Here is a 144,179-nt window from a genome sequence, read left to right on the forward strand (position 1 = left end):
ACAAAGAGAGCTTGAATAATTCAAAACCATTACGAATTTACTCTCAGAATGAAAGTGTGTGTGTCTGCATGTATCAGTGATTGACTAGGTGACTGAGTCTTTGGATTACATTTTATGCAGAATTTTTATTATTGTATTTTACTTAAAAGTTAATTTGAAGACTCCTCAGTCATCTGTACAATTATATAGAACTTAGAACAACAGAAGATTTTTGAGGAGAGGAGCATTTATCATTGACATTGTTTAGAATTACTGGCATATACTAAAAAGCAGATTCATTTTAAATCAGCTTTATCAATGCTTGTAAGAGACAAGGCACTTCATCATTCTACTGTTCTATCCTTGTGGAAAGTCCCTTGTAATGATAATGGTTAATATTTCTTGAGTACATCAGAGTTAATGTATGTTTAATCGTAGTGATGAATATATCAGCTAATAAAGTGGAATACCTAAAATGCCTTTTCCAATACGTTTTATGGTGCTTCCTGTCCAAGATTTTCTTTCTAGGCTAGATGATTTGGGGCTGATTGTTCAATTCCTATAAAAATATGAACTCAACAAATTGAGTTGGGATTATATGTGATGGAGGGGAAGAATGCTTGGGGGTAAAGAGAAGTCTTTCTGACTGATTTATATTTAATCATGAGGTCTTGCAACTCTATTTCACTCTCTTCATAATGGTTTTCCTCACTGTCGGTTGATAATATTAAACTATATAACCCTGGTAAAAGCAATCATATTGTTTTCTTATATTCCATCAGTTATTACTATGGAAGTACAATTACAGTATACTTTTTATTTGTTTACATTAATCCTTTGAAATAATTTGCCTGCTGTAAATATAATAATAAAATTATTTTACTTTTTATACAGATTCCAGAGGGAAATTGTTTCCATTTATCCTTTTCCAACCTTATTTATGTCATGAAAAGAGAAGGCATTTAAACTTTTCCTTTTATTTTCTCTTATTTTATTTTTAAATACATAACCGGGGTAACCATTTGGCAATTCAACTGTTCCCCATATCATATTACTCAAAGAAACCCTGCAGTGAGTATGCAAGGACACCAATATCAGCCCATATTTTTCTAGCTTATTAACTTGTCTGCTCTACTCAGCTTCCTCTCTTCTATATGGCCCCATCTGCAGCTTTAACAGTACTGATGACTTATTCTACAAAGGGGGGTTTAAGCTGCAAAGAAGAATCTGGAACTGAGCCAGAGAGTGGCCATATGCTCTGAGATACCTCCACAGCACAGGAAAAAAAATGTTTTCTGAGAGCATTTCTATTGTCTGTTGAAAGATAGTGTAGAAGCTCCTGCTTTAAGAGGACTATAGTAATAAGTTAGTAGATGATTGCAAACTTGCAGTAAAAATGACCCACTTGAGGTGCTCATCGTGACTGCATGTTAGATATCAGGAAAGTAGAGTATTTCTCACATTCAAAAAGGGACAACATTCTGCCTTCCAAAGAATTTGTTTAAATTTTCACCTGGAGCTACCATTTCCTCTTAATTTTTGCTGTAATCATATCACAGTGCATGGGCAACATGAATATGTCGAATGATATCTTAGTAATATAGACCAGCACCAGAGTGGACATGGTTATTTCCAACATCGATGAATCATGTGATCTGGAAAATGGCTTATTTTTAGAAATTTCAGCTGCTTCATTTGTAAAATCCTCCTTCTCAGGATGGTTGCGAAGATTAAACAAGACAACGTGTATGAAAGTATCCGGCACAAAGCATCAAATCAATGTGGAATCAGAAAGGCAATGTTGGATTTCAAGAATTCCCTAAGTCTGTCGAGCATCTATATTCACAGCTGCCTGACATATTATTCTTGAATTATTTGGCATTTAAAAGTCAAAGGGTAAAACTTACATATGTTTGCTAAAAGAAGCTTGTATATTTTAAACTTTAAAAGACAGATTTACTTAAATTAGCTGAAATAAGGTAATTACATTTTAGATGTTGGTTAAACTAATACGGATAAAGTTATTTATTTAGTGTTACATTTATGGAAGACATTTAGAGATACTTTGTCCCAGTGACTATTTTTATTGCTTATGAATTATTTGTAAAAAATAGGAGGAAAAGAGAAGCTTGATTTGATTATATAAACTAATTAAAAACGGGATATAATATCAGCATCAGTGATTATATTCTCAGTTCTCCCCCCAATAACTGTCTCTTAAGGAAACTTTATTTTACTCTTGGTTTTATTTATGCTCTATTGTCATAGATTATTAATTGTGAAAAGAGAGTAAATATTAATAAAATCCCCCAATGAATTCATTAATATGATTTTCATATTGTTTCAGTTTAAAATATTTGTAAAACTATAATAGTTACTGGTGCATGGTTATAAAATATTTAATAAAATATTTTTAATTCAATGGAATTAAGAAGTCATTTTATTAGTTTCATATTGGGAATTGAAAATTGTCAGTACTTCTAACTTCCTATCATTTAACCATGCAATTTTGTTTATTGTGCCTTTTAGACATTTCTCAATCAGTCCCACTGCCGCCATCGTTGTTTGGTCATTTCATTGGTTTTTACCTTGATAATTAAATTGTAACTTTACTATTTTCTTTTCATGTATTTTTTTCTGCTCCAGTCCCTAAACTACAATATAATCATTTAAAAAATGAGATCATAGCAACTCTTCCTTTAATACAATTACATAGTTTCTAATACCCAGAAGAAAAAGTTTAAACTACTTAGCACCGAATAGAAAAAGCCTTTCCTAATGACCCCAATTTCGTTGTTGATGTGTCCCCAGAACCCAGTGCCTAGTGCATTTAACATGTTCAATGCATTTTTCATGAATGAGTAATGAACCTCCCATTTTAGGCTCCTGCTGCCTACCTACCCTCTGCCCCATCCCCACACTGAAATCTTGCTTTGCTTTGAACATGCTATACTCTTTCCTTCCCCTGTGCCAACTGCATTTAAACCTGCAGAAAAGGCTTAAGTAAATCAAAAGGGTTTTCTTTGTGAGACTCATTGGAATGAGTTCAGGCCATAATCAGATGTAGATGATGGTTGGCATAGTTACGTGTTACAAAAGAAGGGACTCATAGAGACACTAACGGAAGTGTCAGGGTGTTTACTCGTATAACTGGAGCTTTATTTTAATCCTGTCCTTATTGATTAATTTTATGATTCTAGAATGATAAGGTCATTACATGCAAATAATACTGCTCTACAATGATGAAATACAATGATTTTTCTCACAGGAGATATCCCACAATATTTTGGAAGCAATTATTTAGGAAGAGAGGAATGCGAGTGTATGGAACAGTTTTGAGAGACAAAAGAGTTTTGAGAAAGAGTTATAAGAATAACTGAGTCATTTCCTTTTACCTTATAGAATGAGCTAAACATAAATAAGAACCTGGGGAAAGCGGGGAGAACAGGGGAAGGCATGGCTGGATCCTGGAGTACAGGAAGGAACCACTAAGAATGGAAATGGAAAGGGTTTACAATAACAAAGGGGGAAGAAGGAAAGATTAAGACCATCTGGAACATACCTACTCAGGGCAGTCAGCTGTGTGTGTGACACGTTAGTGAGACTTATTTTATTTTCTTGCATAGTATATAGTCATACAAAGTAATTAAACGGAATAAAAGTAAAGGAGAGGTGAAAATAATGATTCCCAAGGTTATTTTGGAATAATACGCTTATGTTTAATGAATGAATTCTTCTTGGAAACAGGAAAATTTTAGTTCCTTATTTGTTTGTTTATTTATTTATTATTAATTTTTTTTTACCGGCAACCTTGCGGTTGAAAGCCCACTGGCCCATGTGGGAATCGAACCGGCAGCCTTCGGAGTTAGGAGCATGGAGCTCCAACCATTTGAGCCACCGGGCTAGCCCAAGTTCCTTATTTAATTAAAAAAACAAAACAAAAAACAAGACTATAACTTAAGTTAGAATTTGAACAAGAGAATATAGGGAAGGCAGAATATATCTGTATGTCCATAGTGTAAAAACAAAAGCAAAAACAACTCTCACATAGGAAGGAGTACTAAAAATAAAACAAAAGAAAAGTAACAAATTTTGTGAATGGAACTTGAAAAGGACAAAGTGCATTTAACATGTTTAGCACAAAATGGAGAAAGATATATTGGTTATGACTGCTTATGAAGTTGTAATGACAGGCCATAATCTTTTATAGTGGAAGAGGATGTTCAAGAATGTGACATATTAAGGGCTTAGATTACTACAGTATTAATCAATATCAATAAAAGGCAAAAATGAGTTGCATACATCACTTAGTAGAACAACCAATGACACTTAACTAAAGAATTTAGAAAAAGCTTAGTCAAAACATGGCAGAGGGAGGGATCAGCAATATTCTCCTGGACAGGGGGAGGTACCGATCTCTGGTCCTAAATCTCACCTGGAGATGTATCATTGCACATGGTTGCACATTGCACAAGGTCTGAATGACTGAGGTTCCCATCTGGAAGCATAAATGTCTCTTTCTAGGTCCACACAATGGAACAGTCATCATGTAACCTAGTCTGGTGCTTGCCAGAGACCACCTCATGGTGTAACTTAATGATCACGCAGTATACACAACACAATATATTTATGGGGTACAGTATATTCAGGAATCAAAATATCCTCATCCATGATAGATTTTCCAGGCTAGTAGATCCAGGTTCCAAGTACATTCCTGAGCTTAGTGCTGCAGTCTCAGATACATTCCCCCATAAGTCCCTCGGAGTCCAGTGAGAAGACCTCACTCAGATCAGCGATGGGCTGATGATGGAAGATGATTTCGGAAAGGAACTTGAAGAAATGGGAAGAATTGCATGCAGGCTTAGCAGTGATAATTATAGAAGGCACTTATGCCGTACGTACTACCTGCCAGGCACTCTTTGGTGTGCTTTGCATAAGCTCATTTGCTTAATGCTCCTACAACCATGTTCCATTACTATCCTCATTTTCCAAATAGAGAACTGAAATACAGAGAGGTTGAGTTATTTAAACCAAGGACACACAGCTAATGAGTGACGGAGCTATGATTTGACCATTTTGTTACACCACTTCTCTATGGTAACTAATTGCTTAACACTTTATGCTTACCTAGTTACTTGTGTCGTTTATTTATTACTTATTTATTTTACATATGAAGCGACCAAGAGATGAAGGGGTTAAATCCAAAGTCACATAATAAATTGTTTTTGAACCCAGGGTTATCAGATTCTGCTGATTATGCCACCTTTCATTCTGATCTTTGGAGAGCAACACATTGCTGGTTTCTTCTGCAAGTTGGTTTATTCCAGAATGGTCAGAGAAACTGGCACAATTAGCTTCCCTGTGCCTGACCCGGGCACTGGAACATAACCACATTTTTCTAAACTTAAATCCTTTTGAGGAGAAAATTTCATTTTCTGAGAAATAATAAATGATTACATATAAGTGGTGCATCAATCTTGTAGTTGTAAAATTAAAAATATAAAATAATGTATAAATGAATGCTTAATTTAAAATACCAATAATTTATATACAAAAAAGTACATAAGGTAAAATGTTTTCTATTTCTTCACTCCATATTATTATATAACCTTAAGAAGAGTATGTATCGTTTAAGATAAATACACCTAAAATCTGCTTCATTATTTATAATGTCTGTATATTATTCCATGTTACATGTACATTAAATTTATTTACTATTTTAGTTTTCTTAAATTTTTGATTTTGTAAGGTTTAGTGAACATGGTAGCAGCTGACTTAGCAATGTTTATCTTTTATATGAATTCTCTTAGTAGCTCAAATAATATTTCAGTTGATTCTTTTAGATTTTCTGGTTAGAAAATCATATCAACTACAAAGAGTGATGGTAAGATTTTCCTCTTCAAGCTGTATTATCTCTGATTTGTGCAGCATAGAATGGAGAAAGAGCAGGGCTCTGAAGGTAGTCTTCCTGGATGGGAATCTCAGCTCTTCCATTTAGTGGGTGTGTGACCTGAAGCAAATTACTCAGCTTGTCCATGCCTTATATTCTTCATATGTAAAGTGGATATAGAAATAGAGCCTTCAGCGTAGAGTTTTTGTGAAATGCTGAGACAAGGTTCTTGCCCTTATGGGGCTACACGTAGTGTATACGAGGGAGAGAAAGACCGGTGAGACTAGAAAGAATTGAACAAGAAGCAGCGCAGGAGCCAGATACCTCATTCCTAAAGACCAGTGATTCTCATTTGCAGGCAATTATCAGCCATCTGCCCTCTCCATGACTCTTGGCTATGTCTGGAGACATTTTTCGTTATAACAACTGAAGGAGGTGGTGTTATTGGCATCTAGCAGGAAGGGGCCAGGGATGCTGCTAAACATTCTACAATGCACAGGGAAGCCCCAACAACAAAGCCTGATCCAGTCCATAGGCCAAGGATGGAAATTCTGGAATAGACCACACTGAAGCTCTATATTGGTCTTAGTTAACCTATGACACATCAGAAATGTTTAATTTTTAGTTTATACACGATACTGCAATATACGTTGAGTGTGATACAGTACATACTTTAAAAAAAATAATTTGGCAACTTTATTTCTGGACTTTTATTTTTTGAGTTTAGAGAAAATATTTTTATAAGCTATTCAGGTAGGAAAACTTTCGTCTTATGGTTAATATTATAGAGTAGCATTTTCAGTATACTCTGTCTCACTGACATTGTTTTGGAAGGACAGGCAAGTATTCAGACTTTTAAATTGTTATTTAAAAGTTTACTTTTTATTTTTTATTAAATTTATTGGGGTGACATTGTTTAATAAAATTATATAGGTTTCAGGTGTACAATTCTATAATGTGTAATAATGTAGATTGACTGTTCATGGAGTTTAATGGGTAAAGTACATATCTGGGTATCAGGAACTGAACAATATAGAAGAGCACTTAGGAGAATGAGCAATGTTATCAGGCAAATATGTGTTTGATTCACAGCTCTATACACATTTGTCTCTTAGTATCCATGGGGATTGGTTCCGGGACCCCGCTCAGCTACCAAATCCATGGATGCTCAAGTCCCTTATATAATACGGGGTGGAACAATGCATGCAGTTAGCCCTGTGCATTTGTGGACTCCCTACTGCAGATCGAAGAAAAAAAAAATAGGCTTATAGATGTAGAGAACAAACTGATGGTTGACAGAGGGGAGAGGGGTTAGGGAGCTGGGGGGAAAAGGTGAAGGGACTAGGAAATACAAATTGGTAGTTATAAAACAGTCAGAGGGATGTAAAGTGCATAGACAATATAGTGAATAATGTAACAGCAATGTATAGTGCCAGGTAGGTGCTAGACTAATTGGGGGGGGCAGATAACTTCATAAGTTATATAAATGTCTAACCACTGTGCTGTACGTCTGAAACTAATATAAAATAATATTGAATGTGAACTGTAACTGAAAAAAATAAATAATTTAAAAAAGAAAAATACGCTTTTAATCCAAGGGTGGTTGAATCTGCAGATGTGAAACCTATGGATCTTGAGGGCCGACTGTACCACTAGTGGTCTGACATTGGGTACTTTCTATCACCTTCTGAGCATCCATTTTTTCACCTATAAAATGGGAATAAAAGTAGGATACATTACCAAGGGTTTTTTTTTTTTTTTTTTTTGGTGAAAATTAAATAACTAATTCATACAAAATACCACATTATCTAGCACTTAATAAGCACTTGAAAAAATGTCAGTATGTGTCTCTAACTAGCTGATTGATGTTGGAAATGTGTCTAAATTCTTCAGGTCCAAGTCTTTATCTGTAAAAGAGAGGCAGAATATACAGTTTGTTCCAGATCTAAAATAGAAATTTAGATATGGTAGACCATATATACGTGTACATCATAAAGACAACTTACACACTGCAGGTTTAATTTAGGAAAGTAACTGTCTGCATAACTAAATGCTCCTTGAGCTGGTGGTACTCAGGTCCCTAGTTTTGGCCTGTGAGGACAGGTAGAAGTTTTCTTCTCAGGCTCTTTTTGATAATCTGACATAATATCATTGTGGGAAATTTAGGATGGAATTTAATATCATCCTTTCTTTGTCTGGGAAGAAGCTAGATGTGTCAGTAGCATTTACCATCAATGGGAAAGAAAGTTGCAGAGTTATTTAATTTGTTGGCCTGGTAACCATCCCAGCACAGAACACAGCCCTGAGATCATAGTAGGTGCTCCATCAATCACATTTCCTGAATGATTAATTTGATCTTTCTTTAAGGAATTTACTATTTCCCATATAATTTAAGATCACAAGTTCTTTTTAAGAAAAGTACCGTTTATTAATTTATTACTCGTAGCATTGACTGTGATGTTTTAAACGTATGAGATAGTTAATGTACTTATTACATTAATGAATGAATATGTATTTGTATTAATGAATTGAATATGTATTTGAATATGTAAATGACTACTGTTCATTATTTTCATCACACTGATCCCTACACAATAGATAATTTCAATCTAAGTTAAACTATTGAAAGGCTTTGATAGAGCCAAGGAGACATGAACGGGGAAAGAAAGTATATGACGTCAAAACATTGGATAAAAATTGCCTGAGTTACTCATCTATCCATCAATGACTTTATACATAATACTGCCTTCAATTACCCATATATTGGGATACCGTTTTCTATTTCTTTTCTAAGGAGTTGAATTAGTTGGTTTTGTTCTCTGAACTGTAATTTGACACTCATTTGTCTCCTGACTACTAAACTACTAAAGATTAGTGTCTTCTTTTTCTGTCCTCTATTTCTTTTATTTTGAAGAAAACTTTAACCAAAGCAACTGTACCTATGTTGGTTTCTATCAAATAATGAACTTACTCAAAAAGCATTAGTGAGCTCTATAATTGATTAAGGTTAAAAGCTACCCTCTATTAATGTCATATCCTTTATTGTTAGTCATGAAACTTGGGGGTCTCACTCACTCACCCCAACTAACTTACTGAAGTACTTGTTCCAGCCCCAAACGTAGACTTTTTGAGAATTCTGATGAAGACACTTCTTCCAATTGTGTATTTAATCATTTAAAATGATAAAATTTGAAAGCTTTATTTTAGTTATGAAGCACCAATAATTTTATAGGAGACAATCTATTGGATTGTTTAAAGCAACTGGAAAAGGCAAGGAAATGGTTTCTCCCCCATAGCCCCACCAACATTTTGAGTTTAGTCCATCGAGTCTTATATTTTATTTCTGACTTCTAGAAATGTAAGATAATGAATATCTTTTAAGCCACTAAGTTTGTGGTAATTTATTATAACAGCAATAGGAAACTAATGTACTTGCCTAAGAGACTGCTTAATTCCTGACTAAACACGATATATTATTTATATCTGAAATCCTGACATAACTATTTTCAGAGTCTACACACCCAGTGTTCTGCTTTTTGAACTAATATAAAACTAATACATATTTTTTTGCATAGTGTGTTATTTATTTGTTTATTTATTTATTTATGAAAGTGTGTTTTACTGTGTTTTTAATTCCTTTGAAATTTCATAGCTGGTACTCCGGTGTTCTTATATTTTTTCCTTCAGCTCTGAAAAGAAAGTCTTGCATTTGGATTGGTCTTTATTCCATCTTCCCTTAATATCTCCGTTTCTACTTAGCAAAGCTTTTGCCATGTTAACAAAACCCAACTAATATGTACTGCCTCCTTTTAAAAAAATTTTAATTGTGGTAAAACATACACAACATAAATTTACCACCATAGCCATTTTAAATGTGCAGTTTATAGTGTTAACGACATTCAGGTTGTTGTGCAGACTATCTCCAGAAGTCTTTTTCTCTTGCTATGCTGAAACTGTCCCCATTGGACAACTCCCGTTTTCCCTCCCTCCAACCCCTAGCAACCACCATCCTATAGTACTGCCTCCTTTGGGAAATGTTCCCTGATTACTCCAATCAGAAGAGATTTCTCCCTCTGTGCAACTTCAGTAGGTCCTACGTTTTACTATGCTCTCATGAATATTGCCACACGGTGGTATTCTTTTGACACATCATGTGTTGGTTTTCATCTCTTCTGTGTACCAGCTGCGTTCTCCCTTCTTCCCCTTCTTCTGTGTCCTAAGCAGCTAACGTGTATGGACTGCTTCTGTGGGCTCCCTAGCTGTCTGGTCTAATGGAGGTGTGAGTAGGAGATTAGAAGGAGAGGGGAGAGTGAGTGAGGTACAGGGTTGGCCAGAGTGGGCTGGCCTCCTCCCTCCCACAGCTGCTGTGTGGCCCCCTGCTGCATCTACTGTCCTCTGCTCTGCTCTTATCTCCACCTTGCCCTTTAGGACTGAGGTAATAGTTTCTGTGGTTACTGTCTTGGGAGGTACTGGTTTCCCTACACCTTGGACAAAACTTTGTAAATAGTCCTTTATTACCCAGTTGTGGTGAGTCGTGTGTTTTCTGCTGGGACCATGACATTTCAAACTTAAAAATAATGTCTTCATCATACTTGTTTTGCTCTAGCTCTGCTTGTCCCCTTGGTCCTCTGGCCCTGTTTTGAACCAGGAAGACTTGCCAATAAAGAAAGGAAAGGGTATTGAAAAAGCCAAAAAAAATAGACTTCTCTTGGGTAAAATACCAAATTCAAAAGATGAACAGTTCACAGACAGGATTAAGCTGTGGTAAAGTCATTATATTTTACCCATCAAAGTCTTTAGGAGAATTAAGTGAATTCTTTCTATAAGAAAATATACAACTCTTTGTTGTCCCCTTTTTAAAATGAACTGTCATAAAATCCACACTTTTTTTTCTCAATAAAATGTTTTTTGTCTTCCAGCTATTTTTCTCAGGCAATTCTTTGTTTTTCAGAAAAAAAAATCATTATGTAACTTTTTCTTTTTTAGGAGATATAGTTCTCAGAAAATGACATTCTTCAAGATTGCACATCCATGGAATTTGATAACAAAATTTCATTTAGGTAAGCACGGTACAGAATTACTCCCTGACAACTTTTCTAAGAATTTTATGACTCTTGCGTCAAACATTTCTTTCTTTCTTTTTCTTTTCTTTCTTTCTTCCTCCTCTTTCCCTCCCTCTTTCCTTCCCTCTCTCCCTCCCTCCCTTCTTTCCTCCTTCCCTCCCCTCCTCCCTTCTTTCTTTCTCTCTTTCTGAAAGATACAAGCTTTTGGAACAGCCTGGCCTGTTTTCCTACCTCAGTATTCCACTTCTGCTCTTAAAGTGCTGACAGGCCTTGGAGTACTTTCTGTGGTGCTGTGATGAACTTGTGGGCTCTGAGCCCTAGGGATGCTGTCATTGCTGTTATCATCAGGAAGCACCTAAAATGTTTAGGATATAGGACGGTTTTATATTTGGGTCATAATCTTCCGGTTTCTCATTACAACCTTCCTTGCCATTAATCTTTAACCCCTGCATGAAATGCCAGTTCCCTTCATCCTTGAATTCTTCTGATGGTCTTCTGCTTCTACTCTTGGTAGTGCAGTAGTGCACTGAGACTTGCTTTTATGTTACACACATGGCTGCTAGGACGACTGTAGGTATGCTTACAAACTGCCTTTGTCAGCTTTTCACCCTAAATAGCCGTTTAATCAAACACATAGCATCTCTACTGAAAAATGGCACTTTTCACCCAGCCCCATTTTCTGACAATATTTGAAAATGACAAGATAGAAAAGGAACCTGGAAGAAAAGGTCTTCAAAGGTGATATGTAAAACAAAATTTGCTTAGAGCAAAAAACTCAAGTTTCCTGAACTACTTTTCAACACGATGCACTGATTATGTTAACAAAAACATCTTTTATTCAAATTACTGAGAAAACCAGGGAGCCTGAAGGCTTTTATTATAAGATGTAGTAGGTTGAGAAAAATGTCATTGGGAGTTTGATAGCTATTACATTGAAGTTGTAGATCACTTTGGGTAGTATAGACATTTTAACATAATTAAGTCTTTCAATCCATGAAGACAAGATGTCCTTCCATTTATTTGTGTCTTTAATTTCTTTCATCAATGTTTTGTAGGTTTCAGTGTGCAAGTCTTTCACCTTCTCAGTTAAGTGTATTCCTTAGTATTTTATTCCTTTTTGTGCTATTATAAATGGAATTGTCTTAATTTCCTTTTCAGAAGGTCGTTGTTAGTGTATAGAAATGCAACTGATTTTTGTTGTTGATTTTGTGTTGTGTAAATTTACTTAGTTTGTTTATTAGTTCTAATAGTTTTTATTAATTCTTCAGTGTTTTCTCTATATAAGATCATGTCCTTCATAAACAGGAAAAATTTTACTTCTCCCTTTCCGATTTTGATGTTTTTTATTTCTTTTTCTTGCCTAGCTTTTCTGGCTAGGACTTGCAGTAAGATGTTGAATAGAGATAGTGAGAGTGATCATCCTTGCCTTGTTCCTACCTTAGTGGAACAGCTTTCAGTTTTTCATCATTGAGTATGATATTAGCTGTAGGATTTTCATACATGGTCTATTATATTGAGGTAATTTTTTACTAAAAAGCTTCTGCATAGCAAAGGAAACAGCAATGTGAAAAGCAACGTACAGAATGGTGGAAAATATTAGCAACCTTTATTCAGATCAGGGGCTAATTTCCAAAATATAAGGAACTCCTACAACTGAACAGCATAAAACTTAATTACCTAGTTTAAAAAAATGGGTTAAAGACTTGAAGAGACATTTCTCCAAAGAAGGCTTACAAATAACCAACAGGTGTGTGGAAAGATGCTCAATGTCACTAATAATAAAGAAAATGCAAATCAAAACCATGAAAGATATCACTTCACACCTGGTAGGATGGCTGTTATTGAGAAAAGGAAAAGAAAACAAGTGTTGGTGAAGATGTAGTGAAATTGGAACTCTTGTACACTATTGGTGGGAAAGCAAAGTGATGTAGCATCTGTGGAAAATACTATAGAGATTCCTCAAAAAATTAAAAATTGAACTACCATATGATCCAGCAATCAATTTCTCATATTTATACAAAAGAATTGAGATCAGGATTTCAAAGAGATATTAGCACTCCAATGTTCATTTCAGCACTATTCACAATAGTCAAGAGGTAGAAATAACCTAAATGTCCACTGATGGATGAATGGATAAAGAAAATGCGATCTCTACATAAAACAGAATATTATTCAGCCATAAATGAATAAGACATTCTGTAATATGCAACTGCATCGATTAACCTGGAGACATTATGCTAAGTGAAACAAGCCAGACCAAAAAAAAAAAAAAAAAGATAAATACTGCATGATTGCATTTATATGTGGTGTCTAAAATAGTGAAATTCATAGAATCAAAGAATGGAATGGTAGTGGCCAGGGGTTGGGGGCAACAGAAAATGGAAAGTTGCTAATCAACAAACATAAAGTTTCAGTTATGTAAGATGAATATATTCTAGAGATCTGTTGTATGACATTGTGCCTGTAGTTAACAATACTATATTATACCCTAAAAAATTTGTTAGAAGAGTAGACCTCATGTGAAGTGTTCTTACCACAATAATAATAATAATAATAATAAAAATACTGCCTCACATTTCAAAGTGGTTGTACCAATTTACACTCTCATCAGTGCATATAAGATTTTGTTGCCACTCTTGACAACACCAACTATTTCAATTGTCTTGATTTTAGACATCCTTATGGCTATGTAGTTGCATATAATTGTAGTTTTAATAAGCATTTTCCTAAAGACTAAAGATGTTGAGCATGATTTTGTATGCATTTTGGTTATGTGCATATCTTATTTTGAAGTACTATCCTTACAAACCTGTTTTAGTAGTGTTGTTGCCATAATCATTTTTCTATTGCAGTCTTTGTCTTTTTATTCTTAATGTAAATAATTATTTATGTATTTTAAAAACTACTGTTTTGTTTGTTTTATATAGTCCCCTCCAAGTTTGTGGTTTCTTTTTTTCCACTTTCATTATGTATTTTTTTGAAATACAGAAGTTTTAAGTTTAGTGAAATTGAATCAATCTACTTCCATCTTATATAAGAAATCTTTCTTGATCCCCCGAAAATAAAGTAATAGTCCTGCATTTTCTTTTAAACTTTTAAAAATTTAACTTGATATTTAATTCTTTAATCTACCTAAAATGGATTTCTGTATATAGTTAAAGGCAGCCACTAGGTACACATATATTTTTTTCCATTAGAATACCTGTTGTTCCAATATTGGATATTTAATGGACTATGTGCCTTATTTCCAGATTTGCAGTACCTTTGTGGAGCACTGGATTTTCACAAATGTTTGAGTATGTCTTTAGATTCTCTATTTTCTTTTCCTTCACTAATACAAGGCTGTCTTAATCACTACTGCTTTATCATAAGTCTTGATATCTAGAAAGAAAATCCTTGTTATTTTCGGCCCCTTGCTCTTCCATATAAATTTTACAATCTGCTTGTCAAGCTCTATAAAAAATTCGGCATTTTTATAGAAATCGCATTGATTCTATTAATAATTTCAGAGAAAAGTGATAGTTTTTCAGTTTTTTGTCTTCCTCAAAAATGACTTTATGTTTCTTTGCTTAGTACTTCTTTAATGTCTGTTATTAAAGTTTCATAGTTTTCTTAAGTTATTACATGTCTTTTATTAGATTTATTTTTATATTTATATATTTTTGTTGCTATTATTAATAGGAGCCATTTTTGTTACATGGTAAATTTAATAGTTTGGTTTTTCATGTCTTAGCTAAAAGAATAATCAGTAAAATATTTTTTTCTGCCAAATACACTGGAAATTAATATACTAATCAAAGTTAAGAAGCAGTGTATTGAAACTCATGAAATATTTTATTAACCTAAAATGTTATTAAAATAAGTATTAATAACATTTAAAAATTATTACAAAAGAAGTTATCATGGTTCCAATTAAAGACTTAAAAATGAAAGTGGACATCAACACAAGAAAAGCTTTTGTACAATATTTTTCTTCACTATTTAAAGTGTCAGAGGAAGTTGGAGGTTTCAGAATTATTTTCATTTTATATACTCCTTTCATCCTTCCTCTATTTATTTTTGGAAATCCACATTTGTTAAAAGGTACCCAAAGAAGTTAGAATTGGTCCTTTAATCTATGGACTAAACATTGGTTCCACTGTTTTTAAAATTTTTAAAATTTGCAGTCAATTTCAATAGCACAAAGCACACTTGACAGAGAATTGATATTTGTTGTTGTTGTTGTTAATTCTGTATTCAATCTATCTTAAAGGTCCTGTTTGCTGTGTTTCCTTCTGATATTAGCACAGAGAGCCTAGCAGTTATCAATCTCATTTTACAACATGATCGATTCCTAGCATTGTATTTCCAGATACTCATTTTACATACTAGATTGCTCAAATGGTACTTTAAACTTTCTACACTAAAATCACAGTTGTAGCCATTCTATATCTTCCTCACCTAAGCCTAAATATTTCCTAGAGACAGGAACTAATTTCTCTAGGTGACCTCAGTCCTTCCAGAAGTGCTCTGGAATGCATGCACTCATAATTTTCTGATTGGAACACGCCTATCTTGTTTTCTATTCTGGCTTAGGTTTTATCTGTTGCGATAATTCTATGCTCTATTTGATTGCAGTTGACTTTATATGAGAAACTCAATTTTATATTATTTCTAAAGTCTACGCCTTTTTAGTGTTGTTTATTATTAACTCTTCCTACTACTTTCTGGTACTATATACTAGAAATATTAGAATTTTCATTAAAAGAGAAAAAAATTGCATTCTAAGAGTTGGGTGATGGACTAGATGCCTATGAAGACAACTAGCAATACTAAATATTTGGGCTTCCTTATATTAAAAATTAAATAATAAAATATTTTCGCTGAAGAAATTGAAGCATTTATTTTTGCATAATTAAATGTGCTATCAAAATTTTCTCTAAATAGTATTTTTAGTGAGATAATGATGTAGTTAGCAAGAGAGTCCTACATTTGATGTTCAATTACAAGAAACAAAACACACTGGAATAGATATTGCTTTGAATGTAAACCGTTTTGAAGTAATAGTATTCCATATAATTATTCAAAGACAAAATAGAATGAATTAGAATTTTTTATTTATTTTTTTATTTGTATACAGGATTACTTAATATGGGAAAACCCAAAATGGTAAATTTGATATTTTTTGGAGCAACATGGTGATGAGAAACCTGGCAATTTAATGGTCTCATAATTCAGACTTGAAGCAGTCCAGAGTTAACATTATGTAATACTGTATCCTCAAACTAAAGAGGCCATAATGAAATTGTCAGTTCCAGATATATTTTCTTTCTCTGGATGTGTATCTCAAAAAATAATTTCATTTTTGACTTTCATAGGGGTTTTGATTGCTCTATATGTATTTGAAAGCATATAAGTCTTTAGCATTCACAACTCCATTAGAGATAAAGGGAAAATGCAAGGCATCAATTTGAGAACAATATTCTGGATGGAGTTGGTAGCATGATGTCCTTATTATACTTTAGAGTATAAGAGGCATTGTAGAGATCATTGAGTCTAACTCCCTTGTTTTAAAGCCCTTCATATATTTAAAACAGAACTGCAGAAATAAACTAGATGATCAAAAATAAAAAGAGTAAATGTCCATTTAAAATACTTTTTTTCTTTGCTATTAGTCAAAATATTAGGGCATATGAAACCAAAAATATACCTGAGCACTTCTGAGTTTCCAAGTGTTATTTCTATTAATAATTAGTGACGATAACTTGAATGTATTGAATGATCATTATTTGCCAGACACTGTTTTCAACACTCTATATAGATTTTCTCACTTAAAATGTCTGTTGTTATTAGCATAAACTTCCATAGATATTCCTGTGAGAATGTTAATGTTATGATCAAACAGATAATATCTGAGTTGCCCCACAATTATTACAGTTGAGTAATAATTTATTTATTCAACAAATATTTATTGAGTGTTAGCTATATAACACATACATATAAGACATACTATTTCAATTCTAGGTGAATAGAAGAAACTAAATCTCTGTCCTCATGTACCATATATTCTAGAAGACAAGACAGGAAATAGATACATAATATGATAAGTAGTAATAAATGTTATAAAAGGAAATAAAATAAAGTGAGAGTATAGTGAGTGATAAAGCATGCTATTTCAGATAAGTTAGTGAGGGAAGTTCTTCCTGAGACATTCCATTTTGGGTAGAGGTGTAGGTGAAGTAAAGGAGCAAGTCATGTGAATATTTAGGATAAGAGTGTTAAGGAAAGAAGGCATAGCAAGTCCAAAGACTCAGAGATTGTAATGTGTAAGGAGACCAGGATGCCTAGAGAAGAATAGGCATGGAGAAAGTGGTAGGAAATGACGACAGAGACATAGCCAGGTATCAGCTGATCAAATGCCTTGTAGGTCAGGATCACACAAACACAGGCAACTTTAACTGCTTTGCCTCTCTTTTGTTTCTTTGTAATTGTTTGGAAAAATCACATTCTAGTTAAATTCAAATATCTGTCTACTCCAAGCCTAAATTGCTTCAGCTGAAACTTCCCCAAGACCAAAAGCACTCTGACTGATCTCACTTGAAATCCATGATCACCAGCCTTAGATGAGTGGGATCAAGAATTCTGACATGGACTTGTTAAAAATGAGACACTTATTACAAATCCAGGTGGAGATGTAGAATTGGATAAAAAGTAAGAAGTGTGGGTGGGAGATGTAGGCTGATGCTAAAAATTTGGCCTTCATTACTGTGCAAATGGCATATGAGGGAATAAACCTGGCTATAAAGCCATCCAAAGACTGAGTCCTCAGGGACACTGAAGTGCACACAAAAAATACGGAGTGTAGACAGAAGAGGATGCATCAAAGGAAGCTAACAAAGAATGATGAGTAAGGTAGGAAGAACATTGGGGATTTGTGGCATCCCAGAAGTCAAGTGAAGACAATGTCTGAAATAAGAGGGAGTGATTAACTATGTCCAATTCTGCTGAGAGTTGAGTAAGAAGAGATTGGTCATTAGATTTGGCAATGTGGCTGGCTTTGGAGGGCAAGTTTAATTGGGACAGGTTCAAGAGGAGAGGGAAAGGAAGAGGTGGAGTTTGCAAGTTTGGAAAACCTTTTTAGAAGTGTTGTTATCAAGCGGATCAAAAACAGAATGGTAGTTTAAATAATATATGGAATCTAGGGAGGGTTTTTTTGATGAGAGATGTTGCAGCATGTTTGTATAAAGATAGTAATAAATCAGTAGATAGTGTGAAAAGGTGATGATAAGAGAGAGGGTGAGGGATGAATGAATGCAAAGAGAAACAGTGGTATGCCATTGCATTGGTCTGGTGAGAGATAATGATAACCTGAATGAGAGAGGTGAGACTGGAGATGGTGAGAAATGGAATATCTAAAGATATTTAGGAATTCAAAATCAAGAAGACTTGTTGATGGATCAAACATGGAAAATGAGGGACGAGGAGGAAATTTCTATCTTCATTATATATCAAACTTTTACCTTTTAAGAATCTTACCTTTTAAGAATCATTCAAATATCACCCATTCAAGTTATCATTTTCTTCGTATCTCAGTAGTATTAAAAAGAGGCTCATGTGCTTCAGGTTTTTTTTTTTTTTTTAAATCATTTATTTATTTATTTATTTATTTATTTTATACTTTAATTTTATTTTTTTAATTTATTGGGGTGACAATTGTTAGTAAAATTACATAGATTTCAGGTGTGCAATTCTGTATCACATCATCCATAAATCACACTGTGTGTTCACCACCCAGAGTCAGCTCCCCTTCCATCACCATACCCTTCAGGTTTTTTAGGCACAATATTCAGATCTCATTATGGTACTTAAAGTAACTTCTCTGCTGAAATAACTGTCTCTTCAATAGACAGTGGGCTTCTTGAAACCAATGAGCATGCTTCATTTTTCTTTATATTTCAGCACATATCATAATACCTTTCAAATAATAGATGTTCATTGAAATTGTTTATTGGCAAACCGACAGAATAAATTAAAATGTCATAGATAAATAGAGCTAGAATCCAGTAAGTAAGCACAAATATTTTTAGTAACTACTACAGTTACTTTTTTTGGGCAGCCGTATTTATAGAAATAGGCTTACTTCATTTAAGGAATTGGGGTATTGTTAAATCTGAACTCTTAGAAAAAAATATTTTAGCAGTGTTTATGCTTTAGATAATTATGAAACACTCAGCAAACTCACAATTTTCACTTTTCATTTATTAGCCCATATTTTTTCCACTTGTCTTACAGGAACTTTATGGTCAAGAACAAAAAATACATTAGCAAATATACTATAACAAGCGTTGTTTTGTAAAGGTGTTGATAATCGTCATTGTACTGGAAAACGATGTACAATATTTCAAAGTTTTAGTAGAAATGTATTTTGAAAACGCTTTGGAAGTACTTAGAACTTTGAAAATGAAATGAAATAAATGAATGAATTACGAGTATGTTGCAATGTTTAAGTTTTTCAATATCCATATTCTACTTAATTGAGTTTTTCCATATAAATTAATTTATTCTCTTTAAATACTAATCGTTTTATATGTAGAATTTTTTTTGTGAGGAATATACATAATTTTATCTATTTTATTTTATCCATGCTGTGTAAAATACAATGTATTGAATAGATTGTGTCAGATCTTTTCTTGATTACTTGATCTTTATTATTATGAATTTTATTCAATATAACATATTGAGGGCCTGTTGTGTGTAAGTTACTAGTTAGGTGCTAAAGATTCTAAAGCTTGGAGTCTCTACGGGTAGAAAATAGAGACTTCCCATTTAAAGTTCAGATGTTAGAGCAGGGCATAAAGACAGTGCTGTGGGAACATAGAGGAGGTGCTGGCTGACTGGCCCTTTCTGGGGAAATCAGAGCAACTGTCACAAAGAGGTAATTCTTCAAATGTCATGAAGGAATAGAGGTACAGGAGGTGGAAGGAGAAGCATGGTTAAAGGCCTGGGTTGTGCTCAAGTAATTAGGAAATGCTAAGTATGACAACAGCAAAATGTTCATATGGCTCGTAGTATCTGAAGGCCCGGCTGTGTATTCTTTTGGTCTTCCCGATAAAACTGACAACAACAACAAAAACAATTCTTACTATTTAATGAAATAGTATGAATTCTTAGCATTTAGAGAATTAACAATAATGTTAAAGATGGTCTCCACTCCAAACCATTGACCATCAGCTGAACACTGTAAAAAGAATTAAAATGTCATAGATAGAATATGCCAACATTCGTTTAAAACTATGCATTATTATTTTCAGTGTTAGTGAAATGTGTACCTATATAAGAGAAGATGCTAAGACATTTTCTTAGAACTTGTGGATGGTGACGTCTCTAAACGTGTTTCGCTTCAGTTTTTAGCTTAGAGCAACAAGATCTGAGGCATAAAGGGGCTCTGGAAACAATAATATCTCTAAAGAGACTCAGCTCTATCCCACAGAAACCACAACTTGGCTGGGGGTGTGAAGGGACCATGCCACTGACACACCATTGCTGCCGTCTACTGAAGGAGACTATGGGGGTGGGGGTGAGGCGATGGTGAGGAGAGAGGATAAACAGCATCACTAGATTCAACCTGAGGAGAGTGAGATTTAAGTAGCTTCTCTGAGTCTGATCTCCTCAATTCTGAAAAGCAAGGTGAGCTGTACCCCTAGGCAGAGGACAACAGAGGTTTGGTAGTAGGACATTACCAACTACAGAACTGGCATTGTGGTTGTGAACCTTTCAAGGCAGCTCACTCTTCCTGTGCCAGTCCCAGCTTTGTGGAAATGGCCAAACAGATGTCCAGGTGGAGCAGTCCCTATTCAAAGACAAAAAGTTGAAAAATAAACAGGAAAGAACCCACACAGAATCTACGAATACAGAAGGAAAAATAAAATGAAGAAAAGAAACATAAGTAGAATTCAAAGGTAGTGTGTTTATTGACTTGTTTTAAAAAGTGATAAACTATAAGCAGGTCTCAGTAACATTGCTTGGATGTACATGTTGAGATTAGGCTTTAGGGTAGCGCACATTGCTTGCTAGTTGTTCCTCAGCTATTAAGTAATGGTCCACATTCCTTGGCCCATAACGCTCTCTCCATTTTCAAAGCCAGCAATGTCGCATTTCTCTTACCCTTTTTCTGTAGTGTATTAATCTGTTCAGGCTGCCATAACTGAATATCACAGACTGGGTAGCTTAAACACAGAAATTTATTTTCCCACAGTCTTAGAGGCTAGGAGTTCAAGATCAAGGTGACCTCAGGTTTAGGGCCTCTTCTCCTGGCTTGTAGACAACCACATTCTTTGTGTATCCTCACATTGTTTCTTCCCTATCCATGCACAGAGGGAGAGAGAGAGAGAGGGAGAGAGGAGACGAGAGGAGAGGAGAGGAGAGGAGAGGAGAGAAAAGAGAGGTGATAGGTAGATAGAAGATAGATAGATAGATAGATAGATAGATAGATAGATAGATAGATAGATAGATAGATAATCTCTGGTGTTTCTTTTTCTTCTTAAAAGGATACCAGTCCTATCATATTAGGGTCCTACCCTTAAGACCTCATTAACCTTAATTACCTCTCTTAAGGCCCTATCTTCAAATATAGTCACATTGAGAATTACGGCTTCAACATACGAATTTTGGGGAAGCACAATTCAGTCCATAACATGTAGTCATATCTCTTCCTGTGACTATACCAAAGAAAAGTCTTATGTTTTTAAGGATTTATGTGATTGGGTTGGGCCCACCCAGACAATCCAGGATAATTTCTCCATCTCAAAATCATTAACCTTAATTATATCTGCAAAGTCTCTTTTCTCATGTAAAGTAACACATTCACAGGTTTTGGGGATTAGAGTGTGGACATCTTTGGGGAGCCATTATTCTGCCTACCACAGAGGAAATTCTAGATTATGGGAAATGTGCAGTTGAAGATTCTGTTACATAGGTTATCAATTTATAGTCCAATGAATACCTTTCTGGGATGTGTCAATTTCATTATCTCTGAACATTTCATTTCATTTTATCCATTTATATAAAGGAATACTTGTTGGAGGTGATGTTATTAGGCCTGGAGCCTTGAAATTTGCAATATATTAAAATTATATATCTATTATGTTTAACATTTTTTTTTGTATGAGTCTAGGAACATTTCCTCTCAGTTTGTGAAATATGAAATTAGTCCACTAAAAGCATTCAGTACAGAAAACAAATAACTTCAAATGAGGGTGATGTCAAGGGACAATATCCTTCTTTTACATGCACTGGAGAAGAAAATGCAATTTAGGAACAGATGTAAAAGTTTGCTATTTTTATTAAAACTAAGTTCCAATATATACTAAACTGCAGAGCAGAGGATATGAAAAGCAGAGTAAGAAAACATATCCCACTCACAATGGCGTGTAATTTAAAACTCATGAATTGTTAATTTCTGGAATTCTCCATTTAACATTTTCAGACTGCCGTTCACTGCAGGTAACTGAAACCACAGAAAGCAAAACCTTGGATAAGAGAGGACTACTGTAGGTGGCTACGTTTTTCCCATTGGTGTAAGAGTAAAAATATGTTCCACTTCCATGCCTTACCCACAAAACACCCCCATGCACCCTTCTTTCTCTTTTTCCCATGCTATTTCTCTTTCAGGATGACTGTCAGGCAATATCCAGAACAAACTTGAAGTCAAGTGTGAGAAATTGCTGAGCTCATCAGCGTGGGTCCCAATGTGGAACAGAACAGTGGAATGGAATCTCATGCCATCCCACTCCCTTCTACCCTGGACATAAATTATCCCTTTGTCCAGCATATACATCCTGTATACTCTTTTCCAATCGATCACTTAGTAGCCATGTAGGATCAGATTGACTGTTGTATAAGTCAGTGCTTGTGTTCAAGTAACCCTTATAGTATAGCCTAATGCTACATTACAATGCCTATATCATTCACCGCATCTCACTTCATCTCATCACATAGGCATTGTATCATCTCACATCATCACAAGAAGAAGACTGAGTACAGTAAAACAAGATATTTTGTGTGTGAGAGAGAGACCACATTCATATAACTGTCACAGTATATTATTAAAATTGTTCCATTTTATTAGTTATTGTGCCTAATTTATAAGTTTAAGTTTATCATATGAGGTCTGACAAATAAGTTTGCAAACTTGTTGCAACGATATTGCTAACATTTTTTTGATATCAGAGGGATTATTCATTATGAATTTGTACCAACTGGACAAACAGTTAACCAAGTTTTAACCAAACTATTTGGAAGTGCTGAAAAGGCTGCATGAAAAAGTTAGATGAAAATGACCTGAACTTTTCGCCAACAATTCATGGCTCTTGCATCACGACAATACACCAGCTCACATGGCACAGTCTGGGAGGGAGTTTTTAGCCCCTAAACACATAACTGTATAAGAACACGTTCCCAACTCATCTGATCTGGCTCCCAATGACTTCTTTCTTTACCCAAAGACAAAGGAAATATTGGAAGGAGACATTTTGATGACATTCAGGACATCAAGGGTAATACAACGACAGCTCTGATGGCGATTCCAGAAAAAGAGTTCCAAAATTGCTTTGAGGGGTGGACTAGGTGCTGGTGTTGGTGCATAGCTTTCTCAAGGGGAGTATTTGAAGGTGACTGTAATAATATTCAGCAATGAGATATGTGTCACTTTTTCTAGGATGAGTTTGCGAACTTAATTTTCCGACCTTGTAGGTATAGGAAATAACATGTTATAACATGTAGGATTTGGTAGTATATGCAGTTTCAGGCATCCACTAGGGGTTTTGTAATATAATCCTTTCAGATAAGGAGGTACTATTTTACTACACTTTATTCCAAGGGAGGCTGGGAAATGTAATATAGTTGGGCACTCATATATTGGATAATTATGGAAGAAATGGCGAGACCTTTGGTAAACCACTAGCAGTCTTAGCTCCATTTGTTGTTCTTTTCTTCTTCATTCTCTGTGGTTCAGAGACATTGAGTTTTAGTTCCTTGACTGTATTTTTCCTTCCCTGTGGGTTTTGCACATGACATTCTGTCTGCTTCCTAGGTCTTTCATCCTCTTCTTCACTAGCCAAAAATTATTATTCAGAACTAAGAATCTTTATGTCCCTGGGAAAGTTGTTGTCTCCTTTGTAACACTAGGAGAACTTGTAATAACTTGTTCAATGACTGTCAGGCTAGAGTGTAGGATTCAGGAGAAAAGGAACTTCCTTGTGGACTGTACACCTATCCTTGTCTTGTTCTCCACTAAATCCTCACTATCTGGCATTTGGCAGATGCTTATTAAGTAGTTTGTGAATGTATATATGGATCGATGAATGGATAGATAAGGACAGTGCAAATATAGGTAAATTCAGAGATGAATGGGAAATAAGCTGATATAATCCTGGTGTGATGCCGTTGGTTTTTTTTCTATGAACAATATCTACATAAACAGGGTAACGGGGTGCAGAAAGAAAAGTTGAGAAGACTTGTACAATTTGGGGTAGCTACAAAGAGAAATGATGAAGGGAGATTAATGAGAACAGGAAAAATAATTGTCTGACAATGTTGAATATTTAATTGTCGTTGAAAATCACAGCTCTGTAGTGGTGATCAACCATTGTGGTTTTATCCAGCATTAGTTTCAGAGAAAATTCATTTGGAGACGATAATGGTTAATAATGGCTACAATATATTCATTCAGGTATGTATTTAGCACTTTACATGCAGTTTTTTGTGTAATGTTTTCAACTCTTTTCTTATTTTATAGATGAGGAAACAGATCAGACAGTTTAAGTAAATGGCTTAAGGACATATAATTGTCAATCAGAGGAGCTTTTATTTGTACCCATGCCTTAGACTTCCAGGATGGAGATTTACAAAGTAGGCTGGCAGAGGTGTGAATGTGACAAGAAATTAAAGATGCTGTGAGTGTCCTTAAAGTGCTGGTTCCTAGGGTCGATTTGAGTAAAGAAGTTACAAGTCCCGTGGATGTTTAGTGGGAAGAGATAGTAAGGTTGGAGGTGTAAAAATAGATGTGCAAATTATATTTTCAAATCTCAGATCAGAAAATAAACTTGGTAAGATGATGAGGTCCAGAATATAGACCTTAAGAGTGTGTTGTCCACACTGAGTGACTGCCCACATGGACATTGTGTTTCGAAGTAATGGCAGGAATTGGTGAAAAGAAAGACTATAATCCAGATACGACAGTCCTCAAGAAGTGTGACATAAGGAAGGGGAGGTCAGTTGATGAGAATGATGAAGAGGAGCACAGGGTACAGTAGAATTTTAGGGACTCAAGTGAGAAGTGATTTTTGAATGAGGATCAAATGTAAAGAGAATGAAATGTAACAAGAATGAAATGTAACAAGAATGAATGGTGAGGAGAAAGATAAACATATCTCCTCACTATAAAATGCAGGGAGAATTAACAGCTTATTTTGAGGACTTATTGAGCAAAATTATATGATTAGAGGAGAACCAGCTTATAGTCAGGGCTAAGAGGTGCAGGGAATAGTCAAGATGTTGTGTATCAAAGAGACGTTTCTTTGAAATACGATGGGATTCTATGTAGTTCCAGTAAAACGAGGTAGAAGTAGAATCAGTAAGAGACTGATAGCTTGGGGAGGGAGAAGATAGAAATTGGATGGACATTTTGCAATGTGGATTATAGATGAAGGACACTAGAAAGGCAAGCAATACAGAGGAAGATGGGATGTACTTGAAAGTAACTAACTAGGCTCAGGGATCCAGCTGAGTCTTTGACAGGAAGTTGTTTCATGGCTGCTGCTAATTCAGATCCAAGCATTCTAGGGGAGCTGAAAAACAAGAGGCGAATTACAAAATAATATATAGGGCTACTGGAGTGAGAAGAAACTTGGATAAAAATACAAAGTAAAGTTTATCTAAGTGGAATAAATTTTAAAACGGCATGATGATTTTGAGGGAGAAATGAAAAAACTAACACAAGCTCTTTACTTTATAAATTTATCTTTTGTTTTACTCATGGACATTGTAGAGATTAAGACGGCCTTAATATTTTCCTCAGGTTGATTAAACTTTAGACAGGCTTCTTTTTGTCTTTGGTCCCTCCCTCTCACCCCTGGCCCTTACAGAATCCACGTGGCCTAACCCCAGAGATCCTTCCCTTCCCTTTTCTTAAAGCATTGAATTTAGAACACTTGTAAATGCAAATTCTTTCTCTGCTCTTTTGAGATGTACATATATATTTTTTCAATTTATTGGGGTGACAATTGTTAGTAAAATTACATAGATTTCACATGTACAATTCTGTTATACATCATCTATAAATCCCATTGTGTGTTCACCACCCAGAGTCAGTTCTCCTTCCATCACCATATATTTGATCCCCCTCACCCTCATCTCCTACCCCCCACCCCCCATACCCTCTGGTAACCACTAAACTATTGTCTATGAGTTTTTGTTTCTCATTTGTTTGTCTTGTTCTTTGGTTGTTTTTGGTTTATATACCACATATCAGTGAAATCATATGGTTCTCTGCTTTTTCTGTCTGATTTATTTCGCTTAGCATTATACTCTCAAGATCTATCCATGTTGTCACAAATGTTCCTATATCATCTTTTCTTACCGCCGAATAGTATTCCATTGTGTATATATACCACAACTTCTTTATCCATTCATCTATAGGACACTTTGGTTGTTTCCATGTCTTGGCCACCATAAATAAAGCTGCAATGAACATTGGAGCACACGTGTCTTTATGTATAAATGTTTGCAGATTTTTTGGGTAGATACCCAGGAGAGGGATTGCTGGATCATATGGTAATTCTATTGGTAATTTTTTGAGGAACCTCCACACTGCCTTCCATAGCGGCTGCACCAGTCTGCATTCCCACCAACAGTGTATGAGAGTTCCTTTTTCTCCACAGCCTCTCCAACACTTGTTACTATTTGTCTTGTTGGTGATAGCCATTCTGACTGGGGTGAGGTGATATCTCATTGTGGTTTTTATTTGCATTTCTCTGATGATTAGTGATTTTGAGCATTTTTTTCATATGTCTATTTGCCATTTGTATGTCTTCTTTGGAGAAATGTCTCTTCAGGTCCTCTGCCCATTTTTCAATTGGGTTGTTTGTTTTTTTGTTGTTGAGTTTCATGAGTTCCTTGTATATTTTGGATATTAGCCCCTTACCGGAGGCACTGTTTGCAAAAATCTTCTCCCATTCAGTTGGTTGCCTCTTTATTTTGTCAATGGTTTCTTTTGCTGTGCAGAAGCTTTTAAGTTTCATATAGTCCCATTTGTTTATTTTAGCTTTTACCTCCGTTGCCTTTGGAGTTAAATTCATAAAATGCTCTTTGAACCCAAGGTCCATAAGTTTAGTACCTATGTTTTCTTCTATGCAGTTTATTGTGTCAGGTCTTATGCTTAAGTCTTTGATCCATTTTGAATTAATTTTGGTACATGGTGACAGATAGCAGTCCAGTTTCATTCTTTTGCACGTGGCTATCCAATTCTCTCAGCACCATTTATCGAAGAGGCTTTCTTTCCTCCATTGTATGTTTTTAGCTTCTTTGTCAAAAATTGTCAAAATCTGTCCATATTTATGTGGTTTTATTTCTGGGTTCTCAATTCTATTCCATTTGTCTATGGGTGTGTTTTTCTGCCAATACCATGCTGTTTTGATTATTGTAGCCCTGTAGTACAAGCTAAAGTCAGGGAGTGTGATACGTCCAGTATTGTTCTTTTTTCTTAAGATTGCTTTGGCTATTCGGGGTCTTTGGTGGTTCCAAACAAATCTGATGATTTTTTGTTCTATTTCTTTAAAAAGTGCCATTGGGATTTTGATGGGGATTGCATTAAATCTGTATATTGCTTTGAGTAATATGGCCATTTTAACTATGTTGATTCTTCCAATCCATGAGCACGGAATGTCTTTCCATTTCCTTGTGTCTTCTTCAATTTCTTTCAAAAATGTCTTATAGTTTTCAGCATATAGGTCCTTCACATCCTTGGTTAAGTTTATTCCTAGGTATTTTATTCTTATTTGCTGCAATTGCAAAAGGAATTTTTTTTTTTTTTTTACACCTCTTTCCAATTTTTTTTTTTTTTAATTTATTGGGGTGACAATTGTTAGTAGAATTACATAGATTTCAGTTGTGCAATTCTGAATCACATCATCCATAAATCACACTGTGTGTTCACCACCCAGAGTCAGCTCCCCTTCCATCACCATACATTTGATCCCCCTCACCCTCATCCCCCACCCCCCAACCCCCTTACGCTCTGGTAACCACCAAATTACGTTCCCCAGATTAATTTTCAAACCCCGTGGCCATCCTGTGGTCACCGACTGACCTCCAATCCCCTCACCCTCCCCCCCACCCCCCACTCCCCCCGCCCATCTAGCAACCCTCAGTTTTTCCTCATTGTCTCCCAAACAGTTTCTGATTAGTTCATTCACTTATTCTTTTCTTTAGAATCCGCAAATAAGTGAGATCATATGGAACTTATCTTTCTCTGTCTGACTTATTTCACTTAACATAATGTTCTCTAGATCCATCCATGTTGTTGCAAATGGTAAGATTTCTTTCTTCCTTATGGCTGCATAATACTCCATTGTATAAATGTACCACAGTTTCTTAATCCAGTCATCTACCGATGGGCATTTTGGTTGTTTCCATGTCTTAGCTATTGTGTATAGTGCTGCAATAAACATAGGAGTGCATAGAGATTTTTGAATTGAAGTTCTGGATTTCTCCGGATAGATACCTAGGAGTGGAATTACTGGATCATAAGGTAGTTCCATTTTCAGAATTTTGAGATACCTCCATACTGTTTTCCATAGCGGCTGCACCAGTCTGCAATCCCACCAACAGTGCACAAGCGTTCCCTTTTCTCCACATCCGCGCCAGCACTTGTTGTTTGTTGATTTATTGATGATAGCCATTCTGACTGGGGTGAGGTGGTATCTCATTGTGGTTTTTATTTGCATTTCTCTGATGGTTAGCGAGGTTGAGCATTTCTTCATATGTCTGTTTGCCATCTGTATGTCCTTTTCAGAAAAATGTCTCTTCAAGTCCTCTGCCCATTTTTTAATTGGATCGTTTGTTTTTTTGGAGTTGGGTTGAGTAAGTTTTCCATAGATTTGTGATATTAATCCCTTATCAGATATATCACTGGCAAATATCTTTTCCCATTCAGTAGGATCCCTTCTTGTTTTGTTGATGGTTTCCTTTGCTGTGAAAAAACTTTTTAGTTTGATATAATCCCACATGTTTATTCTTTCTCTTAGTTCCCTCGCGCGAGGGTGTATATCAGTAAAAATCTTACTCCGGGTAATGTCTGAGAAGTTTCTTCCTATATTTTCTTCTAGGTATTTTATGGTTTCAGACCTTACATTTAAGTCTTTAAGCCATTTTGAATTTATTTTTGTATATGGTGTAAGGAGGTGGTCCAACTTCATTTTTTTGCATGTGTCTGTCCAGGTTTCCCAGCACCATTTATTGAATAGACTGTCATTACTCCATCGTACATTCTTGCTTCCATTGTCGTAGATTAAATGGCCATATAGGCGTGGATTTATTTCTGGACTCTCTATTCTGTTCCATTGATCTATGTGTCTGTTTTTATGCCAGTACCATGCTGTTTTGATTACTGTAGCCTTGTAGTATAATTTGAAGTCAGGTATTGTTATACCTCCCACTTTGTTCTTATTTCTCAAGATTGCCTTTGCTATTCGGGGTCTTTTATGGTCCCATATAAATTTTAGGATTATATGTTCTATTTCTGTGAAAAACGACGTTGGCAGTTTGATAGGAATTGCATTGAATATGTATATTGCCTTAGGCAGTATGGACATTTTAACTATATTAATTCTTCCTATCCATGAACATGATATGTGTTTCCATCTATTTATATCTTCCTTCATTCCTTTCATCAGTGTCTTATAATTTTCTGAGTATAGATCTTTTACTTCTTTGGTTAAATTTATTCCCAGGTATTTTATAGTCTTTGGAGCGATTGTAAATGGGATTGTTTTTTTAATTTCTCCTTCTGATGTTTTATTATTGGTATATACAAATGCAACTGATTTCTGAATATTAATTTTGTATCCTGCCACTTTACTAAATTCATCTATCAGCTCTAATAGCTTCTTGGTGGAGTCTTTAGGGTTCTCTATATATAGTATCATATCATCTGCATACAATGATAACTTTACTTCCTCCTTACCAATCTGGATGCCTTTTATTTCTTTTTCTTGTCTGATTGCTGTGGCAAGAACTTCCAGAACTATGTTGAATAGAAGCGGAGATAATGGGCATCCTTGCCTTGTTCCTGATCTTAGGGGGAATGGTTTTAGCTTTTCCCCATTGAGTATGATGTTAGCTGTGGGTTTGTCATATATGGCCTTTATTATGTTGAGATAAGATCCCTCTATTCCCACTTTCTTAAGGGTTTTTATCATAAATGGCTGTTGGATTTTATCAAATGCTTTTTCTGCATCTATTGATATGATCATGTGATTTTTATTTTTCATTTTGTTAATGTGGTGTATCACATTAATAGATTTGCGGATGTTGAACCACCCCTGCATACCAGGGATGAATCCCACTTGATCGTGGTGAATGATCTTTTTAATGTATTGCTGAATTCTGTTTGCTAATATTTTGTTGAGGATTTTTGCATCTATGTTCATTAAAGATATCGGCCTGTAGTTTTCTTTTTTTGTGGTGTCTTTGTCTAATTTTAGGATCAGGGTGATAGTGGCTTCGTAAAAAGTGTTTGGGAGTCTTCCCTCCTTCTGGATTTTTTGGAAGAGCTTGAGGAGAATTGGTGATAATTCTTTTTTGAACGCTTTGTAAAATTCACCTGTAAAGCCATCTGGTCCAGGGCTTTTGTTTGTTGGGAGACTGTTGATTACTGATTCAATTTCCGTGGTGGTAATCAGTCTATTCAGGTTTTCTGTTTCTTCTTGAGTTAGCCTTGGAAGGTTGTACGCCTCTAGAAAATTGTCCATTTCTTCCAAATTGTCAAATTTGTTGGCATATAGTTGCTCATAGTAACTTCTTAAAACTCTTTGTATTTCTGCAGTGTCCGTTGTCACTTCTCCTCTTTCGTTTCTGATTTTATTAATTTGGGTCCTCTCTCTCTTTTTTTAATGAGTCTGGCTAATGGTTTGTCGATTTTGTTTATCTTCTCTAAGAACCAACTCTTGGATTCATTGATCTTTTGTATTGTTTTTCTGGTTTCTATTTCATTTATTTCTGCTCTGATCTTTATTATCTCCTTCCTTGTGTTCCCTTTGGGCTTATTTTGCTGTTCTTTTTCCAGATCCCTTAAATGTGAAGATAAACTGTTGATTAGTGATGTTTCTTGTTTCTTTAGGTAGGCCTGCAAAGCTATGAATTTCCCTCTTAGGACTGCTTTCGCGGCATCCCATAGATTTTGGGTCGTCGTGTTTTCATTTTCATTTATCTCGAAATATCTTTTGATTTCTTCCTTGATCTCCTGCTTGACCCATTCATTATTTAGTAATAAGTTATTCAGCCTCCATGAATTGGTGTGTCTTCCCGTTTTTTTCCTGTAGTTCATTTCTAATTTCATAGCATTGTGATCAGAGAAGACAATTGGTATGATTTCAATTTTCTTAAATTTATCAAGACTTGTTTTGTGGCCTAACATATGATCTATCTTGGAAAATGTTCCATGTGCGCTTGAGAAGAAGGTGTATTTTGCAGCATTGGGGTGAAATGTTCTGAAAATATCGATTAAATCCAAGTGGTCCAATGTATCATTTAAGGCTGTTGTTTCCATATTGATTTTCTGTCTGGAAGACCTGTCCCTTGTGGTCAGAGGTGTGTTGAAGTCCCCGACTATAATAGTGTTACTGTTGATCTCTGCCTTTATGTCAGTCAGTACCTGTTTTATATATTTAGGTGCTCCTATGTTGGGTGCATAGATGTTTACTAGGGTTATGTCCTCTTGTCGGATCGATCCCTTTATTATTATATAGTGCCCATCTTTATCTTTTAGTATGTTCTTCATTTTAAAGTCTATTTTGTCAGAAATAAGTATTGCAACTCCAGCTTTTTTCTCGTTTCCATTTGCATGAAATATCTTACTCCAACCCTTCACTTTCAGCCTGTGTGTGTCTTTTGTTCTGAGGTGAGTCTCTTGTATACAGCATATACAAGGGTCTTGCTGTCTTATCCAGTCAGCCACCCTATGTCTTTTGATTGGAGCATTTAATCCATTTACATTTAAAGTGATTATTGATAGGTACATAGATATTGCCATTTTTAAATTTGTAGTTAGGTTGTTTTGATCTTTCTTCTATTTACAGAAGACCTTTTAGTATTTCTTGCAATGCTGGCTTGGTGGTAATAAATTCCTTTAGCTTATTTTTTTCTGGAAAGCTCTTTATCTCTCCATCAACTTTAAATGATAGCCTTGCTGGATAAAGCAATCTAGGTTGTAGGCCTTTGTTTTCCATCACTTTAAGTATCTCCTGCCACTCCCTCCTGGCCTTCAATGTTTCTGTAGAAAAATCATTTGATAGTCTTATGGGAGTTCCCTTGTATGTAACCCTCCGTCTTTCTCTTGCTGCTTTTAGGATTCTCTCTTTGTCTTTAAGCGTTGCCATTTTAACTATAATGTGTCTTGGTGTGGACCTGTTTGGGTTAATCCTGGTTGGAACTCTCTGCACTTCCTGGACTTGTATGTTGGTTTCCTTCATCAGGTTGGGGAAGTTTTCAGACATTATTACTTCAAATATGTTCTCAATCCCTTGCTTGCTCTCTTCACCTTCTGGTATTCCTATGATGCGCATGTTGTTGCGCTTGATGTTATCCCAGAGGTCTCTTAGGCCATCTTCATTGTTTTTTATTCTTTTTTCTTTTTGTTGTTCCGTTTGGGTGATCTCTGCTACCTTGTCTTCTAAGTCGCTGATTCGATCCTCTGCTTCATCTAGCCTGCTGGTAATTCCTTCAAGTGAGTTCTTAATTTTGGTAATTGTGTTCTTTAGTTCCAACTGGTTTTTCGTTATGATTTCTACATCCTTCTTTATGTTTTCTCTAAGCTCGTTTGTTATGATTTCTACATCCTTCTTTATGTCTTCTCTAAGCTCCTTAAACATTCTTATCACCAGTGTTCTGAACTCTGTCTCTGAGAGGTTGGTTACGTCTGCTTCATTTGGTTCCAGTTGTGGAAGCTTCTTCTGTTCTTTTATTTGGGACGTGTATCTTTGTTTCCCCATTCTGGCTGACTGTGTTTATTTTGATATATTAGGTAGATCCCCTAGAGTTCTTAGTTCTTGCTAGGTTATCTTGTGTAGTATGTGTCCTTTATATTTGACTCGCACCACGTCGTCCTCCTCTGCGTGTGCTCCAAAGGTGAGTCTTGTGTTGTGTACACTGTCCCGTTCAAGAAGATCTTTAATTGCTTCCCGCTAATGAGCAGGTGGGGTCAACTCCTGGGCTGACCTGCCGTGAGACTTGGCTCTGCCCCCCGCAGGGCACTCTGCTGCGTGAGGGTTGACCACCCCAATGTGATTTGGCCTCTATGGGCTCCAGAGCCTGCCGAGAACCCCCTCTAGGTGTGTGACCTGCAGGTCAAACCCGGCTGCACTCCGATTTGGTCTGGAGTTGGCCCCCAGGTATACCGAGTCCCGTGCCACCCAAGCTGGGCCCCGGCAGGGAAGTCCCAGAACAAGGCAAATCACCAAGCACAGCAGCAACGACAACAGCAAAGAGGAAAGGAAAAAAAAAAAAAAAAAAAAAAAAAACAGCCGATAACCCCCGCTCGACACAGGCAAAGATATCAAAGATACAAGACAAAGCAAAACAAAACCAAGCAAAGCAAAACAAAGCAAAACAAAAAACAGCGACCGTCTCGGCCTGAGCCCATCAAGCAATGACCAGGTTGTCCTCTGCTGTACCAAAGAGCCCCCTGCTTATTGCGCAGGCAGAGCCGGTCACCTGGTGCTCAGAGAGACTTTGGGACTGCAGACTTAAAAGCGTGGGCCTGAGGGGTCTGGATGATAGTCTCCACAAAGTCAGTGCAGCTTCTGCCCTTGTCCGCACGTATGCACACCGAGAGGAGCACCACCAGTCCTTTGTCCAGAGCTCGTGAGTCCTAGGGCACTCCTTCAGTGTGTGTGTATGGGTGCGGGCGGGAGATTTCTGATCTGCTGACCGTGCCTCACAAGCTGGGCCCCGGCAGGGCAGTTTCAGAACAAAGCAAGTCACCAAGCACAACAACAACAACAACAACAAAGAAAAAATATCAAATACGTTCACATGCAAAACCACCTGATAACCCCACTCGACAGAGGCAAAGATATCAAAGATATAAAGACAAAGCAAAACAAGACAAAACAAAGCAATACAAAAAGCAGCGACAGTCTCGGCCTAAGCCCACCAAGCAATGTCCAGGTTGTTCTCTGCTGTACCAAGGAGACCCCTGCTTATTGCGCAGGCAGAGCCGGTCACCTGGTGCCCAGAGAGACTTTGGGACTGCAGACTTAAAAGCGTGGGCCTGAGGGGTCTGGATGATAGTTTTTACAATATCAGTGCAGTTTCTGCCCTTGCCTGCACAAATGCACACTGAGAGTGGCACCACCAGATATGTGACCAAAACTCTTGAGTCTTAAGGCACCTCTTCAGTGTGTGTGTGTGAGTGCGGGCAGGAGATTTCTGATCTGCTGAAAGCCCAGAGCTGCGCCTGCCTCACTGCTGATCTCCGGGTGTGTCTCGGCCGCTGCACCCACCCCACCCTAGGCAAGCCAGGAAGGGTGGGGGCTGGAGATGGAGGGGTCTTCACTCTCCCAGCCCAGCCGTGCGTCGCCCTCTTCCCGCAGGCCAGAAAAGGTGGTGGCTGGGGGTGGAGGCGTCTCTTCTCTCCTAGCGCAGCCAAAATCACGCACACTGCCCAGTCTGCCTGGGTCAGGGCTGCCCGTCAGGCTTCCCAAAGCGTGAGCTTTAGATACCACTTCTCGGTTCAGGGGCCGGTTTAAGTCTCTGGAAGGGCGGGGTAGGATTGGGAGAGCAGGGTGGGGGGGAGGGGCCTAGGTATGGAGACTGCGCCCCCCCCCGTCCGCCGCAGGGCGCGCCGCCTTCCCGGCTGGAGAAATCAGCCGCGGGACGCAGGGAAAGAGCCCGCCTCCCGGTCTCTGCGCTCTCCGCTCCGCCTGGGCTCCTGTGCGCGCCCGGCACAGCGGGGCTGCACCGTGGTTTCCAGTCCCAGTCTCTGGAAGGGCGGGGTAGGATTGGGAGAGCAGGGCGGGGGGGGAGGGGCCCAGGTATGGAGACTGCGCCCCCGACCGCTGCAGGGCGCGCCGCCTTCCCGGCGGGAGAAATCAGCCGTGGGAGCAGGGAAAGGGCCTACCCCCGGTCTCTGCGCTCTCCGCTCCGCCTGGGATCCCGTGCTTGCCCGGCTCCGTGGTTTTCGGTTTTCGCCCCCGCCAGCTGAGGCTCCGCTGGGGGCTGGGCTCTCCCGTCGCTGCCGGCCAGGCGCTCCCACGCCGCTTCTCCTCCTCCTCTCCTTGCTCCGTCCAGTTAGCTTACCCCCAAGAATTTCTTAGCTTCAAGCAATCCACAAATCTCTCCACTATATTGTGTGGTGAGCGAAAATTTCCTCGATGGGTTATAGTTCCCGTTTGCAACAAGATCCGGAGGAGAACTCAGAAAGTGCGCCCTGCTGCCGCCATTCCTATGACGTCACCCAAGGAATTTTTTTTGTATTTCTTTTTCTGAGATTTCATTGTTAGGAATGCAATGGACTTTTGTATGTTGATTTTGTAGCTGGCAACTTTACTGTATTCGTCGATTGTTTCTAATAGCTTTTTGGTGGAGTCTTTAGGGTTTTCTATATATAGCATCATGTCATCTGCAAAGAGTGATAATTTAACTTCTTCATTCCCAATTTGGATGCCTTTTATTTCTTTCTCTTGCCTGATTGCTCTGGCAAGGACTTCTAACACTATGTTGCAAAGCAGAGGTGATTGGGGACAGCCCTGTCGTGTTCCTGAACGTAGAGCAAAGGGCTTCAGTTTTTCACCATTAATTATGAGATTAGCTGAGGGCTTGTCATATATGGCCTTTATTATGTTAAGGTAAGGTATTTTCCTTCTATACCCATTTTATTTAGTGTTTTAATCATAAAGGGATGTTGTATCTTGTCAAATGCCTTTTCTGCATCAATTGATATAATCATATGATTTTTGTCCTTTATTTTGTTTATGTGATGTATCACATTGATGGATTTGCAGATGTTGAACCATCCTTGTGCCCTGGGGATGAACCCCGCTTGGTCGTGATGAATAATCTTTTTAATGCATTGTTGTATTCGATTTGCTAGAATTTTGTTTAGGATTTTTGCATCTGTATTCATCAGAGATATTGGTCTGTAGTTTTCTTTTTTTGTGTTGTCCTTACCAGGTTTTGGTATCAGGGTAATGTTGGCCTCATAAAATGAGTTAGGGAGTACTGTCTCTCCTTCAGTTTTTTGGAAGAGTTTGAGCAGGATTGGTATTAGGTCCTCTTTGAAAGTTTGGTAGAATTCACTAGTGAAGCCATCTGGTCCCGAACTTTTGCTTTTGGTAAGGTTTTGGATGACTGATTCAATTTCGTTACTGGTGATCGGTCTGTTTAGATTTTCCAGTTCTTCATGGTTCAGCTTTGGAAGGCTATATGTTTCTAAGAACTTGTCCATTTCTTCTAGGTTATTGAATTTTGTGGTATATAGTCCTTCATAGTATTCTTGGATGATCCTTTGTATTTCTGTGGTGTCCGTGATAACTTCCCCTTTTTCATTTCTGATTTTGTTAACTAGTGTCTTCTCTCTTTTTATCTTAGTGAGTCTAGCCAAGGGTTTGTCAAAGAACAAGCTCTTTGTCACATTAATTTTTTCTATTGTCTTTTTGTTCTCTATTTCATTTAGTTCTGCTCTGATTTTTGTTATTTCCTTTCTTCTGCTGATCTTGGGTTTCACTTGTACTTCTTTTTCTAGTTCTTTAAGGTGTAACATGAGGTTATTTATTTGGGATTTTTCTTGTTTCTTGAGATAGGCCTGTAATGATATAAATTTTCCTCTTAAAACTGCTTTTGCTGCATCCCAAAAATTTTGATAGGATGTGTTTTCATTGTCATTTGTTTCTATGTATCTTTTGATCTCTCTTCTAATTTCTTCTTTGACCCGGTCAGTCTTTAAAATTATATTGTTTACTCTACATGTATTTGTGGTTTTTCCTGCTTTCTTTTTGCAGTTGATATCCAATTTCAAAGCCTTGTGATCAGAGAATATGCTTGGTATGATTTCAATCTTTTTAAATTTGCTGAGGCTGCTTTTATGTCCCAATATATAGTCTATTCTTGACAATGTTCCATGTACACTAGAAAAAAATGTATAGTCTGATGTTTTAGGATGAAGTGCTCTATATATGTCAATTATGTCCATTTCATAATGTGTCATCTAGGGCTGCTATTTTGTTATTTATTTTCTGTTTGGATGATCTACCCATAGCTGTCAATGATGTATTTAAGTCCTCTAGTATAATTGTGTTTTGGTCAATTTCTCCCTTTAGTTCTGTTAGTAGTTGCTTGGTATATTTCGGTGCTCCCTTGATTGGGGGCATAAATATTGATGACTGTTATGTGTTCTTGTTGTATAGTCCCCTTTACCATTATGAAATATCCATCTTTGTCTCTTGTTATCTTTTTCACCCTGAAGTCTGTTTCATTTGATATCATTATGGCTACACCTGATTTTCTCTGGATACCATTTGCTTGGAGTGTCAATTTCCACCCTTTCACTTTGAGTCTATGCTTGTCCTTGTAGCTGAGATGTATCCCTTGGAGACAGCATATAGTTGGGTTTAGTTTATTGATCCAATCTGCTACTCTGTGCCTTTTTATTGGTGAGTTCAGTCCATTTACATTAGGATGATTATTGATATGTGAAGATTTCCTGTCATTCTATCTTTAGTTTTCTGGTAAGTCCATGTCTCCATTGTTTCTTTGCCTTTTTGTTGTTGTCTATTATTTCTGTGTGGTGGTATTGTATGATGTTTCCCTCTGTTTCTTCTTTTATTAGAGTATATATTTCAGTTCTGGATTTGTTTTGAGTGGTTACCCTTAAGTTTATGTAAAAGAAAGTTTGATATTTAGAGTATTCCATTTTCTTCAGCACGCTTACTTTCTCCATTCCCATATTCCAGTTCAGGACTTTACTCTCCCCCTTTTTATGTTTTGGTTGCCACAAATTGTCCCTGTTGATGGTGGTCGAATAGCCTCCTTTAGTATTTCTTGTAGTGCAGGTTGTGTATTAGAAAATTCCCTCAGCTTCTGTATGTCTGGAAAGGTCTTTATTCCTCCTTCATATCTAAAGGATATCTTTGTTAGACATATTATTCTTGGCTCATGATTTCTCTCTTTCAATAGTTTGAATATTTGGTTCCACTCCCTCCTGGCTTGTAGAGTTTTGTGCTGAAAAATCTGATGATAATCTAATGGGCTTTCCTTTGTAGGTTACCGTCTTCTTTTCCCTGGCTGCCTTGAGGATTCTTTCTTTGTCGTTGATTTTAGACAGCTTCAATACAATGTGCCTTGGAGAAGGCCTGTTGGGATTGAGGTAATTAGGTGTTCTATTTGCTTCTTGGATTCGAGGATCCAGTTCTTTCCACAAGTTTGGGAAGTTCTCATCGATGATTTGTTTGAATATATTCTCTGTTCCTTTCTCTCTTTCTTCTCCTGCTGGTATGCCCATTATTCTTATATTGCTCTTTCTGGTGGAGTCAGAAAGTTCTTGTAGAGTTCTTTCATTTCTTTTAAGTCTCAAGTCTCTTTCTTCTTCCATCCGTGTCATTTCCAGGTTTCTATCTTCGATGCCACTGATTCTTTCCTCCATCTGGTCAACTCTACTACCTAAGCTGGCTATTTCATTCTTAATTTCTTGTATTGAGTTCTTAATCTCCAGAAATTCTATTTGGTTCTTTTTTAAAATTTCAATCTCTTTCATAAAATGTTCATGTTGTTCTTTGATTGTGTTTCTGAGTTCATTAAACTGCCTTTCTGTGTTTTCTTGCATCTTGTTGAGTTTTTTCAGAACTGCAATCTTGAATTCTCTGTCATTTAAGTCACATATTTCCACATCTTTAAATTCCTTTTCTGGAGACTTTTCACTTTCTTTCTGAGCTGTCTTGTTGCCTTGGTTATTCATGGCAGTTACTGATTTATTATTTCTCTTCCTAGACATCTACAGGTGTGGCTTCTGCAACAGGTTGATAGGAAGAGGTCTTCCTTTTGTTTTCCAGTACTTGTTGGTAGAATGTTTTATTTTCTCTCCGACTGCCGCCTTTTTTTTCTCTCTCACACTGTAGTGCTATGTTTTCTCTGCATTATTCCAGCTTCTCACACAATGGGGGGAATTCCCTGGGAGATGGGCTTCTCCTCTGTTAACAGTTTGCCTGGGTCCAAGGGCGCAGTGTCTGTGTGGGTATGTGGAGAGCTTTTGAAGTTCCAAAGCTCTTCCTGCACCAGATTCAGAGCCCCTGTGTCTCAGCAGTTCTGTTTACTCCTGCAGGGATCTGCCCAGATAGGTGGGGCGAGGGGTGGGGTGAGTTGTGAGAGGTGTCCCAGAGTAATGGCAGTGACTACCACCATAGCCGGTCCTGCTTCCACAGCTCCCTCCCCTTTGCCAGAACTAGTTGTGCTGTGAATCTGTTTCTGAGGACCACAATTCTCAGAACAGCAAATATTCTGTTCTTTTGATCTGACACTGTTACTGTGCCGCTTCTAGCACCGGGCAGGTGGGGGCGGGGCGATCTCTGGGAGGGTGGGGAGGGGGCGGCTTGTCTCAGTGCCTAAGGCTTCCATTCTCTGCTTGGCAGTGAGGGCTTAAACCACCGTTTTCATCCTTCTTCCGTTAGTCTTTTCTCCGAGGTCTCTGCCGTGAGTGTTGGGTTCAACCGTGTTATATGTTTCCCCCTCAACCCTGTGGGCCATAAGCGGAACCCTAGGAGTCCTAGTTCTTCCCTCTCTCCTGCAGCTGCAGTAGTTCCGGGATGCAGCGAGCTCGGAGCACTGAGCTAGTTCTGCGTCCTGCGCCCGCGTGGCTCCGTCTCCGCACTTCTCCCTTCCCTCCTCCCCCGTTCGCACGATTTGCCCACCTTTAGGTGAATTCAGTAGTGGGCCTCTTCGTCTTGCCTGTCTGCTGTGTAGGGAGTCCTTTGTGGAGTTATTGTTTTCCAGTTAGTTGTAAATTCCAGGGGAGCTTTACAGAGGCTCACCTCACACCGCCATTTTGATGACGTCCACCAAGATGTACATATTTTTAAATGTCTCTGGCCAGTTTTGACAGTTTCCAGAACAAGCTTTTTCAAGGACTTAGAAGCCATCTCAGTAAATATAATCATTACAAAAAATAGCGCCCCTATTTCCCAGCCTCTGTGGGAAGTAGGAGCCTACTTTCAGTGGGTACTTGATTCCAAGTTATAAAACTATCTTCTGTCATGAAGATGAGAGAAAGTTTTCTTTTTCTTTGGGTAAAGCCAATTAAGAGACTTAGGTGGCCAGTGTTCTCCCTCTCAACCCACAGCTGAAAATGATCTTACCCTTTGTTTCAGGGAGTTTAGCACAGACTGACTTCCAGTCTCTTCCCTATTGCAATGGACTTGAATAAAGTCTTATGTGTTTAATGTTGTCTGCTGCAATTTTTGCTTGCCCAGTGGCTTATAAATTTTTTCTGTCATTTCCCTAAAGACTGACTTTTCAAAAGTAGACTGTCTTCTAACCAAGGGCAGGGGAAAAATTACTTGAAATATCTTAGGAGATTTGATCATTCATAGAATAGTTTCCAAACCTGTTAAAATTTTTTGAAGCTATTCTCACAGTAAAACAGGGCGAGTATGTAGTCAAGTATTCTCTCCCTCCCTCTCACCCTCCATCACCCGAGGCGTATTAGAATGCCACAGAATTATTTACAGTCAAAAGGAATAGAAGTTTGCCTTCAGATTACCAGTATTGACCTACCACCTTTCAGTGAGTCATCCAATGGGATGATTTAACTTTCCTCCAAGAGGATCTCTGAGGACTTCTGTTGTGTTTTACAGAGGGCACCATTGATGACGCATTATGTCCTCAGCAAGTGACCCTCACCTTTATGCTTTGCCATAAATGACAAATCAGGCATTTAGCCAATGCTGGACTGTGAAAGTCTTTTACTCTGTTTATAAAAGCAAGTGTTGGACTAATATATGTTAGAAAACTTATGCAAAGTGTGGTCAGTGAGACTGCAGATGATCATTAGGAAGCTTCTGCTTGGAATCCTTGTCTTGGAACACAGGCTTGAAGTGTGATTTAGACATTTTTGTATCATAACTGCTACTAAGATGATCTTCATCAATAGATATTAACTTCCTTCCTAGATGTTTTTCATTGCGATAATGTGTGTTTGTACTAGACATTAGTTAACAAATAGTTTAATCATTAAATTTTTGTGAACATGTGAATAGATACTGTATTACTGATATGAACCCTGTCCTAAAAAAAAATAGCAATAATAACAATAATAATACCTACGGAAGAAGAACTATGCATTATGTGTGCTAAGTACTTTACACGTTATTTAATTTGTACAACCTGATATTTAAATTATATATGTTATATAATATATTGATATTTTGCAAATGAGTAGACTAAAGCTTTATAGAGGCCATCTAACCCACTTAAGTTTATATAACTAGTAAAAGAAGGATGAAAATACAGGTATGTTTAATGAAAAGTTGGGCTCTAATTCACTACATAATCCCACCTCCCTGAAGTTTATATTTGAAATATTATGAACAGATAAGGGTAGATAAGTAATTATGTTTCCATTTTAGAAGTATATACTTTTGGTTTCTCAAAGTGAACCAACTTTGGATAATTGATAATTATTAATGTTCACCCAGGGAAAAACTAGAAAAGATAGAGAGATTAGAAAGTAAATTCTAATTAAGACAAAACAAGCCAAATTTAAAACTAAGCCTGTCACTCAGCATGAATAAAATGTCACAGAACTGGATAAACGTCTAAGGATCAAGGATTAGTTTATATAATCTTTAAAAGGCATTCAGGTATTATTTTAATTATCTTTAAATCCTTTTTATCTCTTCCACAAAATTCTCACAAAATTGAGTTTCACAAAATTCTCCTACAAACCAGAGAGATTAAAGTATTCAGAGCGCCTGAAAAATCAGTCTTTGAGTGTGATCTCCCTTGGAAACCATTTGGAGCAAAATACTGGTCTGTTCTGCTCTTACTGAGAGTTTGTTTTGCAGGGGAAAGCCTCATTAGGGTCAATTTCTAAAGTAAAGATAATTTACAACCTATTTGAAAGCATTAGTTGCTTTCTGATTCTCTTAAGACTCAAAATGAACTAGAAAAGCCACATTTGGGTTTTCTATTACTGCCATAAGCTTATAATGTTTCTATTCTGGTCTTCCCACAGTCCTATGAGTATGACTGCACTGGCCAATGGCTCCAATTAGGGCTTCATGAAATTGATGTCTGTGTCCATTTAAAATGAGGGGTGTGTGTGAGTGTGTGTGTGTGTGTGTGTGTGTGTGTGTAATTTTTTTTCTCCTGCATAAATAGCCAGGTGCAGGATTCTCAAGTCATATAGTAAGTGTGTTTTAACTTTAGAAGAAAACTGCCAACTGTTTCTAGAGTGGCTACTCTCCTTTACTTGGATTTTTTTTCTCTATACCAATTATATGCCAGTAATGAGGACCTCACAAGAATAAGAAATTATATTAATGAGGATGGTCCTGGCACTTGGGATAGGATTAGAAGGAAACAGCTTTCCAGAAGTGGATTCCTTGAGCTATAAGCAGTTTAGCTATGCAAAACATATACCCCTGATCTCAAGGTTAGTCCAGACTGGAGATAGCCATTGGGTTTGGCATCCAAAAGAGTGTTATTAAATTTCCTTTGCAATAATAAGTAGCACAAAAATTATCACCAAGTTTTGTATATTAGATTTTTTTGTTGTTGTTGTGAAAGACTATAATATTTTTAACTTAATTTCTCAAGGCCTGGTTCACGATCCTGCAATACACATTTAGCCATATGAGGGTTTATCTTGGGATTTATTAATCAGAGTACTCAAAATTCATAATTATATAAATATACTTCATCTATACTGGAGTTCCATTGTGTGGTACTCCTTTAACTTTTTTTTTGCTGTGTGGTTTTAGTTCTCAAAGTAGTCCAATAATTTGTAAAGCTCAAAGAATTAAATTGCTTTGTAGAATAGTTTACATTTTTGCTGTGGAAACCTGACCAGTATAGTGGTTATATTATCTTTTTTCCACGTGACTTTTAAGAAATTATACTCCTGATAACTGTCTGCTCCTAATCTTGGGCAGCTATCCACTCCTACTGTGCTTACAAAATAGACATCATTGCACCTATACTTCTTATTGCCGAGTCCTCTTAAAGTGTATTTTCAATATACATTACTGTCTATTTGAACACTGAAAAAAAAACGTTAATGACTTCCAGCTTGCATAAAAGTAAAATATAAACACTAATACCTATTAAATATAGTTGTTGTGAAGAGACAAAAATAGCTTTTGTTAAAAGCTTTAAAAACTGTAAAGCACTATGTGATCATTAGACACTAACATTTATCTGTGAGCAAATCTTAGGGATTTTTTTTAAGTGCACCACCTATTTCTAAGATCACATAATTAGCACTGAAACAAACACAAAGGCACATGTATTAACCTATGGTAAAGCTAATGAATATTAGGTAACCTAAAACAAAATTTAATTTCCATCTCTGTTATAGTTTCATTTTTCTCTGTATGCTTATTTGGAAAACCGTATTAATGAAAGCATTATGATGCAGTACGATTTTTTCTAATGGTGTGATGGTGGGTTAAGTGCCATTCTATTTAGCCCAGTAAAAAGCTAAGGAAATTATATGGATGCTTCAAGTCTTTAAAATATTTTACATTTGTTTTCTGATCACTTTAGACATCTTCTTATCTTGAATTATGAAATAGTTGATTTGAATTTGTCTGAATTTTTTTCCTGTGTTTCTGATATATCAATTAGCTCTTTTGTGGTGTGAGGTTTAAGGGACATTTTTATGACCTGAGTGTTATCTTAAACATATTTGTGTGGTACTTTCAAATCTTTATTGGTTTCTCCTTTTTTTTTTTTTTGATGAAGCAGTTAAGATTGTATTCAGGTGCCTTACTGTTGAACATAAGCAAATAATTTCACTGCTGCAAGCACCTCGAAAGACTTTTTGAGTAACTATTTCTAATAAGCAGTAAATATAACTGAAAATTGAGTTTTTGTTAGATTCAAAAATGATATTAGTGAAACCAATATCTTTTCATCTCATTTCCAAAATTTTTTTCTTTTTTTCCTAATGTAGGTACAGCCATACACAACATTATTAACTGTGTTCATTCTAATAGAAAATATATAAGCATCAAGAACCAACTTTGAATAAAATACTCTATTGACCCCCTCTTAGAATATTTAATCACATATTTATTCACAAACTGACTCAAAATATTTATCTGGACAAGTTATGAGTTTCCTTTAGAAAAAAGACTTTGAAAAGGATTTTGGATATCCTTTCACTCATGCAGTATTCACGGAACACAAAAACTCTCTATGACAGAGACCAGATATTTCCCTTTAATAGCAGTGATTCGTGTCTTTAAAAAATCAATAAGAAAAAGATAAACAACCACCACTACAAACTTTGCACAAAAATACACTCTCTTATAGCTTTAAAAGTAGCCTAAAATAATAATTTAGCTTCCATTCCTGTTGAGTAGTTCTATTCTGGGTTGGCTTTGTTGGGATCACCTGGTGTGGTGGTATGGCTGACTGGTTTTCATGCCTCAGTTGTAGTCTGGCTATTGCCTATAATGACAGAGGAGCAACTGGGCAGCCACTTATCTCTCAACATGGTTCTAAATACAACAACATATGGCAAGCCTTATTCTTGTTCTAAGCCTTAGAAACAGACCAAGTTCTTGGAAAGCTTCCATAATGATTGCTAATGTTGCATGGGGCGAATCACATGGCTAACCCAGATTAAAAGTTGGAGAAATGGATTCTCCCCGTTGATAGGAGGAGAAGAATGGGTGGCATCTATACAGTCTGTCCCAATATCATTCAAAACTCTGGAAAAATGATCACCCTCTAAATTTTTATAAAGCTACATGCCGAAAGCTACATAATCAAAGTATTATATATAGAGTAAATACCTTTTATGGACTGAATGTTTGTGTTCCCCCAATTTCATATGTTGAAACCCTCCTCTTTTCAAGATGATGGAATTAGGAGGTAGGCCCTTTGGGAGGTGGTTAGGATTAGATGAGGTCATAAAGGTGCAGCCACCATGAATGAGATCAGCACCCTTAAAAGAGTCACCAGAGAGCTGTTCTCTGCTATAACAAGAAGTCAGCTGTCTGCAGACCAGAAGAAGCTCTCATCAATATTCAGTCATGCTGGCATCTAATTTCATACTTTCAGCCTCTAGAGCTATAGAAGTAAATTCTGTTATATATAAGACACTTGGTCCTCTGTACTTTGTTATAGCAGCCTGAATGTTTGAGACAATGACCTTAGTAGTAAGCAGTGTTTTTCCACAAGGTTAAGTCAGACGACTTGTTGTAGAGGGTCTGCTTTTAAAATAAATACATTAACATGCACACCCTGAGAGATCATCAAAAATTTAGGTCTTTGCAGAAGTTCAGTCAAACATTTTTTGAAAGTTAGTGTAAGCTATTCCATCAAAAAATAAATCAAAGATATGCCTCCTAAATTGCATTTTCTTCTAGGACAGAAGTATATCCAATGATATTAGATTATAGACATCTTTCTAGTATATATAATATATAATATGTACATATTATTATATATTATTTTAAAAATAATTCTTGGAATTTTACATTTAATAAAAAATTAACATCTTTCAAAGCTATTGTAGTACATGTTTGAATAAAGTAGCAATAGAAGTTTCAACAGCTGACTATTTCCTTTTCTTTCTTCCAATTGTCCCTACTCCTACAGCAAAGGCAAGGATTTTTTTTTTTTTTTTGTATTCTTGTGTACTGGTGCTAATCACAATTGTAAAATGGATCATTTGACTTCTCCAATTTGGCCATATCTTTTTTAAAAAAAATAAGTAAAAATAAGCATTTAAAAAAAAATGCTGGATGAAATTGTTGACTCTGTCAACATTTCTCTGTAGTTAAAAACCTTTTTGAGTTGTTCCTGAATTTATAAAATTCTGTTTCTTGGGATGGTAGCCAATGCATCCACCATCATCTATTCATCCACTCATTAATTAGCTCACTGGCCTAGTGTAATCACAAGAGTCATAGAAAAAGTAATATATTTGAAGGTGTCTAGAGCATTCCCCCGGGATGGAAGCAAAACAAGTATGACCACTATCATTACTTTTATTCAATATGTTACTGGAGTTCTTAGAAAGTAAAAAAAAGGTAAGAAAAAGAATTAAATGTTAAAGAATTGGAAGAAATAAAACTTATTTTTTGCAAATGATATGATTCTATTTGTAGAATATCCAAAAAATTTATAGACATATTTTTAGAACCTAGGGTGAATTAGCAAAATCATGCAGATGCAACAACAACATACAAATATCAATTGTACCTCTATACCAGAAGCAGATGATTATAAGATAAAATTAAAAATTGATACCATCAATATATCAAAACATCAAGTACTTACAAATAATTCTAATGACTTCTGTACAGAGAATTTATGAGCTATTATTGAATAAAAGAGAACAAAACATAAAGGAAGTAGTATATAATCATGTTTATGGATTAAAAACTCTATTATTTAGATATAAATATTCCTCAAATTTATTCTTATATTCAGTGCAATCTCATTTAAAGTTGAATAAATTTTCTTGTTGAAAATGACAAACTAATTTAAAACTGTAAAAACCTGGAATAGCCAAGACAGTCACAAAGGAGGAGAAAAATAGGAAGGATTTCACTTATACATACTGACTTACTAAAAAGGTATAGTAATTAAGACAGTGTGGTATTGGACAACATAAACAAATAGACCAATGGAATATAATAGAATCAGAAAAACATCTGCACATATTCATACTACTACTTGATTTAAAACAAAAGTTCCATTTCAATTTAGTGTGTATGTGAGTGTGTGTGTGTGGGACGATTTCAATAAATGGTGCCTACACAACTAGATATATATAAGGAAAACATCAATCTTGATACCTACCTCACACCATACACAGAAATAATTTCATACAGATTGCAGATACAAATGTCAAAAGTAAAACATTAAAGATTCTAAAAGAAATCCACAGAGATTATTTTCATGAATTTGGGGTAGACAATCATTTTATTAAAAGACAAAGAAAGCACTAATCATAAAGGAAAAGATTAGTAAATGGTAGTACATAAAATTAAGAATGATTATTCATCAAAATATATCAATCAAATGTTAGAAAAGTCAAACTACATAGTGGAGGAATATGCATATAACTGAAATGTACTCATATTTAAAATACATCAAAAGATATACTACAAACCATTAGAAGAAACAAGTAATCCAATAAAAATTTAAACAAAAGACCAAGCAAGCTCTTTATAAAGTATAAATTCATATAACCAACTTTTGTTTTAAAAGGTGCTGAACTTTACTGTCATCAGTAAAATACAAATTAAAACATAAAATAGCTTATTACCACCCCTGACAGGATGGTAACGTGGAAAAGACAGCACTCCAAAAGTGATGACATGGAGCAACTGGAACTTCCATATACTGCCAGGGGGGATGTAAATACTGTAACCACTTTTGATAACTGTTTGGCTGTACCTACTAAAGCTGAACACATATATACCCTACAAACTCTATGACCAATGCACCTAAAGACAAATATAAGAATATTTCATAGCATTAATCTTGTAATGGCCCAACACGGGAGACAGCCCAATGTTCAACCATAGAATAAGGTACGGTAAATGCATACAACGAGGAACTATACAGCATTAGCCTAACATAATTTTCAAATCTCACACAGCATAAAAAGTTCCTAGTGGCTGTTTTCAAATGTTATTTAAAGTCTTGAGTCCAATATTTAGTTGTCATCTTGATGGTGAGCTATTAGACTTGGTATAGTCTTATAACCTAAATAGAGTGCTTCATAGTATCATATAAAACATCACATGTTATATGTTGGAGATGGTGTGAAGGAAATATTTTGGGGAAAGGCTCAACATATGTTTCTGATAAATGTTTGGTTTAAATGTTGTACACAAATCTATAGAGAAAATTATGCTTCATGACAACATTTGTTTCCCTCTTATTAACAAAGTTGTTGGATACATATCATGATCATTTCTCAATAATGTAAAATGTATGGCATTTGTAACTCAAAAGGTGAGGCAAGTTAATTGCTTCAGCTTTTAAAAACTGCACATATATTTGTTTCACAGTTGTGATAGCAAGCATTAACACACATTTTTAATAAGATACTATGGCACCAAGACTTTTGTATAATTCTACACAGTTGTACCGAGCCTTAAGCATAGTTTGAGATATGATTTAAAATAAACAATAAAATTACGACTCAGTCAAATAAATCGTAAAAGGAAGACTTTCTCTCTTCTATGCTTCTTATTTATAGTTTATTTATTTTGCTATAACTGAAGAATGAATTTTGACTAGAAGCTGACAAGGAAGTTCTACAATTTCTGTTGAATCTTCTTTATAAAACTATCAAGCAATTGAGTAATCTGAGTGAATTGGAGTTTGTGTTGTGATTTCATTTTACTTCCTTCTGTGTGTTGTCTCAAGTTATATTAGAAGAAACTGAGGAAGGTAGGACATGCCTGTTTAATAATAACTTTTATTATGATGTAGGTATTACATTCTAGTTCTAGATTTTAAAACTCCTGATATCTAATTTAATTCCCCTAAACCCATGTGAAGTAGTTATTCTCATTCTACAGAGGAAAACTAAGGTTCAGAGATCACACAGCTAGTGGGATTTGAACAATGGCCTGTATGAATCCAAACTTTATGCTTTAGCAATTTCATTCTTTGTTTCATTCATTTGTTCTTTTAACCATTGTACATATATTAAATTCTCATTATGTGTCTGGCCCTGGATACTGAGATAACATTAGTGAATAAACCAGTCAAGGTACTTGCTCTCATCATCAATTCATAAGTCTATGATAAAATCCTTATGTTCTTGTTATAATATTGTGGACTATTGTGAATGTTCTATGCCATGATAGTCTATATGCACACTCACATTCTCTAAGGATAATCATAATGATAAATTGAAACATTACAATTGTCTCAACCCCATTCTGAATAATTAAATTTCACATTATCCCTGAAGAGTATTAGCAATGTAATTATATAATGTTTAGATATTTTTCATTGCTTACATCTTTATCTAAAAAGCACTGTCCTTAATAGTCTGTTCTTCTGTTATCATAAGAGGAAGGTTAGCTACATTTTATACTTGACCATGATCTCCATGGACTCTGACAGGCATAAAAGTGAAATGGCTGATTAGTATTTATAGAAGTTCCTTTGATTCCTGAGAAAAATCAGGAGGTCAAATCTCAGAGAGGTTAAGTCAGAGAGAGGAAACAGCCATCTCTTTGAACTTAAGATGGGGTGATAGGTTTTTCAATCCCAGAAGCTAGTCTGTGTGCTTTGTCATATTCAGGGTCAAAAGAACTTTCAAAGGTCTTGCTTGATTTTGGTTCACTACAAATTTGGAGTTCCAAATCTGAAAGAAGGTTTTCCATAATTCAAAGACAAAGAGGATACTTCCTATAAAATCTTTCTTGTATGCGTATTTACAAAATCTGGAAATTGATTTTTAAAAAAATTTAATAAGTCTATATTAAAAGTTTCATGCTTCAACATTTATATAAGAGATTAAAATATTTGTTAATCACCTAAAAAGATATAGCACCTTTCAGCATGTAAGAGTCAGTGATTGATTTACAGACCACAATATTAAAAACTTCTGCATACTTAGTAAAAAATAAATGTAATGATTATTTTGTTTTGTTATGTGTATGTAATTTTTTTTTAATATATTTTTTTTAATTGGGGAAGAGGAACAGGACTTTATTGGGGAACAGTGTGTACTTCCAGGACTTTTCCAAGTCAAGCTGTTGTCCTTTCAATCTTAGTTGAGGAGGGCGCAGCTCAGCTCCAGGTCCAGTTGCCATTGTTAGTTGCAGGGGGCGCAACCCACCATCCCTTGCGGGAGTCAAACACGGCAAGCTTGTTGTTGAGAGCCTGCGCTCCAACCTACTGAGCCATCTGGCCACCTGGGAGCTGAGAGGCAGCTCATTGACTTCATTGTAGTTGGGGAGGGTGCAGCTCGCTGGCTCATGTGGGAATCGAACCGGCAGCCCCGTTGCCCAGAACTCTCGCTCTAACTGACTGAACCACCACACCTGTGTGCTTATATTTAAAATGAGTATTTTACATATTTTGTTTTAATATCTATAGCCAATAGTTAAGGGAGCTAATGATATCTCATTTTTCCATTTGAGTCTATACATATGTTTGTGACGCATGTGTTTTCAGATATGACAGTCATTAAAATCAGGTATTGAAATACTTCACTGTCGGGATGGAAGGTACAGACAATACTTTTCCTCTAGAATTTCATCATTGCTAAGGACCAGTACCTGCTGTGTGCTTCCCATTCTTCCCTTCTCTAAACTTGAGTTTGTAATTATATTTATTCTGTTTCTTCTCTGGCATTATACATTGGATGTGGGGTAGGACAGATGACTTGTCATTTTAGATTATAGATTGCAGAACCATGAGCAACCCCATTTAGGCCAGATGGAGATGCTGCACACGACCTGGATATCGTGATCTTTGAGCTGGATGCAGTAACTGGGAGCCATTTCGTGATGTCTATGGTTTGTGAGGGTATATGCTGCCCTCCCCTAGTGCAAAGTTTTTGCTGAGAAGTTCCTGCCTAGCCAAAGTCTCTATTTCTCTGGCTCCCTTGCATTTAGGTTCTGCTGTGTGTCTAGTTCTTGTCAATGGAATACACTTAGGAATCAGGTGTACCCAAACGTTTCCCCTCATGCTTTGATTTAAGAAAACACACTCACATTGGAAGCTGGGTTATGAAGATACTGAACGTATAGAGGAAAAGAGCTCAGCTCATTGACTCAGAGTTGGAGAACCACATCCTCTAAGAGCACGGATTCTATCTTTGGCCTTTGTATGTGAAAAATAAAGTGTTTCAATATTACACATTTTTTGGCAACAACGTTTAACTGATCATTATTACCTTTAATGCAAATATGGTGTTTGGTTATTTAAAAGTCAAATTTCTCAAAAGAAATTACTTAACTTTTATTTTTTTTTGGTGCACTTTGAATTGACTATATGTTTGTGAGGACTATTTTTCCAATTTTTGTCTTTAAAATTAAATATGTACATCTGATTTTTTAAACACTGCTTAATTTTTTATTGAGGTAGTTACGCTGTCAATGTTAGTAAATTCATCATGGACCTGTGTGCCTACTATCACCTCATCCTTTTAAAATTGTAGGCTAAGGAATCATTTTGTCCCTCATCTTCTTAAAGCTTTTTGACTTTGCAGATATTATCCTCCCTTTGCCATTCCTCTGTTCGTATTCAGATCCACCCTGGGATACTGTAAAATGTAAGGTAGGATAAAAAGCAGACCACTGCTTGGCCAGGGGTGGTGTGGGATGGATGGGATGGAAAAGATGCAACATGAAGGGGTGATTGAGATGATATGGAATTCCTGGGTAATGTGGGTCCTACTTCGGTGAGTAGGGGGTAATTTTTTGCTCCATGTTTTGGATCACATTAGCCTTGATGATATGCTTAAATAAAATAACAACGTTATACCTTCTGACCTGTACTTGCAAGGCCTTGAAATAAAGGGTGAAGAGTGTCGTTAGGGGATTTATGCGCTCTTCTTTTTCATGCCTTTATTGTGTTAAGCAGAGGAAGTTTAATTTCCACAAAATCACTTCATTCTTTAGTAACTAGCCCTATTTGTCAAAATGCATTTTAGAATGAAATTCTTTGAATATAGACTCTATTTTAAGTATGCAAATTGTCGTTGAGATGCCTGGGTTCTTTTTTTTAGTACTCAACATTTTTGAGTCCAGTTTATCTTACTTAAAAGCCTCGTAGTTTTTTCTTCACTGAGCCTAGGTCCCCACTGGACCCTCACTAGGTCTGTTGCACTTGGGTTTCTCCTTGCCTAGTTCAGGTTCTCAGTAGCTTTTTTGGATGCTCAGAATTTGTTGCTATCCATGATTGCATATTTTGAAATCAATTCATTTAACCATGTTATGCTGCAAACTGTCTCCACTCACTAAACTTGCATATCTAAATCCTTAATGGTGCTCTGGCAATAAATAAAGGGTCCTATATTTTAGGTTTTCTGTCTTTAGAACACAAAGTTGAAGCTTTCTGTGTTTTTAATGCTTTCCTCCCTTAGCCTGGTACAATCAGGGGTTAATATTAAAATGCATTTGTTCCATCTCTGGCCACCTAGGTCTGTCCACATTCACACTTAGGATATTTGGAGTCGGGAGGAAGAGGAAACCCAACAATTGAGACCCTCGGTACAGGTGAAAATTCTGATTTAGAACATAGAAACAATTATTTTTAAAAAAAAAATATTTCATAAAAAAACTGCTGTTTTCAGTCATAACACTAGGGAAAACCTTTTATATAGCCTTCCCAATACATTGTAGAATGAACTGTGGGCATCTTGTTATATACTGAAAAAAAAATTTTCATTGGTAATAATATAAAGTTCATTAAAAGAGGTTTTCACCTTTTCCTCCTGAAATCTCAGACCAGTCAGAGTACAAGTTCTTTAGGAGAGATTGGGCCATTTTGGTTGCTAGTTTGGCTTGTCTGTCACAGGACTTCCTTTTTAATTCATACAGTGCCTTTGTGAATGTGACATTATATCTAGATAGCAATTATGTTAATTTCTTCTAATTGTGATATCACCTGCCTATCAATAACCAACTACTCAAACCTTTATAAACCTGTAGCTATTGTTTTTCACGTTTGCAAGGCATGGTAACAAAAACCTTGGAAAAATGGAGACATTTCCTGTGAATTCAGTTAAAACAGAAACCTTCACTCTTTTCTCTTCAGAATAATGCTATTTAAAGTTTTTATTGCTTATTCAGTATATTACATGCTTATTAAGGAAAATGTGGTTAACACCCAGAAAAAAAAGAAAAATTATAAATTGTGCTTCTACTAACCAAAGACTCTTCATAACATTTAGATGCATTTTCTTTACTCAAGACACCTGAAACAGACATCTGCCATTCTTACTGAACACCCAGCAACTATGCTTGGGGAATTTCCACTTTATAAGGCAGATTTTCCCTACCGTTTTAGAAGCACAAAATTCAGTACTGATTTTCAGCTATCTTTCGATCTAAGGGCAAGCACACAGCCTAGATTGCACCAATCTGACGTAACCACCCTGGGCTTTGAATTGGAAGCCAGTGAAGCAAAGTTGCAGAGATGCAGGAGAAACCCTTCCAATGAGGGAGGTGCAGTGCTGGCCCAACATCCAATTTTCAGCGGCTGAAATAGCAGTACCAGCAGCAGCACTGGGTGCCCAGTTTTGGTGATGAAAATTTTGCAAGTAACAGTGATTGTGTCCATCAGTTAAGGTGGCAGTGTGGCTACTTTAATGGTTCTGGGATGTTATTTTGTATATTGTCAGTGACTGCATGGTACCAGACCTGTTCTTCCAGCTCTCAAAGAGAGTTTGTGAGTCACCTAACATGTTTTATAAAATTTCTTTTTACTAACATTACCTGAGTTAGTTTCCATTGCTTGAAACTAAAAACATGAAATCAGTAGATTATTTTTTATGATTGGAATTATGTTTCAATATACTTGTAAGTCTGAGATAAATTCTACTCATGGGCTAGGATTTTCTGAAGGAAATTCTCATTCTCAATTCCAGTGTCTTTTGGGTTCCTGGACCCAGTTCCAATATATGTATGTGTGTGGGAAGCTTCCACACAACACCAAGCAATTCTCAGACACGAACAGGGTATCTGAGAATTCAACTCTTTTCAACTCAATTCTGACATTTCTTACCCAGAGGTAACATCAGATTCCACAGGTAAAGGGTTCAGTCCTACAAGACTGCTACACCATCCCCACCCCCTACTTTAGACACCAGTTGAAAACCCAGTTTGTAACCTGTGCTTCTGACCTACCAGCTCCAGATTGGAGGGTCCAAAACCCCCTCTAACTCAGAATGACAATGGCAAGTCCAGGTTATTACTATACTTCTGACTGACTGGTTGTAAATCAGAGGTGCCCATGACCTCTTTTTTGGGTTCAATTATTTTGCTAGAGTTGCTCATAGCTCAGAGAAACATTTAATTTACTAGATCATTGGTTTATTATAAAAGGATGTAACTCATGAACATAGGATGTATTTTCATTTATTTTCTTTCTCTTGATTTCTTTCAGCATTATATTGTAGTTTTCAGTGAACAAGGTGTTCGTTTCCTTCATTAATATGTTGTTGGATTCAGTTTACTAGAAATGTGTTGAGGATTTTTCTATCACTATTCATAAGGGACATTGGTCTGTGGTTTCCTTTTCTTGAGATGTATTTACTTGGCTTCGGTATCAGGTTAATGCTGGCCTTATAGAATATGCTAAGAAGTATACGTTCCTCTTTTATTTTTTGGAAGAGTTTGAGAGGGATTGTTATTCTCTCATTTTCAAAAAGATTTTTATTAAAATATAACTAACATACAATTTATATCAGTTTCAGGTATACACCATAGTTATTCAACATTTATATACCTAAAAAAAATGATCACCATAAGTCCAGCAACCATTTGACACTATTCAATTCTATCACACATATATTCATTATATTCCCTATGCAGTACATTATATCCTCATGACTTATTTGTTTCATACCTGGAAATTAGAGCCCCTTATTCCCCTTCACCATTTCCCCCCTTTTAAACTTTTTCAATAACAGTTGACATTCAATATTAATTATATTAATTCCAAGTGTACAGCATAGTGGTTGGACATTTATATGCTACGAAGTTCTGACAATTAAGTTCGTGAACTCATCCTAGAAAAAGTGCTATATATTATACCTCATTGCTGAATATCACTACAGTCACTTTTGATGTACTCCCCTTGGGAAGCTATGCACTTATGCCAGTGCCTAGTCCACCCTTCAAAGAAATTTGGAACTCTTTTTCTAGAATGGCCATCAGAGCTGTCATTGTATTTACCACCCTTGATGTCCTGAATGCCATCAAAATGTCTTCCTCTCAATATTTCCTTTATCTTCAGGTAAAGAAAGAAGTCACTGGGAGCCAGATCAGGTGAGTGGGGGGTGGGCGTGGTGGTGTTTCAATACAGTTATTTGTTTACTGGCTAAAAACTTCCTCACAGATAGTGCTGTGTGAGCTGGTGCATTGTCGTGATGCAAGAACCATGAAATGTTGGCGAAAAGTTCAGGTCATTTTAATCTAACTTTTTCACACAGACTTTTCAGCACTTCCAATTAATAAACTTGTTAACTATTTGTCCAGTTGGTACAAAATCAGAATATAAATCATAAGGTTTATATTCATATCATAAAAGGTTAGAAACTAATATCATAAAAGGTTAGAAACAGCATTGCAACAAGTTTGTGAACTTAATTGTCAGAACTTTGTAATTTAAGAAGTGATCCCTCTGACCAGTCTAGGACCCACCTGGTACTATACATACTTACTACCATATTATTGATTATATCCTATGCTTTACTTTACACACCCCATGACTATTTTTTAAACGACCAATTTGTACTTCTTAAATACCTTCACCTTTCAACCTTGCTTCCCATTCCCTTCATCTATGATCCTGATAAATCGGGTACCTGTAGTAGTTATAATATAATTGACTATATTCCTTAGGCTATACCCTACATCCCCATGACTACTGTGTTAACAACTAATTTGTACTTCTTAACCCCGTTCCCCCCTTCCAACCTACTCTTCTCAAATCCATCCTCTCCCATCTGGGGATGATAAAATATTCTCTGCATCTGATTTGTTTCTTCTCTTGTTTGTTTATTTTGTTCTTTAGATTCCACATAAGTGAAATCACATGGCATCGTCTTTCTTTGTCTGCCACCCCCACTCAGCGCAGTATCTTCCAGGTCTATCCATGCTGCCACAGATGGCAAGAACTTATTCCCTCCCATGGCAAGCAATATTCCATTGTAGATAAGTACCATCTCCTCTTTATTTCATTCTTCCATTGATGGACACCAGGGCTGCCTCCACGTCTTAGCATTGTAAACAATACTAACAATGAACATATAGATGCATATGTTCCCTTGAAATAATATTTTGGGTTTCTTCAGATAAATACCCAGAAGTGGGATCATTGGGGTCCTTCTTTGTCTCTTGTCATGGCCTTTGTTTTGAAGTCTGGTTTTGTCTTTTATAAGTATTGCTATCCCGGCTTTTTTTTTTTTTTTCTTGTTTTCATTTTCATGTAATATCTTCTTCCATCCCTTTACTTTCAGTCTGTGTGTGTGTCTTTCAATCTGAAGTGAGTCTCTTATAGGCATCATACATATATGTAAGAGTCTTATTTTCCTATCCATTCAGCCACTCTATCTTTTTGATTGGAGCTTTTAATTCCATTACATTGAACGTAATTATTGATAGATATGTACTTATTGTTGTTTTATTGTTCATATTTTTTATTATTATTTTTATCTTAAAGAAGTCTCTACAATTCCTTGTAATACTGGTTTGGTGGTGATGAACTCCTTAGTTTTTTTTCTTGTCTGGGAAACTCTTTATCTGTCCTCAATTCTAAATGATAGCTTTGCTCAGTAAAGTAATCTTGGTTGGAGGTCCTTGCTTCTCATCATGTTGAATATTTTGTGCCAGTCTCTTCTGGCCTGTAAAGTTTTCTGTTGAGAAGTCAGCTGACAGTTTTTATGGGAGCGCCCTTGTAGGTAATTAATGCCTTTCTCTTGCTGCTTTTAAGATTCTTTATTGTCTTTAACTTTTAGCATTTTAATTATGATGTGTCTGGTGTGGGATTCTTTGGGTTCATCTTGTTTGGGACTGTCTGCACTTCCTGGGCTTGAATATCCATTTCCTTCATAAAGTTAGAGAGTTTTTCTTCAAATAGGTTTTCAATCCTTGCTCTCTCTTTTCTCCTTCTAGTACCCCTATGATGCAAATGTTGGTATGCCTAATGTTGTCCCTAGAGGGGCCGTTTTTAAAATATTCTCGTTTTTTGGATTCGTTTTCTTTTGTGCTGTTCTGTTCAGGTGTTTTCTGCTACCTTATCTTCTAAATCACTCATTTGATCCTCCACTTCATCTTAATCGACAGTTGATTCTCTTTGATATATTCTTTGTTTTAGTTTTTTGTATCTTTATTTCTTACTGGTTCTTTTTAAGTTTTTCTATCTCCATTATAGTTTCCTATCTCTTTTATGTAGTTCCCCTCAGATCACTGAGCATTCTTATAATCAGTGTTTGGACTCTGCATCTTGGAAGATTGTTGCCTTCATTTTGTTTAGTTCTTTTCCTGGAGTTCTGTTTCATTCTTTCATTTGGAACCATGTTTTCTTTCTCTCCCCCATTTTGGGCTGCCTCTTTGTGTTTGTTTGTATGTACCAGGGCTGCTATGTCTCCTGTCTTAGTGGAGTGCCCTTATATAGTAGGGGTCCTGTGGGACCCCGTGATGCAGGTTTCTTTGTTCACAAAGTTGTTTTTTCCAGGTTGCTTTCCTTGTGTGGGTTGTATGTATCCTTCTGTTGTAGCTGAGCTTTTGTTTGCTGTTTGCATGTCATTTGAAGGATTGACCTTTCTGGCTGATTGGTTTGGGGACTGTCTGTGACTAGAGGGAGGAGCTGTGGTGCAGGGGCTGATCCTACAGAGCAGGATTCGCTTTAGGCCGGATGCTGGTGCCTGCCCAGCCCTGCCCTATGGGTATGTTGTCCTTGGAAGTGGCTGGATCATGCTATGGCTCTATTCAAAGCTCTCCAGCAGGTTTTCCATCCTGGAGCCTCCTGGGAGGGGACCTACTGTTGACCAAATTCAGTCACAGACTGTGCCCTGACTGGAGGCACCTGGCATGTACCACAGAGCAATCTGCAGATGGCTATGTGGGCTTGTAGGTGTTTCAAGAGGGGCCAAGCTGAAAACCAAGGCTGGGTGTTGCTAATGTTGGGCTTAGGGCTGCTTACTAAGAGGAACTGGACATGCCAAAGCCAGATGCTGCTTGCGCTTGCTTGGGTTTTGTAATACCCAAGAGATTGTAGCAAAGTCTGCAGCATGAGCCAAGACAGGTCATTTGTACATGAAAGCCACTGGAAAGTGGCATGGGTGGGCCTGGAATTTTGGGTAGGCAGGGTCTCAGAATCACCAGGCCATGGTGAATCAAAGGTGTTAGCCATTTTGAATATAGACTCAGATATGGTGGCCACCTATATCTGCATTCCCTGAAGGTCAACAAAGAATCAATGGCTCATGTCATCTCCTTCTTCTGGGAGAGAAAGCTGCCCCTTTAGCCCTTTTCCTGAAACCAGACAATTCACTTCCTCCCCGTACATCCTGGTGCCTTTCCAGATGCTGCCCGGTGCTGGAGCTCAGAGAGAGTGAGTCCGTCAGCAAGTAAGTCTGTGCATGGGCCCTTAAGTGGAGCACCTGGACCAGCTGCCCTCATCTCACTTGGCCACAATCTCTGCTGGTTTTCACAGCCAGAAGTTATTGGGACTTTCTCTCCTCAGCACTGGAACCCTGGGCTGAGGAGCCTTGTGTGGGGTTGGGACTCCTCGTTCCTCTGGGGGTGGGGGCTCTGTGGTTGAAATATCCCTCACTATTTTTAATGATCCACCTGTGGGGTGGGACCAGCCCTGTTCCACATCTCTGCCCCTCCTACCAGCCTTGAGGTGGCTTTTTCTGTACGTCAGTAGTTGGTAGGTTCAGCAAGACTTCAGGTGATCTCAATGATGGTTGTTCTGTAGTTTAGTTGTAATTTTGATGTGTTGTGAGAGGAGGTGAGCACAGCAGTTACCTACTTTGCCATCTTGACCAGAAATCTGTCATTCTTTAAATATTTGGTAGAATTTGTCAGTGAAGCTATCTGGTCCTTTTCTTCTCTCTGTCTCTGTCTCTGTCTCTCGCTCTCTTGATCCCATCATTTAACTTGCAATAGGTATGTTGAGATTTTTCTATTTATTCTTGAATAAGTTTAGGTAATTTCTGATTTTTAGGAATTTGTCATTTTTAACTAGATTATCTAATTTGTTTAGTATGCAATTATTCATTGTATTCTCTATCATCCTTTGTATTTCTGTAAGATCAGTGTTAATATCCCTATTTTCGCTTATGATTTTAGCTGTTTTCATCTTTTTTCTCTTTTTTCTTAGGCAGTCTTGCTAAAAGTTTATCAAATTTGTTGATCATTTCAAAGAACCAATTTTGGGTTTTGTTGATTCTCTCTGTTGTTTTTGTATTATTCTTTATTTCATTTAATCTACTCTAATCTTTATCATTTCCTTCCTCTTGGTAGTTTTGGGTTTAGTTTGCTCTTATTTTTCTAGTTTCTCAGTTTGTAAGTTGGCTAATAATTTAAAATATTTCTTTTTTAATATAGGCATTTATAGCTATAAATTTTCCCTCTGAGTACTGCCTTCCTGCGTCCCACAAGTTCGAGAAGACACTTTTCTTTCACTCATCTGTATTATTTTCTAATTTCCCTTGTAATTTCTTTTTTGATATTTTGGTTGTTTAATTTTCACACATTTGTGGATTTTCCAGTTTTCTTTCTGTTATTAGTTTCTAGCTTCATTCTGTTGTTGGAAAAGATATTTTGTATGATTTTGATCTCAAAATTTGGAGACTTATTTTGTGGTATAACACGTAGCCTATCCTGGACAATGTTCTACGTACATTTGAGAAGAATGTGTACACTGTTGTTGTTGAATGGAAGGTCTTATATACATATGTTAGGTCCAGTTAGTTTATAGTGTTTTTCAAGTTCAGTATTTATCTGTCCTTGAGTTCTGTCCATTATTGAAAATAGGGTATTGAAGTCTTCAACTAATTTTGTAGAACTGTTTATTTCTCCCTTCATTTCTGTCAATTTTTAATTCATATATTTTGGGGCTCTTTTGTTAGGTGCTTATATGTTTATATTTGTTATATCTTCTTGACAAGTTGAAACTTTATCAATATATAAAGTCCTTCTTTTCTCTTGTAACAGTTTTGATTTAAAGTCTATTTTGATTGCCATATGTATAAAGCATATTTTTCCATATTGGATCATTTCTCATTGTATTTAGGATATTTCTCTTTATCTTTGGCTTTCAATATTTTGACTTTGAGTTATCTGGATGTGGATTTCCTTTTGGTTATACTACTTGGAGTTCACTAATCTATAGTTAATTTAGTTTTCATTAAATTTGAGAAGATTTTAGTCATCATTGCTTCAAACATATGTTTTGGGCCTATTTTTCTCTCTTCTCTCTTTCTGGTACTTCCATTTCTGGTATGTTGGTGTGCTTCATGATATCTCATTTTTCTCTGAGACCATTAATTCTTCTTTTTTGTTTGTCTCCATGTTCTTTAGATTTAAATTTAGTGTAAATTTTCATTCTGTTAGTTTTTCAGTGTAGGTATTAGTAGGAATATCACTACATCACTACATGTAATTCTCTAGTAATTGTAGTAATTAATAATGCCACAGTAGATAAGTACAGCTGCCATTTAACTTCCTCAGGTGATTATTTAATCATGATACTGCATGCCATTGATTATTAATGCCCAATTTGCATTGATTAACAGTTCAAATAGTCTTTAAGACCAAAGACATAATTAAATTAAACCAGAATCTCTTGTGACTACTTCTGGTATTAAGTACTATATCAGTCAGCAGATCTAGTTAGTGAAAGGTAAATTGTGTTAGGTAGTCTAAGTAGAGATTTTGGTTCCATAAATGTTAGAAGTCTGAAAGAACAAAAAAACCGGTTCTGAGGTAACCCAGAGATTCATACTTGCAGGAAGCAGTTATTGTATGGAGTTCTGGGATATCAAAAAGGAAGAGGAGATATTGCTAGACTCTGAGAAGTCAGAGGAGGGACCTCGGCTCTCTGGTACTTGGGTCTCTTTGAAGGTGTCATAGGTTCAGGTGAAGGAATTTGGTGGGGTTGATAATTTGATTGTTAAAGGGGCACTGCACAGTTGCTCTCATTATCTTGGAGGGTACATGCACAGCTAATGCTGTGTGTTTTGAAAGAAGTTAGTGGTAGGTGTCAATTGTTTGCTGCTGCTGGAATGTCACTTACCAGAATTTCTGTTTTACATTCTGTTTTCCTTTTAGTGATTCCTATTACAGAATGTAACTGAAAGTTAGGCAACAAGGAAGTCTGGAGAGCATATTTCATAAAGTTCCAGCCTTGGTGTCATGGAGAAGAATAGTATACAAAGGGGGCTTGGTAGTGAGAGACAATTGGAAAATAGCTGACATACTCTGACGTTGAAAAATAATGGCTGTATGAAAAACTTCAATCTCCACTATACCGTACATCAAAGCTCAATTATTCATTCATTTATTTAATAATTATTTAATGACCCCATCTCCTAATGGAGCTTATATATCAATTCAGGGGGGTAGGTAATAAATATAATGAATGAGTAAATATATGGTATTCTGGAAAATGAGAAATGTTATGAAAAAATAAAGAGCATACTGGAGGCTTGGGAAGAATAGTTTGCGATGGGGGTGAGGATTTGTGATATTAAATAAGGTAATCAGGGTTGGACTTATTGGGCAAAGAGTTGAAGAAAATGAAGTAGTTTTCATGCAACTATCTTGGTGGATGACATTCTAGAACAAAAAAGATAGGTAGTACCAGAATCTTGAGGTTGCACCATGCTTGCACATATCAGGAAAGAAGGCAATATCAATGGATCCATGGATCCCAGGGAGCATGGGGGAGAACAGCAGAAAAAGTAAGAAGGGTCATATCATAAAGCCTTGAGAGGGTTTTGGGCAGAGGAGTGAGATGATGTGATGCTCTTTCAAATAATCACTCTAGTTGCTTTTCTGAGAATTGACCTCCGGGAGGGCATGGTGTGGAGGCTATTGCAATAATCCAGGAAGGAGATGATGGTAGCTTGGACCAGGTTTGTAGCAGTAGATATAGTGTGCATCAGTAGAACACTGAATATCTTTCAAGAGCCCAGAGGATTGCCTGGTGTTTTGGATACGTGTGATGGGCTGGTGAGGATACCCTGCTTCTTTGTGTCTTTCCCTCTGGTGAGTTGCTGGAACAGGGTGGGGAATGCTTGGCTTGTATCTGAGTGGGGTGGAAGGACTGGATTAGAGAGGATGTCCTTGAATCTGGTGGAAATAGATAGGCAGTGTGGGTCATTGCTGCCACTGACATGGAATTGTCCCTGGCCATTCTTCCTCAGCGCATGGGGGAGGAGGCACTGAGAGAGCAGTCAGTGATACTGCTGGGAAAACCCCAAAATTTTTTCTGTTTTCCCTCTCTCAACTATTATCTTCTGAAATTTAGCGTTCTTATTCTTCAATGTAAAATAACTGTATCTTTCCTAAGAAGTGAGTTTATTTTCACATGTCCAAAGCCACTCCTTCTATTAATTGGCTATTTCTAACCCTTCACCTGTACAGTTTTTCCTACTCAGGGTCCAGGCCCAGATAGCAAATTCTCAGAACACTCATACACAATCCAGAAGACTGTGTGGGGACTGAAAACAAGCTAGGGCTAAGTGATGAAGCTATAAGGCTACCTATGGCCCTCCAAGAGCTTTAGATGGGGCAGAATGATGCAGGCAAAAACGGATTTGTCTGACGTTCCCATATACACACGAGGACACTGATGATGTTTTTGAGCATTTATCTAATGCTTGGCTCTGCCCCATTCAGGCATTAGAGCATTTAGTCCTCACATTAGCACTTTGAAGTAACTATTATTTTCTCTTTTTTTATTGATGAGTTAAATAAGGCTCAGAGCAGAGAATGACTGGCCCCTGGTCCCCCAGATGGCAGTTGGTAGGGCCTGGATGAAACTCTTGTCTGTCCGCGGATGAAGCCCTGACACCCTAAGCTCTAAAATGCTATGCTGTACACTCAACTACATGCGGTTTCAGCTCTACATGCCAACCTACCCGCTCCTGTTCTCTATACAGAATATTTTCCTACACTCTGATGATTTTGCTCCCCATACGTGCTTTTTCTGGAATCAAGGTAACTTTGGAAAAATTAACTTTTTTTTCTGTGAGGAAAAATAAGAGCGGAAGCACAACAGTTTTGAGGTATGGTTGGGTGAATGTGTTTAGGTAACGTAGAATCCTTCATAACATATGTTATGCTAGCCAGTAGGAAAATAGTAGATATGCTTTTATTTTTAATATTATTTTTAATATTTTTAAAGAAAAAAGCAAAATCAAATCTGTCACATATTACCACATATACAAAGAATATATTAAATCTGTTCAGTATAATTACCACAACTTGAAAATACTTTTTTCACTAGCTACAAACTTTATATATATTTATTTCTTATGTACACAGAATTTTTACCAAGCTATTTCACAACACAATTACTGACCTTGGATAGAACTATTAGACTTTATTCTCCATTTCTGCTTTGCCCTTGGGGAAATTATTACAGCCTTATTTATTCTATATGGCCAGTGTCATTCTTGAGTTCCTTAATTTTTGCTACACTATCAACAATGAGTGGGAACTAAAACTGTTCCTGTAAAATGAGTGAGAAATTGTAATTCTCCTGCCTCTGTATTTGATGGAATTATTTACTAGACACTAATTGGAAGTTTTCTAATGAAATTCTGCATTCACAAAACTCAAATGCAAATTCGGAGCTGGCCAGCACTGCCTTTTCACATTTATTTTGTGCTTCTGAGGTTTGATATGAAGGTTCCTAGCAGTCTTCTGTGTGCTTTGTAAGGGTGGAGTTCACTTTGGAGGTGGTAAGATCTCTGTTTATAAGAGATTGGCAAGATCTGGAAGAGAATATGAATTGGCTGCTGTGTCAGAAATGTCACTGCCATAAAGTTGGGAGATGGAATAAGGCAGCGTCATACCGAGGTAGCTAATAAAGCAGAAGATTGGATTGGAGTCTATAATAATTATGTTTGCTTTAGTTTCTTCCCATATAAGAAATTTCAAAATTACTTTGTTCAGATGCATAATAAAAATACAATGTTTACTACTTATTTATTTTTATCTTTCAAAAAGAGAATATTTAAAAAGATTCAAGCCTTTTTGATTCTTTCAGATTTCTCTCAAAATTTTTTCTTCTGCTGATCTAAATCCAAAAACCTAGAGCATTTTAACCATCTGCTTTGTCTTTCTAGCCAGTGTTTGCCTGCAAACAATGACAAAGATTGACAGTGAACCTTAACATGATAGGGTACGGTGAATTTTGGACACAAATTCTTCCAAACCCTAACAAATATGAAAACACTGGCATAGCTTTATTTAAAGTGACTCCTACTGAAGCTGATTTCCATATGTTTTATTCTATAATTCTCAGTGACAAAATTCATACAGAAGGAAAAATATTCTATCTCTTTCATATTGTAATCATTTATTTTATTATTGTTATTCTTTTTCAAATTTTAAACTTAAAAAATTCTGTTTTTTTAAGTCTTTGTTTAAGTCATGAGTATTGGGTGACCTGATGTCAGTTTTCCCTAAAGAGTATTAAAAAGATACGGTCTGGACCTCAGGTATTTCTGTCATGCTAGAATGATGAGACTCTGTAAGCAAAACAACAAATCTAAAAAAAAAAAGGAAGAAAAGAGAACAAAACAGCTGATTGGAGCTATACATTTTCCTTAGATGTCTTAGCAAATTATATTGAATTTCCCTAACATGTGTGAAGGCCAGGAGTTGTTTTTCAGATGTATTTGGTGGTAACAGACTACATCGAATCTGAGGGCCAAACTTCACATTTGCATTCTGCAGCTGAATATGGTCTCATGTACTTAGAACACTCATTAATGCTAGTCTCATAATCATTCAAAAATTTGAGAAGATAATGTTTGCTTTAAAATATTAGGCTTTTTCTTGACACTTCCACATTGTATAATAAGCATTTACATTGTTTTTTGGAATGAACATTTATAAACATTATACTCAATGATTAAATGCTAAATAATAATACGTTTGCTTATCTAAAGCATGCACACAAACTTCATAGACTTTATTGAGCTATTTCTGGCAACTCTGTTAATGACTACTTACTATTTCGGTTTTGAATTTTGAATTTAATTCTTTGAATTTTTTATATGCATTAAAATAATTGTATATGCCTGCACACTTGAATGTGTGTGTATGTATGTGTGTCTATTGGTGTAATCAGAAGAAATTCAGCTTAAACATAGATGGTGAGGTTGTTTAGACTTTTAATTTTGTAACAATTACATATTTATGGCTTGGAAAATTTAGAAAAAATTTAGAAAAATAAAGAAAAATAAAGAGGAGGGTTGGAAAATTTAGTGTCTTGGCAGCAATAGACCATGATTTGCTCTTGAATAATTGCTTTTAGATCTTGTTAAAAAAACAATAGTCGATTTATAGAACCTCAATATAGTTGGGGGAGACGTAACAATCTGGTAAAGTGCTTCAGGTGACTATTTTAGCTGGATAGCTTTAAAAATCCAACTGAATATTTTAAAGGAGAAATTTGTACTATACATCTACATTCTCAGAAGGTTTCTGCTTCTTGAGCAGGATTGACAGTATCTCTACCTCAAGGAAAGATGATTTATAAGCACTGACATCTAGAAGATAAATTGTAACTTAATGGTGTACCTTGTTTTGTTATGGCTTTCAGAAATATGTCGGTATACATTTTCTTGTAGTGAAACAGACGCTTCCTAGGGCCATTAGTTCATTTCTTTCTGAAATATCTAAGCAGGCAAAAGGCAAGCTCTTTCTGTGGGAAGGTGTGTATTATTACACTCTTGTTTGTCTGGTATTAGTTCATATGTATCCAAAATATTGTCCATATTTCTATTGTAATAGTTGGTTCATCTTTCTACATCTTGCCTGATTTACCTGCATGAATATTAGTACATACAGGTAGTACATAGACTTTTTTCCTAAGGATTTGCCTTAAAATATATTTTCTGATACTTTCCCCTCGTCCTTTCTCTTTTCTACAGTGGGGGGAGAGGAGAGGAAAAGGTCTCTATACAACCGATAAAGTTGATGTCCATCTCGAACTTTTTCCTTGGGTTATGGAGGAGAAAAACATCTTCCTTTAGAGCTGGTAGATGCTCCTGTCTGCCATCATAACTATGAATTACTATCTCGAATTCTTCCCTAACCGGTTTCAGAGACAAATGGGATTCTTTCCGTCAGTAGAAGTGTTTTCTAATCTACCTATTTAAAAACAATTTAAAATACTTAAGAAAAATATAAAAAGGATAATAGGAATTTGCTTTGTCCTTTTTCTTAGCTTGTCACTTTACAATATGTAATGGTCTAAAAGTAAATGATTATTTTTTTTTCTTTTGAAGCCGCTTTCTCAGAAAAAAATGTTAAAGAGGATGACAGACAGCCGCTTAGCAATCTGACTAGATTTCCTTTTCAGTTATATTTCAAGGAGAAAATTTTTAAATATTAAATTTTTAAATTAAAAAATTTAAATCATTCTACAAAATGAGTTCTCTTGAGAAAAATTTTTCATTGATTCCTACGCTTTGAGGTTATTTTTCCATCATTCTAGTGGGAAAATTAGTCATTTAGCTTTTTTATAATTCTGTTTTATAGCTGTAGATGAAGTTGTTTCATTTTATGTAAGTTTTGTTTTTCATGACTCATCATTTTGTATTTTAAAGCTTCTTTAATCTTTTGGAAAAATCATATGTCATTTTAGTGTCACAAGTGTTTACTGCAATTTTTAAATGAGAAAAATGAAACATATTAGAAGTATTTTTCAGATATATTTTTGTCTGTTACATATAATAATTTAGAGGTTTCAAAGAATAAATTTAAAACTCATGTTATTTTTGAGGGAGGCAAATATCCTAACAGTATCTGTGTTATATTTATATGCTGCCTTTTCTCAATTGGAGTATAGCTGCCTAAAAGTTGCCCTTCTGTTTCCGGAGAGTAGGAAGGCCAGGACTGGTACACTGTTAGGAGAATGGGTGCCCCGCTGGCACTGTGGTGGCCTCACACTACTCTTTCACCTCAGGAAGTGGATTTAGGAACACTCATCCACAGAGGTATAGGGTGAGCTTATGAAACTTGAAGTGGTGGAGGCAGATTTGGAATTCCTGCGGGAGCAGTCAGTGAAGCTTGGGTCTCTTGGAGTTGCTCTCTTCTTCCGACTGGATTTGGCATTCTCGGAGTCGCTGGGATCAAACACCACTGTCAAGGACTCCATTCTGGTCACAGTGTACAGGCTGCTTTGCCGGGTCGGGTGAAATCGGGTGGTCTTGAGCTCCAGCTCATCATAGCTAGACACTTGGATGAAAGGACACCAGCGAAATGCTCTCTTGAAACCAGCTCTAAATCTAAGGAGAAGCAGGATACAGGAAGAAAAAATCATGTTTCCACGGGAAATTTCTTTCAACTGCCACAGAAAATCCTACGTACAGCACGTAAGCCAGCACAGGTGTTTTAATTTGATTTTCTAGTCAAACTCTTAAAATTTATGTCATTGTATTGTTAGTCTTTTAAGTTCTTGTTTTCACTGAAGCTTAATTTTCCATCAATGAGAAGCAAGTCATCAAATAGTAAAAGCACAGCATCAGATAATCAGTATGCCAAAGAAACAGTGTACGTTTCTTCAGTAATTTTATACATTTGTGTAAGTGTAATTTAATTAGGCTTGCTGGTTAGGGCACTTAAAAATTACGTATTTCAAAACAGCTTCTTTCAGACATAATCACACACTTATAAATTAAAATCTTAATGTTAGAATTAATTGCTAATATTAAGGATTTTTATGTAATCATATATGAAAGTACATCTCGCTTTGTAAACCATTGAATGAAGTTGGTTAAAAACAGGTATACTGCTTGTGGGGTGGCTTGAACTGATACATGCCTTACGCAATTAATGAAAAAAGTAAGAATTAAATATTTAACAAACTTAAGGCACAATGTGGTGGAGGTCCAACTGGAAAGAGAGCTTAGGATTTAGCTGTGCAGTTACTTACATGAAGTTCCATTCCTACTTTACTTGAAATAGCTCAAAACACATTCGTTTGTTATGGGAATTAGCGACTTTATGAAATTTAACCCTACCCCTCTATATGCTGGTGTTTTTTATCCGGAAACCACATTTTACATATTTATTTTACAGTCTGAAATTTAACTGTAAATACGCCTACATTTTTTGAAAACTTCACTTTAAAAATAGCTTTTCCTTGACTACCTCAATTTCTTTACACCCCATTTCCATGGAGGCTGCATCTTCTGTTACTCACTGACCTCACTAGGTAGGAAGGTGGATTGTAATTCCCCTTGGCCTTTATCATTCTCACAGCAACATCTTTAATTTTGAAGTTAATTTTCAAACCATCCTTTTTCGTAGAGCACACTCTCATGTGCCATCATCTATGAATTTCTACGAAGTGTCTTTATTTCTTTGAGGACTTGGCACATTTTCAACTCACCTGCTTCAATCAGGAGGGCATTGCTTTTTCTTTGGCAGATAAAATTGGGAAGGGTTTGGAGGGAGAATTTGACTCACACAAAAACTGACCAGTGAGAAATTCTAGGAGCATTGTTTTGAGGATGTAATTGTTAATGTGAGATATTTCATAAAGTATGGGGGAGTCTCGAAAAATATCCAGCTTCGTGCCCCTCTCAGTGAATTTTTCAACTTTCCCTTTCTTTTGAATTTTAAATTTGCACAAAGAAACTGAAACAACATTATATGCTTCCAGGGAAGCCAGGAGTGAGAAGAAATTTACGTTTGGCAATTTTGTTTTTACCTCTTATTCAGACAGCAGTAGATGATGGGGTTGTACATGGTCGAGCTCATTGCCAGCCAGAAACTAGCCAGATAGACCTGCTGGATGTATTTCCACCGATTTAGTTGTTGATAGATTGCAGTGAGGATGAAGTAAATATGATAGGGCAGCCAGCAGATGGCAAATGTCACCACGACAATAATCATCATTTTTACAACCTAGAAGAAGAGAAGGAAAAGGTCATTTTTGGAAAATTTAAAAGTCATTAAATATATTAGTTGCAATAGCTGATTGCATATTATATTTCCCTGCCAATACAGTTAAACACATGGCACGCCTAAGGAATAGTCAGTGTATTTTTTAAAATAGTGAGGTAATAAAGTGACAGCAGCCTAATGTAAATCTCCAGGAAGCAGACTCGTGTCATCATTCCATCTTTAACTAACCCTACTGGATGGGTGGTACAAACTCAAACAGAAACAAATATGTTTTAATTGGCCTGAAGAATATAAGTGCTTACAAAAATCCAAAGAGCCTTGGGGAGACAAAGAAACAGGAGCCAGGATTTGGTTGTGCTCGCCTCACTGTTAAATAGCAGAGTCATATCTAGAGAAAATGTTGAGTCACTGGGGGCATATTAGGCTGTAAGGGCTGGGCTGATTCCTCAGTATTTATTATAGCTTGACTACAGCATAATACTATTCAGATTTCTTTACTCTAACACCATGCTAACTAGGCAACCTTCTGAATATTAACTTGCTGTCTCTTGTTATCTGATATTGGGAAAAGTTTCTCTGGATGATGATTGTGATATTCACATTAGTCTGAGGAAATAGTACTAACTTTAAATTCATAATTTAGACGATCAGTTTACACAGCTAGTTTATACGTCAGCTCTATGAATTTGGTAAGCAGGGCTCATTTCTTCTGTTTCCATAATTTTGAAACAAAATATCCTGGAAAGCCCTACCAAAGTAGAATGTCGACCTCTGCTTCTCCTGCACTAGGCCTTAAATTCCTAAAAGGCAGAAAGAATGTCTTAATTATCTTAATATTCCCAGCATCTAGCACAGTCCCTAAGATATAGCTGGAGATAAATAATTGGATATAGAATAAATGGATATGAATGACAGTGCACAGTTTGTGACAGGAGGTTAAATGAGAGGATGTTCTGTGTGTGTGTCTCTAAATGAAATAGGTTCCATTGTTTGTGTCTATGAGAAAGGTAGACTAAAAATTATTCAATTTTTATAGCAGCTTGGCTTTGTGTATGAAAGGAAATAACATTTTATGATTATCTCATTTAATATCTCTCATTATCAATCTGTCTACTAAATTTGTTCATACTTCTTTTGGGAGTTTAGAAGTAGTAAAATGTTTAGAAGAATGTACTGGAGTGCCAAAAAAATGTATACACATAACTTGTATTCATCTTTTGTTATTGGTATATATTGAGTATTACAATTTTAATACAGATTATTTTTTCCTTTCTTAAAATTGTATACTTTTTTTTGGCACCCTCTGTATTTTAAGTAAATACTTTTGAGCCTTACCATAGTCAGATCAGAACACAAATCAGAGTGTTGACATAGATGGCCTATGTGGCACCTTAGAACTATGAAAGTATGTTATTTATGTACAAGACTTGTCATTTGACTGCAAGATGGAGATTCAGATGAAAGTTGGCAAGGTTAAGAGTCATAAGAGACATGATTCTAGAAATAGACAAAGCATAAAATGGATCAATGTGGATGGAGACGCTTTCCCACGGGCTTAATTATTGTATCATCTGGGTGACTAGTCCTGAGCTGGTAGAAATTGGCCACCAGAGCTGAAAATCCGGGTCAATAGCTCACAGAATGTCATCATTGGCCACATCATGTAAAGTCTTTTGATTTTCTAAAGGACTCTTTAAGTTGCATTGTTTTCTAAAGAATTGCATTTAGATTTCTGCCTTTTTATCTCACCTATTTCTTATTCATATATTTGTGGAATACAACTAAGAGCCATTATTTTATTATAATTTATATTTATACAATGTTCCACATATTTACAACTTATTAATTAGTTTTAAATTGCATTTTAGGAAACTGAGGAAAAAAACCAAAAAATTTGACCACTATGATTCATGGAACAAAGAGTCTTTACACCTCAGACTCTTAAGTCTGCTTTTCTGCTTACAATTAATAACATTTATTGACTGTCTATGGGGTCTAGACAACAGTATAGAGAACAATAATGAATATAAGACCAATTCCTTGTCCTGAATAAGTTTACAATATGATAAAAAATGTAAATGTTTTACAAAAAATGCATAAAAATGTGAATATAAATGTGTAAATAAAATTGAAAATAATATTTATGACAACTTTAGTTAAACTAGTTGTTTATTATAAGCATGAATGACTCAATGCATGCTAACTGTAGGCCTAGCAGATATTAAACTAAATGAAACGCGTGCCATTGACTTTTGCCTTCTTGAACATGTGACCATCATTCCATTCCTTGAACACAGTAGAGTAAGCTCCTGCCACCATTATTCTCCCTGGCTCCTCCCTCTAGAACACTCTCCCCTAATTATTAACACCCTCATCTACTTCAAACTTTTGCAGAATTCTTACTTTTTCTATAAATCCTGTCCTGACCAACCTATTTAAAGTGCAACCTGTCCTCCCAGCACTCCCCAAACCTCTTAGGTTGCTCTTTAGTTTCGGTTTGTTGTTTATTCTTTACTTGGTGTCTCCTTATGCTTGAATATAAAAGAGCAAGGATTTTCTGCTTGTTTTGTTTACTGATGCATTTCAGGCATATAGACTGAACTCGAAATTTCTATAAATAAATAAATAAATAAATAAATAAATAAATAAATAAATACATAAATACATACATACATACATACATACATACATACATACATAGACAGATGAAATACAAAAAGAAACGAAAAGACATATGGTTGGTTAAGTAATGTCCATGAGTTTACCGTCATTAATTACTGGTCTCATTTGTCCTCCAAGTTTAACATGGGCACGTGGATTTTAAATGAGCCTGATACTTACTGCTATTTCCCTTTTCTAGACAAACAAATGCAATTAAAGAGAATGAGTGCACAAACAATATAGGTTATTTTGGGTGCATGAAAGCATAAGTATTGAATGTCATTCTGAAATTGCCCTTGTTAGGGGCAAGAAAAAAGTATCTATGACAATGTAAACACGGTGCAGGCTAGTATGTTAAATAAAGTATCAGCAAATGTGCATAAAAGCTTATTTGGATGTTTTTGTACATGAACTTGTTTTCCAACAATAGCTGAAGAGCTACAAAGGCTCTCAGAGTCTTTTCAAGTGACTTCTAACAATCAATGTGGAAGAGGTTCAGTATATGGGGAAATTAAATGAATGTGCAGGATTTCATTAAATTAAAATGCACCTGGAACAGAGGTATTAGATAACTTATTATTCACATATAAACAGCCTTAAGAACCTTATTGCAAAATATTTAGTAACTTATTTGAAGATTTTTAGAAAAAAATCTGAATGACCCGAAAGGATCTTTAACAATGAAACAATTGCTATACTATTTATTTATTTGTTTTTTTGTTTATTTCTACAAAATTAATTTTAACCATTACCTTAGGCTTCTGCTCACAAAATCTTGTAAGAGTAATTTCAGAGACCAAACTCTCAGGACCCCAGGTTTGATGTAAATGCAAAAGTGAGCTCTTGGAACAAAATTGCCTGGCTTTGAGAAATGCTGAAACCATGAAATTATAATCCTCTTATAAAATGTTAAGAAAAAGAGCAATTTGAAGCACAAACCTTGAGCAATGATAAATGTGCAAATTCTCTGTGGTTCCTGGCTGGACAGTGACACTAGCATAGACTGGCGATGAATGCTAAGCAGAAAAGTTAGTAGACTTCTTGAAGCAACTGAGATTTTTTAGGCAAGATAAGAAACTGGGATAGAGATTCAAATGTTTTACCACGTCTTAGCAAATTTTATTGTAACTTGAAATAAAGATTGATTGACATTGGGTATTTCACTAAGCTGAAAGACTTATCCAGCTTCTGAGGCAATGGGATTTATTTTCCATGGCAACGTAGGCTGTAGTGGCCACCCATTGTCCTTGAAACAGGGACTCACTGACAGGAGGCAGAAAGGAGGTGGGACAAGTGAGGTAGTTTTTACGGTAATGCTTGTTTTTAGTAGTTAAGAATCCACTTTAATCTTATCGGCAGGATTGAAATGTGTGTCATTTATTAGTGAGAAGAAGCTTTGGGCACATTTTCTACATGTATCAAAGGGAAAAAAAAATCTTTGATTTTTGTATCCTGTACAGGTTAGACTGGAATGCCTGCAGCTGTTCTTATCTATCATAGTAAATTAGTCAGAGTGGGTGACATTGAGGTTTAGGTCATAAAATAAAAAAAATATCAGTCTAGAAAATTAAATAAAATACTGCCAACCATAAAAAAAAAAATCTAGTAACATACTTTTCAGGGCAGAATTTATTTTTTTTAAATGTCTGAACTGGAAATGGTCAACTCTATGTGACAAGAAATTTCTTGTTTTGATTAGAAACTCCTCAGAGCCTGTGTTTGGAGGAAACATCCCGTGGACAACACCCTACCTCTTCTCTCTAAGTTTTGATGGCCCAAATGTTCTTAAATAGACCATTATGTTTGTTTAAGCCGAAATTTCAGGCCTGCTTAGTCTAACCACATATTAGCAAATCAAAACAATATTTTCAAGAGTAAGATATAAAAAAATTAATGAAGCATCAAAATCCAAGCACTACTTCATGGGTTTTTGCTGCTTCAGTTTAAAAGATATGCTTAAAAATTTTAGACCCAAGTGAGAAAGTAAGAGTTGAGTAGTAACACTTGTGACCATGGTGAGAAGGGCTGGAGCTGCTGTATAGGCACCTGGACTGAGGTCTGTATATTTATTACCTGATTCCCAGTGGGGGATACTTTTCATGGATCCCTTGGTGTATGGTGCTGGCAACAGAGTCAAAGCTGAAGGGCACTGTAGCCAAGTCATCAGGGGTATGGAGCTGTTTCTGGGTCTCCATCTGGGACCATTGATGGTCAGAGAGTCAGCCTCCAGGGGTTGGCCTGTCTGCTCATTCTTGGCCTGAACCATGGTTACACAATCTTTTACCTGGATCCCTCCGCTGCCACAAAGGCACTATTATCCATGGATGGATGCCAAATTGTTGTTGAGCAGAGAGATGTGGACCATCTTATCTCATTCAACCATGTTGCTGATGTCACGCACCAAAATTTGTAATTTGAAGTCCTAACTCCCATTCCTGAGCTTGTGACTGTATTTGGAGATACGATTTTCAGAGAGGTAATTAAGTTGAAATGAGGTCATTATGGTGGGCTCCAATCCAATATGACTGGTGTTCCTAAAAGAGGAGATGAGGATACAGATACCGGGGGAAGATCATGTAAAGACAGAGGTTTGCCGCCATCTGCAAACCTAAAGACACCAACACTGACAAAACCTTGGCCTCAGACTTCTAGCCTCAAGAATGGTGAGAACATGTCTGTTGTTTAAACCACCAGTCTGTGGTATTTTGTTATGGCAACCTGAGCAGACTAATACAATCTTTGAAATGCTGAGAACAGTATATTATATAACTTTATTCCTGCAAAGTAGGAGGCAAAATACTACTACAGGGTCCCAGTAAAAATGGAGATTTCTGGGGAGGTATCGATTTCCTGTAGAATTGTTCTCAGTGACGTAAATGTTAAACCAGGATCTCCATTTCCATCAGTTGAGCCTCTCTTAGGTTTTATTACGGTTTTCCTTACAAGCACTGCTTTCCATTATACTTCCTTTGCAGCAGAAATAATGAGAAGCACTCAGAAAGCTTTCTTGCTAATTGAAGTCATAGATTCTTCTTGGTTGTTATAAAACTCAAAAATCCAGCTGTCTCTGTCACTTGAGCTTAAAGAGTGGTCTCTTTGATTAAGGCAAAAGTCTTCTTTGTTATGACACTTATTCACCTCTGAAGGAGCAGAGCTGGCTTATCCGTTTTTAGAGGAAGAGAATTAAAATAGAAAATAGCCAGAAAAGAACGTCTATGGTTTACACAAACAATAGCTTTATTTACCAGTATTTCAGGTATTCAAGACCTATTTCAACAAGAAGAATTTTTTAAAAGTAACTATCATGTATTATGATTATTGGGACCAACTCATGTTTTGGGGGCATCTGTTATACTAGAATAAGAAGGAATATCAAAATATGGTTTTAAAAGATGTGGTTTACTTTGAAGGTATACATCTAGAAAATTAACACCAAAATGTAATAAAGTATATATTATTCACACACACCGTATAGACAAAATAGATAACAGAACCATTCAAATGGACTATAGGGAGGTAGTCTGGTAACGGGAATGGCGTCTGAAATGGTTTGCTCACTGTCCTCTGCTCTTAACGACGGAGATGGGCTGCGTTGTTACACTGTAGAATAACTGGGCAGCAATAGAAAGCCCATTCATGACTGTGCTTTTCAAATTTCTCTCTTATATATTCTGAATAGAACGGCAATGTTTTCAAATTCCTCATTCTGTGCTCTACTTAAGGACTTTCTCACCCTATCTTTCAAAACTTCCATTTCCTTATCTTTTCCTTCCTACCTTCCTGTGGCCAGTTTCTGTTGATACAGGCTCTGTGCTACAGCCGACAGTGCACAGCACAACCAAGTGCTGTACTGTATGCCCCAGCCAGGTAGTTCCAACACTCATTTTGAGAATCACCAAAAAACATTACACTGTCCTTTGAAAGAGGCAAGGTGAGTGGACACATTTGAGGCAACACCGATGGATGATTCGGTCGACTAGCATCCATTTTTGGTTTTAGTAAAAGGCTTACTGCTTTTTATACTCATTAAAAAAAACCTCACAAATATATATTAATTTACTTAATCTTCATGACAAAACTTTGACCACATAATCTCTCCATTTTATGGACGAGAGATGTAAAACCAAGGCGGTATTGTGATTTTTCAAAATCCCAAAGGCAAGTTCAGAGCTAGAATTACTGAGTCTCTAATTCTTCATTAGCCAGAGTTCATTTTGTATACGTTCTGCTTCTCAAGGTCCTTAGAACTAGCCCTTGCTTCTTTCCTCATTTAGCATGCTCAAGGGAGGCTTAAGAAGGGGTAGTCGAATCTTATTCCTCCAAGTGATAGCCCACTTCACCTTTATGTGACATGAGATATTTTCCTAAAGCAAGAAGGTGAAAGAGTGAGAAAATAATTTGGAATGGTGGAGTAAGCCTGGGAACTAGAGGTTGGTATCTGGCTTATTTTACACTATGTGAATATGGACAGATTTATCTGCACTCAAACTATAAGATAGGGACTCAGTACTTCAAATATTTTATGTGCTTATATGGTACCACTTACTTCCACATTCTCAATGTATATAGAGCACATATAAAGACAAATGGAAAAAGAAAGTATAAATCCTTGACAATCTCTTATGTTCATTATACCTAGAAGCTATAAAACAGGTCTGCATTAAGGACTATTTTAGTCCCAAATAAATAGTCACTGTTAGGGTTTAAGATCCTTTGACATTAACAGGAGAGAGAGTCAAGAGGATTTCTGCCTCAATTACCTTTTGGGGAAGAAAGTGTAAAAGAGGAAACAGCTGCACTCAACTGCCAGCCTATAGGCAACTTGGCATAGGGTCATCTCGTCTTTCTCTCTTCCAGGAGTTGCAAGGAGAGATCTGGTACCTTCAGAGTGTGTCTGAGGTGAAAAGTGCTAGGCTGTGATCATTTGTCAGACCAACAGATTTCATCTCTTGCTATTTGTAGATATAACCTGTCATTATAAAAACACAGTGTTATTAATATATTGTGGTCTGAAGTACTGAGCCCGACAGTGTCTTAAGATACTTTTGCTGTTGGCCTTTTATCTTGAAGGAGTACATATTTTATTTTTTCTTATTTTTTAATTTTTTAAAATTCTTTTTAGGAATACATATTTTAAAGGCTTAAATCTAGAATATTTAAGATTACTCTTTTCTATACTGAATCTAGTAGAAAATAAGATCAGCCATTGAAAATTAATATATTTCTCTACAATACGTGACAAACTAAGAAAGCATGGTTTAGAAATAATCTTGTTGTGATTTGTAATTACACTGATATAAATGTATGTGATTGGCACATACTTATCCCTCTTCCTGAAATGCCCTGATCCAATTTCTTTCCCTGTAAAATTCTCTATCCATCCTTTGGAAGGTCACCTCAAGTTCACCTTTCTGAGTAGCTTTCTTTATTTCTTCATGCAGGTAGTTTTAGATACGTCTTAATTAGACTTAGCATATCATTATATCTTATAACACAGGTATGTGTTATAATCAAGCATGTTCTGTTTCCTTCAGTCCAGATATGGGTACAGACATTACTCATTACGTGTCTCTAGAACTTAGCATAGTTCTTGACAATTTAATAAATACTGGTTTACTGAGGGTATCCGATTTTCCCATCCATTTTGCAAACACTTCAGATGGAAGAACCATCATTTATCGTTGTCTTACCAATGTTTTGGGATAAAGTTCAATGTGTCCAAGCAACTGAGTGCAAATGTCACTGGAACACAGAGTATGCATTGCAAAGTTGCACCAGTTAGATTGGCAGAGTAAGTGGTAGCACAATTCTGTAGGACGTTCTAGTTCATTTTCAGGGTTTGCAATTTCTTTTACTTATTTTCTTAAACATATTAAGAAACCACCATTATGAAATTATAAGCAGATTGCACGAGTTGATTCATATTTTAAAAATAACATTTTGGATACCGAATGGAGAATGAATTTAAGAAGAACAGTATAGATGTAGGAAAATCAGTCAGGCTTCTTTAGTGGCCTTTTGATCAGCGATTTTGTCTTGGAGAATTATGTCAATGGACATAGAGAGAAGCAGAGATATATTTAAGGAGGAGAATCATTATGATTTAGTGCTAGCTCAAATGAGGATGAGGGAAAGGGAGGTTTCAATAAGGACTCTTTTCAGAATTTGAATCCAAGTGAATGGAAGGACCATTTACTGATATTTGGATATACATTTATGGATATAAAGACCTAAACTCAGAGACCAGCTTTGTATATTATAACTTTAAATACCTGAGGAATGCCAAAGTAGGTAGCTGATTATATAAACTTAGAGCTCATAGTGGAATTATTGATTTGGAATATATATTTCAGAATCAGTGATCTATAGAAGCTATTTAATGTCATGGGATGAATGAAATCACTGAGAATGAAGAGTAAAGTCACCTAGAACAAGCCCGAGTAACTCAAACATTTTGAAATCAGATAGAGGCAAAGAGTTGGAAAGGCTATAAGGAAAAAACAATCAAAGATTTGGCAAGAAAATGTCTAAAATATGGTCAGGAAAGTCAAGAGAAGCGTTTTGTTGTTGTTGTTGTTTTTGTTTTTTTACCCTTCCTTTAAGAGGGAGGATTGCCAATCCTGTAGAATGCTGCTTAAAGTTTTATCAAGATAAGAAATTACAGTTTCCATTGGAGACAAGTGATGAACTGGACAGGAGCAGTTCCAGTGGAGTTGTGGAGGCAAATTACAAATTAAAAAGGTTAAAGGACGAAGTTTGTATAAACAACTCTTTTGCTTATTTTTGTTGGCTATGGTGCAGGGATATAGATTGCAACCTGGGGGTGTGGGGATGGGAGATTAAAAGATAATTTTTTAGAATTAGACATACTAGAAAAGGCATGAATGCCATTGGAATAGGCCTGTAGGTCATCAAACACAACGGAATGCTCAAGTTGTCTGAGAGAGAATGAGCAGATGGAATCCACAAACATTTGAGAAATGGGACATTTTCTCATTGTAATAGGAGGAAAGAAGGTAGATGGTATATACAGGTGGTTTTGTGGATTACAATGTAGGAGATATAGAGTAATTTCATCTGGTGGCACCTATTTTCTAATGACCAGTGCTTAGTACGCCTAGACATGTAGTTAGCATATAGTAAATGTTCAATGAATATTATGTATGAAGCAATGTCATAAGCTAAATTGATGAGAAATGGGTTGAATGATAAGAAAACAATATATATAATCTATCTATCTGTCATCTATCTATCTATCTATCTATCTATCTATCTACCTATCTATTGAGATATATACCTATCTATTCATACATGTATAACATGGTATTGGCTCACGCAATTAATGGAGGCTGAGATGTCCCATGATCTGCCATCTGTAGGCTGGAGACTCAGGAAAGCTGGTGGAGAAAATTCATGTCCTTACTCAAGCAGTCAGTTGGAGAACAAATTCAACCCTGTGCTTTTTTGTTCTATTTAAGTTCTCAACAGATTGGATGATGCCCACCTGCATTGGGGAGGGCCATCTGCTTTACTCAGTCCACCAGTTAAAATGCTAATATCTGGAAATGTTCTCACAGACACATCCAGAAATATGTTTAACCAGCTATCTGGGCATCCCATGGTCCAGTCAAGTGGACACATAAAATTAACCATTACAATAGCATACCCTTCATTATGCTATTGAGTTGGTTTTTGATATGCTACTAATAGAGAAAAATTGATGTATGTCTGTAATGAATAATGCCATGAATAATTTCAATGGTGGCTACAGAAACTATTTCCATACATAAATTTATTTTTGTAGAGTGTGATCCTGTGTCAGTGTAGATTTATTAATACCCTAAGGCAAATATAAGTCAAAATAAATCTTCTAGAAGCATGTGCTTTCTTCCCTTAATAGCTTCAATGGTAAAAAGAAAGAAATTGCTTTTTATTGTAAGGAATAACTCAGACAGGGTCAGTAATATTTAGGTACATTTAATTTTATGACTGTTTAAAAAAGATAATGATTGGTAAATAAATAACACCTCAAAAAGTAAAAGTACAGGGCAAAAGTAAGTTGCCTCCTAAGGCAGAGGGGAAACTAAAATTTGTTGAGGACCTGTTATATGTAAGGTCTGTGCTACATACATTGTATGCATTATGTCACTTTAATTAATGCAATTTGTACAATTTAATTTATGTATGATTTTTACAATTTAATTAATGCAATTTGTACAAAATAGTGAAATTTGGAGGTGCCCAGATAAATCTGTTTCAATTACCGTTAGACATCTAGTAGGTACTACAGTTGGAGTTCACTGTACAGAGTCTTTCCTAGTAGAAATCTGTGGTCTGGCAATGAAATGTTCCAGGAGATACCTCGTGAAATATTATGGCTAGAAGGTAGACTGGTGTTGTGATGATGGAGACCTGGTTTGTACTCTCAGACAAATGAATGAAACAGTATCTTTTAGATCTCCATGAAAACTTGTTTTGAAATAAAACACTCTATTTTGTTCAAGCTGGATTAACTGTGACATATAAGCTTTTGGCCACCAATATCAAGTTTTTAATTTTCCATGAAGCACTGTACATGTAGGAAATTACCTCCTACTTGATCTGCTCTTTAATCAGCATAGGTTGCATATGAAGAATCTGTTGTTTTTTCTAATTAATATTGGAGATCTTATTTCTTTTGGTATGAAACTATTCTGTTCATTGTTTTCAATTCTCTTAGGATACTCTTTTAAACCTTTACAGATGTAATACGAGTATGTGAAGCATGTCTGTGTTCCTTTAAGGTGTCAGTGACAATTGTTCTCATCTAGGCTTAGATGGCTGTGGCAAAAGATTTAGAAATTTCTATTTCAGGGATTTGTAAAATACTGCCAGATCATGTTAGAGAATGATGAAATAATGAGGTAGATGTTATATGAGGATAATACCTGAGAATCAAAAGGTAAGAAGTATTCACAATGTATTATTTCACCAGTTCTAAATATTGAAAAACAGGATTAAAGTCAGTTTTGGGAGGAATAGAAATAATTTGAAAAATCCATAAATTTGGAAATACACAGAGTAAGGCATATAGAAGTACAGACACTCACAGTCCTTTTGTGATCGACTACCTAAGCAAAGTAGTAGAGGAAAATATCTCTGAAATCTTTTCAGAAACGAAACAAAAATGAAAAGATTTTCTAAATCTGAAAAGATTTTCTAAGTCTGAAAAGATTTAGAGCCAGTAATTAGAATCACATACATAAAAGGTTTTCTTTTACATACATAAAAGATTTTCTAAATCTGAAAAGATTTTCTAAATCTGAAAAGATTTAGAGCCAGTAATTAGAATCACATACATAAAAGGTTTGTGCAACACGATGTGAAAGAAAACAACATTATTTTTCTATTTGTAAGCTCTACTGACTTGAAGGAGAGTGAAACTGGGTAGATGGAGGATATTTTCTTCAATGAGAAGGGTAATCGAAGTAGGTGGGGATTTATTAGGTTGGTGCAAAAGTAATTGTGGTTTTTGCAATTCTTTTTAACCTTTTAAACTGCAATTACTTTTGCACTAACCTCATACAAGTTTAAAATTATTTGAATTATAAGAACAGTGCTACAGTTTGAATTGTAGGAAGAGTGCTAAATTTATCTTGAAAAATTGTGGGTATGTGGTCTTTCTGGAGCGGAGAAGCCGACCAAGAACAGGTTGCAAGAAGGCAGCTTGGCATCCAAACCAGATTCTTCCACTTACTTGACACATAATTTTAAAATCAAGTTAAACTCTCTAAGTCTTGGTTACATCATTAGTTAAATAAGTACAATAATACCGTAGAGTGTTAATGAGGTTACTAAATGAGATAACATGTGACTAACAATGCTTAGGCGTATGGCCTTATTATAATTAAAAATAATTAAATAATGAAACATGGAGCATCTGGAGGAAAATATCTTCGTATTTTATCATCCTAATGACCCCTTGTTTCTAAGTGAACAAAGTAACAGAGGTCCATGGTAGCTTATTTACTATGAATTTAAATGAGATGATTTCTATCTTAAGTTGAGTTGCTTAAAAAATAGCCAGGTATTTTTTTAAGCTCCTTGTCCTAGGGTTAATTGTTTTGCTCTATTTTTTTGGGGCACAGATCCCTAAGTTGGCTCTTTTTGAACAAATGGGGTCTTTCAAAATAGAAACTGGAGAAAGTATGTAAATATGAGTCAGCATCAATCAATCACGGTGCTGAATGAACAGCTACAAATGCATCTCCTGTTGACAAACGGTCAGAAGCTAAAAGATTACCCATAATTATTAACACAGGCCATATAAATAGGATGCAAAATGAAATAGGAATAGAAGACAGGTTGTATGCACTCTCTTTTGAGCACACAAAAATAGCTGCATGAATTGTCAGTTAGGAACTCATCTTTTTCAAAGGATATTTTATTATTTTTATTAACCTGTTATTCACTGGCAACCTCCAGTAGAGAGGAACAATGCTATCAATGATTTTTCTGCATTGCTTGGAAATCTTCTTATGAAATTAGAAATAATTAAAAGCAGAAGTAATGAAATAAACATAAATAGAAACTGGCAGTTCTGGCAAAAGAATTTTTCTCTGCCCCTCTGATTTGGGTTCCAGGAGGTTGGCAGTGTGAAGAGTGGGAAGAAAGAACATTGAGAAGTGAGCAGAGGAATTTGTGTTAATGATACCCAGTAAGTAGTGTGCCTACATTCACTGTTACATCATTCAGAGGGTGTGATAGAATTTTCTTAAGTAAACTTCTAATCAGAGTACAGAATAGGTTCATATAAACCTGTGGTCATAGCTAACAGAAGTGTGAAATGTTTCCTGCAGTACTAACATTAGTTGTCATCTTCATCAGCATAAGTAAGTGTTCCTTTTGCTGGAACATACCTCCAGCTACATCCAGACCATTTCCACCTTGATGTATTCTCCTAAAATGAACTCATCTTCTTCATCAAAATTGCTTTACTTTCTCACAGACTCTCTATTTCCTGTCAGTAGTGTTATATTTTTTCAGCAATTGCATCATTAAGTAGAAGTTTTCATTTCCTCTCCCTCAGTGTTCTTATCTATCAATTGTCATACTCTGATAATTATTTTAAGTTTTTCATATTGACTCCTTTACCTTCTCTAGCTTCAACTTGCTTTCTAATGTATCTCTAAAGTAAGATAATAACTTTCTTATTTATCTCAGACCATTATTGCGAGTTTAAAATAAAATAATATATAGACTGTGTGCTATAAAATGTTATAGAAGTGCGAAGCTTTTCACCATAGATTCTGAGCTACTTTCAAACTCCATTATGGCTCCATTTCCTCACCATCTAGTGTATTGCTGCTGTGAGGTATAAATGTATTATGTACATTTTATATGCATATCTATTATCTATATATATACATATTTATATAGGAAATGGACACAGAACTACTTATATAAACAACGTAACATTGCATTATACGTAGATACTCTAAATATTAATGTTTCCTGTGATTTTCTTTCCTGTTTTCTGTTCCATGAGTAGTCCTATGAAACACTTGCCTAAACATATGTCAAAACACATATTTTTTCTTTCCCCTGTTGGGGTCCAGGGTAGACCACCCCAAATATGCCACTTTGGCATATTGATTATTTTAAACCATAGTTGCTTGAATAGCAGCTTGTACAAAGACACCTTAATCCTCCTTTGTCTCCCTGAATACAGAAAATAAGTGTCACCTCTGAAAGGTACCCTTCCTGCACCTAAAGACTAAGAGAGACAACCTTATCACCAGAGTTAGAGAATTCAGGGCCAAGAAGCCTGTATAAACAAACCTTGTTACTTTTTTACTAATTTACTAAGTCCAAACTTTGCTTAGATTCCTCATTAATGATCACCCAAACCTAAATTTCTTTGTCCTGTAAACTCATGGTTTCTTTGTGTAAAAAGATATAAAATCTGCCTGCTATTTGCTCACTCTCTGAGTATCAATTTTATCATCACCTATACTCATTTGATTAACTGGTTTTTCTCCTGTTAATCCGTCCTATTGATTTTATTATTAGTTCAGCCCTAAGAATGCAAGAGGCTTAAAGGGGAAATGTTGCCCTCCCAACACCCCTAACTAGATAGGACTAGGGGTAGGAGAAAAAGGAGGTGCAAGGGTGTCTGAGACTAGGGAGCAGGAAGGATAAGAACTGAAGTCTTACAAGTTACAGGAAGAATAAATTTTATTGTTGAGTGGAAGGGGCTCCATGCTGAACTGACCTTAAATTTGGGTTTTTCCATTTCTACACCTGCACAATCCATCACTTGTAGGCAACAATATAATATGGACAACTGGTTACTTGTTATGGGGTTAAAGGTCTGAGGGAAAACTTTGGCTCTAACAAAAATCAGCTATACAGAACCCATTAGAAAATATCCTATGAGCTTGACCCACTAATACTCCTGACCTGAAATATATCCCATTTTATAGGATTTTATAAGGCTGAAATAAAACCACTTGTGCACAATGCCTGGTATACATTAGATGTTGAATAAATATTTGATGAATCTTTATCATGGAAATTTACAGTTGGAAGACAACTTAGAGGTAATCTAGTTCAATCTTCTAATTTTACAAATAAGATTGAGCCCAGAGAAAAATGATGATTCAAACAAGATAATGCTGTCTCTGTTTCTCTGTCAGGCACATGAAAAATGTTGTGCTCATTTGGCTTTACAAATCTAGATTTTTCTCTAAATACAACAAACAATTATATTTATATCTGTGTACTGCTATTTAGCAATGGCAATATAATTATTGTGGAATTGTTTTAGTTGTGGTAAAAATTAGTATCAGTATACTTTAGGGTGTTATATTAACTATGGAAAATTGTTGAGGGGATTTCTGTATTGTTTTCATTCAGTATGTATTAAAAGGAGCTTTAGAATGTTAAAAAAACTCATTTGAACTAAAACAAAACAAAGCTATATATTAAGCTGATTTCCTTTTTCTGTAAAATTTTTTTAATAATTAAAAACAGATTATATATCAGTGCACATTTTTACATATCTAAAATAGATCTCTCCACACTTTGGGAATCACATGCAGGCCCAGTTTACTGATAAATAATTTTTTGAAAATTAATTTTTAAGTTGATTGCTGGTACTAAAAATGCATTTTAAGTTGACCACTGGTATTGGAAAATAATTTTTCCTTAAAAATAAAAATGTTGTCTGTTGGGTGGCTGGATAGCTCAGTTGGTTAGAGCACGGTGCTCTTAATAAGGTTGCCAGTTTGATCCCCACATGGGCCACTGTGAGCTGCGCCCTCCACAACTAGATTGAAACAACTACTTGACTTGGAGCTGATGGGTCTTGGATAAACACCCTTAAATAAATAAAAGTTAAAAAAAATAATAATATTCTTTAAAAAAATGTTGTCTATTTTGGTTAATTTAATATACAAAAGCCTTTAAACTCAGAATAGATTAAAAAAATAATACAATAATATAATTCAATTGTACTACTGATAATTAAACAATTGAAAAAATAAGTAAGAAATTACTTTATCTTATTTACTTCTTGACCCCCATCCTTGAGCAAAGTATAGAAATGACCAGTACATTATAGAGATTAAGAACACGTTCTCTAGAGTCAGACTTTCTGGGTTCAAATCCTAACACTATCATTCAATAGACTAGGCAGTTACTTAACCCATTTAGTGACTCTTCATCTGTAAAATGACAATAACAATAGTGTCTTCCTCATGTGCTTGTCAGAATTCAACTGGCTAATCTATTTAAAGAACCCAGATCAGGTATCTAGCATATTAACAAGCACAATAAATGCCAGTTGCTTTTATAGAGCTATCACGAGCATTATTCTTATTATTACCGATAATAGTTAGGTTTATTTTTGTCTCACAAAGAAACAAAAGTAAGTGCAGACTGGAATTTATTCTTACGAGCATTAGGTACCACAAACTTCAACACATACATTATCTTGATTAACCCTCATCAAACATTTTCAAGAAAAGAAATTGTATTTCAATATTTAGCTCCATGTAGCTAATGGCTACCACATTGGACATTTGGGTATGGACCATGTACATTATTGCAGAAATTTCTATTGGACAGCACTATTCTAGAGTAAGTCAGGGTATACAATGGAATAATGGGCAGGAAAATTTAATGGGTAAGAGATTGGCTAAGGGTAGCTGCTAGTTCTCTGCAGTGCAATGTAATGGAAAGAATGGTTGTCTTGCATTCCATGGGACTAAATGCACAATTACCAGCTGTATGAGTTTGGGCAACTTGCACCTTCCCAGAGCTTCACTTTCCTAATTTGTTAAATGGAAAAAGAAAAAAAAAAACACATTTCCCCCAGGCTTACTTCCTGGTGATATTGTGAAGATCAGCACAGACAATATATGAAAAAGCACCTGCATAATACAAATACTCAGACATAAAATATCATTCTAAAACCTGGTGCATTGAACTAGTTTTCTAACGGAAAAGAACCCTAAGATCTTTTGTCCAGGATTCACATCCAAGTTCTGCCACTTATTAATTTTTTAAGTTTGGGACTCAGTTTCTTTTTTCTGTAAAATAAGAAAAATTCACATAGATATTGTGAGAATTAAGTAATATATATATGTGGAAGTTACTTGCAAACTATGACTCACTATAAAATGTAGGTCAATATTATGTTTAAAAGGATAAATGGCCGGTTTTATAACTCTTTACTTTTTACCACATGATGCTTTCTGATCTTCACAATACTGGTATATATATTCACAATAAATTGCCTGAAGTAATAGGTACCATTTACTGAGATCAGTTCTATGTGCTATGCACTTTTGAAGTACTTAACATGTATTGCTTCATTTAATCTCTATACCAGCACATAAGTATGCATTATTTTTTTTCTTTTTATTTTATAGGGATTGTAACCTCTCTGAGGCTCAGATGGCTGTGTAAGATAACAAGTAAGAATATCTAAGAAAATTCTGGCAAAATTAAGAGTAAATAAGGGTGGACAATTGCCCTGACAGATATTAAAATACATTATAAACTTCATTAATTTAATCAGTGTGGTGATAATGCGTGAACAGCCAGACAGATTTTATACACAGAATAGAAAGTATTGACTGAGTCTCAAAAACATTTGAGAATTTAGAATGTGACAATTGTGAGATTTTAAGTTAGTGTTGGAAAAGATAGGTTACTCAGTAAATGGTGATAGGTAAAACAAGAAGCACATAGAAAATAAAACTTGAGTCTCTTCCCACAACTTAAATAAATGAACTTCAGATAGATCTAAGATTTAATAACACACACACATATTATAAAACCACTAGAGGAGTTTGATGCAATCTCACATACCCATTTAGTAATTTTATACAATCTACAATAATTGATACTATTCTTGTGTGTGTGTGTTTCCTGAAATACTGAGAATTGTAGTACTCGTTATAGATTTCATATGCTATGCTTCATTTTCCTGTCAGAAATCCATGATGCTGGAACCTGGTTCCAATATTTCCTGCACGTGTGATTGTGGAATGAGAAATATTAAAGGGTAATCCATACAGAAACCATTTCAGGTGATTGTCAAGCACTGAAGTCACTCAAGAACTGCAGATATTTTCTTCTAAAGTGCTATCTTTTCTTATATTTTAAGAAAAGGAATAAACACTTCCATTTTTCTAATACTACTGGAAAGACATTAGGAAACATATAGAAACATTTCTAGCTGTTTCAAAATGTTTCCCACCCACTGTCACACACACACACACACACACACACACACACACACACACACACACACACAGAGAGAGCAGGGAGAAGACTTAAAGAGTTTAAAGCAAGTGGGATTTGCAGTCAATGAAAAGTTCAGATGTAGGAGGTACTCCTGAGTGCAAGTTTATTCCAGGGAGTGGGGTAGAAGTTAGTGAGAGGGAACAAAGATCTGTTAGTTTTCTTTAAGCTTCAGTGTTTTAATTAGAAGTGTTACTCATATTTATCATAAATCTCAGGTGTTTTTGACTTTGTTTTGATTTAGTTCTTTTCCTTTAAGACAATGAAGCTTTTAAAGACCCAACTGGATAAGTTTTCATTATATTCTGATGGGTTAAAATTCCGGGGATCCCAAAAAAATGTTGGTCAACGTTGCTCAAGCAGTAGTTTGCTATAATTAGAAGTGTCTGGATGCTGATGGTAACCACTGTGAGCACCTCTTGTAATTGCAGAAGTCAAACATGATGAATTCATCTTTTGTTATTGGTATATATTGAGTATTACAATTTTAATACAGTTTTCCTTTCTTAAAATGTGTATACATTTTTTGTACCCTCTGTATTTATGTAATTTCAGAAATATAAAAAACAGATATGTTCTAATGGTGTTCATTGATTCATCTGCCAAAATACACACTTTTCTCAAAATACCTGAATGAAAAATAGTTGGTAAATAATCATGAACTTTTATATAAAATTGTTTATAATATCTTTCTTTATCGAGGAAATAGATTGTGATACATGACAGAAAGTTAGGAAGATATTTTATAGTTCTTTCATTTCACTAAAAAACTTACTACTAAAATGTTGGTTTTATACCTGGATGATAATATACATTTTTAAAAGAAAGTAAATACATGAGATATATGTATGTTAAAATATGAAGATAATTTTAAAAGGATATATGATTTCATGATTAATAATATAAATAATAAGATGACAAATTATTGAGGAAAGATGCATGGAAATAAGTGGAAATGTGTCATGGAGACATGGAAATGAGGGAGAGACACAGAGGTGGGTAAATCACACTGCAGTATATACAAGCTTTTACATCTACATAATGTATTAATATTAAACAACTAAGTCATATGGATAATATCAAGGTTTTGTTAAATGCAACAGAGTAAGTGAAGTACATAGAGATAAAGAAATTGGTTCTGGGGAAAGTGTCAGACAGAAAAATTCTACTTCATTCACAAAGCCAGCATTTCAGCAGATTCCCAATTACTCTGAACACTTACCACTGCTGATATGGGACAATGAGCTCTCACAGAGAAAAATGTGTACGTATCGTGTTCCTTTATTAGCTACAGCTGAGTGGCTAACAAAGACAACTGTTAAGCAAAAATTCAGATTAAAGCTTAAAATATCGTGTAAATTAAAACACAGAGAAGGAAGGAAATGTGCTATCAAATTCTTGATTCACCTCTTTTAATGAATATTTTCCAAGAGTATGAGGTTAATAGGCTAAATCTGAAAAATTGAAAATAACTTTTTTCTCTCCTTGTGGTTGAGTTATAGTTATTTTGGTTAAATATTGTCACAGGAATTTGCCTTTTATATTTCTTGCTAAACTAATGCATAAAAAAACCCCAGCAACTTTAGGCCACTTGGAAATTAATTTTACCATTAATGTAATTTTTCTTAACTATAAATATTGATAAAATCTACAGCTTTCTTAAATACAAATTCTTGATTAATTAAAAAGAATAAAATGAGAGTCAGATATAGATGTCTGTACATAAGTTCAGCATTCAATTTTAGGTTCTCTATATTGACAAAGGTAAAAAAAAATGGCAGGAGAAAGAGGAAATAAGTTGAATTAAGTGTCAGCTATATAAAAGACATGGTGCTAGGAATTGGAACTACAGAATTTTAATTCCAAAGGTCCTTCTTTAAACCTCCACAATTTCCAGTAAACGGGACCTAAGAAAGTTAAAGAGATATGTCTAAAATCACACCTAGAGAGGGCAAGAACTAGAAAACAGATTACTGATATCCAAGACCCCATTCTTTCTAGTCAGCCATTTGATTAAGACCCTATGGCACATACAGCCTATCATGCATGTGACACTGTTTTCATTCTCTATCTACCCCAAATTTACTTTTCTTATAGATGGGTTTAATAATTAGAATCATTTAAAATATTACCTATGTTTTATGTCCAACTCCTACATATCTATTAATTAATATAATTTATTTTCTTTGGTGTTTCTGCTTTCTAATTCAGTCATCTAATATTCTGTCTGTATCTATGGACTTACTTAGCTTGGTCACTTTGAACAAGCTCATACTGACATAAAAGTTTGTGGCATATCCCCTGAACCCTCCATCTGGATCATCACTCTCTTTGTCAGTACACGTAGAGTGTGCGTGTTCAATCAACATTAATACAATTTACAACTATTCCAGTTTTCTTTACCTGATTTATAAGGATATCACAAAACTGCAAATGTTTTTCCTGATGTCAGACCAACTTTGTCTATGGTATTTCCACAATACAAACTTTTAATAAATAACCTTTGATGAATGAATTGATATAATTATTCTCATTGTTTTCATTCTCTATATAGCCCTAATTTACTTTTCTTATAGATGAATTTAATAATTATAGTCATTTAAAATACTAGCTATGTTTTATGTCCAACTCATACATCCATTAATTAGTATAATTTATTTTCTTTCTGTCTTGCTAATTACTGAACTTCTGGCATTTATGGTCTAGACAATAATTCCAGGATGCCAATGGACTAACACATATATTTTGGGATATATTTTTGTTGTTAACAAGAATTTTAATATTTACAGGAGAATGGCACCATTTTTTTTTTTTACCCAAATTGCCAAGAAAATACTCTTAATTTATGAGACTATTAGGAGAGGGGGATAGCAAATCTTCTCTGTTTCCAAAGAGAATGAGTTCAAATTGTAGCCCTGTAGGTATAGTTATAGATAGATAAGGCTCTAACTCGAGTAAGCATTACAATGTTTTGTGAGCCAATTATCTGTGGTTTTCTTTCTTCTAGATCCTTTAGGAAACAGGATGATATTGGAAAGACTGCAAAAAATTAAAGTGCATATTTGATTTATTTTACAAGAAAAAATTCTAAATATGAGCTCTATTAGTACCCTCTATTCTTTCTCCTTACACTGCATTTGATTTTAATCCAGAATAACAGTAAAGTATGCGATTCATGAAATTTTAGGTTCTGGTCATATCTGTTATTCTAGTATAGATTTTTCAAACTGCAAATATATTTTAAATCAATCCTACAGTAGTCTGTACACATTTCCTTAAGCAGATGTTTGGCAAAAATATTAACCAATTACCACTCAAAAATAGAACTAACCTTAGCTAAAACTTTGGTGATTGTGTGATATTGGTATTTCATATTTTGCTATTATCTGAGGATACTATTATTTAAAATGTAGGGATTCTTAACTACTTTGTTATATTAAAGAGACATTATTATTTCAATATTCATATTTAAATAGACATGTTTAAAACCAATGGATATACTACATGCAGGATTTTAAAACCTAGAACATTTACTATAAACTGAGGATATTGTTGGTTGTGTTATGAGGTATACAAAGTGCTTTGAAATTAGAAAATACATTGTATAAGAAAGAATTTGTTAATGTGCTTACTAACATTTTTTTTGAAAGACTAGTTCTATACATGTGACTCAAATGTTGGTCAACCCTACAGATTGACTCCTAAAGATTAGTAAACTGCTTGGAGCCATTGAATTTTAATACTTATTTTCAGGTTCAACACTCCAATTTTAATGACAAGGAAATATTTTTAGAGGTATTAACTTATTTCTCATGAATAATATTTAGTCTTTTTACCTGGTGCTGGCTAGAACCACTGGTATTATTTTCAAACTCTATGTAAACTTAGGCAGGAGATATGTAACGATCAAGTGGGGGTGGTTAATCCTAAGTGATCCGACAGTTAGATATTTAATTTTTAGACATTCTAGGTTATATATAACTTAGAAATGTAATTTATTTCTATTGGCTGTTCTTCAAAAAATTTAATCTACAATGTTTGAAATGAAGCACAATTCTGAAAGATTGTGAGAGAAAGAGAATGGAAGCCATGCTTCTCAATAATTGCCATGATCTTTTCAGTGATTTGACTAAAGTTTCTTAAATTTTTATTTATTCTTGTTCATGAGGATTTGGGGACTCGATCAACTTCACAATTCTTTTATCACTAGGAGGCTAGCTCAGGGTGTTTATGGAGTTGTTTTTCCCCACAGTTGATGAATTTGAACTATTTTAACCAATACGCTATTATTTTATTTCTGAAGTCCAATCTGTAATATCAAAAATGCATTATCTAGGCGACAGCATTTAATTAAATGGCCCATCCAGGGTAGGATTTTATGTCTTTGACCTAAGTAGTCATGTTAAAATATGAATATAGCATGGTTACTAAAAATAACTGTATTCCAAACCACATCAGACAACATTTTAATTTTAGATAAAAAAAAAGAAATTAAGGGAACAGTTAGCCATATTTTGAAATTAACAATTTTTGGACCAAATAAATGTTCTTCAAAGATACTGATAGTCATACCAATAAGATATCCAAGGACACGGCAATTTATTATGAGAAGTCCATGGTATGAGTGTCATTTTCTATTATTTCAGCCCAGAATACAATCCGAGAGAAAGAAATATGGACTGGAAATTTTAAATGTCTTACTTTTTTGAAACATTCTAGCAGGGTCATACTCTCAGTTTGAATTAATATTTATACTTTGAAATTGTAGAGTAATGAAATAAATAAAAAATATTTATGCCTTATTCTCATCAGCTATATAGAGGCAAAGGCAGAAATATTTTCTCGCTTTTGTTCCCACTGGGAGTCAACTAAAAAATAAAAAGGAACACTCAGATTGAATTTTCATTTCTTGCTAGAAAAATATTACACGTATATGGAGAAAAGATAACTATAACCTACAATTACTGAATTTATTTCAATTTGTCTATGAGTGAACAGGGGAAAAGTGTTAAAAAAAAAAAAAAAGGAAAAGGAAAAATGCCTAAACTAACAAGAAAGAAACAAAAGACAGGAAACTCAGTGCGAAATACCAAGACAGAAATTATTCTGAAGTACATAGAACAGCACATCAGTTACTTAATATGATGATACCTAAAATATAATTATAAAAAAAAAACAACATCCCCCCAAAAGAGTACCTTTGCGATCTGAGCAAGATGTTACAAAATGAGTGTTGAAATTTACAAAAGAGACAGAGAAACTGTTTATTTAAGATGACCATGTTATTGAAGTTTTCTTAGTTTTAGGATTCTTTTGAACAGTTCACTTTTAAGGTAAGTTTTTTTTTTTTTTTTTGAAAGAGAAATAAAATGAAATTATATATCTTATAGGCTGGAATGAGTAAATTGATGTGAAAAAGATCATGCTTACTTTTTGTTTTCAAATACTAGAGATCATAATAAATTGTTAATATAACGTAAGTTTTCTCTACCATTATTTGTAAATAACAGGAAAAATATATTATTAAAATGGAATCCGTTTTCTATATTAGATTTTTAAAACCTGATTGATAATTGTTACGTGAGTATTTGTAGGTAAGTGGTTTTAAAATTGTTGAATAATTTTTAAGGGAAGTGTCCATGTAGTTGGTAATAGTTCTAAACAAATAAATGAACGGTAAATGGAATAAGTAATAATTGGCATAGTTAGTATGACTCTCTTATCCTTGGAAAATCCTCTTCAATTTGTTTTAGGTACTACACATCAACTAGAGAGAAGAAGATGGAATAGATGACTCTAAGATTCCTTTTAACTCCTCAAATTTATCAAAAATCTCACTCAGTTACACAATGAGTCAGAAAAAAAACTCTTAATTTAAATTGTATTAAATATCAATATAATAATTTTAGAGGTTTTCTTGTTTAATGTGAATGTTCAGAAATTAGCTTTATAATGTCACCCAATAAGCAGTAGAAGAGTATTAATGCAACTCTCATCTTTTAATAAGACATATGATGGCTGTGCAGAAACTAGATGGGCGGAGAGTGGAAGAAGGGTGAAGGATGTGGGGAAGGAAGTGACATATACTGAGAGGTATGCCATTCTTTGGGATAAAAGAAGCTTTTGGAAGGTTATAGAGTACATCAGAAGTATTGTGCTCAATAAAGGGCAAAAATAGGTAGAATTATAGAAATACAGTGAACTGGGACTCTATTTATAATGTGAATTTCAGAAGTTTCTGGTGAAGTAATTGAGAATACTTAGCAAAAGATAATGAGAAGTCTTTCTGTAAGGAAGTAACTAATCTATCACAGACTGATACTGCAAATTGTCAGTGTCTTGTAGAAAAAAGAAGTAAAAGATAAAATTGATGGAAAGGATTGAATCATGTTATTTTAAAATGACACAAGTAGGATTGGTTTCCCTCTGATGTGCCACAATTTACAGAAATGCTGGTAAATTATATGGAACAGTACCTTTCTTTTAGCCTTTAGCTGCTCATGATACTTGTCACAGGTGTCTCCTGGGATTTCTCCTCCCCAAAGATTGATTCCAACAATGGTATATGTGATGCCCATGATGAGCAATGGGAAACAGTACACCAGGATAATGACAATGATGTGGTAACTGCAAGAAATAGGAAAAACACTTGCTGAGGAGCATATTGGGAGGAAATAGTGAGACTTTGAATTCATTCCATTTTAAATCATAATTGAAAACTCCAAAGACTATTTCTACATTTTCTTTAAGTCCTCATTTAACAAATCTATCAAAATATCATGTTATTGTCACCTACAGTTGTCCAAATGTTACCAGTTGATCTTTGTCAATCTTTACTTTATACATGAAAACCACGGTTGAGCTGCAGCGCTCTTTTAAACTACACATGGCCCCCTCCTTGCCTAGAGGTTCAGGCTGAACGACTTTCCTCTGCGTGGTAATTTTTGAGCTAACCTAATTAAATGTCTCATCAGAGGAAAAGAGATGGGACAGAAAACCTAATCAACTGACATAGTTTCTCCTATGTAAAACTACTGCCTATCTCCCTGTAACATCAGTCATATTTGAAATAAATGGTTTTTCATCTAAACAAACACACAAAAAATTGTTACCAGATACTGTGAACCACATTGGATTCATAAGCTATTTGTGGTTTTAAAAATCAGATAAAGATATTTACATGCATTTTTTCCAAAGCCATGGCACATTTGATTCCATTATTAACTTGGTAAATACCATACAGACTTGTTAGTCACACCAAAGTCATGATACTATAAATTATCAAACTAAATTTTAGGATTTCATAGCTTTCAGTCTAAATTATAAGGATACAATTAGAGAGGAATAGGACGGCAACCAATGATATAACAGCCCAATTAGAATGTGTATAAATTTTGGATGGCTTCCACTGTCTTAGGAAGGCTTTAAAGTAATTAAAGAGTTTGGTATACTAGTCTTCTCAATATCAGTGTCTTTTTGTGTCTTAAACCTCCTTGCTTTCCCATTTCCTGATAGCTTATTAAATATTGACTTAAAATCATTGGAGGAAATGATTCGATCAAAAAATAATTTCATTTTTTATTAGAATCAATTTTATTTTGTTATTCCACTAAGATTTACTAGCAATAATGAATAGAATGCAGTACTCAGTTTAATAACTACTGCCTGTGTTTCCTTCAATAAATACTTCCTAATGTTTTTAAAATTCTGGACTATGGGTACTAGACTTATTGGGGGATCACTTCATAAATTATATAAGTCTAACCACTACACTGTACACCTGAAATATAAACTAATATTGAATGTCAACTATAATTAAAAACAATAATCACGGGGATGTAAAGTACAGCAAAGGGAATATAGTCAATAATATAGTAATAACTATGTACAGTGTCAGATGGATAATAGACTTATTGGGGTTATCACTTTGTGAGGTATAAAAATGTCTAATCACTATGTTGTTTTGTATACCTGAAATTAATTTTAAAAAAATCTGGACTCTGGATAGAGCAGAGTGTGATAAAATGGATGCCTCAATAGATGACCATTATATTTGTATTACTTGTTATTTTTAAAGGGAAAAATTCACTAAATAGAAAATGTATTGAAATAAAATTTAAATGATCAGAATAAAACACAATATGCGAACAATGCACAATTCTTTTTCCATTTGCTTTTCCTAAGGTTGGTCCAAAATATGAATTCCAAATTCTATCATATAGTATTCCTATTTCCTTTCTAACCTAGTGTTTAAGTTTCTTTAACATTAAAAAAAAAAAAAAAAAAAAGAACACAACCAAGAATCTACCAGGACTCCCTTTCCCTTCAGCTGGTCTTCTTAAAAGAGCAATTGACATCTTTGGGCTTCCGTTCCACCCTTCTCATTCATTTCTCAATCAATAACAACTCTGCTCTCCTTTGTGCATTGCTTTCATCTCCAGTGAGCTTATCATCTCAAGGAAACTTTACAGAGCTATCACATATAGAAGTTATCACATTTTTCGAATTAGAAACCTTTATAACTTAAGCCAACTTATTGACCATATCAGACTACATGATAGTATTTTTACATAGTCTCTTCCCAAGTGAAGAATGAGCCCTTGAGAGAAATGTCTATGTCTTATTTGCTTAATTGTTGCTCCCAACCTGTAGTCCTTAAGTGTTTGATAAATTGAATTTAAAATCATAATAGAGAATTAACTTACGTGAAATGTTGCTTGGGACCTTCTGGCCATTGCACGTAGCAAAGAGTACGGCCTGGCATGACTTTCGTTTTGGAGTAAAGACACTGAGGGAAGGCAAGAAGAAATGCTAGAATCCAAATACTTCCGATGACAATCTTGGTTGCTGTGGCAGACAGTCTTGGTTTCAAGGGATCAATAATGGCCATATACCTATATAAAAACAAACAAAACCATTTTGTTGGTCTCTTGTTAGCAAAGTCTAAAAAGGAATTTCAAAGGTGTTTCAATGGCCAGGGTTACCTTTCTTCTGGTAAACAAGTTGGTAAGGATTTTGCTTGTGTAGAAGCCGCATAGAATGATAGTTATAGCATAGTCTTAGGAATCAGGCAAATTGAGGTTCAGATCCTATTCTATCATTTATTTAACCTTTTGGAACCTCAGCTTCATTATTTTAAAAATAGAAATAAGAATACCCACCTCTTAGGGGTGAAGTCAAGATCAATAGAAATAATGTAAGTGAAAGATATTGATTATTTGGTGCTGTTCCTCACACATTATCAGAATTCATAAATGTCTGCTGAATGGAATTGGAAAGGTGAATGATAAGTGCTTAAAAATATGAATTCCGTACCTCAAGACTTCCATTTTTTTCTTCTGTATGATTAATTTTTTTAAAAAAAATTCTAGCGATAACATGGATAATATCTAGTATATGATTGACAAAGATGGAGAACAAATATGAAGGATACTATCAACATACCCTGATATCTTGATTGCTAAAACATCAAGACACAAGTTCAGGATTCAGATAAAAGTGAAGGTGATTGAGGCTATATGCCTTCCTGTTACCTCCAAAATTGAATTCAGACTGCATCATGAAAAGCTTCACAGTGTCTATGTAACAATATATAACATAATTGTTATAAAAACAATTTTATAGAGTTTTTTAAACAATTTTTAGAGTTTTCAGGCTCTAAAAAACACACTTACATACGACTTTTAGAGTGCAACTTTTGGGCAAATTTTAAAGTCTCTGAATATGGTAACAAAAGTCAAGCTTTATTCACCTGGTAAAATAGTAACAATATGTCTGAGAGTTTTAAATTGGATAATTCCAGTTTTAAAATGGATAATATGGCTAATTGCCAAATTATGGCTAATAGAGCAGAAAATAAAGTACATAATTAACCATAATTAACCAAAAATTAACCATATTTTTGCATTTCTATCAATAAAACACATTATTTAAATTGTTTTATTTTTACTGTTGGCTATTTTATGTTTCTCAGATATATTTTGATTTATGCAAAATTTTCAAAGGTGACACTTTCATCAAAGAATGAGTATTACTCAAGCCAAAAATATTTTAACCACAAGAATAAATATTTCAAAATGCGGATAATTTGTTCCTCATTGCTTTGTGCTTTTGTAATAATTAGGCAGAATTAGATCTTCAGTACATATATTGAACTTACCTATATACTATTCATAATATTAACTTAATTGTTATTTACTTTAAGAAAATAGTCTTAATTTAGTACCTACGACAGTTAATAGGTAATAGTGAATGTTGGATATAAGAAATAATTATAAAAGTAATACCTTGGTTTAAGAAAATAAAGTAAACCATAGAAAAAATATAAAATGCATGTGTTTGAAACTGAAAACTGTTTAAAATTCACTTCTCATACTTATGTTGATGAAGATGATAATAGAAAATGTATTGATTGCTAACCATGACCAGGCAATTTATTACATACATTATATGTTTAATATCCAGAATAATCCAATCAATCAAGTAATATTATCTTTACTTTGCAGAAAATAAAACTGAGGCTCAGAGAAACTAACTAAATTGTTCAAAATGACCCAGATGGTTAAGAGCTGAAATTCTAAACCAGTTCTGCCATATAGATACAGATTGTGCCTTTGAATATAACCATTCACCTAAGGAATCATGGAAGGGAAGAAAAATACATATGGTAGATATATATATATATATATATATATATATATATATATATATATATATATATATATATTCCAAAGAATGAGAAGTTGCATTTTGCCTTATGAATCTAAAAGCATTTACAAGCAATATAAAAAATAAAAGTGAAACATACGAGTATAAAGGCAGTAATTATAGTTGGGCATTTTTGTTTCCAAGGCTGCTAATTATAACTTACCATAATATTTCTCGTTATATTGAATTATTGTTTGGGGGTGTTTCCAGAGTCAACTACAGCACTTATCAATATAATTTTTTTTTTTACTGGACTGAATATATCTCAAACTGTATCACAATCTTTTGCTTTTTTTTCTTGCTCTGGAATTTATGATTGCAATTTGGATAATTATACAGTTGATTTTTTGTGACTAAAAAGAGAAGTTGAGTGACATGAGCAGGGTTAGAGTCCTACACAGCTTCTGTAGCATGGATAATTCAAAATAAACCGCAAATTTCACATTGATTTTTTAAGCCAATTAGTCTAATGATAGAGAAATTGTATCCTTACTGGTAGACTATTATAAGGAAACAAGTTCTCAATAACACTTCAGTAAAAGTAGAAATTTTGAAATTTCAAGCTGACATTTTTGTCATTTCTGGCTTGATCTATTATTTATTTTTTCAGCCAAACACTTACCAAATGCCTAGTGTGGTATTCTAGACACTGTAGTGATACAGCAGTGAGAAAAGTTGGCCTTCACAGAGTTCACAGTCTAGTGAAGTAGATAGATACTAATGAAAGAAATCTCACCAAAAAATGTAAAATTACAATATGATAAATGTTACAAAGGCAAGATATATGGCCAAGTGAATACATTTATTGGAAAACATATTTGGATTGTGAATCCATCTTCCCTAAAAAAAAGTCATTCTGGGTTGAAAGTTGGAAGGGTGACAGAGAGGTGAGGGTTGCAAAGAAGATTTCTGGGAGAACAAACAGCATGTGAAAAACTCTTGTGTTAATGATGGGTTTTAATGGGTTCAATTGTGACCCTTAAAAAACATATTGAAGTCCTAACTCCCAATATCACAGAATGTAACTTTATTTGGAAATAGTCTTTATGTAGTTATACATAATCAAGTTAAAATGAAGCCTAATCCAATGAGTGGTACAAAGGAGACATTTGGAAACAGAGAGAAACACTTAGAGAATGCCATGTAGAGATGGAGGACTGAATAATGCATCTACAAACCAAGGAATGCCACAGACTGCCAGCAAAGCACCAGAAAGTAGGAAGAGGACAGCGAGTATTTTCCTAGCGGTTTCAGAGGCAGCATGGCCCTTACCAACATCTTGATTTCAGATCTCTAGCTTCCAGAACTGTGAGACAATAGATTTCTGTTGTTTTAACTCATTCAGTTTGTAGTACTTTATTTCAGCAGCCCTAGGAAACCTATATGATGCATAAGGGTGGGGGAAGCACTGTACACTTGAGTAATTAAAGGCTACTATAATTGAAATACAGAAAGTGAAGGGGGACAGTGATTTGGGACAATGTAGTACAGGTTACAGATTTCTGTTTAATGGAAAGTTACTGAGGTGATTGAATCAGAGAAGGAGAATAATCAGTTTTAGTCTGGAGAATGAACTGGCGGGGGGTGGGGGGGAAGAATGGAAGCAGGGAAACAAGTTACCTAGCTGTTGTTTTGGTGTGGGTGAGAGATGATCGTGATGTTTGAAACAGAGTGTTACAACTGAAGATTGAATTACAGTATGGTTTGAGGAAAATTAAAAAATGCTGAAACATTGCAGGAAGGGACAGCCTGTTGGACAAAGAAGTAGGCAGATTTGCCAGGCACTGTTGAAGACCACTTTGAAATGGGTAATTAGGAATTCCTTGTGGCATCAGAATTTCCTATTTTGTGACTGTCCAGCAATAATAATTTGCTCAACAGTAGGCATAAAGAAAATGGATTCTTAGGCTCATCCAGATAAACATCCCCTGGACCTTGAGAAGAAATAATGGAATGCAAGATATAAACTCACTCAAATGATTGTCAGTACTTTATTCTCCCTTTAAAGAAATATATGGCTTTGATGTGATCACATTAGCTTTTCCCAGTTTTTGTCTGAGCTTCTCAGTACCATTCTTTCCTCCCTAGATTCTCAAATATGTTAGTCTCCTGAGTATGATCATTTCATAAGTAACAGCCTTTTTTAAAACAAAGATTGAATTCTTTGCTGTACCAATTAGCACATCACCTAAACAAGTTCTAAAGCCACTTTATTTTCTTTTATAGATGCTGAAATTCTCAGAAACATCCATCGGAAGCTCATATTTTTAATGACATTTTTAACAGTTTTCCTTTCCACTTTAATATTAGACCACTTTCCTTTACCATTTACTTTTTTCTGATATAATTGAAGGAGTGTTTTCTCTTTGCTTTGATGTCTTTTGATAGATTTTTGACATTACTCACAATAAGTAAACCTTTTACATTTTGTAATTGTTTTGATGTGTAGTATATTTCTCCCTCTTATAACATTTTTATTAAGCTCTGTTGCTGGATCTTTGTGTGCATCTACACATCTTAACATGTTGGCATGATGACAGAGTGCAGTCTTCAGATGTTTACTTGATTGTATTAACCTGCAAAGAATATTTGCCTGAAATGGTATGGATAGCTGTTTTCCAATTTGCTTCTGGCCACAGCAGACAATGTGTTAGTCTGTAAATCCCAAATATAAAATACTGTCTGGTTATTGTCTGTGCAAAATACAGATTAGTTGCAATAGCTGCTCATGACCCATAAAATTTCAACTTCTGGGCTTTGGTGCTAGGGCATTTTCTATTTTGACAAATCAATAGAAATAAAACTGTTCTTGAAATTGCATTTTTTAGACAAATTTTATTGTTTGCCTTTTCATAAATATTTTAAATGAACTTAAGACTGAGTCAATTAATTAATTATAAATATTATCTCAGTGAATTTTAAAGTGAATGAGCATTCATGAAAATAAGACTGCATTCACATGCATGTACACATACTGTAGGAACTTCAAAATATTATCCAACAAAAAACAAATCACTTATTCACTTACTCAAAGTTTTTGATTTATATAAATGTATACATTGGCATTTAAGGACAATTATGTTTAAAAAATAAAATATAAAAATAGTGAAAGTATTTGACTTTCATTGTATATGCTATCTATTTAAATTGAGCAATTATGAAATGGAAACCAAAAAAAAAAAAAAAAAAGCCGAGGTAGCAATTCTTATCAGGCAAAATAGACTTTAAAACAAAGGCTACAACAACAAACAAGGACCCAGAAATTCCACTTTGGGGTATTTATCTGAAGAAACTCAAAACACCAATTCGAAAACACATATGCATCCCTTATGTTCATTGCAGCATTATTTACAATAGCCGAGATATTGAAGCAAGCTAAGTATCCATCAATAGATGAATGGACAAAGAAGATGTGGTACATATATACAATGGGATATTACTCAGCCATAAAAAAGAATGAAATCTTGCCATTTGCGACAACATAAATGGACCTAGATGGTATTATGCTAAGTGAAATAAGTCAGAGAAAGACATACCGTATGATTTCACTTATATGTGGACTCTAAAGAGCAAAATAAACAAAACAAAACAGAAATGAACTCAGAGATACAGAGAACATTTTGATGGTTGCCAGATGGGAAAGGGGTTGGAGATATGGGAGAAAAAAGGGAAGAGATTAAGGTGCGCAAATTGCCAGTTATAAAAACAGTCATGGGGATATAAAATACAGCGTATGGAATATAGTCATTAATATTGTACTAACTATGTATGGTATCAAATGGGTAATGACTTATCAGGGTGATGACTTCGTAAATTATACAAATGTCTAATCACTCTGTTGTACACCTGAAGCTAATATAATATTGTATGTCAAATGTAATTTAAAAACAAGAAATTATTTGAAAAGATAAATTTAGTAATTAGGCTTATCTATTCACTTATTTATTTATTAAATGTCAACTATTTATTTTCAACTATTTTTTGAATGCCAACTATTTTCCAGGATTGTGTTACATTCTTTGGCTAACTGATGAACAAAATAGATGTGGTTCCTATTCTTGTGCAATTCTGAGTCCAATGCAGAAATACATTGTTAAAATAGTCAGAAAATATGTCAGAAATTGTTACCTAAATGTCTCTTGGGACAACATTGCCTCTTGGATATTAGGTTCAAGTTCCGTTGGAGCTCTAGTGTAATGGCCTGTATGAGTTCAGTACTCTCCCCCATGATTTCTAAAAATTCCTACCGACCTATTGGGTTCCCTTTGTTTCCATTCTTGAATCTGTATAAAATATATTCGTCTCACCTAGTGTGAACCTGGATGCAAAGTTGTACTGTCATTTCCACTAGAAATCCAATTACAGAAAGCATTTCAGATTTCAAAATTTTATTGGATTTGCAAGTTTAGGGGAAGGGAAAATACACCATTATTCTTCATCCTGATGTTTTCAAACTTGAGTTTATTCATTTTGTTATATTCACGTTATATTCTGGCATTTTCTAAAATCTTACATGCACCATGGGTAACCCTGTCACTTAACAATCCCTTGAAAAGTTTAGCCCAGTCCCCCATCTCTCATTAGCCTCATTAGGCTAACCTGTCTAGCTCAATCATTTGGGAATTCTGCTGAATAAAACTGTCCACATTGTATACACTATGATGTGATGAGGACATGTACTAGTAATTATAAAGCATAAAAGAGAAAATTTGACCTAACCTGGGGGGTATAGATGGAAATGATGGAAGAGATTTAGGTGTGGCCTCCCCTAAGGATACAGCATCAGATTAGAAGGATACGTGGCAATTAATTAGAATGAAGTTGGGATTAGAAGAGAAAGTGGAACACAAGTACTGAAGTTGGAGAACGCATGAGATTTTTGAAGCACTAGAGAAGGCCAGCTTCTCTACAGCACAGAGAGGGGAAAAAATCTAAATATAAATTTAGATTTTTTTTTTACAATAAAAGCAATAATTGCTAACACCTGTTAAATGTTTACTATATACCTGACATTATTCTCAGAGTTTTATACATAAATCATTTAATCTTTAAATTCTAATTATTTATAGTAACTATAAAATGGTTTATATAAAAATGCGGTGAACATTACATGAAACAATTTCTCCTCAAAATTTCAGATACAGATTTAAAAGTGGTTTTCTATACTGACAATATAAAACTCAATGTTATAGATTAGTGTCTGCTACTTAAAGTATCTCTAATGATAAATAATTTAGAAATCAGAACATAATAGATTACCTTATTCTAAAGTTCTACAATTGGAAAACTTCTACCTGTCCCTTAATTTTCTCTCAGATTACAGAATGTTCTGTGGATTCTTGCCTTTCTCTTTGTCCAGAGTTTTTTTTTTTTTTTTTTTTTAATTTATTGGGTTTTACCTCCTACATATTCCAATGGCACTATGTTCTCACTTTGATTTTAGCTCATTGGAGATACTGATGTATTCTTCTCTGAGTTTTGTAACACCTAACAAAGAGTAACAGTCACCATGATTGTTGGATAGTGACTGCAAATAGTTGTTGAATATTTAAACGGATGAGTGAATAATTGTTTACAAAAGAGAACTTCAGCACATATACACTTTTTAAAAGGAATAGTTTTCTTAACTTTGCTAAATGAAAATAATAAACATAACATAGAGTATGATTATGAGGTTAAATAACATTAAATGACACAATCTATACAAAGAGACTGATAATGTCAGGCACAGGAGACACTCAACCAAATTATGCTAAACTATGTTCAATAGAAAGAAATTAACACTTGGGACAAAAAAAGAAACAGCTATAGTGGTAAGCTTGAGACAAAAACAAACAAACAAAAATGACTTATTTAAAATGGTTCTTAGGTACTTCGGATTGGCAAGGAAAGAAAAATAAATTCATTCCAAAATTGTGATCTAAAGACTAAAAAAAATTCTTTTAATATAGTCCCTGGCTTTTCAACAGAAACCTATTCCACCCGGGTAGTATGGTATAGGTTATTTCTCTAAATCTCTCCTTTTAAATAATTTCCTGTGTAGAAAGTAATGAGATTTTCTATGCAACTTCAATAAGGGCAAATAGTTCTCAGTGATTCAGTGATTAAATGGAAATAGTCAATGTTACACTTGGAGATTTTGTAAGTTCTTTGGGTACACTAGGAATTAATTTCCTTCAGTTTTGTCTAATATGGATCTATACCAAATCAAACTCCTTTCTGAAGTAAATAGTGGCAGGTGGCAGTTCCACTATATTATCTTTAAACTCATATCGATGATGGTACCCATCAAGCAGGAGGATTTCCAAATATTTGGGTATTTAAGTTGTGATGATATAAATGCTTATTTAACAGTGCAAATGGAAAACAAAGATGGGGAAGAAAGGCTTTTTTTCATCATATTTTTCTATTTAATTATATTTTTTATCATATTTTATTAAGGTATTTTTTTCTTTATTCTTTTTAAGTTAAAGTTTATTGCAACAACATGGATGGATCTTTAGATTATTAAGCTAAGGTATTTTTAATTTGAGCACAAATTGTTCAATGTTAAGAAATGATAGGCAAAGTTTTAAAAATTGCCTTTACTCATTCATTCATTTAGTCATATGATAAATATGTATTGAGTGCCAAATATATAAAGTAATTATCATAGATGCTATGAATATAAACAAAAGAGATACTAGTAAATATTATGAAGAAAAATAAAACAGAATAAGTAGATAGAGAATAGCATGAGACAAATGTTTTAGACAGTGATCGATTCATACGTGAGATACACTGAGAAATGAGAAAGTAGCTATTCATTTTTTTGTAAGAGTTGCTGCTCTGTCCTCTTGCAACACATCTACAATGTAAGATAATTTTATTTTAATAGTCTTTCTTCTTTGTGAGCCATAACTCTTCCAAGTCTTCCTGAACAACTATGTTCCAACAAATGAGAAAACTGAAGTAAAATTGAAGAATTCATAAAAAAGAAACGTGACTGAAACTGAATCAAGAGAAAGAAAATCTGAATATATATATATATCAAGTAAAGATATAAGATTAGTAAGTAAAAATATTTCCACAAAGGAAATATTGTTTCACTGGCAAATTTGTCTAAACATTTGAAGAAGTATTACCAACTATTCACAAAGTCTTCCAGTAAATAGAGGAGGGAACCCGTCTTATCCATTGTACTGGTTAGTATTACGAACTATGATATCAAAGCCAAAGGAAGTCAAAAGGTACAAATTTCCAATTATCAAATAAATAAGTATTGGTGATGTAATGTACAGTTTAGTGACTATGATTAATAATACTGTATTGCATTCTTGAAAGTTGCTAAGAGAGTAGATCTTAAGAGTTCTCATCACAAGAAAAAAATTGTAACTATGTATGGTGATAGATATTCACTAGACATATTGTGATCATTTTGCAATGTAAACAAATATAAAATCATGTTGTTCACCTGAAACTAATATAATGGTATATGTCAATTATACCTCAATTTAAAAATAGCCAAAGATATCACAAGGAAAAAAAATCACTGACAAATGTTATTCATAAATACGGATGCAAAAATCCTAAACAAAATATTAGCAAACAACAATTTCAGGAACATACAAAAAGTATTATCCATCTTGAAAAAAAGTAGGATTTATTTCAGAAATTCAAGGTTGATCGGAAAATCAATTAATGAATATGCCATAGTAATAGAATAAAGAACAAAGACCACATGATCATATCAACAGAGGCAAAAGCATTTGACAAAATCCAATGCCTGTTCATAAAAAAAAAACAAAACTCTCCATGTACTAGGAATAGAAAGGAACTTTCTCAACTTGATGAAGTGCATTTGTAAAAACTACAAGTAATATCATAATTAATTGTTAAAGATCTAATTCTTTCCCCCTGTAATCTAGACAAGGATGCCCAATTTTATCTCTTCCATTCAAAATTATACTGGAGGTTCTAGACAGGGTAATCATTTAGGCAAAAAAGAAAAAAAAAAAAAGGAAAAACGTAAAAGGCATCAGATTGAAAAAGTCATAATTTTTATTAGCAGATTAGATAATCTTCCATATTGAATATCTTAACGAACCCACAAAAATCAAAACCCATTAGAATTAATAAATAAGGTCATCAAGGTCACAGGATACAATTTCAATCAATTTTTATATACTAGCTATTAACAATCTGAAAATAAACTTTAAAGTTCCATTCAATAGCACCAAAAAGAATAAAATACTTAGGAATAAATTTAATAAAAGAATTGAGAATTGTACATTGAAAACTACTGAAAGAAAGACCTCAATAAATGGAGACACAGTCCATGGCCATGGATTGGAAAACTCAATATTGTTAAGCTGACGATACTTCCCAAAATGATTAAAAGATTCAACATAATCCTTACAAAAATCCTTATTCTAATTCCAGAATTAAAGAAGTGGATTCTAAAAATAATTTGGAAATACAAATATCCTAGAATAGTCAAAACAATTTTTAAAAATAAGAATAAAGTTGAAGGACTTACACTTCCATGTTTCAAAACATATTACCAGGCTACAGTGATCAAGATAGTGTAGTACTGAACATAGGGAATACAGTTAATAATATTGTAATAACTATGTATGGTATCAGATGGGTACCAGACTTATCAGGGTGATCACTTCTTAAGTTGTACACCTGAAGCTAATACAATATTGTATGTCAACTGTAATTTTAAAAATAAAAATAAAAAGATGTGTAGTACTGGCATTAAAAATAGGCATATAGAACAATGAAACAGAAACATCAAGAATCCAGAAATGAACACTTACATTTATGTTCAATTGATTTTTGACAAATATGTCAAGGCAATTCAATAGAGGGAAACTGCAGTCTTTTAACAAACAGCACTGGACAATTGAATATCCACATGCAAATAGATGAATTATACTGTTATCTTATACCATAAACAAAAACTATCTCCAAAAAGATCATATATAAATGTGAGATATAAAACTATCAGTAAAAAACAAACATAGAACTGAATCTTCACAACCTTGAGGTAGCTAACAGTGTAATTGGAAAATTACTTTCATTGTTGTCACTTCATTACACTTTCATTTTTGCTGACAAGTCCCTCTGTTAATTAGCCATTCTGTCATTTGAGTTTATTACACTAAGTCAATGAGTCAATGAAACTATGAGCTGTGCTGTGCTGTGCTGTCTGATCAATGACCAATCAGTAACAGATTTTGAAAAAGGCAATATGATTGGTTACTGATTATGAAGTATGTCTGTTATTTGTGTAGCAATTCATGGACTCAAGAGCTAGCACCTAATTTTGTACTTTATGCAAGTACACAGAGCTAATATGATATGGTCATGAAAATTTTAGCCATGCTGTTGATGGGACTGGTGTTATATAACTAAATCTTAGTAACTATAAATTGTGCAAAGTGAGAACTGTGCATATAGAATTGTTAATCTGTTTATGCAAATATATGATATGCAGTTAACCCTTCAACAATGCAGGGGTTAGGGTGCTGACTACCCATGCAACTGAAAATTGGCAAATCCTTGTATAACTTAAGGCGGCCCTCCCCATAGGTGGATTCTCAATCATGGATCAAAAATACAGTTGACCCTTAAAAGACATGGGTTTGAACTGTGCGGACCCACTTAAAAGATTTTTTAAAAAATTATTATAATTGACATACAATATTGTATTAGTTTACAGTGTACATACAACATAGTGATTCAACATTTATATACCTTATGATGTCATTTTCACAATGAGTCTATTAACCATCTATGACTGTGCAAAGTTATTATATTATTGACTGTATTCATGTTGTACACTACACCCCAATAATAGATGGCTTAATTATTTTACAACCAGAAGTTTATCCCTCTGATTCCCCTTCACCTTTTTCACCCATCCCCTCACACCCTTCTTCTTTGGCAACATCAGTTTGTTCTCTGTATCTATGAATCTATTTCTGTTTTGTTTTGTTTGTTCATTTGTTTGTTTGTTTTGTTTCTTTTAGATTCCACATATAAGTGCAATCATTTGGTATTTGTCTTTGTCTGACTTATTTCACTTAGCATAAATGCAGATTTTAAAAATCTATGTATAAGTGGAACTGCACAGGTCAAACCCATGTTGTTCAAGGGTCAACTGTGTATATTATATACATAACAGAGGGTGCCAAAAAATGTATACACATTTTAAGAAATGAAAAAACTGTATTAAGATTGTAATACTCAATATATACCAATACCAAAAGATGAATGCAAGTCACGTTTGACTTCTGCAATTACAGGAGGTGCTCAAAGTGGTTACCATTAGTGTCTAGACACTTCTGATTACAGCGAACTACTGCTTGAGCAACGTTGACCAAAGTGCCCACTTTATACATTTTTTTGGCACCCCTGATATATGTTATATATTATAAATAAAATCTTCAGCATATGTGTTCTATTTATGAGCTGCTAAAATTTTAAAACTTGTATCTTTTTATGTTTCTAAGGAGACCTGTTTCACTCCTGTTCATTAAAGATATTCATCAGCAATGGTTCTATAATTGGTGAATGGGGATTGTCAGTAATTTCTTACATAGGAAAGACTTTTTAATCTATTACTTTTAAAAAGTAATATTGGATTACACTAGTTTTCTTTGATTCTGAAATAATATAACCTTCAACTTGAAATTTAGATTATGTACATCTTTGTTGAAGAAATACTGAAAAAAATTTGATATAAGGAGTAAAATATTTTAAACTAATGAAAACATGATGTTTAAGAATTTTGAATTTATTTTACACCATGTAGTTTGCTTTTTGGAAAAAAAAACTACCTCCATATATCCTTTCAATTTGAAGGTATAAAAATCAATACACATGGTACTGTGATATCTTTTAAATTCAGTAAGTTTATCTGGGAATTCTGAATTGTTCTTAACAGTAGTTATTCAATATAAACACTCAATTTTGTGAGTACTTTGATTTCTTCAAAATTGTTCCTTATGCTAATTTGAAAATGTCCAAATCTTTTTCTTTATAGATGATGTAGCTTAATATGCTAATCATGTATTAAGTTGTATAGAGAATTTTAAATGTTTTATTTTTATTTAGATGTTAACTACTCATAGCTGATTTATTAGGAGATATTTTGTATTCTTTTGTAAAATAAAGAACTTTAAAATGCTTCTACAATTTTTGTGTTTTTCTCTTCTAACACTGTAAATGGGCCTCCGCCAGCTATGTGTCCTCATACTTACTATGGACACTGTCTGTTATTCTTTCTTTTAACTGAAATGCAGGTCTAGCCTTGTTATCATGGAACTTACAATCTAGTAGGGCAGGCAGACCAAAAAACAACAACAAACAAACAATAAACTTTACAGATGAGCTAATTATATAGTATTTTAGAATGTGATACATATAATAAAAAGAAGGCAATTTAAAGTAGTCAGGGTCTAGAAGCAGGGCAGGGAGTGGGTGCTGTGGCATCTGGAGGGGGAGTGTTTCACACAAAGCAGAAGATCCTGAGGTGGAAACAGGCCTCGTATATTGATGAAATAAGAGATCAGCAATGTGGAGCAGAGTGGTCTCAGAGTGGTGAGAAGGAGATGAGGTCAGAGTAACAAATGACTGCTTATTAGAAATTCTTCTAGACTATTGTAAGGACTTTGATTTCTACCCCGAGAGAACTGTGGAGCCCTTGGAAGATTTGTAGAGGGAATATATGATATGATCATTATTAACAGGATCGTTCTGGTTGTGGCATTGAGAATAAACTAAAGGGGAAGAAGAGTAGGAGTATGGGAACCATTTAGGTGAGAGATGATGTTGGCTTGGACCAGGGAGGTAGCAGTAGACATCTTAAGAAGTTAGATTCTGCATATACTTGTATGTTGAAAGTAGGAGTCATTAATTTGTTGATGGATTGGATATGGAGTACAAAAGAAAAGATGAGTCAAGAGTACTTCCAAGAGTTTTGACCTTAGCGTCAGAAGGCCGCAGGAGGAGTAAGTTTCAGAGGAATGTCAGGAACTCAGTTTGGGACATGTAAAGTCTGAGATGCCTAATAGATTTCTGAAGGGTGAAGTTGTGTAGGTGTTTGGATTCAGGACTCTAGCTCGAGGCTTTCAAGCTAGAGATATTAATTACAGTATCACTAGGGTATGAGCCATATCTACTTTGTTTATTCCAGTGTGCTCCATATCTATACAATGTTTAGTATTTGAAAGGTACTCAATAAATATCAATTGAGTGAGTGACTACAATCGTTTGTTGGTAAATAAGCATTCTGAGGGGAAAAAAAGAGAAATCTCCTGATTTTTAGTGTTTGTAGATTTCTGTGATGTAAATACTCCTACCATGATTTCAAGCTACCAAAGTAACATCACTGGATACAAAGTTGGGAAAAAATGTGCACAACTGATTCCCTCTAGTCAGTCTAAACCAGCTCCAGAACACAACTGAGTCCACTATTGCTTAGTTATATAGTCATATACATATTTTTCTTATTTACAGGTGTGCATAAAAGATTTTAAATAAACTTGATAATTGCACAGATGTGAATTAAAAAAAAATCTCATAGATGATAACACAAGCTCAGAATAGGCGACTTCAGTGAATACTTAAAGACCTGTGTCACATACCAAACTAAATAATAGAAACATTGAGCTATTTATCCCCCTGCACTTTTAGGCAGGTTTCTAAATTACTTCACAAGGGGGAAATATCTTTATACAATTTCTGGGGAAAAGATGTCACAGCCTACAAAACAATCTATTATGATGTTAATAGTACTCTCTTGTCAGAGATGTCTTCGTGGTTTCTAATTCAGCCTACAAAATGTGTTTAAAATGTTGTTATAAAACATCTACTACAAAATTATATAAATTTTAATCAAGTTGTTATCTTCTGGAGTCCAAACTGTTGGGCAGGTATCTCAGTGTCATTATTGGGTCTTTAAAAAGTATTTATTTAATCAATAATAATTTTAAAACTTTTTATTATGGTAAAATATATATAAGATTTACTATTTTAAATATTTTAAGTACAAAGTTCAATGGTATTAAGTAAATTCACATTGTGGTACAACCATCACCACCATCCACCTTCAGAGCTTTAATTAATTAATAATTTATTTTGTTTCATGTTGAAGGAGTGCATTTTGTTGTAGATAATTATAAAAAACAAAAATATAAAATAAAATAAAATTATCCAATGTCTCACCGTTCAGAGCATATCAAATCCGTATCTACCTATTGCACATATAGAATCATATTACACAGTTAAACCCATGGTCTGAAAATTCCTCATGTGTTAGAGATCCTGCTGAGTCTAAAACGAGATTCAGACCCTGACTGTGTCTAATGAAGTGGTGGGGCTGCACACCCCAGTTGTCTATTTTGCAGCATTTAGTATTTAATGTACCAGTGAGCAAGCTTCAAGAAAAACAATTTATACTCAGAGCCATGAGGCATAAGGAAAAAGAGGAATGGACAATTCATCATCCTGGACACATGATTTAGAGCTGAGCCCCAGGGAGAGAGAGTTTCAAGTAGAAGATGAAAGGACACTGGCCATTAAGAAATTGTTAATGGAGCAAAGATCAGGGACAAGGTCATTCTTCCAAATCTATTTGGAATACAGACTGTCATGCTCTGTACCAAAGAGGTGACATTGTTTTTTGTTTTCTTTTTTTTCTTTTTGGCCAGGTGAGGTGGGGAGAATGGAAGTGCTAAAGAGGATTACGGATGAACTCTCATCAGACCTCCCTAGGGACTCTGACATAATTGGAGTCTAGCAGGAAATGTAAAGGTTACAGACTAATAAAATATAGATATTCATATTAATGTTACCACATTTATACACATGTACCTGGAGACTTGGGAGAATTGATGGTGTATTCAAATATGTGACTTTTTAATTTCTACATAGAATTTCATTTTTAGATGCCCCATTATTCATTTGATAATTTTCTTTTATTGTAACTTTTAGTTGTTTTCAGTTCTCTAAATTTTGTTTCAAAAATATCCTTGAACATGTCAGCAAATTGCACTACTGAAAGAATTTTGACAATATATATCCAACTGTTAGGTTATGCCATACAAAATATTAATTGACCATTATAAACTATAAAAATGGCAATTTCATAAGGTTCAATATAAAAGTATATGTAAAAATGCCCTGGTCATTACATACTTACCAATTCTCTGCCAATTTTAATAAATTAAAAGTTATGTCTCATCACTTTAATTTTCTTTTATTTGATTACTCTTATGGCTCATTTATTCAGCAATCTGGATTGTGCGCTTACTGATTATGATAGGCGTAGGACACAAAGATAACTAAGAACAAAATGAGCCTATCTTCATGGTATTTACAAGTCTATTAGCGGAAATGATTCATCAAATATTCTCAAATATATCCAAATATTCTTAAATATTCTTTCCTATTGTGATTAATGTAACCTTGATATCAACTCTAGTTCTGCTAGTTATGTATGAGCCACTTTGGATTACTTTACTCTGTGATAATCTTGCATTTCATCCATTCAGTTATATATATATATATATTTATTGCTTTCACTATGTGCTCATAATTAATTTTATAAGAATGTGCTATTATTTTAACAGAACTTTCACAGCTCACTACGCGGCATTAATTTTAGTCGATGCAAATGATGTATTTTAAAACCCTTGAATAAGACCTACAAGTTGTGTAAAGAGACAAAGATAATGAATTTCCTAAAGTAATCTTTTCCAAAACATAAGTTTTAGCTACTATTTTGCAAAGAATGTAAAGATAAAGCAGTTGATCTTAGGCTAACCTCATCCTGTTCATCAGCTGGGTTAAATATTAAGTCTTACTGTAAGACAAATAAAGAATACTAACTGTATGGGCAGTAGCTTGCCCTAAAGTAGAGAGAAATGAAGAGACTGGCTTAAGGCAGTAAGTAGAATTAAAGACTGGTTTAAAAATTTGACCAAAGTGTTTATATCCATAATATTTGTAGCAGTGATATAAAATTTACCAGAACAAATTTAGATAATTTGTTACCAGATTGAGGCCTCACAATTTTTATGACTGTATATTTTGATTTGCCCATAGTAAATTTCAAAAGAAATAGAGGTTCTATGAGTACTTTGCATAACAGTTAGCTTTATGTAAAAGAATCTTCCTAAAGAAATTAAAAAATAAAGAGTAGAATATAAGATCAATTTTTATTTGGCTAAAAAATGTAATTTAGTTCAGTTAGATTAAATATTTCTTTTAATAATTATACATGTTAGTTTTGTTCCTGGATTTGAATAACAAAAAGTATTTTTCGCTATCTTTGTTAATCTTTATTAATACTTTTCAACTATTAAATAAAACATATTTAATTACTTCCTTAAGATTTTCAGGTAGGAAACAGTGAATATCACTTTAAAAATTCTTTAATTAAATATTGGACTATGTGTCCTGAAATTGTCCTTTACTCTATGTTAATAAACTTTCCTAGGGTTTCTAATTTAATCTAAAAAATGTGCTTAGAAAACGGAAAAAAGTATTTTCCGTTTTCTAATATCTTCATATATCCAGTGATACATGTCACAAATGAATAAAAATGACAATATTTGTCTTAAATACTAACTGTTCTATTAATAATTTTCTAACATGTACATTCTCAATTAAAATACAGGTAATATATGTGTAATGTGCTAATATACATGTAAGACATATAGCATAAACACATGCTAAATTCTAATTTAATTGAAGAAATAACTATCTAATTAAACCCTGGAGTCATCACAACTTCTTTGCAGCCACGATAATGTACAGGTTCAGAGAGCATGGTCCTGAGAGTGGACTGCAGTTGTTTGAATATTGGCTCTGCTGCATGATCTTGGGAAAACTTAGCATCTTTTAGATAAATATTACATTTAGATGTTACATTTCAAAATAGCAAATTTGGGGAGGATGGTGGAGAGAAAAAGTGACTCCTTATTGGCAAATAATTCGTGTGTGTGTGTGTGTGTGTGTGTGTGTGTGTGTGGTGAAGTAGTCTTCCATGCAAGAAGGGACTATATAGAACTGAAAGATGGCCTTTTGGCCAATAAAAACACAGTTTTGCAGGAGTGTCCAATAAAGCAGAAGGTAACATGTTTCAGGATAAGACCAGAACCTGTGACCTCACATTGAAATCTTTAGTAGAATTACCAATATTATATGTCTATAAAAGTGGAAATAGAAAGCAAGCTGTTTTCCCAGTGCAGAATGGAGTGCCAAACACTTCAAGGAAAACTCAATGCCTCTTACTCAACAGAATATGGGACTATTTGCTTGAGGTTCTCCATTCATAAAATATAGGTGTTCAGAAGGGAACATCTAAAATCCTTCTCAGGTCTGAAATTCCTAAGGTCATAGGCAGTTGCAAGCATTTTGCTGCAGCTAAAGGGAAGCCAGATGTGCCTGAGTCAAAGCAGAAGTACTTTTCAAGCTCAGAGGATCTTCTAATTCTAGGCAGAGGAACAGAGTGAGTTGGATATGTTTTTCATTTGGACTGGGAAGATACAATTTAGTTTATATTAAATAGGGATATAAACACTCGTAATTCAATAAGCCAAGTGTTCACAATGCTGTCTAAATGACGCATTCCTTTATCAAAAATAACTAATTAGGGATTATATAACCTATATGGTTATTTCCATAAAGTATTAGTTCTATAGGAAAATATAATTTCTATGAGCAGATACTATTAACTATGTTCTATATGGTGCAGGGAGTTCACGCAACCATAACCAAAGGCACACATGACTCACGTGAACTTCCTCAGAAGGGTCTACCTTGCAAACTTAAATCTATAAAATAACTGCAGAAACAAGTTTTTCCAGTTTATGTTTGATAAGACACCACTGCAGAACGATTCCGTGGACTTATGAACTATTGAGAGTTCTAATAACTGTTATATTCGTATAGTATTTCATTCTAAAAATGACCTTAAACAGGCTTTTCTCTATTTCTGTATTTTTTTTATCAGTTGTCTGCTCAAATAAGAGTATTCCTTTAAATAACAGTTTTTAAAAAGAACTGAACTGAGTATGCTTCAAATTTTGTTGCAAATTGTATGCTCCATAAATATTGTATAGTTTTAGTTACTGCATGTTTTCCAGTAAAGAGGTAGTAAAGTATTCATTAATTTCAAACCAGTGAGTGTAATGAAATAACAGTACATTAGCCATTCAAATAACTCCAAGACCATTTCAGGTTTTGTATAAATATTGGCAGAAAGTAAGTGGAAAAATAACCATTTTCCTCTTACTTGAAATACCAAATTCACACATACTAAATTTTCATCAAATTTCATAATGCATCATTAACATTTTGATTGTGAGAATTTTACATAATATGCTAATACTTCTCTTGATCACATTAAAAACCACGTACTTACAAGAAATAAAAATGCTAAATCCTAAAACTAAAAAAAAAAAAAAAAAAGGCAAAACAAAAAGGAAGACGTTCAAACCAAAAGAACATTTATTTTTATCTTGGTACATCAAGGTTAGAAGCAATTTCACCTGTTCCCCAATTTGTGGCTGATTTTGTTGCTTCTTTTCATTTATTTCTGTCCCTACAAAAATGAAGAAGTGAGACACATGTGGAAGATCAGAGATAAAGGGGAAAAGGATGATTGACAGTTTCAAAGGCTGTAAAAAAGTGTGATTTTGTGTTTATATATCCTAGTTAGTGGCAAGTAACCACTGCTCCTTCAGTTTAACCCTCTGGGTTTGGTATTTGAAATAGTTTCTCAAGATTTATTGATAAATACCTCTGTACTCACTATTTCAAAATAGTAAACATAGATAGACTTATAGAGAGAAATTTTTTTCTTATTTTTTTTAATAGTGGTGGCTTAATGTAGTACGAATTAATATTAAGCTTCATTTTATTTTGAAACAGGCTTAGTGTAATAAAAGTACTCTTTATTTTCCAGAGGTGAGAATATTGAGACTTGAAATTAAAGTCTCCATGTGTTCCCCATGCAGCTGCCAACCACAAAACTGAATCAACGGGTGTGGTCATTTTTAGCATAAGGTTGAATTAAAGTGTAATCAGCTTTCAATAAAAGGTAGGGATTTATTATTGACTTAACACAAACATGCATATTTTGTAATGTTCAATATGAGAAAGCAAATACATAAAGGAATTTTTAAAACTTAAATATGAGAACAAATGTTGAAGGTCAATCTAGCTTCTTTTTATTGCTTGACTACCTCAGAATCCCTACTACACAGATGAAGGAAGAATCTAAAAAGTTCTTAAACAGCTGTAAAGTAGTGTGTTTCATTTCTTAACCATTTATTCCTTGGGCTTTTTGTTGCTCATTAATCTGAGAGATTTGGATGCAATGTTGGAGGCACAGGGTCTACCTAGCTCTTACCCTCCACAAATTATCAGAAGTGACATCTAACCTGAGACACTGTGGAAACTGCTAGCTGAAGGCAATCTTTGGGAGGGAACTTGTTGCCTCTGATGAACAGAATGCTCCCTCATTGGGATGCCAAACCAGGGTTGGCCTTGGGGGAAGGCTAAGTAATGTGATGGGTGGAGATGAGCACCAGCAAATCAGAGAGAGGAGGGAATGATGAAGGGTGACTCATTGTCCCTGTCTCTGACAGAATAATGACAGACACAGAGACAGAAGGCCAAAAAGTACATTTTACAGGGAACATAAGTTTTTCAGCAGTTGTTTGAAGCCATTTCAGAATGTTTGCTAGTGTTTTTAACTGACTTTATCCTACTTGGAATGACAGTTTCTCATTTCCCTCCGTCCCCTTCTAAGTCCCTCTAGATGCCCTTAATAGGGATCAGGAGTTAGGGTGGGAGTAGGGGAGGCCATAGAAGCAGAAGCTGGTTCAGCCACTGCAGGGCTAGTGACCTCCTTTGTCCAATAACTCTTTCCTAGTCCCTTTCCTTTTATCAAACCCGTCTTGTCGTCTGGTCCCCATTTCCTTTCCTTATCCCCTTGTTCAGCTATTCTGTCCCCTTTATCTCTGCCGCCTCCCAGTATTCTCACCTGTCCACAGCAATGGCCGTCATAGAGTAGATGCTGGCGAACACCGCTGTGATAGGAAAGAAATTCTGGAAGCGACAGTAGTTGGCGCCGAAGTACCACTCGCTGTGAAGCGCGTAGATGAAGTTGACCAAGGTGTTGAAGGCGGCCATGGAGGCGTCGGAGAAAGCCAGGTTCACGAGGAAGTAGTTGGTGACGGTCCTCATGCGCTTGTGGGCTAGGATGATCCAGATGACGATGAGATTCCCTAAAACTGCCACGGCCACCACCACGCCATATGCTAGGGACCAGAGCGCGATGCGCCAGGACGGCTGCACGAACTGGTTGGTGAGGTTGGCCCGGGGCTGCAAAGGCTCCGGGGAAGTCGCGGGTAATCCCAGCGTGGAGGACGAGGCGGAGAGATCGCCGGCTTGGACTAGCTGTTGCAGCCATTCAGCCCCAGTCGCCCCCACGGTTGCCCCAGACGCCAGCGCCGCACTCAGGTTCCCGGCGTCCACGCCCGCTCCTCCCACACCGGCCGTCCAGTTGGTGGCTGAGGGCAGAGAGACCATCGCCCCGGCTCTGCAGCCCTGGATCTGCCCACTCCCCGCCCTCAGCCCGAGCCCACTCCCCTGAAGTTCTTCTTTGCCTCCTGGTCCCTTTGCTGCTGGGCAGTCCTTAGCAACCCCGCCCGTCCCTTGACCTGGAAGCGTGGCAGAGAAGGTACCGCTCCCCTTGCTGGTAAAGAAATGCTTTGAACCGGCAGGTGATGGGGAGCAAATGCGCCACTTTCTCCGAGGAGTTTGCGACTCTGGCAGGCAAGCGGGATGAGGTGGTCCGGAAGAGAAGTTAGGGGCTGTCACCAACAGGGATGTCGGGGTTCGCCCCGGTGGGAACCCCGGCCGCAGCACTGAGTGAGGCTCGGGTGCTGCGGCGCGCTTTATAGTCCCTTATAGTCCCCAGCGTTGGTGACGTGGTGAGGGCCGTGGAGCTGACCAACCCCTTCGCAGGCTATTATCGCGCTCCTTTCCTCCCCCACCTTTCAGATTTCATTCATTCTCGATTGGTCGCCAAGCTGCTGGAGCGCGGCGGGTGGACGTGCCCAGGGGACGGGTTGCACTTCCCAGATGTAATTAAAATCTTTCCAAGATTGTTTCCCCCTTTTAACGTCAAGGTATTTTGCTGAGGTCCTTGCTCTCAGACATTTACTGTGGGCTGCTCTTTTCTAAACCAATTAAACCATTCACCCATAAATTGAAGGCAGATTTTCCTGAGAGTGTGTGTGGGTGTAGCCTGCTGCGGGCTGTGCGTACAGCGAGCCACACACTATGTTAGATGTCACTGGCTTTTGGAATTTCACTCAACTTTCTGCTTGTGTGTTTATGTTATCAATTCTGAGATCCCCTTTTCTCTCACTCTCACTTCCAAAGCCCGTTGTTTCCTCTCTTCCTCTAATCTCTATCACCTTGAGAGACTATGGTTTTTCCTAGAGGAGATGGCTCAGGTTGGAATGCCAAAACACACAGAGGGGAAATGAGAAACCGCGAGATGTAGGTTTTCTTAAAATACGGTGAGACTTGCTTGGATTTCTTTATTTCTCTGGGATAAACATACCCTGCAAGCAATCTAAATACATAACTTGGTTATACAGTTTTAGACATTTGGCACTTCGATTTTTGGGGCCTGACCATGAAGACAAACTAATGAGGATGAGCAGTAATATCCTTAGTTTCCCAGGCAGGTGCAGGGCTGGCTGACTTCTGAGCTTTGTCTGGAGCAGGTGAGCTGGAGTGCTCTGTGGAGTGCAAGCTGGAGAAAGTCTGTGCTTGGGTAGATCATACCACAGTTTATCACGATGTCCTCTTTTACTAGTCTCTTGGGGGCAGGTGTGCAGGGTTTTAGTGTTAACCATAATATAGCAATCTCCTGAATACAGTTGAGGTCTTTGACTCTCAGTTTCCTCATTTGAAAATGAAAAAGAAAACAAAACAAAAAACCTTTAAATCTAACAGTTTCAACAGAATTCCTTCAACAACACTAGGTAAGAGGGAGACCTCAATAAGTGTTCATTACTTCCCCCTTGTTATTGATCTGCATTTCATCTAAATGTTTTCAGGTAAAATAAATCACAGAAAGTTTCATGTGCTTCAAGAGACGGTAGCTTATAATTTATGAATATACTGTATTCTTTAGTTTCCCAGTTTAGAACGTATTCTTCAAATACCCTGCAATATTAGTGCACAGATGGACATAGGATGACTGGTAATGAATAGTGTGTTCCTTTGTATAGTGTTTATGATGAAAGCAGTAATATATAAAAATAAGTTTGAGGCATCCTGATAATTACATCAGCACAACTGTGCTTCAGAATAAATGCATGCTGAAAGTGATATATCAAAGGTTATTATTTCCAATTTCTTCCCAAAGAGGCCTGTGAAAATATATGATAAATGATAAGTAAAGTTTATATGGATTCCATTTCCTGCTTACTAATTCTAAATTATACCATTTTCTTTTGAAAGAAATTTCTTCTTTATGTCAATTTACCATCTAGAAATTATGTTAGTTATAAATGAAAGCCTCTTTCTTCCCTAACGAAATCAAGGAAGAATTTTTTAAAAAGTCCTTTGTACGATAACACCATTTATCAAGATTATGAAGTGGGTCATTGTGGTGGTTTGGTAATTATGCATATTTTGATCATATATTTTAAGTTGTAAATTACTTAGTTGTGTAGAAATCTATCCAGTTTACACTGTTGTGTTACTTACCCATACAGACTATCATAAGTCTGTGGTTCTGTTTTCCATGGACTTATACATGAATGGAGGTGATATGGCAAAAAATAAATGGTAATGATAAAATTAGCAGTTACAGTGCAAGGGCTTAAAGAGGTCTTTGCTGTTTTTTTTTTTCCCCCAGAGGAAGAGAAGAATTCAGGTCATGGCTTTCTTTTTAAATCTGCCTTACATAGAGAGAATATCCCTGTATCCCAGAATAGTAGTGCTGAGTAGCCATTGTTCATTCATTGCATCAGTCATTCCTTAGATAGGGATTGAGTATACTTCTTTCTAGGAGCTGTGCCAAGTACTAGGGCTGTGGCAACGAAACAACCAGATATGAACCCTGTCCTCCTGGGGCCTGCAGTCTAACAGTATTTTTGACATTAAAGCGAGTATTATGAGTACTAGAACAGGAAGATACAGGAAAAAAAAACAGGAGAGTTTGAGTACAGAAGGATGTTGTGCTCACTGGATTCTGTCAACTTCTCTCAGAAATTTCTTTGTGAGAATGAAATGTAGTTCCAAAAAAAACCCAGATAGGATTACCAGAAGCTTATGCTTTAAAAAATGGGAAGGTTTAGGAGATATGGGAAGGCTAAGAAGGAGGATTCTTGACTAAGAGAATTTGGGAAATAATCTGGACATTGTAGTTCCAGAACCTGAATTCTACTCTTATCTGAGCCTACTCTCCTGGCTTCCTCATTCTTCCTCATTCTCTTTCTCTTACCATAAGAATCCAGAAGCCTTAGCTGTGGTCCGCGAAGGGGCAGAGAAAATAGTAACAAGCCAGGTGACTCTTAAAGAAGGATCCTATCATCTTACGTTTAAAAACTGAAGCTGTTATTTTATTTTTTTGATTGCAGACTAATACTCTGACTGTCCTTTTGATACATTTTTACTATTTAAACCAAGGATCATTCTTTCAGTATAAGATCATTCAAAGAGAATTTTTGCCTTTTCATGATTAACTTTTATTTAAGCTGTAGTAACTTAACCTAAGATTGTCAGTACAAGAAACCACATATTGAGGTATAGGTAATATGATGGACACAAAGAGAGGGAAGAGGGTTGTCCACACATGTCTGGTGATAATATTTAATAGATAATGTAGGTTTATTGCCAAGAATATAGGCTTATTGATGTTGTTGTAATGGCAACAATAAAGAAAACACCATTATCAACAACAAAACATATTTGTAGTAGGAGGGGAAAGAGAGGAGAAAAAACCTGGGAGTGTGTGTAAGCTTGTACCTATGCAATTGTCTAAGGATGCTGGGATGTAAACCAAGCAGGGTACCCAAGGAGATGTTAATAGGATTTAGATTTTAGTGACTAAATCTTGGTTTGACTGTACAAGTGTAGTACAAATTATAATTATTTATGTGAATGCTTGCCATTTATGCCTAATGACCAAGAAATTTTTACCTGTTTTATTTTACCTAATAGATTACCTTTCTTTCAAATTTTATTCGCTGTCCATATTTTTGCTTAGAATACATGCTAGTAATGTGCCCCAGTAGTTTACTCACAACTTAGATTAATAAAATAGATACTGGTCATGTCTTAATTATGTTTTTCCTCTTTGACAACTCAAGGAAACAGTATAGCATATTTTATACTTGTATTGTTATTTTCACAGGCCTCCCCAGCGTATGTATCACAGGGCAGAATTTCAGGTAGTGTTATTGGCTAGTGAAGGAGTTATTTTTGGAAAGAAGAGCTTGTCAAAATTCCAGATTTCTGTCTCTGACAACAACCTTCTATTTGACAGTTTCCCTACACTTTTAGTTTCAGTATGTTCATTGTTTCCCACTATGTTGAGTTTGTTTCTTTCTTATTAATTTCAGACCTTGATAGTCTGCACTGTTACTCTTACTTCATACTTTTTTTTATTATTTCATTATACTTGTTATTTCATTATACATGCTTTCTTATTTGTTATTTCATCATACTTGCTTTGCAATTACACTGGATCTGTTCTACCGTCAGAGTTTTGGGCTTCTACAGTCAGGCTACTGAGTATAGCTGGCAGTCAATCAACAACCAATACATCTCCACTTAATTAGGTAGACAGGGGCTTCTTAAAAATTCTTGCTGTCTACCGTTTACCCTATCCATGTGGGTCTGTGATCAGTTACCATTTCCCAAAATTTCAACTGTTCATCAGTTTTATTCCTTCTCCATCTTCCTTCTCATGCTCAGCAAATTGTTTTGTCACCAATTTATCTGACAAAATTGAGACCATCAGCCAAGAATTTCACATTTCTCTGCATTTGATCCATCTTTTAGTCATTTGTTATTGTCTCTGTGAAAGTGGTTTGTCTTTTTCTAAAAGTCACTCTTTCATCTGTTCTACTGATTCTTTCATCCATTACTTTCTTTTCTCTCTTTCTCTCTCTTCAATAGCTCATTCTTTCATCTTTAGGACTGAAACGTATCTAAGAATACACATTAACATAGGCCTTTCCTGACCACATTCCCTTTTAGTTACCACTCTTATCTCTCTTTTTCTATTCCTAGATGAGCTTCTTTAATAAAATATCTAAATTCAATATTTCCATTTCCTCCTTCATATTATCATTTAGTATTAAATACTTAATACTCTGTCCTATCAATTACCTGTATGTTAAACCACATAGTTACTTTCCATTTTTAACTTCCATGACCTCTATGTAGCATTAGCATTTGACATTTGTATTAGTTTCCTAAGGCTGTCATAACACATTACCACAAACTGAGTGGCTTAAAACAACAGAAACTAACTCTCTCATACTTTGGGAGGCTAAAAATCTGAAATCAGGGTGTGGGCAAGGTTTAATCTTTCTGGAGGCTGTAAAGGAGAATCTGTTTCATGCCTGTTTTACAGTTTCTGTTGGTTGCTGGCAATCTTTGGTATTCATTGGCTAGTAGATGCATCACTCCAATCTCTGCCTCTGTCATCACATGATGTTTTCCCTGTGTGTCTTCACATCACATTCTCTGTGTGTTTCTCTGTGTGCAAATTACCCTCTTATGAAGACATCAGTCATTGGATTAGGGCCAGCCCCTAACCAGTGTATCTCTCCTTTACTTGCTACATTTGCAAAGACTGTTTCCAAATAAGGTCATATTCACAGATACTGGGGATTAAGACTTGAGCATATTTTTTTGGATGGGGGGGCACAATTCAAATCACAACAGTATGACCTCTGGTACCCCAAAATTCATGTCCTTCCTACATGCAAAATATATTCACTTCATCACAACGTGCCGCAAAGTCTTAACCCATTCCAGCATTAACTCTAAGTTCAAAATCTTATTTAAATATCAACTGAAAAAGCCCCATATCTCATCGTCTAAATCGTAAATCAGTTGTCTGTGAGTCTCTAGGTATAGTCCATCCTGCCTCAGAATTCCTCTCTATCCATGTAACTTTGAAAGTAGAAAAGAAAGTATCCATTTCCAAAATATAACGGTGGGACATAGGATAGACATTCTCATTCAAAAAGGGAGATGATGGCAGGAATAAAGGAGTCACTGGTTTAAAGCAAGTTCACAACCCAGCAGAATAAAATTCATTAGATTTAATTGCCTGAGAATTATCCTCTGTGACTTGATGCTCTGTCCTCTGGTTCTGTGGAGAGCCCATTTATCCATGCCTCTGGCCCTTTGTGGTGGTCCCTCCATCTTAGCCCAAGTTGGTCCCACCCTTTTAGACCAAGGAAGTGGTAGTCCCATCCTCTAGAACCAAGCACATGGTATCCTCCTGACCTCTTAGTTATCCTCGGGGTTGTTCTTCCCTTTTCTTGAAAAAAACAAACAACAAAAAAACATATTTACATCCTAGTATCTCTAGTAGCCATTTTTTTTTTCTGCCTACAGAAATCCAGAAGTCCAACAGCTTTTCTTCATTTCATCCAACCTCTGTTCCCTTCAGTCCTGATGGCAGTGTTTCTGCTGAAATGGTTGATTGGATCAATGCATCACATGCCTAAATCTCTCAAAGAATAGTTTGTTCAGTCACACTCTTGGCATTCTCTCCAGAACACAGCATTTTCATCCTTGAAATATGGGCAGGCTGATAATTTTACAAACAAACCTTTCCGAATTTTCTGCTTCTTTTTGCTTAATGATTCCTTCCTCAAATTATCTCTTTCCTCTTGCATTTTACTACAAGCAGCGAGGAGAAACTAGGCCTTTCCAAACTTTGCTGGAAATTTCCTCAGCTAAATATTCAAGTTCATCAGTTACAAGTTTTACTTTCCACCCAAAATCAAAATGCAATCCAGACAAGTTTCTAACAAGGATCATCTTTTTTCCAGTTTCCCGTAATCTATTCCTTACTTTGTTCTGATATCTCACCTGAATCTCCTCTAACTACCATATTTCTAAGTCTCTGCAAGGCAATCTAGGTGTTTTTCCTATCATATGCCTCAAAATTCTTCCAGCCTCTATCAATTACCCAAATCCAAAGCCAATTCCACATTTTTAATTATTTGTTATAGCAGCACTCTATTTCCCCACAATTTAACCTACAACATTATTATTTATTTCTTCATTCCTAACTTTCTGTCTCTCTGTGAGGCTGTAGAACTACTCTGCTTCCTAATTTCTCCCTACATCCACACAATGTATTTTGAGACTTCTCTTCCTCTGGCTACCATTTCTATTTGGTGTTTCCAGAGATTCCTGTCTCGACCTTTACTTTTATTACTCTATATACACTCCCAGAGATATCTACTTCATGCAAATTTAAGTCATGATGTCAAACAAATCTCCAAGTTCATATTCTCAACTACCTACTGAACATTTCCCTTGAGATACCCTACAGTCACTTCAGACTTTACAAGATCCAATTTGAACTCTTCTTCAAGGTCTTAAACTTGTTCTCTCTGTTTTTCCCCATGCTGGTAAGAAAATAAAGCTGGCTTAATTACCCAAACTAGAAACTTGGGAATTATTCTAGATTTCTTTGCATTCCCCTCTCTCCTTACTCCACCACCAATCCAATCACTTAACAATTCCACTGGAATAGATTCAGTATTCTTAGAAGCTCTCGTACCAGTTTTCTTGTTTCTGTTCCCCCTGATACTTCCCTTTCAAAGCCCTATTACTTCCCCCTTGGATTCTGTGACAGGCTCTAATGGACCACATGACAAATAGATCACTGCTGATTTTAGTCATCACTGTAGTCAACTATGCTTTACAATGGTTCAGAGAGATCTTTCTAAATATAAATTAGATCAATCATTCCCCTCCAAAAATCTTTCAGTGGAAAGCAACAAGGTCCTTCAATACTGCTCCCTGCTTGCCTCTTTCATATCTCTTTAGCACTGCACTTTTCTTTAACTATCTGGAACTACTGGCAATTCTTCCAATATATCCTACTCTTTCATATGCCATGTCTTCACAGTTCTGTTCCCTCTTCCTGGAATACCCTTTCCCTTCCGAGTTCTTTGTATTTCTCATCTGTTCTTTATTTCATCTTACTTATTCAGTTTTCCTTTCTTTCTTTTTTCTTTTTTTTTTGTAGAAGCTTTCTATGATGGAGCAAGCCATCATAGTACCCTGTTTATATCATTAGCTTGGTTCATTTCATACCATTCTGTAATTATTGATTTACCTCTATGTCTCCTCCACTAAACTGGAAGACATTTAAGAGCCTCATATGAGCTTTATCAGCTGGTTAGCATAGAGCCTATAACAAATACATGGTTGTGGAATTACTAAATGCATGGCAGACCAGATCTTCTTTCTATATATAATAGTATAAACAACTTTAAATTGGACACTGAATCATTTAAGAACACATTTTTATAGTTTATAAAGTGTGACCTTTCAGAAATAAAGTTTATTGGGTTTGTTATTTGTAGGTGAAATTTATGTTGTATTGCAAATGGTGATTTTAGAAGTTAATTTGTGTTTTAAATCATGTCAGAAAGAGTTTTTATGTTTTATTTAAGAAAATATACTGGTATGTTTTTATGTAATAAATAATCACTAGTGTTTTTCCTTTACCCAAGAGACCTTGAGGTTAATACTATCTACTGTTAGCACTAGATTCACAGAAGGTCATATTAGATTTTATTTTGATAGTAGGTTTATAATTACTTCAAGATCCTTACAATTAGGTACTTAATAGAATGATAGACTTTTGTGTATTCATTAGATTTACACACACATACAGACAGAGTATTTGAATACCACAGTCATTCCTGTAACAAAATGTCGTATTAAATACCGACAGAACTTTAATTTTAGTTCCTCTTTTATATAAAATATGTAATTGCGAATGGCAACTTCTTTCTATGACTGGGTAACTTCACTAGAACTATTTCTCTCAGACACACTTATTACATATTGATGGAAAAAATAGTGTGCCCGAAATTATTGGTTTATTTACCAGTTTTACTAGTAACATTACCTATTCTTGTGTATATTTTCTCTAACAAATGTCAGGCAAATAAATGCAATTCAGATATTTATAGTTTACATTTCAACCAGTAACTTTGAAAAATCTTTCAGTATTCAGTTAACTGGGAAGGTTTTGCAAAATCTCATTAAAGAAAAAATATAAAATCCAACTGTACTGACTGGAAATGTAGGAAATTAAATCATTTGGAATTATAGTTTGTTCCCCAGAATCTCCAAATGAATCACTTGTGGAAGGGAGACTATAATAAGTTCTTCAGAAGTTTCTTATACATACTGCAGAGAAATATGTTAACTTTATTACAATTATCTTTCCTTAAAATGTACTAATTTCCTAAAACAATAACCGAAAATTAATCTTTCTTGTTTTGTTCATTTTTGTCATTTTGTCTTGTAATTCAGTTCTTATTTTTCTTGTAATTCAGTTCATATCATATGGAATGAGCTGTCATTATGTAGTTACTGCTTTCTCCACTACCTCTATATGGGAAACAGTGACCATACAGGTTAGGTAAAAAGAACAGTGAGATCTTTGAAAAATGGGGAAGTATTTTGAATACATAACTCCTATTCCTTTGGTGTAATTTTTCTTTCTTTCTTTTTTTGTAAAAAAGGAAGACATAAAAAATTCTCAAAAGTTTGGATATTTATGAACAATCTTTTTTTTTATAGGCTTTAGTTGAAAAATAAGGTTATTGGGTTTTTTCTTTTTTTTTTTTTCTGGGTCTTTGAAAGACTGGAGACTTCCAGTGGTATGAGGAAAAGCTACTCACATTTACTCAGTCAGAAAATATTTGTTGAGCACCTATTCTATGCTAGGTGCAGTTCTAAGATTAGGAATTAATTATAAAGGATTTGGTGCACCAGTCTATAGAATTTTTCTATATGAATTTTACCAAAAATTTTGACATAAAATTTTATGTAAAACAGGAAACTATTCCTAAAAGAAAGGAGTTCAGAAAGATTCATCATGTCACAACCAAAGTTTACACAAAAGAATCAATTCAAGAAATATTCAAGTGAAGTTACTAGACCACTGGACTTCTGGATACAGAAGTAATATTACATGTACCAGGCAAAAAACATCAAATCACCTTAAGATTAATAAATCAGTTTCTAAATTTTATACAACAACATTACCTGCTGGAAAAGAGTTGAGAAATTCTTAAAAATTCTTAGGGAATGAAGAAAAGTGTGTTCCAATAAATTTATCTCATTGATTACATTTATTTTCAAATATAAAGATAACAGAAAGACATTTTCAAACATGCAGGGACTCAGGTATGTAGCACTGATGAATGTTTTCTAGAAGACAAACAATTCTTTAACAAACCAACCAAGAAGCAAGCAAGCAAGCAAGCAAGCAAGTAAGCAAGCAAGCAAACAAACAAACAGATAATCTCTTTGTAATTAAAACCAAGGCAACAAAGGCGGACTGGTGTAGCTATGGTTTAAAGACTGGGACCATGGACTACAGGTGGGTGTGAGTCACACTGATGACACAGAGGTGATTGATAGCCTCACTACCAGTGTTTCTAAACATAGCATCCCAATACAGTCACAGATTACATAGAGATCAGATACTGCAGTCTGTATGCAAGAGACTATATCACCAAATTTGCCTTTGAGAACTGTCTATATCACCTATAAAGTATAAAATGCACACACACTGTATTTTCTAAGCACTAAATATCTAGTCTTTAAACTGGAATGCATTGCTGTTTCTTCAGTTTAGCACAAGATAAAGTATTAAGCTGTATTCAGAGTCCAGATGGCATAAAATGTGCATTTTAAACACTAGAATTATACTTATTGGTGCAATTTTTTTTCATGGTGAGAACTGAGAATGACTGAATTGAAGATTCATGTCTCTCATCTCCCCTGATTCCTGGGGCTACGTTAAAACAAGAAAATGGGAAGTGGGGCAGCCAGATGTCTCAGTTGGTTAGAGCACAAGCTTTCAACAACAAGGTTGCCGGTGCAATTCCTGCATGGAATGGTGGGCTGCGCCCCCTGCAACTAAAGACTGAAAAAGGTGAATGACTTGGAGCTGAGCTGCGCCCTCCACAGCTACATTAAAGGACAATGACTTGGAGCTGATGGGCTCTGGAGAATCACACTCTTCCCCAATAGTCCCCAATAAAAAAGAAAAAAAAAAGAAAATGAGAAGTGTATTATCCGAACAACATAAATTATTTCTTTCCCTCCTTTCTCCCTTTTCTCCCTACCTCTCATTCTATTTCTTTCCTTCTTTATTTAGCAAGTATATTTATTGAAATTTTAGAAAATTAAATTCATGTATGATGTAATTTCATAGAATTATATAGTAATGATCATTTTGCTACCTGCAATTTTACCCTCAAGTAATATGGAGACAATTTTCTAAAGAAACAAAAAAAATATTTATACAAATTCATTAAAAAATTTTAGTAACATTAGAGTTTGATTACTTATTTTTTTGTATAAGAGGAGAAAGCGTTCTATTCAAGTAAGTATGGGGTGGTAGGTCAGACATCTGTTGATTAGCTGCAAACACTGGGATTTCCCATGTTGATTTAAAAGATGCAGCTGGCATAATTAAGAGACATAAGCTGACATAATAATATATGCAATTATCATACATTATTCTAAATTTAAGAACTGCTGAATTGAGGGTGGGGGCAATAGTTGCATAGTTCAGTTTCTTTTTAGTCCTCAAAATAAGAGCTCCTTGGAGAGCTCCTATCTGTTAATTAAATCAAGATAATCAGTACAATTATAGGCTTTCACGATTGGTATTTAATTTCTGTGTTACATATTTATTTGTTATCATTTAAGGGAGGCATGAGAAATTAGTGTATACTTATAAATTGTTTATTTCTGGAATTTTTCACTTAATATTTTTGGACTACGCATGACCACAGGAAACTGAAACCATGGGAAGCAAAAGCACATATAAGGGGGAACTATTTTAATACAAGTGTTCATATTGTAGAGCATAATATTTATGCATTTACTGCCTATGGTCTGATTAAATATAAAACCATTCTTTCCTCACTTAACTAATAGTTGTCTAAAATAGATCAGTAAATAGCTGACTGAAAAAATAGTCAAATAGAGCAATTTTCTTTCCAGTTATGATAGGATAGTTTTTAAAGCTATATGTAAGATAATCTGGTGTTTGTCTTTATTATTGCTAAAACTAATTCTTTATCCGTATTTTAATGACTATATTATTATATTTCTTTGACTTTCTGGTTTGCCAGATAATTAAAGACAATTACTATAATTTTATGTCCTATTGGTTCAACTAGACATATATTTAGACATATACATATAATTACTTCATAGAACTATTCTTACCCTCCAGAAAAAAAGAATAACAGGAAAATAAACATTTTAGTAAACTTGGTGCCAGTTAACTTATATTATGATTTTATGTATTTTGTTTGTCATTTTACTCTATCAAATTTATCAAAGGAAATTATATGCATAAATCCTTGTCCCCACTTTTCCAGTCTCATATCAATGAGATAATACCGCAGCTTTCTGCAACCAATCACAAGAACGTATCCACTTTTAAAATGTGTGGCTTCCCCACACATTTTAATTTTTATTAAAAAATGGCATTTAGATAGTGGAAATGGGATGGCTTGGTGCGATGTCAGAGAGATAGTGGATGGGGGGCGGGGGGTCCACAGTGTAAGGGATATAAATGATAAACGTCTAAGTAAAAAAAAACAAAAACTCATAGATACAGACAATAGTTTAGTGATTACCAGAGGGTAAGGGGGGTGGGGGGTGGGAGATGAGGGTAAGGGGGGTCAAATACATGGTGATGGAAGGAGAACTGACTCTGGGTGGTGAACACACAATGTAATTTATAGATGATGTGATACAGAATTGTACACCTGAAATCTATGTAATTTTACTAACAATTGTCACCCCAATAAATTAAATTTAAAAACAAAAACAAAAAACAAACAAAAAAAAACTGCAGGGGTCAAATGATTGCTTGGAAATGAGCAGTGGACAATGAATATATCTTGTGTCTGATTAATTCAAAATAAAAATCAGAACTATTCTAAGAGAAATGTTCAAAACAGAAAAAAAAAAGGCATTTACCCTATTTTGCCATGTGTGAAGCGCACCCACATTTTGGGCCCAAACTTTCAGTGAAAAAGTCTTTTGTTTTAATTTATTAATTCAATTTTTTATTTGTTTACATTTTGGTACTCATTTTTTATATTATAAAGGAATTTTAGCATTTATTTTTAAACATATTATGGTACAAGAAATTTTATGTAACACATAATTACAAAACACAAGAACAGATACAAGGTACAAGAAACAAATGTACCGGTAACAAATTTATGATATTTATGCATCACAGAAGGCCAAGAACTCTTCGTTGTTGCAAGTTTGTCGTAAATTCAACAAAACTGATTATCGAATTCCAGGGTATTGTTTTGCATCCGGATATTGTTATTGATTTCTAGAGTTACACTTTTAACTCATAAGCATAAATAAAAGAATAAACATTTCTATAGATACAGAATTAGTACTACCCATGAATAATGTGCATCCTTATTTTCCCCTCCAAATTTGGGCAAAAAAGTGCACATTATACATTGCAAAATACAGTATATACGTCAGTGCAATCTGCTGTTTTTTCACTTACCATGTATGGGACAATTTCTTCTAGCTTTATACACAAACATAATCAGTTACTCTATTTAGTAGATAGAGAAAATTCCACAGTCATGCTACACAGAATACGCTTATAATCTTTCTGAGGGTGGAGAATGAACTTTATACTATTTTTATTTTATTTTATTTTTTTATTGGGGAAAGGGAACAGGACTTTATTAGGGAACAGTTTGTACTTACAGGACTTTTTTCCAAGTCAGGTTGTTGTCCTTTCAATCTTATTTGTGGAGGGTGCCGTTCAGCTTCAAGTTGTTGTCCTTTCAGTCTTAGTTGTGGAGGGCGCAGCTCAGCTCTGGGTCCAGTTGCTGTTGCTAGTTGCAGAGGGCACAGCCCACCATCCCCTGCGGAAGTCAATCTGGCAACCTTGTGGTTGAGAGCCCACTGGCCCATGTGGAATTCGAACTGGCAACCTTCGGAGTTAGGAACACGGAGCTCCAACCCCCTGAGCCCTCCAACGGGCTGCCCCTTTATACTATTTTTAAATCTCTTTAGCAAGGAGTGTAGGAAATACACAGTTCACAATGTAAGAGCTAAATAAATATTCAATTGATTGAAAAGGCCAGTATTTGAAAATAGCACCCATAAACATCATTCGTTGTTTTATCATTTAAAAAATGGTTTATTAGGCCTCTGCTACCTCATATAAGTTATTTTTCATATATTGTATATTCCTTTATTTTTGCTTTTCTTGAAACAGAGAGCTGTACCTCAGGGGATGTTAAAATAAAATTTCTAAACTATCTCATCAAACAATTGGAGCAAGCTGACAGCCAGCTAGTGCTTCTATAGCTTCTTAGAATCCAATATTTTGAATCTTGAGATACATTGTTAAATTTGTTTTTCACCACTATTTTCTCTTAATCTTCCTCCATCTTCAAGTCTCATGGGTTGCAGTCTACTTGCACAGTAGAGGTTAACAATTTCAAAGAAATGTGTATATATAAACAACTATACATCGAGTATTTGTATTCTGATTTTTTTGCTTCAAAGCACAACAGAAAACTACATGAACAAATGTATTTTAAGTGTATTTTGTGTTTAAATTCATACCATAATGTGAATAAAAAGAAATAGTCTTCTATATTTTCTTAGGAAAATGAGCTGAATTTTTCACTAATTTGATTTTTTAAAAAATCTGATATTTCTGTACAGATATTTTTGCTCCATGAAATTGGAACTAAACAATATTTTGAACAAAATCATATTTCCACTAACTTACTACAATAGCTCTACTAAAGGGAGTCATCTGTCAAATAGTGAAGAAAAGAAATAGTAATAAATGTTTTTGAAGCTAGAGTTTATGATCTCAGAATGCAGGCTACCCTTGGCATTAGTTATAGCCAACTTTATCTCCCCACTTTGTATAGTATTTTAAAAACTATTTGTGTGTGATGGCTTTTATTGTAGTTAGCACCCTCCAAAGACTCTGAATATAGCTTACTTTAGTGGAGAAGTTTTTCTTATTAGTTTTCAGAAGCACACCATAGAAAAGCAATATAAAAAGAACTATACCACAAAAGCAAGATAGCAAAAAGAAAGAAACTTGAGGTAATGCCATGTGAACTTCCTCTATTTCTGCAAACTCAGGATTTTCAGTGTGAATTTTTGTGGATACATTGCATGATAAATAAGTATAGGTCTGCAGATTATATTTATATTTAATTGGCTAGGATCTAATATTGGACTCCATATGTAGTTACAACTGCTATTGGGGGTTTGGGGGTAAGATAGACATTCTCTCTTTGCGTACATGAATTTCTAATGAAGTAAGAGAGAAACCTAACTCAGAATTGAGTAATTATATTCTTAATTGCTCTAAACTATTTATTTTCTCACTGTGTTTTTCAATAGGGATGCCATGGAGAATTGCCCTGAAGCCTCATAGGCAAAAAGTAGGAAAAAGTGAATTGAGGTTTTGTTTTCTCTCTTCAGTAAAATTAGATTTTATATTTAGAGACTTTATTTAAAGAAAAAAAAATCCATCATTAGAAAGTTTAAAAACAACTACTCTGGAGGGCATGGTAGTCTTAAATGAAAGAGGTTATGATGACCGGTTTCAGTAAGAGAATGTCCTGATTGAGTAAGTAACAAGACCCATGGAACAAAATACACATTAATTGCTCTGAATATACTAGAAAGCTAAATTATTAATTTGCATTTTGGAGAGCTAGATGAGTTCAAATTGGATCAAATTTATTCTTCCTGGGAAGTTATTACAAGATGATGCCAGTGAACTCTTTCTTCTAGGAAGATATTTAATAGCATTATTTACAAGTGCCTCATAGGGTCATTATAGGATTGGGACATTATTTTTTCCACTAAAAATTATTTGTCATTTCTTTGCAAAACATGTAGGTAAAAAACAAATTACAGGGACTACAAATCCACTGGAGAGTACAGATATACGATGGAATTCTCAAATATAGAAAGGCAGAGAGCTTTAGGAAAACAAAAATGATTTCATTAACTGCTAAGCAATTAACATCTTGAATTGGACAGTTGCTTAGTTTAAAGCAAAACTTCAGTAGATATCAATAGGCAGAACAAGCAAACAAACAACATACAGTTATTTAAAGCGGTTATTTTGAGCAAGAACCTCAGCAAATATTAAGACCCCAAGTCTGCACTGTCCAACAGAGTAGCCACTAATCACACATGGCTAGTGAGCCCTTGAAATGTAGTCAGTCAAAACTGAGATGTGCGTTAAATGTACAAGATGCACTAGACCTCAACACTCGCTAAGAAAAAGTAGATAAAATATCTCATTGATAATTTTATATTGATTACACATAGAAATGAAAGGAACACATAAGTAATGGATTATTATCTGATACTACAAAAAGGATTAAAAAAACCTACTCATAATTAATTTTATATGCACACATAAGAAACTATATAGAACTCAAATACTATAATTTGGTTCAGTAATTTTCAACAAATTTTATGTTATTTTTAATACTCTCCATTAAAGGAGTCTTTCAGATGTTGAATTGGGTGAAACTTATGTGGTTATTAAAGTAAAAAATTTCAGGCCTAGAATGATGTGAGTAATTTACTCCCAGATTTTGGTAAAAATGAGAAACTTTTTTGTTTACAAATGATAAAAATTTTAATGGCTAACAACAGAGCAATATACAGCATTTTTGTCTCTCTAGTTATAAATTAGATTAAGTTAAACAAGTACTATGGAAAGTAATTATGCATATTACACAGAATCTGTTCTAAAAGGAAATAAAATTAAATACTATATCAACAAATGCACAATTAATTCACTTTTACAATATATACTTTTGGAGCATCTACACTATGTGGCAGTCACTGTGTTAGGAAATGTAATATTAAAAGGCCAAATGTATTATATGCCAAGGGAGGTCTCAATAGGAATCAGGGAAATGGAAAGTCACATGCATTTTCGTTGCTTACTGTACAATTTGTGGCACTCAAGAAGTATTTAGTATTTGTCGGGTGCTATTCTAAGGCTTTACATTTATTAACTTATTATCATTGTAACAACCTTATGAGTTAGGTACTTTTATTATTATTTTATAGATGAGAAAAAAATTCAGGACCAAAGAGGTTAAGTGACGTAACTCATGGCTATATAAGTTGATAAAGAAGGGTCTGGCTCTACGAATCATATCTTTAATTCTGGATATTGAGAGAAAGAAAATTACGATAGAGAGGACAGCGACAACAGAAAAGCATGTGAGTAACTAGAGACTGTTGACTGGTCCTGCCATGTGTACTTGGTTTGTATCAACTCGACTTTGATTCTTCGGTTGCAACAAAACCAACTCTTGCTAACTTATGCAAGTTTTTTGTTTTGTTTTGCTTTGTATGTTTGTTTGTTTTAGAAGGCTACCAGGTTGTTCACAACATTTATAAAAAAGCTTGAGAAAGAAACTCAAATGAACATCAGAGCTGCTCTAGATGGTCCAGATTTTGCTGCAGTAATAAACACACTCCATCAATTTTTCCTTTGCATTATTCTAATAACTTCGAATCGATATCAAGATTCAAAATATTGGATTCTGACTATACACCCTTAGTGGGATAAACTGTAAGGACTGAAAGAACTGCAAAGAATTTTGAATTTTACATCATAGATTTTTCTCTTAGTAGTGGTAATTGTGTAATTATAAAACTATATTTTAAGAGAACTGTAAAATGGAGAAAACATAAATGTTAAATATACTTTGAAGTAGGGTTCTCATAATGGGAGATGGGAAGTGCAAATATTAAATGATAGATTTAGGGAGGACTCAGAATGTTGGATTAGAATTGGTGGTATCAGTATGAACTCATGACTTAATTTCCTAACTCTGCTCATTGAAGGAGCCTAGAAAAAATGACATCCCACTGTTAATATGTACAACTAGAGGTCAAATCTTGGTTTCTAAATACCGTTTTCCATTAAAAGAAACCAGACGGTTTTAAAGAATTAACAGCTTTCAGAACTGGGACAAGGAAAGTACAGGTGAAATTGTTTTCTTATTATGGTGAAAAAAAGAAAATTTTCAAACATTGATAGAATCATAACAAAATGTCAGAGAGTCAGCCAGCTTGAAGGGGTCAAATTGGGCCAAGTCGGCAGCAAAAATAATAATGACACTAATGCATGATATATTTAATACATGAGTCCACTTTAATAGTAACAAAAATGGTGGGGGACAGAAGACTTTACAAAAAAATACAACACATATTATAAGGAATGACATTAGTCAGAAAAATTATTTATATCAGTATAGACTCATGGATATTTTTCTGGATTTTTCTCCTGTTCTTTCATTTGAGGCATATTTCTTTGTTTCCTCCTTTTGGCTGTCGTCTATGTGTTTGTTTCTATGTATTAGGAGATTTGCTGTGTCTCACAGTCTTGGTTGTGGGGCCCTGGCACAATTTCCCTGGTCACCTGAGCCAGGTGCTCCAGGAGTGTCCCTTGTGTGGGTTGTTGTGCTGTCCTTTATATTTGAGCCTTGATTGCTAGTGACACGTTAATTGGTAGGATTGACCCTCATGCTGACTGGCTGTGGGGTTTGATCACATCTACAGCTTATGGGCTGTTGTGTGGGAGGCTTACCACACTGAGTGGGATTCTCCCCAGTTGGCTCTGGTGCCTGTTGAAACTGTCCTTTGTGTGTGTCATTTGTGGGGCTAAGGGGGTGGTGCTCTGCTGTGGTCTGAAGCCAACCTTCAAGTATGTTTGTTCTTGGGAGGGGCTCCAGTGCAGGCCCAGGTCAGCCACTGCCTGTGACTGGCTCCTACGGGGTAGGAGCTATAAAACAATCTGCAGTTGTTTGCTGCCTGTGCAAACCCTGGAGGCATGTGGGAAAGGACATGCTGTGAACCAAGGGTGGCTGCCATCAGTACCAGGTCTGGGGGAGCTCCACCAAAAGCCAGGACACCTGGATGCCTGCTGCTGTCTGCTGGCTCCCTTAAGGTTCTGCCATTGATAAATGCTAGTTGGGTGAGGCAGGGAGTCGCTAGAGTGGGAAGAGGTCGATGGGGTCACTAGGCGGTGGTCACCAGGTTAATGTAGACTCTGGTCTGATGACAGTGCTGAGCCTGGAGTGACTCAGCAAAAGTCTGAGAGCATACTGAAGCCAGTGGCCTCCCACCTGGGGCCTGTGGACTCTGATAGTTTTCCAAGGGAGAGTGTGATGCAAGAGGGGCTGGCTGCTTGAGGAGAAAGTGGTTCCACACGTGCATGAGTTCAATGAGGTGCGGTCCCAGCTGAGTCAACAAGGTGGAGCAGTGGAGCTCACCAGGCCAATCAGATTCAGATTTGGCCTGTGGGGGCGGGCTCAACACAGGTAAAATGGCACCTGCCTGCGAGCTGCACAGAAGAAGGCCCCCTCACTGGAAAAATAACGACTGTCCTCCAGTTCTTCCCCTGAAATCACACTCCTCAGTTTGCCCCCTGAATGTCTCTGAGGCCCCCCTGAGTTACCATCCTTCCTCTGGAACCCAAGGTGAGTGTCTGCGAGTGAATGAGTCTGTGCACAGGCCCTTTAAGAGGATGTCTAGGTTTTCTACAGCCTTCTGTTCCACTCAAACAGTTGGAATCCCCACTGTTTTTCACAGCCAGATGTTATGGGGGCTCCTCTTCCTGGAACCCGTACACTGGACTGGGGAGCCTGGTGTTGGGAGCTGGAGTTTCTTGCTCCTCTGGGGGGAACCTCCATGGCTGAGATATCCCTCCTGATTCTCAACCACCACTAGGAGGTTTGGGGACTATTCAGTGTCTCTGCCCATACTGCCAGTCTTCACATGGCTTTTCTATATTTTCAGTTATAGGACTTCTGTTTGGCTAGACTTCAGATGGTTCTCCAGGTTGATTGTTCTATAATTTGGTTGTAATTTTAATGAGCTCACAGAAGGATGCAGGCACAGTGCTTATCTACTCCACCATCTTGTATCTCTCCTGTAGCTTCTTCCTTTTTATCATTGAATATTATTTCGTTGTGTGGATATCTCACAATTTGTTTATCCATTTTCCTATGAAAGGACAGCTTGATTGCTTCCAGCATTTGGTGATTCTGAATAGAGATGCTATAAACATTTTCTGTGCTTGTTTTGATGTAGACATGAGTTTTCAATCAGTTGTGTAAGTACCTAGGAGTACCATTGAGGGATTATGGTAATGCTATGTTTAGCTTTGTACAAAATTGCCAACTCTCTTTCAAAATGACTGCACCATTTTACATTCCTCCCAGCAATAAATGAAAGTTTTTGTTGCTCTGCATTCTTGTTAGCAATTTGTATTGTTAGCTTTTTGTATTGCAGCGATTCTAATACATATGTCGTGGTTCATTTTGGGGAGGGGTGTCTGGAATTTGAGTAGTTAAGTCATGTGGGTGCTGCACGCCTGTGTGACTAATCTCCAATAAAAATCCCAGATATGAAGTCTAAGGTTAGATTTCCTGGTTGGCCACCCTTCTCATGTGTTCTTACATATCATTTCTGGGAGAATTAAGTGCATTGCTTTGTGACTTCCTGGGGGAGGACCCCTGGAAACATATTTCTATTTTCTCCTGGACTTTGCCCCATGTACCTTTTCATTTGCTGATTTTAATCTGTATCCTTTCGGTGTAATAAACCTTAATCATGAGTATAACAGCTTTTTCTGAGGCCTACGAGTCCTTCTAGTGAATCAGTGAGCCTGAGGGTAGTCATGGGGACACCATCACAAGCTCTTAACATATTAATCATGATTATTTGGTATTTCTTTTCTGATAACTCCAATATGTATGTCATATTGAATCTGGTTTAGATGATTGTGTTATCTTTCCCAACTGTTTGTTTTTGACTTTTTACATACCTGTTATTTTTTGTTGAGGGCTGTACATGTTGTATTGGAAATAAGGTAAATCGGCCTTAATGTGAGGATTTATGTTCACCTGTCTTTGACTTGGACTGTGTTTCATTTTTTTTGTAGTAATAGATACTAGAGGATACAAATTCCCTTACTGTCCTGGTTTATGTCTTCTTTCTTATCCTAGAGGCTTCTCTATGTATTGTTCCTCAGAGACAGCCTGTGCTTTGCTGCTCTTTTGGTCGTAATCATTTTATTATACTGGAACCCTTTTGCCATGGTGGGGAAGGGAAAACCTTCTATAATCTTTTGATTAAATCTTAGTCTTTCAGTGGGACTTTGCTTCAGGCTGTGGCCTTCACAAGTCTTCATGACCTTCCTTCAGTTTATAGCTTTCTTTCTTTCTTTCTTTCTTTCTTTCTTTCTTTCTTTCTTTCTTTCTTCTTTCTTTCTTTCTTTCTTCTTTCTTTCTTTCTTTCTTTCTTTCTTTCGTTCTTTCTTTCCTTCCTTCCTTCCTTCCTTCCTTCCTTCCTTCCTTCCTTCCTTCCTTCCTTCCTTCCTTCCTTCCTTCCTTCCTTCTTTCTTTCTTTCTTTCTTTCTTTCTTTTTTTTTACCTTGTTCTCCACTCCCTTTCCTGTCTGCAAAGTTCCTAATTTATAACCTTAAAATCCTTTCCCCTGTAGTTTCCTCCTGTAAGTGAGACAGGAAAGTAGGAGGGCTGGAGTGGGCAGGAATTCCTTTCACCCACCTGAAAGGAACTTTGCTCAGGCAAAATTCTTTCCCCTGGAGAGTAGGCTTTTGTCTGGAAAAGGGTCTGGGAGTGTTTCACACTCTCTCTCACCCTGACAGGGCCAGAGGGGTCTTTCCTTGATCCTCACAAGGAATACCAGGTAGGATTCTTGGAGAGAAATCCATGAAAGTGTGAGTTCCTCTAAGACTGTATCCCTACTCTCATGCTTGTCCATCCTCAATTTTCAAAAATTTATCTAAATTATTAAATCATATATTAAATTATTATATATTAAATCATAATCTAAATTATTAAATCATAATCAGATAAATCATATATTTCTTCAACTTTATAGTTCTATATGCTTCTGCTTCAGGTAAACAAATCTTGATTGCTGTATCTCTCTAAATGCACCTCTCCAGATTTTGGGGTGGCATTTATCCTATAACATCAATTCTCTGATGGGTCTAAATAAAGTAATCAATTGTTAGACATAAGAGTAAATAAATCTTCAGTTGATTCCAGTCCCAGGCTGTCAGTTACCTAGTCTTCCCAGCAGAAGCAAGTCATAATTGCTGTGTCCTGTTCAAACTCCTCATGTACAGAATCCGTGAGAATAAAAAATAATTGTTTTAAATATCTAAATTTTCAGGAATTTTCTTATGAAACAATACTATTTTGAGCAAGTTTAAATTACATAACCAGCTTTGGTGGGAAGGTGAATGTATTACAATGCTTTTATTTCTATGTCTTCTGTAGCACTATGATGAGGGAGGAAATTTGCTCTACACATCTCACAAGCCCTTCCACCAACCAAAGAGGAGTTATTACAGATTGTCCAGATTTGAAATCTCTTATTAGGCCATGATTATAAATTGGTGGAGTTGCTGACTTAGACGGTTATGCACAAAGGTTGTTATGGACACTGTCTTTTGTGGTAAGGGCCAAGGCTGCTCCCACATACGATAATACCTAGCCACTTTACTTACCTCTATCTCTTCTTCAAAGGTACTAACAAGACTCTGGTAAGTTTCAAAAAAAAAATTCAGGTCAAAGCCTAAAAGGGAGAGAAGTTTCTTAAATGCCTTATTCAGTCCAATACGCTAGCCCATTTCTACATTATTCCTAAAATTAGGATTTAATGCTCAAATACAACTAGACTAGATTGTGCTTTATTTTCTTTTGTTATTCATTATCCTGTGCTTTCAACTCTTTTGAGGCGCTTCCTTTCTTGGTGGAAGGAGTATACATGCCAGAGTCTAAGGAGTATTAGTCAAAAACTACTTACCAATTCTAATTTCCAAGAGTAGGCAGAGATGATCCATTAACCTTTCAAGTACATTACTTAAAAAAAAAATGGTAATAATAATAAAAATGACAAAAATAATATTTAGCATTTATTGAGAACTTTCTATGTGCCAGCTTCTTTCTAATCCCTTTGCATGTGTTCCTTAACAGTGCTGTCAGATATGATAGCTATCAGATATTATATTTTAGATGGCATATTTCTGTTTTGGACAGGAGAAAATTAAGGAAGAATAATTTGTTATAGGTCACACAGCTAGTGAGCAGCAGCATCAGAATAAACCCAGGCTATTTGACCAGAAGAAATTATTTCCTCAACCTGCATTTTGTTTAACCTGGAAGTGTATTGCTTTGGAAAATTTGATTTTTTTATTTATTTACATTTCCAAGCATATTCATGGAGACTAAAATCTTATCTTACTGGAAGACTAAATGAGAGTAAGAAAATATTTTCATTTATGAAGTATTTTTGTTTTTTTTTATTAGTTTTTATTAGTTTCAGGTGTACAAAACAGCGTAGTGATTAGACATTTATATACCTCACAAAGTACTAATCAATATAAGTCTATTACCCATCAGACACTGAACATAAATATTAGATTATTATTGACTATATTCCCTATGCAGTACTATATAACCCTGTGACTATTTTTTTAATTATAGTTGACATTCAATATTATTTCACAGTAGTTTCAGGTGCACAGTGTAGCGATTAGACATTTATATAATTTATGAAGTGATCCCCTGGTAAGTCTAGTACCCATCTGACACCATACATAGTTCTTACAATATTATTGACTATATTCTCCATATTGTATTTTACACCCCTGTGACTCTTTTGTAACTACCAATTTGCATATGAAGTACTTTTATTACTGAAAGCTCAGATTTACAATTTTTAGTACAAAGCATATATAGAGTTTTACATAAACATAAAGGAGTTTACCTAGACTAGACTGAACGTAAAACCAATTTGTTAAGTTCAGTTTTTTGATCATTTAGCTGATTATATCTTGTGGCGTGTGAGCTGATGTTTCACTTCACTGGTATTAGTACCTTTGACTGACCTAGCAAAAAATATTTAATGTCAACCTAACCTCATCTTAAAAAGAATATTTATTATATATGCAAAGCATAGAGTTGAGGGAATTTAGACACAGAATAGAGAAATGAAATGAGTTACTTAGAGGCAGGTGATAACTATATCAAATATACAGTCATCCACTGCAAAAATGCAGTGAGCCCTGATTAAATTTCTGATAGATGAAACTAAAATGCCAAAGCAAAGATATCATTAGATTTTACATTCCCATTGGGGAGGAGCTTAAGAGGTAGAATGATACTATTAAATATGTGTTTTTTAATAGTTTTAGAAAGCTGGTAATTACAGTAGAGGTAAACTGGGTTGCAGGAAGTGCTACGAGGAAGTTAAAGGGAGAAAGATTAGTTAGGATATTTTCTTTAAGTCATTTAGTTAACACATACAAATAAAATTACAAGCTAATTTGGATTCTACAAATCCTAATGAACAAACAATGACATCACATGGATGTCACAGAAAGAAAAATAAGAAAAATAATATTTTTATAATCCATATAAATGTTACAGAACACTTAAAATAAAGCTCTTGAATTATTTAAAATTGATAAAGACAGTGGCTTATCATCTGAATTTCTTGTTTTATCAACTGAAGATTTTGTATGTTTTCCCTCCTCAAGTATCCTTGCAATGAAGAGGGAAGTATTAAAATATCTAATTTCAGTGTATGATGTCTCTATAATTCATGATATGCTTGTGGTATCTTTTTAGTCTATAATATGATAAATGGTGGGTAAATTATGATTATTTCCTTGATTTTTTCCCCCCAAATTGCAAAAGGCTTCAAGTATATTAATATTAGTACTACTTCTGTGCCATTATTTCAACAGTTTACTTATATGAGTAGTTATTAAATGAGCCATGAGGCATCATAAATTCTGTCTATAGTCTTAGGGGCCTCATTAACATCTGTAAATTTTAGTTAAAAATTAAAAAAAATAAGCTGCATTAATTTTTATTATACATTAAATAATATACTTATGTTTCCTATATATTATGAGATAATAATGTTTCTCTATGAATAGATTGTCAATTCATAGGCAAAGTATAATATTGATATAGGTAAAAATTACATCAGAGAAAAATAATTATACAAAATATTCAACCCGATTTACATAGGGTCGTGCTAATGTTTCCTGCAATAGGAAAATGACATCTATTTTGATGAATATAGTCCCACCAGGTTAGGTAATTTTGGAATTAACTCCTACTTAGAAGATTGGCATCAAGGACAAGCATCTGTCATCAATATTCTTTAATATATAAAAAAGGGACATATTCTCAGTTTTTCTGGTTTCTGCATTTCCTATCTATTGCATTATAGCCAGGTGTTAGCCTCTGGAGAAAGCAGTATTATCATTGTTAAAGCACTGGTCCAGATTGCCTCTGAATGGGAATATATTCAGCAAGGCCCTTAGATACGATGGAAAATTGCTACAATTTGTTTTCTAATCTCTTGAAATCTTCACAGGTAACCTCAGCTAACAGAGCTCTCTTCACCTTCAGAATTCCTAATAGATATATAATTTATAATAAATTTACTCATTTATTTGACCAAACTTTTGAAGCCATTTTATGTACCTGAAAGAAATTTTGATATATATATTTACTGGTGTTCACTGATTTTATATATATATATATATATATATATATATATATATATATATATATATATATATATGAAGAGCTCAGAGTATAATGGACAGAATGAGCAGCAAATTGACATTAGTTTGTTGTGTGAAAGGTGCTGTGTTTGCGATATGGAGAGGATTCTTTGAAAACATTAAAGAAGAGAATTTTATTCAGGCTTGGAAGAGGAAATAATTCCTAAAGAATCTGACAATGTGAAGATGAGTAATACTAACTTGGGAATGTATTAGTTGGGAAATGATAGGTCGGTCGATAAAGGAACTCATGGGGTCAGGCAAGTTAAGAAAGTTTTTATTGTAAGAGACAAAAGTTTATCCAGCTGAGCAAAAGATGGCTACAGCCTGAGCTGCATGTCTAAAAGCTGAGCAAAAGATGGCTGCAGCTCTGAAGGAGGGGGTAAGGAGAGTTTTATAGGGGCTGTGCTGACAGGGTAGCATTGTTTGATCAGAAAATATTGACTGCCTGCAAACCAGTAGCTGTTTTGTTGTGTTTTCTGTTATCACAATTTGGCTCTGTCTGCAGGTATAGGCCAACAGACATTTTGTTGTTTTCTTGCAGATAAAGCTCTGTCTGTAAGTCAACGTCTCTGAGACCTAACATTCAAGAGACCTATCATTAACTTAAGGTCTGTAACATTCAGAGACCTAACAGGAAAGTATCTAAGGAGAGACAATACTGTATATAAAGTCATGGATCCATGAAATGGGGTGGTTTCTCTTAGAGAAAAGGTTCCATGTGAACAGTCAGAGCTAGAAAAATGTAGGAATGAATGAGATCACCATCTGTCTGTGTG

At 35.2% G+C, this 144,179-nt stretch overlaps 1 protein-coding gene across 1 annotated transcript; it reads right to left on the reverse strand.

Moving 5' to 3' along the window:
* Positions 1–67,048: 67,048 nt before the first annotated feature.
* TACR3 (tachykinin receptor 3) lies at positions 67,049–118,067 on the reverse strand. Its single transcript, XM_033106407.1, has 5 exons — positions 117,430–118,067; positions 96,380–96,568; positions 94,151–94,301; positions 69,025–69,221; positions 67,049–67,597 (listed from the first exon to the last, which is right to left on the reverse strand). Exons 1-5 carry the CDS (start codon positions 117,975–117,977, stop codon positions 67,285–67,287), a joined length of 1,398 nt encoding a protein of 465 aa, XP_032962298.1. The 5' UTR covers positions 117,978–118,067; the 3' UTR covers positions 67,049–67,284.
* Positions 118,068–144,179: the final 26,112 nt, after the last annotated feature.

This window comes from Rhinolophus ferrumequinum, chromosome 5 (genome assembly GCF_004115265.2).
Source record: "Rhinolophus ferrumequinum isolate MPI-CBG mRhiFer1 chromosome 5, mRhiFer1_v1.p, whole genome shotgun sequence".
NCBI classification, from domain to species: Eukaryota; Metazoa; Chordata; class Mammalia; order Chiroptera; family Rhinolophidae; genus Rhinolophus; species Rhinolophus ferrumequinum.

Bases quoted from the DNA above. Each gene is read 5' to 3' on its own strand.
- TACR3 (XM_033106407.1), bottom strand. From the start codon at position 117,977: ATGGTCTCTCTGCCCTCAGCCACCAACTGGACGGCCGGTGTGGGAGGA. The intron at 94,302-96,379 runs GTAAGTTAATTC...TATTTCTTGCAG, and splicing joins GGTCCCAAGCAACATTTCAC to TTACCACATCATTGTCATTA. The intron at 67,598-69,024 runs GTAAAAACAAAA...GCTTCTCCTTAG, and splicing joins TACTGCTGTCTGAATAAGAG to ATTTAGAGCTGGTTTCAAGA.